We start from the raw sequence: 113,423 nt of genomic DNA, 5'->3' as shown, positions 1-113,423 counted from the left end.
AACAAAATGTGGAAAAGGTCAAGGGGTCTGAATACTTTTCGAAGGCCCTGTAGTTGCTGTCACAAACTCCAAACTCCACACAGTTGTCACTGACTAAGTGGATATTAATTTCCCAGTGAGCAAACTATTTCTGTACTTACAGTCATATAAATACATTTTTATCAGGTTTTTGCATTGGCGGACCTTATTGCTCTAATAAAATTCAGTAAAACACATGAATGCAACTGTTTATGTCAAATTGTTTTGTGTTCTATTTGTTGTACTGAAAATAAAATGGTAAAACACTTCATTGTGAGGCTGGATATAAGGGCTGGACATGCAGATAAATGAAACTCAGATGAATGAAAAGACGGTTTTTGCTGGGATCTGATATGGTTCACGGTAAACGTGTATTAGCTTTAAGGGGGCATGAACACAACCAGTCATGTTTTCTTCTGATTGTCAAACAAATCACTTCAAAAAGTAAGCTACCTGCACATGTTCGTCCACTCCAAAATAATTCCAGCATCCAAACATTGTACTGTGTACCCGCCATTTAATGAATGGAAAGAGACATCTGTTACAAAACACCAAAAAGAGTAACGACATTTGGCGATTGTCATTAGTAGGCCTACACTCTTCTTGCCTGAATTCAGGACCCCATGCAGTCTTTTAATTTTATTTTTCAATGATCACAATATTTTTCTTAATTTATTTCCCTCAGCCTCCTTGGGCCACTGAAATGCTCAGTCCAAATGTGTGGGCATGGGGATATACATTTGAATATACAATACACGCCTACTCAGTCAAGAGTTTTTCTTAATTTTTACTATTTTCTACATTGTACAATAATACTGAAAGCATCAAAACTATGAAATAACACATGTGGAATCATGTAGTACCCAATGAAGTGTTAAACAAATCAAAATATATTTGATATTTTAGATTCTTCAAAGTAGCCACCCTTTGCCTTGATGACAGGTTTGCACACTCTTGGCATTCTCTCAAAAAGCTGAACCTGGAATGCAACAGTCTTTAAGGAGTTCCCACATATGCTGAGCACTTGTTGGCTGCTTTTCCTTCACTCTGCGGTCCAACTCATCCCAAACCATCTCAATTGGGTTGAGGTCGGGTGATTGTGGAGGTCAGGTCATCTGATGCAGCACTCCATCACTCTCCTTCTTGATCAAATAGCCCTTACACAGCCTGGAGGTGTGTTGAGTCATTGTCCTGTTGAAAAACAAATGATAGTTCCACTAAGTGCAAACCAGATGGGATGGCGTATCACTGCAGAATTTGTGGTAGCCATGCTGGTTAAGTGTGCCTTGAATTCTAAATAAATCAACGACAGTGTCACCAGCAAAGCACCCCCACACCATCACACCTCCTCCTCCATGCTTCACGGTGGGAACCACACATGGGGAGATCATCCGTTCAACTACTCTGCGTCACACAAGACACAGCGGTTGGAACCGTAAATCTCAAATTTGGACTCATCAGACCAAAGTACAGATTTCCACTGGTCTAATGTCCATTTCTCATGTTTCTTGGCCCAAGCAAGTCTCTTCTTCTTATTTGTGTCCTTTAGTAGTGGTTTATTTGCAGCAATTCGACCATGAAGGCCTGATCACGCAGTCTCTTCTGAACAGTTGATGTTGAGATGTGTCTGTTACTTGAACTTTGTGAAGTATTTATTTGGGCTGCAATCTGAGGCTGGTAACTCTAATGAACTTATCCTCTGCAGCAGAGGTTACTCTGGGTCTTCCTTTCCTGTAGCGGTCCTCATGAGAGCCAGTTTTATCATAGCACTTGATGTTTTTTGCGACTGCACTTGAAGAAACTTTCAAAGTTCTTGAAATGTTCCAGATTGACTGACCTTCATTTCTTAAAGTAATGATGGACTGTTGTTTCTCTTTGCTTATTTGAGTTGTTCTTGCCATAATATGGACGTGGTCTTTTACCAAATAGGGCTATCTTCTGTATACCACCCCTACCATGTCACAACACAACTGATTGGCGCATTAAGAAGGAAAGAAATTCCACAAATTAACTTTTAATTAAGCGCACCTGTTAATTGAAATCCATTCCAGGTGACTACCTCATGAAGCTGGTTGAGAGCATGCCAAGAGTGTGTAAAGCTGTCATCAAGGCAAAGGGTGGCTACTTTGCAGAATCTCAAATATAAAATATATTTTAATTTCTTTAACACTTTTTTGGTTACTACATGATTCCATATGTGTTATTTCATATTTTGGATCTCTTCGCTATTATTCTAGAATGCACAAAATAGCAATAATAAAGAAAAACACTTGAATGAGTAGGTGTGTCTAAACTTTGACTGGTACTGTATGTACATACTGCCCTGATTGGATGATAGAATCATCTAGAGCCCACCCCCTTACCCCTAAATAAAATATAGAAAATAAGGCACATGGTATTCAACATGTCAGTTGGAGCTGGAGTTGTACCCTGAAAACGACACACTTCCACAGGTGTGTTAGGCTACTTTGTTTTGTCATGAAAATTAAAGGCATACATAACAAATCTTAATTTGCTATATTATTGTTGTACTGTTTTCAATAGGTTACCATAAGATCCAGAAGAGGCAGGACCAGAACTGCCTTTTTGCCAATACCCTATCGGCCAACCATTTATTGCAGAATGCCATGATTATCTACAGGGCAGACTATAGACCTCTGCGTTTCAGAGGCAGGACACAGAAACTAATACTTAGTATACAGTTGAAACAATGTTGCAAGTTCACTAGCAGGCTGGACCTAGTTGATAATGTTACAAGTTTGCTAGTGGGCTTGACCCAGTCAAAACAATGTTGCAAGTTAGTTAGCGAAAGCTCAAGACGGACAGAGAGAGAGATGAATGTGATGAATGAACCTTTTATTTTAATATTTACCACTGTAGCAGTACAACATTTCATTTTAAACAAACAGGATAATGGTTCAAATACAACTTTTGTTGTATTTCGGGCAGCTCATGTCTCATTCCGGGGGCTGAGCCCCCCTTGGCCCCCCATAATTCGCACACTGGAGTGTACTTATCTCTCTCACTCTCTATTTCCTATTGCAAGTGTTGTTGTACACAACCATTCACAACCATCTAATACATCAAGAAATAAAGGTTGAGTCAGAAAGAAATGGCAACAAATATTGGGCAACTAAGCAGCCAAGTGAGACATACAAAAGAAAATGTCAAAAGAGCCTCAGAGGGACCTCCACTATCCGCTTCTCTAGAATGATGAGCCCAGACATTCTGGAAAATATAAACGCAGCACACCCATCAGGAGAGTATTCTCAATTCCAGGAACGAGGTCATCAATAAATAAAACATATTACATTTCAGGAATCAATTGGAAATGTACAGTAAATACATATCATACAGAGATCATACTGAGATCATACTGAGATCATACTGAGAGCATACTGAGAGCATACTGAGATCATACAGAGATCATACTGAGATCATACAGAGATCATACTGAGAGCATACTGAGATCATACTGAGAGCATACTGAGAGCATACTGAGAGCATACTGAGAGCATACTGAGATCATACAGAGATCATACTGAGAGCATACTGAGATCATACAGAGATCATACTGAGAGCATACTGAGAGCATACTGAGAGCATACTGAGAGCATACTGAGAGCATACTGAGAGCATACTGAGATCATACAGAGATCATACTGAGAGCATACTGAGAGCATACTGAGAGCATACTGAGAGCATACTGAGATCATACAGAGATCATACTGAGAGCATACTGAGAGCATACTGAGAGCATACTGAGATCATACTGAGAGCATACTGAGAGCATACTGAGAGCATACTGAGATCATACAGAGATCATACTGAGAGCATACTGAGAGCATACTGAGAGCATACTGAGAGCATACTGAGAGCATACTGAGATCATACAGAGATCATACTGAGAGCATACTGATATCATACTGAGATCATGCTGAGAGCATACTGACATCATACTGAAATCATACTGAGAGCATACTGAGATCATACTGAAATCATACTGAGAGCATACTGAGATCCTACTGAAATCATACTGAGAGCATACTGAGATCATACTGAAAGCATACTGAGATCATACTGAGATCATACTGAGATCATGCTGAGAGCATACTGAGATCATACAGAGATCATACTGAAATCATACTGAAATCATACTGAGAGCATACTGAGATCCTACTGACATCATACTTACACATCTTTCTACATGGTCAAATCTGTCTCAGATCATGTCAAATGATCAATGCAATGCTCAGTGATATTCAGTTAGTCCTAAATTCAATGCTCAGTGAAATTCAGTCAGGCCTAAATTCTATGCTCAGTGAAATTCAGAATTAGAGAGAGCTACAGTACTGTAACAATCACACCACAGCCCCCTTCCTCTCCAGATGTGGATCATTTGTGTGTGTGTGTGTGTGTGTGTGTGTGTGTGTGTGTGTGTGTGTGTGTGGGTGGGTGTGCGGGAGACGCAGAGGAGGGTGTAGTGAAGCATGAGTCTGATGTTTCACAGCTCAACGCGTTCCAGTTGGTTGTCTCATTCCCCACCAGAATGTTCCCTGGATACCCAGAGCGCCTCCTACAGTAACTCCAGAGACTGCACCCGTAGGCGTCAGCAGTACATCTCCATGACCGCTCAAGAAGCTGGTGTGTCCTACAATCACATACTACCAGATACTACTAGCCCATTGAGCCATGAAAGCGGGTGGTAGGTCACATACTTACTGAACAACATACATCACCTTTATACAGAAAGACCCCACACGTGTTGCACAAAATAACGCACTACACACATGGTTTTCAAGGGACCACACGCACATTAAAATGCCATGGTCATGTACTGTATAGTGAAGGATGTCACACTGATGGTAGGCCACCACACAGCCACAATGGTCGCCAATGCATTAAGGCTCCATCTGAACTGTCACACTGTCATATGTGTCAAACGAATTGGCCTGTGCTGTTGTCAGCTCTAGGTCGCCCGGCAGGCCTTTCCTAGACCTACCACCTGGTGTCCCTCTAATAAGACAGTCTTTTAGCTTAAGGATCCCACTGACTGACGTGATGTGGTTCTTCCTGGTAAACAAACACAGCTGTCAGTGTCTCAGCGTGCCAGAGGCCCCTCTCACATATCCAAGACGCTCTGCACTGAAACAACAACACTGTTGATCTCCAGCAATAATCCAGCTCACATATGCTTCTGCTTCTACGGGGACAATTCACTATCCGGGGTGGCCAGACTGTTTCTGCCATTAACAACAGCAGCCTACATCACCTACATCTAGCTGGGTAACAGCTAGTGTGGTGATCAGGCTTGCCCTCAACAGAGAATCCAATGATGATCCGACTAAAATGAAGCAATAACAGATTGACAGGCAAAAAAGGGATGACACAGGGTTCAATACATGTCCATGACACCTCCAGAAGAGACACGACAAGGCAACATGCCTAAGCCCTTTGATCCCTCTGGTGCTGGGAGAAGGTCAGAGACAGTCGGCTGCACCTTTGACAACACAACCACCATGGCAGGCAAGGTGTAACCATTGAAGTTTAGTAAACACGGAGTCCTTACTGTTTTTTGCTACACCTTGTGCATACTACAGGGCGGGAGAAGTCATGCTGTGGCCACAGTTCAGACCACAAGAGTCTGAACATACATTCAGGATTCTCTCTATGGGTTAGTCTGGCCCTGATCATTTTCTGTGTCGCTGTGTTCTGCTGCTTCTGTTCTTTACAGACTGCCTCTGCCCTTTACAGCTCAAATCAGTTGTAGATACTGCAATACTCTATAGTGACATATGCACAATTTAGATCAGCCATCTTTGTTTTTCGCCAGTTTGTTTCTGGCTCTTGTTCAGCATTCTCCTCCAAAGCACTCAACATTATTATTGCTCTTTGGCTACACCGTGTCACCCGGCTACAACTATAAATCTCCAGCCTGCCGGCATGGAGTAAGACTTGGGCTGTATTCCCCCACCCATCCCCTTTTCCCACTGCCCAAAACATGCTTCCGGAAAGAATGGCTCTGGTACAGTAATTCACATCACCTCCTCAACCTCCTCAATGAAAAAAAGATTTCCCAGGCAACAAGCCAGCTGCTCCAGTAGCACTCTGCCTGTGACCTTCTCACTTCCTACTTCCTGTCTGAGAGAAGCAGAGGTCCTTTGAGGAGCTATGGAAACCACTGCGGTGGCACAAACTGCCCTTTATTGAAGATGTATGGAGATGCAGAATTATTTTAGGGATCTCTTTCTGCTGTATTTAAATTCTAATCTGATTGTGTTGTTTCTATGATGAGTAGCCCCTCTTTGCAGAAATATGTCATGAGTCTTGATTACATGTGTCCCCCCTTTGCAAAGCATTGATACTGAAAAAGATACAGAACATTTTAAAACCTAAATGTAGTGTTTCTAAGTATTCCAAGTCAACATAGTTCCCTTCCTGAAAATCCACCTTCAGTACACGATCAAATGAACACGTCTTGACAATCATCAAAGTGAAGCGGTTCGTTTTTTTTTTAGCATTTCAGTTTCAGGAATAGATACATTTACATGTAAGTAATTTAGCAGACGCTCTTATCCAGAGCGACTTACAATAGTGAGTGCATACATTTTGTTACTTTTTCATACTGGTCCCTTGTGGGAATTGAACCCGCAACCCTGTCGTTGCAAGCGCCATGCTCTACCAACTGATACGAGAGTGACAGCCTGACCCCAAACTCTTTTCACTGTGTAAGGAGTTAGGGGGCTAAAGAAACTAAGACACTATGGAAAGAGGAGGAAGAAGTTCCCCTGAGCATAGACAGATGCCACACCATATTACACACCACAGAATTGAGGACCTTTAATTCTGTCCCCCTCAGGCTGGGGACTGGTTCCTCATCTTACTGGTCCCCCCTCCTTTTTCATTCAGCTTTTCATGCATCTTTTACAAAGATTGGTGTATCAGTGGACATTTTTACCTTGACTTTTACTCTCCACACAATATTACTGTCAATTTGCATAGAATTGAGAACACTGCGAGTATTGGCTATATGGCTAGGTTATTTTCTGAATGCACACTTCCGTAGTATCAGTAGAGACCCAGGCCTTTTATTGTGTTTAAATGTAAAGACAATGGGTCCTATAGTCTGCTGTGTTCAAGGGACAGAAGACCCATAACACACACAAAAAACACCCGTTCGTGTAAGCCTCTGACTGTATCTGAATCAACTTCACTTAAGTCTATCAGACGTCATACAGCGTCACATTTCCAGAAGTAGACCTATTGTCTATGCAGATTTAAAAAATGATCTGTAAATAGCAATGGTGTGTATCAATCACTGTCTCGCCACAGGAAAATGTAGCCTGTAGTGTCAGTTTGAATAGCTCGCATAGGCCTACTACGACAGCAGGCCTTGTCAAACGATTATTTTAAAAGTCATGCAACATTGTCCTATAAGACTGGATGTCAAAATATACTAACGTTAAACCATAAATTCTCATTTGCATTCAGAATAAAGTGGCTATTGATATCCCTTTTGCCTTTGCCCACAAACTTTGCTGAAGAGTCTGAATTTGACATTTTTGCGTCGCATGACAGATCAGTACAGTGGACAGCGCCAGCGGTAGTAGCGTGACGTCATAGCACGACTCTGACTGTGTTGCAACCGATCGCTCCAGTCATTTCACAATTTAAACAGCTGTGACCAACATTAATAACACTGACATCCGTAGAACAGGTTACGTCCAGCCCTACGGTCAACAAAAAAGCTGTAGTTCAGTGAACAGAATTTAGGCTTGATCCACACAAACGCTCCTCACATTAGATCAAGAGTTCTCATTTCAAACCTGCATGATTAGGCTATCATTAATAGTAGTGCCTAGTGGTGCCTATCCAAGTTGATGGTGAGTTGGGCTACTACAGTGTCGACGCAGTTGTGCGCATGCCTGTGTGTAAGAAGCCAGGGCAAAAGAGGATATAAATGGCAGATATTTGGTTATGGAATATTGGCATGTGGTCAAGCTGCTTAACTCCCTATTGTGCAATCGCTTTTAACCTTAAAATGACACATACTGTATGACCTGCATCCCTACCACCGCCGTCTCCTAGGTCCATACCGCACTTAGGCTATGATCCCCGTCCCCTGCACCATCCCATATGAAGTGCATTGATCTTTTCTTTGGATTAACACTTTTAAGCAAGGAAGTGGCTGCGTTAAAATGACATAGTCTATGCTATAATTGTCATATGGCTAATCTGCTGTTGGATAAAATAGCATTTCAATTTGGACTACTTTTAGTTCATGTAGTTGCGGTCAAATAACGTAGCCTAAGCTCCATATGGCTAGAGACTACTGTATGTACAAGCATGTTATTTAATGCCCTCTTAGGTTACTTCCTTCAAGAATAAGACTCCATTGTGACACGCAATGAATGTTCTAAGTGTCATACACTTATGTGCGTTGAATCATCAGGAACATGCGTGGACCAATACTAAATAATTAAACATTGTATAAGGCCTATCCTAACCTGTCCATATTTGCTATTCAAAGCCTGTGTACAAATAGTAGCCTAAATATTATGTTCCGCAAACACAAGTGATTTAAACAAAAGCAAATGCCTAATACCCAGCAAAATAAAACAGCATATAATACATGCAGTGATATTGAATCACTGCAGTAGCCTTAGCCAATGCAGGCCGGTGTTGCTGCATCTCCCACGAACACGGGCACCTCGGATTGTTCATGCTCAATGATATTTTAAATGTTTTTAATTTTTTATATATATATATAGACATGCAGCCTATGCTACAACGACCTTACCTTAACCTCAATTTCAGATATGAGTCTGTTTTTCACCGAAATAGACGTAAAATCAGTCGATGTGGTACCAGTATCAATGAACCAGTGAGCAAATTATGAACAGAGCCTCGCGACGCGGTGTTTCTTCGCTGGCATAGTAGTCAAGTAGCCTATATCCTCAATCGAACTGTGGGATCAGTATGAAGACATCTGGCTAATAAAGGCAGATAATGCGGTAATTACATGTCAATTCCCGGCCGTGGCTAGTGGGACCACGCGACTGCCATGTGAAAGGTGTCTTGCAGCCAGGGTAAAATACTTGATCAAATAATCCAAGCCGGTGGGCTCGGATACACTGTCCACTTGATAGCCTACGCGCTCCCTCTCCCTCCAGTCGTGATACTGCTAGAGAGATTTCGGCATTAGTGCGGCGAAGGAACCCACCTCCGTATAGCGAGAGAGAGAAAGGGAGAGAGAAATTAAATGCGGGGGGGGGGGGGGGGGCGCACACACGCAACATCAATGAATTCCAGTAATACTTTACCCGTTATAAGTGGTGTCTAGGGTTTACAGATAGAAATAGAGATGCACTAGAATGATTTTCCTATCTCTATGAAAGTGTTTGAATGTGTTTGAATGTGTTTGATGCCCCCCTTCTATTCCCCGTGGACATTTTTCATTTGAGAACATGTAGTTTGCAACTATTGGAGGTTAGTTCATGTCATACTGGGAAGTACCTTAAAACAAGTGGAATTATTGGCAAGTAGGCATATTATTAAAAGTACATCCACATAAACTCACTGTATTACTGGTTTATAAACGGATAATAACGTTGATAACTACATTACAGCGGGAAGTATGAGGGCTGAGGATGTTGCAGCACCCCCTGAAAAATCTGAATTAAAAAACAATATTAATTTTTAAAAAGCACACCCATGAAACGTCTATGGATAACTAAATAAAAGCTGTGTACCTGAAGTGACATCAAAATGTATGTACTTCAACCTACAGTAATTGTTCTCTCCTCGCTGATAAATTACATTAATGTCACCTAATGAAGAGCATTTCATACAGGGAGCATCTTCTGGCATGTATCAATGAAGGAAAAGTGGGCCTATGCTATTTAACGGAGGTGGTTCTCTGAACCGTCTCTTCCCCCATTCACTGTATCCCCATGAGTCCGACGAGCGAGACTATGTGAACCACATGCACATAACCTTGCCAGAGACCTGAAGATGTGTGATGTCAGTGTGCTGCCAACAATTTAGCTTCGGCCACTGTCCCTGTCCCAATACTGGGCTCGAGCCAGTGATCCTCTGCTTCGCAACACACGGCCGCCCTTCTTGACAACAGTACCAACTATTTGAACTAAACAAAGGGTAGCAATTGGATAGCTCCATCGGCGAAATGCCAAGCTGCAGTAGCTGTTGAGTGAGTCTACGGCACCGTCTTAAATCCATTACAATAGCACCTCCCCGAACTAATGCCTGCAGGCTTTAGGTCAGTGGGCTACTACATTCTTTGGGCTCACAATGTGGATCACAGGAGACGGTTCGAATCCCAGTCAGTCACCTTGGTGCCATAACCGGATGGCTGTCGCGTGGTGGAGGAGGTTGAAGAGTAATGAAGGTGATTCGGCAAGGGGTAGCTTGGACATTCCTGCAATTAGGTCTCTTGGCAGATTTTTGGAACTGCCATCCTTTCATATCTTTAGATCTCCAAAACAGAGAAAAACAGAATACATTATTTGAAATTCTCTAAAAATGAATATATATCCTGCACAATTACGGCCCTGTTGTGACTGTGTGCGTTTTCCTTTCATTGATGGGGCTGGGAGGAGTCTGTTGCGGAAGTGAGCCTTTTTTGGTTATCTAAAAGGGGCGTTTCTCAAAGTTTCAAAGAGGTTCATTCTGCGTGTATGTTTTCGGATACATTGTTTCACGCGATCCACAAATTAAGAAGTTGTAACGTTCTTCGGTGACCAGTGATAGTTTCGCAATCTGTTATTATGTCAGAATCGATCAAGAATGTTGCAATATTTGGGGCCACGGGAATGACCGGACTGGTGACATTACCACTGGCTGTTGCAGCGGGTAGGCAACGTTTCTAAATTACATAATTTACTCATTATTGTGAGAGATTGTAGGTTATTTACACAACCCCTCATATATAAATTGCTGTGTAGCCTGGTCCAAAAGTGATCGGAGTGTTCTGACTTATTCCTAAACTATGCTGAACGTGATTCATCTGATTTCCTATGCAATGCTATAGGGCAGCAGACATCTGTCATTAGCATATGCTATACTAGTGTAATTGGAAGTGTAATTTGCCACAGCCTTCCTCTGGGGGGGAAAAAAGTAATTATATTTTATTCTATTTGTGTTTTTATTTTCTATTCTATTCCAATCTGATTTGTTCTATTCCGTGCTATTAATTACATAGTTTAAAAATAATAGCAAAAGTGCTAAAAAGGCAGATATCATTTGGCTTATTTGATTAACAAGGGTGTTCGTTTCCTTGCTCTGAGATCACGCGACAGAAGTGTTGAGTCATGCAAGTCGTTATAGTGTTCTGCTGACTGATGATTGGGATGAGTGCATTGCAGTGCGCGGCAGATACGCGATGAAGTCCGCTGTCCGCTTATCATGCTTATCCAGAACACTGGGATGGCCTAATCAATTCGACCCACAGCCATGCTCTAGAATTGAGATCCATTCATCAAAAATGAACTAATTGCCTACATTACATATTCCTCTCTTCTTCATATTCCCATCAGACTGAAATACCTATGGATCATTGGTAGATGATAAGATGAGTCAATAAATTCATAATGCTTCTTTGTTCATCATTGTCTACAGGTTACAATGTGACAGTGCTGGTGAGAGACTCTGCCAGGCTGCCTGTAGAACACAAAGCCTGCAGGGTGGTGGTGGGAGATGTCCTCAATAAGGACGATGTGAAGAAGACCATGGAGGGTCAGGATGCTGTTATCATCATTTTGGGCACCAGGAGTGACCTCGGTAAGTTTAGGCAAACCTTCATTAGTAGGCTATAGGAATTTTAAGTTAGTAAAAACATATGTTAAGTTGTCTGAATAAAACCAAGTTATAACAGATATGTTATACAAGCTGAAATATATCTTGAGGTGCAAATCAAAATGGAAGTGTTCATGAGTCTCATTAAAACATGTTTTCTGTTATGAGTTAAATATGTTTTGTAATAATGTTCAGGGTGAGTTGCAGTGACTAACTGCACTAGGGGTTGCTGCACTAGGCCTACACATTTTAATGCTTAGGCCAGGATAATGGTCAGTATGTTCATGTTTCAGTTGCAATCCACAGGTCCCACAACAATGATGTCAGAAGGAACCAGAAACATCTTAGACGCCATGAAAGCTCGGGGGATCCGCAAAGTAGTTGGCTGCATGTCAGGTACAGAGGAATCTTGGACAGTCAGGGTCACAGCATCTTTCCAACTTCCAATAAACTACCATAAAGAAACCATATCCTTATATTGTCCCCCCGTCTCTTTTCAAAGCCTTCCTCCTATGGGACCGGTCTAAAGTGCCACCCAGGCTGCTGTCGGTCACAGAGGACCATGATAGGATGTACATGGTGCTGAAGGAGTCAGGGCTGGACTTTGTGGCTGTCATGCCCCCTCACATCGACGGTTAGTTGTCGCCCTTCCCCAATCAGTAGAAATGTAGTACTGTACTACTATACTGTAAGTGGTTCCAGTGATGACATGATAGGCCGATCATCCCTCCTCACACACTACCCACTGAGCAAATGAAACGTCTATTCAATGTTGGTCCAATGTAATTTAATTGAAATTACATGGAAACAACATTGATTCAAAGTGTGTGCCCAGTGGGTATGTACTGGATCGATTAGTGTTATTCAAGTAATATTAAACATTACAAACATATTGAGTAAAAATTGTCTGAATATGTAATAATATTAGGTGCCTTATATTGCACTGCTAAATATAAATGCTATTCCCAACAGATAATCTCCCTTTGACTGAGAAGTACACAGTGACAGAGAACATGCTGAAAGGGCGGGTCATTTCCAAATATGACCTGGGACACTTCTTCGTCAAGTGCCTGTCCATCTCTGACTGGGACAGGAAGACCGTTGGGGTTTGCGGGGAATACAGTTAACCCGAACAAGACAGAGCCCTCCCTTTTCCGTTTCCATAAACCACTTACCACAGCTGGCCTATCAGACACCGCAACATAGATCTTATTTCGACAGGCCAATCTTTCTTGCTTGAAAGAAATGGCAGCTTTGGCTTTTGCTAATGTTTTGTAACTATTTTGTTTATCTTGGATATTATAATGTATGAAAAATGTAATATGTTAATAATCTTTGTAGTTGTGTGTGGGTCTCATACTTTGTGCAGACTTTTTAATTAACTACATAGCCAATATTGTTCAAATATCTATCTTACTTTTATTTTGTATATTTTTTAACCCAACAGCAATTGAATGTTGACTGAGTATGTATGAGTGCAAAGTGAGTCATCAATTAGGCCTATGTGCTATTTATAGCCAAGGCCTACTTCTAGCCTGATCGTGTGCTGTGTCAGAATTTTATAGCTAGCTTTTGAAATAAAGAGTTTTTTAATGCAACGTAGTTGTGAGGTGGCAGTCTTTGTGTCACATTCTCTAAAAAAACATGTCAACAATGTTTATCAGAGGTATTTGCTGGCACTATGTAGCTATTGAGGGTGAACAGCTGAAATTGAGCATGAACCAAAGTCTGTGGTTATAGGTGAACTAGCACCTGACCTGTGCCATGAAAGTCTTAAAGGCTTCTTAGCAGAGGCAGTAGTACACTCACATACAGGGTCACTATTCCCCATCTCTAGAAGTGTCACATACACAAACCCCTATGTGAACCAGTGTTGCCTACTTAACAACGTTGTCGCTATATTTAGCGAGTATTCAGACCGCTCTAGCGACACATTTTCAAAAAAGTGCCTAGCGACAAATCTAGCAACTTTTTCCGATGTTATTGGAGACTTTTGTAGACTCTGACGTGAAAGCACATATCGTTCTTACTCTTCTCAACGAGCAGCCCCACCCCCATCCCAAAGCATTCACAGGCGGCCCAGTCCTCACGCAGCAGTCCCTCCCAGCTGCAGTCAGAGCAGGCGATGCTCACCCCTCCGCGTCCAGACTGCAATTGAATCGCGCATGCGGGAAGCCGCCGCTGGCTGATCCCGCCCTCGCTTACATAAAAAAATATATATATTAACCTGAACTAGAGCCAGACTAGTTACCATAATTTTCTCACATTGCCATTGACAGTTTTTTCTATTGTCTCTTTTTGGTCAATTTAGATTGTTAATGTAGATTGTATACATTTAAAAAAAAAGATAGTTAAAAAAGTTTATGTTTTACTGTGACTTGTTGTAGGCTCCTAAGTGGACCATAAGGTTAAAAACCAAACCAAATTAAGAAAACTAAACGAAATAAATAAATAAATAAAAAACTAAGTAACTCCGCCAATGTCTCTTTTGGGTCACTTTCGCCGGCCCCAAGCCCGGATAAAGGAGGAGGGTTGGAATTGTGACATAAAAAACCCCAAGAATCGACAGAAGAAAGTTCATTGGTAGTTCTAAACATATTTAGGGTGTTTTTTACTCACTTTATGTCTCTCCCATGACGTTATTCCTCTCTCCTACAGCGTCCATCACAATTACATGCACATGGCCAATTATACAAATTAGGCGATGACGTTATTTAGCGACTTCTAGCGACTTTTAGGACAGCCAATAGCTACTTTCCTTACTGAGGAGTTGGCATCACTGATGTGAACACTTCAAACAAAAGCTAAAAGACTGCTGGGACTACCCCACTGTAAACAACAGTCCTTTATCTACTGCAATTCTGACGAGTTTGAATTTCTAATTTGGCGAATGAGACACATTTGAAGCTTTCTGTTTGAATATAGAGACAAACAAGTTGGCATATAATAACTTGCGTAGCCTAATATCACAGTAGCATGGGTATGCAAAGCATTCAGTAACTTTTTGGGCAATGTAGCTCGTGACAGTCCATAGCTGGCTTTGTCAAAATAGCCTAGCCTATTGTTAACCCAAAGAAAATCGCTTGCTTATCATAAACTCATGTTTTTTTTATTGAAATACAAAACGTCATCGGGTCTAACGTCAAATCACAGGCACTCCTTCGATATAATGTTGTTTTTTGACGAAAATTAAAACGTTTCAGTTTGTCACTTTCACGAGGTTGGAGTAAGAATATGTTCCACTACTTAAGACATCGGCTCGAATCTAGGTGTTTTTAGATTTCGAGAAAATTAAGAACTAAGAAATATTTTTTCACTTCCCTCATTGACTTATCAAACCCCGGCCGGGTCTGTTTGGTCAGATTTTGGCAAGAGTGAAACTTCTCGCTTCGCCTCTTCTTCTCTGGTGAAACTTAAATCTCGGGCGGGAACGAGTTTACTTTTTAGTTTGCCGGTGGGTTTTGTACCGAGCCGGTGAGCTAGGCAAACAAATAAGACATATTTGGACCTAACATCATTCATTACTTTTGTATATCGAAAAGATAACTGAAGACAGATGAACAGTTGCACACGACAGGTTTGTTGTTGTTTTGCCAAATTGCGACAAAGTAGGAAGTGGAGAAAACGCTAGTAATGTAGTAGCTAGCTTGCTAAATTAGTTAGCTAACTTACGTTAGATAGCTACTAGCTATATTGCTAGCTAGTTATTATATTCCCACACTGCAGTCAACTCACCATGTAACGTGTCTTGATGGGATCTCTAAAGAATCTTATCAAGTTTTGTGTTCTCCATCTAGCTAACTACGTTAGGTCGAGGAGGATGATGATGATATCCAAGGGACAGAAGCGCAAAGTCGATGATGTTGTGGGGGGCATGCGTAGCGGCACTTGGGAGAGCCAGCGGCAGTCAGTGCTTGGCATCACCCTTGTCAAGTACCACCGCGGGCAGGAGCTGATGGAGCCTAGTTTGCGCCGCTCCGTGTTGATAGCCAACACCCTGCGGCATATACACCTAGAAAACAAGCCTACATATGGGTTAGTTAACCTGGCAGGACCAGTGCCACCCATGGTCCCATCTAAACCCTGCATCCACAGGGAGTCTGGTCTGGGTGTTGTAAACAGTGCCTCAGGTGTCGAGGACAAGGAGGATGTCTGGATGTCCTCAGAGAGTGACTTCTCCCTGTCAGGTGCTGTCTCCTCCATTCTGAAAGAACTAGACTTGACCGTTGATGGAGGGCTAGGTCCTCAGGCACCTCAGAGGACACCTTTCAGGTCCATTGAGAACCTATCTGGAGACCTGGGGCTCAAACGGAGCTCTGAGGGGTGTAGAACCTCAGAGGGGGTGGCTTTTGGTAGCGTGGAGGAGGTCATGTGTTCCAGCTACCTGCAGGATGTGAAACTAGATGAACTTTTCCATGACATCGACACATCGGTGTTTGACAAGGAGATGGGGGTCCGAGCACTCTCTGCTGCAGCCAGTGACGAGCTGCTTAAGTACTTACCCTCTCTGTCCTCCGTTCCGTCCACTTCACCCTCTCTCTTCTCTCTCAACCAGAGCTTCAGGGACCTGAATGAGCTGGAGCACATCATGGAAATACTGGTAGAGTCTTGATCACCAGAACTTTGAGGAAATTAGGACATTATAAAGAGAACAAGACATTAGGGGCCTCCCGGGTGGCGCAGTGGTCTAAGGCACTACATCGCAGTGCTAGCTGTGCTACCAGAGACTCAGGGTTCGAGCACAGGCTCTGTCGCAGCCGGCCGCGACCGGGAGGCCCATGGGGCGGCGCACAATTGGCCTAGCGTCGTCCGGGTTAGGGAGGGTTTGGCCGGCAGGGATATCCTTGTCTCATCGCGCACTAGTGACTCCTGTGGCGGGCCGGGAGCAGTGCACGCTGACCAGGTTGCTAGGTGTACGGTGTTTCCTCCGACACATTGGTGCGCGCTGTGTTAAGAAGCAGTGCGGCTTGGTTGGGTTGTGTTTCGGAGGACGCATGGCTCTCGACCTTCGTGCAGGAGTTGTAGCGATGAGACAAGACAGTAACTACTAACAATTGGATACCATGAAAAAGGGGGTAAAAAAAAAAGAGAACAAGACATTGAAATTCAGTGTTCACTCTGTCCAGTTGATCACATGGTTTAATGAGTGAAATGTGCTATTTTTATACAAAAGAAGAAAAAGCTGAATGAGAGATTACCCTACTTTTTCTAGTATTCCTTATGCCTAGCTATATCAAGAGATTATATTGTAAGATGTTACTAATAGCAAAGCAGTTCAGACTGACGTCTAAGAAAGGAATTAGTGGGTAGGTAGGATTGCTTCAGGCATCTATTTAATTGAAGGTAGATTACCATTTTTTTATGTGTAAAAACATTAACCTGAGGGGAAATGTCATCTTTGAAGACATCCCCTTCACTGGTCTTACTCCAGTAAGTAGAGGGTTAATATTGAACACATTCTCACATCCTTCAATATCACAAAAGTACAACTGAACTACAATAATACTGTATTGTATTGGTCAGTATGTTTTGTGGTAGTAGTTTTAACTTGCCTAACCAGTATGCATAATTAGGCTACATATTGAGCTGTGCCACTAACTTACAGCCAGCTTTAGCCATTAGGAAATACAAATATTACCTTAACCCGAGTTACTGGCTGTGAAATGTCATGGTGCTTACCAGTAGTTCAATATCCGGTTATAACAGCTGGAGGTAATATAGAGGAATTCCTCAATTTGGTTCTGTCGTGCGTGCAATGATGTCTAAGGGGAAAAATAGTGTTTGCTTGCAGTAACTTGGTTGTAGTAATATCCCAAACGGAAGTGGCAGTTTCATCATTAAGGGTTTTATTAAGGTCTATTGTGTGGCATTTTTAGAAAATGTCTAACCAGGGTCAGAAATGGTTCAAAGGATGAGTTATTTATAGAAAATTACTATTTAAATGTTCAGCTAAATATGTGATCTATATGTTACACAATGGCAGTTTATATTTTTTATATTCTTGTTTATATAATGCATTTTGTCTCAATGCCCTGAAAAAGCAAATTATGCTGCCATTTTACAATGAAAGACATGTAAGTGCACTGTCAAATTTATGCAAACACAATGTTAATATTTTTTTATACATTCTAAAATTAAATGGGTTTGTGCCAATCCTTTCAAACAATGACACTTGTCTCAACTGCGCTACAGTACAGTAAATTCACACCTTCGGTGGGGATCCTACTGCAGAACACTAGCAAGCAGCCAGAGAAAATACTCAACGTACCGTTCTGACCCCAAGTGGACATTGTCAGAACAATGCAAGTGCCTCGCAACGATGCAAATGCTGGTGAAATTGTGCTGTTGAATTGTTAAGGTGCATGTGAAAATGTCATACGTATGTAGTAACTGATAATGTAATAACTGCCCATAATGTAATCGCTGCTAATGTAATAACTTTTGCATGTATAATGTAATAAATGCTAATAATTCATATATATACTGAACGCGTAGCGTAACATTAAAATTAGTAGATAGTGATAGAGCTGACGTCATCCAAGTATTCCCATGGAAAACTCCTGAAGGCTCATTAAGCAGCAGGTATTTTAATTTCAAACTTGCCCAGAGGAAGGATATGGAATCCCATTGGGTAATGAATGGAGGAACGTATAACGCCCTACCCAGCAGACTGTTGACCAATCGCTTTCACGTTGTCAGGCTGCGTCACGCGGTTGCTAAATTAATTGTCACGCAATCCCTTCTCAAAGTCAGGGTATGAGTCGAGAAACATGCCTATTTTCCTCGAAAGTACTTAATGTCGATTCCAAAGCTATACAATATTACAGATAGCAAGTTAAGTATCTCATATCTTGGAAAATATTTGTAATATTGTTGACGAAATTCATGCTAATGTTGGCTTTTTGAGCTAGCGCCCAACTGACTCCCATTCACTCCTTGTCCTATAATAGCCCAGCATTCACCGCGCGGCCCATTGACGTGGCATGGGCAACGGTTCCCATCTCCTCAAAAGTATATCTGCCCTTGCAAATCGATCTGCAGGTTGAATATGGTGAGATTGTAGACGCCTAAATTGCTAGTGCAGTTTGTTTAGGCGATTTTACAGCTAACTAGCTACTTTACATGCTAATATTGTCTGGTATTATGTGTAGCCAGCCCAAAGAGCGAGCATTGCATTGTGGATTTTGTAGTCAACTTGAGCTGCAACAGATTTCCAGAACGATTTTCCATGTTGCTACCAACCTTATAATGCCAGAATGAAACATTTGTTCACCAAAAAATATTGTTCTCACGTGTTAGTGTTATTTAACACTGAATTAAAGGAATTAGTGGTTTTGGGTGAATTGTTCTTTTTAACGTCTATGGCATGAGGGTGCAAGCTTCCTCGTAGCCTGCCGGACCGTGATTGGTCTGTGTTAGCACGTGGTCCTGTGCGATGACAATGTATACTGAACAAAAATATAAACGCAGCATGCAACAATTTCAAAGATTTGTACTGAATTACAGTTCATATAAGGAAATCTATCATGAATTTCGTCAACAATATTACAAATATTTTCCAAGATATGAAATACATTAATTGTAATTAATTTAATCTATGGATTTCACATGACTGGGAATAAAGACATGCATCTGCTGGTCACAGATACCTTTAAAAAAAAAAAAGTAGGTGCGTGTATCAGAAAACCAGTGAGTATCTGGTGTGACCACCATTTGCTTTATGTAGCACGACACATCTTTTTTTGCATAGTTGATCAGGCTGTTGATTGTGGAATGTTGTCCCACTCCTCTTCAAGAGCTGTGATAAGATGCTGGATGTTGAAGGGAACTGTAACACGCTGTTGTACACGTCGATCCAGAGCAACCCAAACATGCTCAATGAGTGACATGTCCGGTGTGTATGCAGGCCATGGATGAACTGGGACATTTGCAGCTTCCAGATATTGTGTACAGATCCTTGCGACACGGGGCTGTGTATTATCATGCTGAAACATGGTGATGGCAGCGGATCAATGGCACGACAATGGGCCTCAGGATCTCATCACGGTATCTCTGTGCATTCAATTTGCCATCGATAAAATGCAATTGTGTTTGTTTTTTGTAGATTATGCCTGTCCATACCATAACCCCACCGCCACCATAGGGCACTCTGTTCACATTGACATCAGCAAACCTCTTGCCTACACGACGCCATACACATGGTCTGCGGTTTTGAGGCCGGTTGGACGTACTGCCAAATTCTCTAAAACGACATTGGAAGCGTGTTATGGTGGATACATGAACATTACATTCTTTGGCAAACGCTCTGGTGGACATTCCTGCAGTCAGCATGCCAATTGCACGCTCCCTCAAAACTTGAGACATCTTTGGCATTGTGTTGTGTGACAAAACTGCACATTTTAGTAGCCTTTTATTGTTCCCATCACAAGGTGCACCTGTGTAATTATCACACTGTTTAATCAGCTTGTTGTTATGCCACACCTTGTGTGTGGATTGATTATTTTGGCAAAGGAGAAATGTTCACTAACGTGTGGCTGTTTCGTGTGATGTATTGTCTTTTTTGCCCTTTGTGCTGTTGTCTGTGCCCAACAATGTTTGTAACATGTTTGTGTAGTTGTGTTGTTGCTGCCATGCTGTGTTGTCTTAGGTCTCTCTGTATGTAGTGTTGTGGTGTCTCTCTTGTCCTGATGTGTGTTTTGTCCTATATTTTTAATCCCAGCCCCCATCCAGACAGGAGGCCTTTTGCCTATTGGTAGGCCTTCATTGTAAATAAGAATTCATTAACTGACTTGCCTAGTTAAATAAAAATGTAAAATATGGGACCAACACATTACGTTTACATTTTTGTTCAGTGTAGTAGTCAGAATGGATCACTATTTAATTAAATATCTCAATTTGGAGCGAACTTTCAAATAATTCCCCATGGGGATTGAACTTGATCATAAACTAATTTGAGGCCAAAACGGACGTCTAAAAAAAAATGTGGTTTGGCCATTCTGGAGATCGTAATTGGCTTTCGGCACCGCTAGGTTGCTACGTAGTAACCGACCAGCAGAGTTCGTGACATCACGCTCCAGACATCAGTAGTGTAATAACTTAAACCAATAATGTAATAACCTAAAATAACTCTTTAATGGCATGCATATTAAGAAACACTTTGCATTTGCATCCATTGCCACAACAGACTTGCAAGGGGGGTTACTATTGCACTTCCATTTTGACCTTGCAAACATCCAGTGTCGTCAGAGAGGGGAAAAAACTGCTCAATTTGAAGACACCTTTCAGTCATGCGATTAGACAAATTGTAATTATAACAAAAATATTCAACATGATTTTTTCTCCTTATCCCAGGATAGACTAGGCTACTTTGCTTTAGAGATTAATCCAGACCCATTAAGATGGAGATGGAACCAGACACTCACTCCGCTCACTCACCCCACCCTTAACCCATTGGTCCAAGGCCAAAATCCATGTTTTTTCCACTACTTTCAATTATCTGCCTTTACAATCCTCATGAGCCTCACATATGGAAGTGTTGCACCTTTTCTTTTTCAGGTAAACCAAATACAAGAAATATTTTAATACAAAGTTGCCTTTATGGCGCCATTTTACATACAGTTGAAGTTGGAACTTTACATACACGTAGGTTGGAATCATTAAAACTCGTTTTTCAACCACTCCAAAAATTTCTTGTTAACAAACTATAGTTTTGGCAAGTCGGTTAGGACATCTACTTTGTGCATGACAAGTATTTTTTCCAACAATTGTTTACAGATTATTTCACTTATTAATTCACTATCACAATTCCAGTGGGCCAGAAGTTACATACACTAAGTTGACTGCCTTTAAACAGCTTGGAAAATTCCAGAAAATGATGTCATGGCTTTAGAAGCTTCTGATAGGCTAATTGACATCATTTGAGTCAATTGGAGGTGTACCTGTGGATGTATTTCAAGGCCTACCTTCAAACTCAGTGCCTCTTTGCTTGACATCATGTGAAAATCCAAAGAAATCAGCCTAGACCTCAGAAATAAAATAGTAGACCTCCACAAGTCTGGTTCATTCTTGGGAGCAATTTCCAAATGCCCGAAGGTACCACGTTCATCTTTAAAAACAATAGTATGCAAGTATTAACACCATGGGACCACGTAGCCGTCATACCCCTCAGAAAGGAGATGCGTTCTGTTTCCTAGAGATGAACGTACTTTGGTGCGAAAAGTGCAAATCAATCCCAGAACAGTGAAGGACCTTGTGAAGATGCTGGAGGAAACAGGTACAAAAGTATCTATACCCACAGTAAAACAAGTCCTATACTGACATAACCTGAAAGGCCGCTCAGCAAGGAAGAAGCCACTGCTCCAAAACCGCCATAAAAAAGCCAGACTACGGTTTGCAACTGCACATGGGGACAAAGATCAAACTTTTTGGAGAAATATCCTCTGGTCTGATGAAACAAAAATAGAACTGTTTGGCCATAATGACCATCGTTATGTTTGGAGGAAAAAGGGGGAGGCTTGCAAGCCGAAGAACACCATCCCAATCGTGAAGCACGGGGGTGGCAGCATCATGTTGTGGGGGTCCTTTGCTGCAGGAGGGACTGGTGCACGTCAAAATAGATGGCATCATGATGGAAAATTATGTGGATATATTGAAGCAACATCTCAAGACATCAGTCAGGAAGTTAAAGCTTTGTCGCAAAGGGGTCTTCCAAATGGACAATGACCCCAAGCATACTTCCAAACTGGTGGCAAAATGGTTTAAGGACAACAAAGTCAAGGTATTGGAGTGGCCATCACAAAGCCCTGACCTCAGTCCCATAGAACATTTGTGGGCAGAACTGAAAAAGCTTGTGCGAGCAAAGAGGCCTACAAACCTGACAGTTACACCAGCTCTGTCAGGAGGAATGGGCCAAAATTCACCCAACTTATTGTGGGAAGCTTGTGGACGGCTACCCGAAACATTTGACCCAAGTTAAACAATTTAAAGGCAATGCCACCAAATACTAATTGAGTGTATGTAAACTTCTGACCCACTGGGAATGTGATGAAGAAATAAATAAAAGAAATAAATCACTCTACTATTATGACATTTCACACTCTTAAAATAAAGTGGTGATTCTAACTGACCTAAGATAGTGATTTTTACTAGGATTAAATGTCAGGAATTGTGAAAAACTGAGTTTAAACGTAGTTGGCTAAGGTGTATGTAAACTTCCGACTTCAACTGTATGTTCTGGTCTTGTGTAGATATAACAGATAATACAGTCCCAAACTGTTGTCATATCTAAGTGTGTTGGAATTCAAATGCCACGACCTCCCCATTTATGTCTGCTGGGAAACAGGAGTATGGGCCTTCCAACATTAGTCCCCTGGTTTAATGAACTGGCCAATTACATACCTTTAGTAATATCAAATAAGGATTCAGGAATGTGTTGTGGCGTGAGGTCCACTATTACTGAAGCATGACACTTGATATTAATGAAAAAGCAAGAGTGAATTTTGTTGAGTAATTTTGTTATTACATTGGTTAAAATTATTACATTCATAAGTTACCCACTTCAATGTGATAATCAATGCATCATGTAATAATTACATTATGCACAAAAACTTTAGCTATCTACATTATCAGCATTTATTAAATTATAAATGTAAAAGCTATTACATTATTGGCTGTTATTACATTGTCAGTTGCTACATTGTTCAAGATGGACAAACTTCATACATGCTAAAGTACATACTTTCACAATGACAGAAAATCCTAATATTTAACTCTAGACAACTAGACAACTACATATCAGAACACAGATACTTGTTTTTTTCCCCCAATCCTTTTATTCCCTAAATTTGTTATCCTTCAGATGATATACTTAATGTATTTGAAACACACAATCATGTTACTCAACAGGCAAAAACAAAGCCATGGGGGGGTCCTGGGAATGTGCTCCATCATATGACTCAAGACAAAGTCTCAAGCAATGGCTTTTCACTTAATTACTGGGGAGGGGCAACAAAGTCTTTCAAAGATGGCCACTATAATGAGTTTGTTTAATTTTGAAACATCCGATATTTCTGTATGACCTTCCTTGATCAACCCTGACCTAAAACCACAAAAAGGTACATGAAAATACATCCACAAGAAAATATCGGTATATGATAAACCTATATATATATATATATTTTGGTCTGAAACAACATCAAAAAGTGACAAATAATACTCATCAGTCCCAACCAGAAGTGTTCTCTACAGGTTATGGAACAACAACCTTCTCCCACCTTGACGAACAACCCTTGCCAAGTGTTAACTGGGTGCACTAGGGCATCTGTAGAGTTCTGTTTCTTTTTGGTTCAGTTGAGCTGTCGTAGCAGGAAGGTCTGACCTGAGCCGTGAGTTGCCTCACAGCAGTAACGATAGTCTTTGGTGCCTATGTATGGTCAGGTTGTCAACTCATCCCCTGTGTTGCTGTAAAACAGTGACTGTTTAGCTGTTTGACCTGACTGATGTAAAGGAGAACGGTCCAGAGTGAAGTGAGTCCTTATCGGTTGATGGTGTTATAGGAGGTCTGGGAGGCTGGATCCAGGGGCTTGGCCGAGGCCTCTGCCTCATGCTGGTCCTCAGGGCCGGCCTCGATAATGGGCTCCTTATCCTCCTCTGTATCCTCGTCACAGTGGGGGAGCTGGAAGAAAGAAGTCAGGCCATGCAGGTCGGCCATCCGGTGGAAGGCACGCAGGACCAGGTACATCATCATCAGCCCTAGAAACAGGTACACTGCAGAGGACAGAGAGTACAACATTAATTCAACAGCTCCTTGAGCTGTGGGAAGAAGCATTATACATGGACATAAGTCACTTGTCTCACAAAGCACAAACTCACCACACTGGTGTGCTCGTGGTGCATTCCTGATGGACAAGGCGGCCAACTATTCAACAGGCTTCCTCACGATACAGTTATGCTTTTATGCCATATCAGGGTTCATTTGTTTCAGTGCAGGTCAATAAGCAGAGTAGACTTACACCTCCCTTGTGACTTAAATTCTGTCATGCCATGTTGTGGGGTATATATATGTACTTTTTACCCGTTTCTCTCCCCAATTTCGAGATATCCAAATTGGTAGTTACTGTCTTGTCCCATCGCTGCAACTCCCATACGGACTTGGGAGAGGCGAAGGTCGAGAGCAATGCGTCCTCTAAAACACAACCCTGCCAAGCCGCACTGCTTCTTGACACAGTGCTCGCTTAACCAGGAAACCAGCCGCACCAATGTGTCGGAGGAAACACCGTACAACTGGTGACCGAAGTCAGAGTGCATGCGCCTGGCCCGCCACAAGGAGTCGTTAGAGAGGGATGGGACAAGGACAACCCGGTCAGCCAAACCCTCCCCTAACCTGGACGACGCTGGGCCAATTGTGCGCCGCCTCATGGGTCTCCCGGTCGTGGCCGGCTGCGACACAGCCTGGGATCGAGCCCGGGTCTGTAGTGATGCCTCTAGCACTGGGATGCGGTGCCTTAGACCGCTGCACCACTCGGGAGGCTTTGTAGGGTATTGACAGGAAAAGTGTATTCCAATATGGGCAAAACAACCTATTTCCTAGTAGTTGCTAACCCTCCTAGGAAACGAGAACAACCAATCAGGAGGATCTGGCCTACATAGTTTGGGTTTTGGTTGATCATGTCAGATGACATAGATTTGAACCTTTGCTTTCATTTTGGGTGTAATTCTCATCAATCATCTGAGGATGGTGCTGGACCATATGACGTTAAAAAAAAATCTAAAGTGGAAAGTGTGATGAACAAGCTTTAAATAAAAGTTAAAATCCAGGTCATGTGACATGATCAACCAAAACACAGTGCCCTAAAACAAGGCAACAAGTTGCGTATTGAAGCACAACGCGCGTGCAGACCCCGAGACAACGCCACAGAGCCAGCCACCACAATGGCAGTATAACAAACACCACTAGGCTCTAAACAGTGAGGTTATTTTGAGAGAGAATAAAAGGGTAATTCAATTATTCCTTAAAAACTAAGAGCATGACTCTGATAAAATATCATGTGACAATATGAAATCCCTATCAGTACAAGTGTGGTAGATGGTGGTGTGGTATCGTTAACTCCCTACTGCAACATGTCCTTAAGATGAGAGCAATCACACCACACATTGCACTCTTCCCAAAACAAGAAGCCCAATTCAAACTCACACATGCAGTATACCAACCAAATCACAGACATTGTGAGATACATGGAGGGGGCAGTGGCGCGACACCGTTTAGTTTCCTCCTGAAAACCACAAGAGGGCCTCCTCAGACTTCTACAAATATACTTAAAACGAAAAACCGTATTGCATATATGCAGTATCAGAATTACATGTCTATGGTCAACACAGGGATAAGGAATGCATACATTTTCTTTCATCAGCTGAGCCAGGTTAAATCGGGAAAGTCACGCCAAGTCATCATTCTGAACTAATATCTCCTGACATTTGGCCCATAAGAAGTCTAGACATTGACCACAATGTAGAGGTGTCCTGTCCTCTCTCATCTTCAAATTAGGAATATTTCAAATATATCTTACAATTATAAGCACATTTAAAAATCTAAAACAAAACAGCATTTAGTAGTTCTTAAAAGAGCACCCATAAGGTGACATCTCACATCCGAGATGTGAACGTTTCTGCGGTCTCATTGAGACAAAGGACCATATTCCACCAGAGGGCCTAGCTACAGTGGGGCAAAAAAGTATTTAGTCAGCCACCAATTGTGCAAGTTCTCCCACTTAAAAAGATGAGAGAGGCCTGTAATTTTCATCATAGGTACACTTCAACTATGACAGACAAAATGAGAAAAAAAAATCCAGAAAATCACATTGTAGGATTTTTAATGAATTTATTTGCAAATTATGGTGGAAAATAAGTATTTGGTCAATAACAAAAGTTTCTCAATACTTTGTTATATACCCTTTGTTGGCAATGACAGAGGTCAAATGTTTTCTGTAAGTCTTCACAAGGTTTTCACACACTGTTGCTGGTATTTTGGCCCATTCCTCCATGCAGATCTCCTCTAGAGCAGTGATGTTTTGGGGCTGTTGCTGGGCAACACGGACTTTCAACTCCCTCCAAAGATTTTCTATGGGGTTGAGATCTGGAGACTGGCTAGGCCACTCCAGGACCTTGAAATGCTTCTTACGAAGCCACTCCTTCGTTGCCCGGGCGGTGTGTTTGGGATCATTGTCATGCTGAAAGACCCAGCCACGTTTAATCTTCAATGCCCTTGCTGATGGAAGGAGGTTTTCACTCAAAATCTCACGATACATGGCCCCATTCATTCTGTCCTTTACACGGATCAGTCGTCCTGGTCCCTTTGCAGAAAAACAGCCCCAAAGCATGATGTTTCCACCCCCATGCTTCACAGTAGGTATGGTGTTCTTTGGATGCAACTCAGCATTCTTTGTCCTCCAAACACGACGAGTTGAGTTTTTACCAAAAAGTTCTATTTTGGTTTCATCTGACCATATGACATTCTCCCAATCTTCTTCTGGATCATCCAAATGCTCTCTAGCAAACTTCAGACGGGCCTGGACATGTACTGGCTTAAGCAGGGGGACACGTCTGGCACTGCAGGATTTGAGTCTCTGGCGGCGTAGTGTGTTACTGATGGTAGGCTTTGTTACTTTGGTCCCAGCTCTCTGCAGGTCATTCACTAGGTCCCCCCGTGGGGTTCTGGGATTTTTGCTCACCGTTCTTGTGATCATTTTGACCCCACGGGGTGAGATCTTGCGTGGAGCCCCAGATCGAGGGAGATTATCAGTGGTCTTGTATGTCTTCCATTTCCTAATAATTGCTCCCACAGTTGATTTCTTCAAACCAAGCTGCTTACCTATTGCAGATTCAGTCTTCCCAGCCTGGTGCAGGTCTACAATTTTGTTTCTGGTGTCCTTTGACAGCTCTTTGGTCTTGGCCATAATGGAGTTTGGAGTGTGACTGTTTGAGGTTGTGGACAGGTGTCTTTTATACTGATAACAAGTTCAAACAGGTGCCATTAATACAGGTAACGAGTGGAGGACAGAGGAGCCTCTTAAAGAAGAAGTTACAGGTCTGTGAGAGCCAGAAATCTTGCTTGTTTGTAGGTGACCAAATACTTATTTTCCACCATAATTTGCAAATAAATTCATTAAAAATCCTACAATGTGATTTTCTGTTGTTTTTTTTCTCAGTTTGTCTGTCATAGTTGAAGTGTACCTATGATGAAAATTACAGGCCTCTCTCATCTTTTTAAGTGGGAGAACTTGCACAATTGGTGGCTGACTAAATACTTTTTTGCCCCACTGTATCTCAGTGCTGGAGAGGTGGTGGTGGGCCGAGCGTCTCCCACTTCACTCAAGTGTCTGCACATGGTCAAAACTGTCAAGTCCACTTATTCCTATGTGCTTAAAACATTGATGCAAACTCCACCCAATCATTCCGTCACTGTTCACACTATTATTTCCTGGTTTTCTAGTCATAGGAAAGAGACTTCAGGGAAAACAATTCTAACACGACATCATGAACACCAATATTTAAGTTGAATGAGTAATGAGTATCACAGAATTGATATGACATCAGTCTGAGCAGTGTCAGTGTGCCACGCCCTGTTATCAAACACAGACTAGTTCATGACTCACCCATCACAGAGATCTTATAGAGCGACCTGAACTTCTGTCCGGGCTTCTCGCCGGGCACGTAGTCGCCCAGGCCGATGGTACACAGCGTGATGAAGCAGAAGTATATGGCATCCAGGAAGGACCAGGTGTCCTCGATGTGGCTGAAAACCACGGCGGGTACCACGAAGAAGCCCAGCACCACCAGCAGCAGCAGGATGGCAAAGTGGACGGCAGTGGCGGCGAGTGGGTCCAGGCCGAGCCTCTGGCGGCACATGCTGATGGGCCCGTAGGTCACCGGGTGCATGAGCCTCTGGACGCAGGCAGTGAGCACCAGCATGGTGAAGGGCACTCCCAGCAGGGCGTAGAAGATGGAGAAGGCTTTGCCCGTGTCCGACAGGGGCGTAGTGTGCCCATATCCTGGGGAGGGTGGAGAGAAAGTATGAGAGAGAGAGAAAAAAAGAGCAAGAGCAAGTGTATAGAAGTTATTAGGATCCCATACAAGCAAACACAGCACAATAGCATTTGACTAATAAGCTAAGCTTCCTCCCTTTTCCAACCCCAAAAAAGAGACATTCTAGAAAGTCCTCTCACTCAACAAAAACGAGCTGATCGTGGACTACAGGAGACAGCAGGAGAGTGAGCACGCCCCCATCCAGACCGGGCTGCCGTGGAGAGGGTCCTCGGCATGCACATCACTAACAACCTGAAGAAGTTTGACAAACTGACTTGTTGGAAAGGTGGCATCCTATGACGGTGCCACTTTAAAAGTCACTGAGCTCTTCAGTAAGGCCATTCTACTGCCAATGTTTGTCTATGGAAATTGCATGGCTGTGTTCTTGGTTTTATACACCCGTCAGCAAAGGGAGTGGCTGAAATATCTGAATCCACTAATTTGAAGGGGTGTCCACATACATTAAAAAAAACGCAACATGTAAAAGTGTTGGTCCCATGTTTCATGACCTGAAATAAAAGATGCCGGAAATTTCACACAAACAAAAAGCTTATTTCTCTAAAATGTTGTGCACAAATTTGTTTACATCCCTGTTAGTGAGCATTTCTCCTTTGCCAAGACAATCTATCCACCTGACAGGTATGGCATATCAAGAAGCTGAATAAACAGCATGATCATTACACAGGTGCACATTGTGCCAAAGGCCATTCTTAAAATGTGCAGTTTTGTCACAACACAATGCCAAAGATGTCTCAAGCACCATCCTCAAATAAACTTTTATTTGATTTGTAATAAAAATAGAAAAACTACTTCAGGTTAGAACTGCCCTGTCCTTTCAGGTCAAACTGTGTTCATTTCATGAGATACTCAAGTTATGTTAGTCTCCTGGAGAGTAAGAGGGGAACTCATATTTAGCCTAATATAGCCTGCAGACCACTACACACAAAGGAACTCACATGTGACAATAAATCAAAATAAGGTTGATGAAAGGGAGCGTCGCTTGCTTTTCAATACTACATATTGCTGAACAAAACTTTACACAACAACCCTATCCTTCCACAGATGGCCCTGTATGAACAGGGAAAAGTGCATTTTAAAATAGCATTTGCTGCATTTTAATTAGATTTGACCTAACTAAAAACGAGCGCAAAAACAGCTCAATTGATGGAAAGAAAAAAGTTAACCAGCCCTGGGATAAAGGAATGCCTAGGTAATACAATACCATAGCCAAATAATGTCCAGAGACAAAGCAAACACGGTCACAATACAAATCAAAGTTGGTTGGTCACGTACACAGTTTAGCAGATGTTATAGCGGTTGCAGGGAAATGTTACTAGCTCCTCACAATCAAGAAATGTCGGAACAAACCCAATTAACAAACCAAATAACACTAATTCTAATGCAATCTATACGGATCTAGACCAGATTCATTCAAAGTGTGTATAGCAGTAGTTATATAGGATGAGCCATGACTAGAATACAGTATATACACATATGAAGTTGGTAAAACAGTATGTAAACATTACTAAAGTGACCAGTGTTCAATGATTCTGTACATAGGGCAGCAGTCTCTAAGGAACACGGTAGAGTACCGGGTGGTAGCCGGCTAGTGACAGTGTCTGAGGTTCAGGGCAGGGTACTGGGCAGAGGCCGGCTTGTGGTGACTGTAACAGTCTGATGGCCTGAAGATAGACTGATAACCAGCTCCTCTCAGTCCCAGCATTGATGCACCTGTACTGTCTCTGCCTTATAGATGGTAGCGGGCCATGGCTAGGGTTCTTGATGATAGTCTCGGCCTTCCTGATACACCAGGTGCTGTAGATGTCTTTTTTTTGTAAACTTTTTTTTTAGGGGTGGATCAGCTTAATATTGCGGAAAGAATGTTGCTTCCAATGTAATTGTCTGCATCATTTCCAATCCCCCATATTTTTGGGGTAAATATACACTGCTCAAAAAAATAAAGGGAACACTTAAACAACACAATGTAACTCCAAGTCAATCACACTTCTGTGAAATCAAACTGTCCACTTAGGAAGCAACACTGATTGACAATAAATTTCACATGCTGTTGTGCAAATGGAATAGACAAAAGGTGGAAATTATAGGCAATTAGCAAGACACCCCCAAAAAAGGAGTGATTCTGCAGGTGGTGATCACAGACCACTTCTCAGTTCCTATGCTTCCTGGCTGATGTTTTGGTCACTTTTGAATGCTGGCGGTGCTCTCACTCTAGTGGTAGCATGAGACGGAGTCTACAACCCACAAGTGGCTCAGGTAGTGCAGTTCATCCAGGATGGCACATCAATGCGAGCTGTGGCAAAAAGGTTTGCTGTGTCTGTCAGCGTAGTGTCCAGAGCATGGAGGCGCTACCAGGAGACAGGCCAGTACATCAGGAGACGTGGAGGAGGCCGTAGGAGGGCAACAACCCAGCAGCAGGACCGCTACCTCCGCCTTTGTGCAAGGAGGTGCACTGCCAGCGCCCTGCAAAATGACCTCCAGCAGGCCACAAATGTGCATGTGTCTGCTCAAACGGTCAGAAACAGACTCCATGAGGGTGGTATGAGGGCCCGACGTCCACAGGTGGGGGTTGTGCTTACAGCCCAACACCGTGCAGGACGTTTGGCATTTGCCAGAGAACACCAAGATTGGCAAATTGTGCCATCCTGGATGAACTGCACTACCTGAGCCACTTGTGGGTTGTAGACTCCGTCTCATGCTACCACTAGAGTGAGAGCACCGCCAGCATTCAAAAGTGACCAAAACATCAGCCAGGAAGCATAGGAACTGAGAAGTGGTCTGTGATCACCACCTGCAGAATCACTCCTTTTTTGGGGGTGTCTTGCTAATTGCCTATAATTTCCACCTTTTGTCTATTCCATTTGCACAACAGCATGTGAAATTTATTGTCAATCAGTGTTGCTTCCTAAATGGACAGTTTGATTTCACAGAAGTGTGATTGACTTGGAGTTACATTGTGTTGTTTAAGTGTTCCCTTTATTTTTTTGAGCAGTGTATATATCCATACACGCATGCAGACATATACACATATATACATACCTATATAGACATACATACTTTTTTAAAAGAATATACCTTTATTATTATTCCCCGCAAACCCTACCGCCGATCCCCCAATTGGAGTAAACTAAACACTTCTGCTTTTACCTTCAATTTATACATTTTATACACATTTTACAGACACAGTCTACTTTACAATAGTTCTCTTGTTTGTTCTTAGTCCTTCCTCTATTTCTGATGTCCATCCAGTTTGATTTCTATTTGTAACTATGCTATTTCACAAAAGTTCCGAACCTATATCCATTTTACAGATCCCGTATGCTTTACATTGTTTATCTTGTTATTAGTCCCACCCTTCAGCTCCATTCAACCCCTCCCATCTATCTCTCAACATCATCCATTTCGGATTTCTATTTGCCATAGATTTTTCAACTGTGCTGTTTCACAAAATAATTGAACCTTCCTATTCTCATAGCTTCTACAGATTGTAAATTAAAAATAAACTTTTGCTAAAATAATTATTATATTATTGATTGATTGACTATGGCTTTTCAAATCACCCAGTATTGCTATCTGTAGCGTTAGTTCTAGACAAATGTTGCAATTCTTCAGCCATTCCTGGACCTGTGACCAAAAACGAGCTACATATGGACAATACCAAAATAAATGATCTAATGACTCTGCCTCCTCACAGCAGAATCTGCAGAGCTGGGAAGATTGTATCCCCCATATATATAACATTCTATTAGTTGCAAGAATTTTGTATAGTAATTTAAATTGAAAAATTTGAAGTTTTGAATCCGGCGTTGTTTTGCGTATCAATTCATAAACCATGTGGCATGGAATGGGTACATCAAAAAATCTCTTCCCAACTATTTTGCAATTTATATGGCACAGCTGTCAGTTTTTTGGTCCTTAAATGAAATTGGTATGTGTTTTTATTTATCACACTTTTCTTTAACCATTTATGGTCTTTAATATAGGGCAGACATACAAGTTCCTTACTTTTTTCCCCTTCTACTTGCCTCTTCCATTTCTGTGGTAATGCTGCAATTACTTGGTTGTAATTTTGGGTAGAGCAGACATTTCCATATGTCTGTGTTAGCTGCATGTGTGACGTAACTCCACCAGTCCTATTTATGATATCATTCACAAAAATGATACTTAAAAAAAAAAATATTCGATAAATATAGCTTTTTTATCAATTAGTATATTTGAATTTAACCACAATATTTGTTGTACTATTTATTCCGTCCTTTCAGGTGGATTAAACTGAAATTGCAACCAACTTTCTAAGGCTTGTTTAAAAAAATAAAGATATTTTGGAGATTATTTCCTTTTCAAACAACCGAAAGTGAGCAGGTGTAATCTGAATAAAGGGAAAAAGGGCCTTCCTGATTATAGGATGAGACATTCGTACCAATTGACTAGAGAACCAGTTTGGATTTAAGTATAACTTTTGTATGACTGATGCCTTTAGTGAGAGGTCTAATGCTTTCATATTTAATCATTTCTGCCCACCGAATTCATATTCGTTATATAAATAGGCCCTTTTCATTTTATCTGGCTTGCCGTTCCAAATAAAAGTGAAAAAATTTTGTTCATATAATTTAAAAAGCAGGTCACTAGGTGTAGGCAAAATCATAAGCAAATAGGTAAACTGTGATATAACTAAAGAGTTAATCAGGGTGATTTTTCCACAAATAGACAGGTATTTTGCTTTCCATGGTAGCAAGATCTTATCTATTTTTGCTAACTTTCTATAAACATTTATTGGAGTGAGATCATTTCTTTCTTTTGGGATTTGTATACCGAGTATGTCCACATCTCCATCAGACCATTTAATTGGTAAACTACATGGTAATGTAAAATGTGCATTTTTTTGTGATCCGATACGTAATATGGTACATTTATCATAATTTGGTTTTAATCCAGAGAGGATAGCAAATGTATCTAGATCCTCTAAGAGGCAGTGGAGAGACTCTAATTGTGGTTTTAAAAGAAAACATGAATCATCAGCGTACAATGACACCTTAGTTTTTAAGCCACGGATTTCTAATCCCTTAATATTATTGTTTGATCTAATCTTAGCAGCTAACATGTCGATGGCAATAATAAATAGATATGCCGATAGTGGACAACCTTGTTTTACTCCTCTAGATAGTTTAAAACTTTCTGAGATGTAGCCATTATTTACTATTTTACACCTAGGGTTACTATACATAACCTTAACCCATTTTATAAGAGATTCCCCAAAATTGAAATGTTCTAGGCATTTATATATAAACTCCAGTCGTACTTCAGTCGTACTATCAAAAGCCTTTTCAAAATCAGCTATGAAAACCAGGCCTGGTGTCCCCGATATTTCATAGTGTTCTATTGTTTCCAGTACTTGTCTTATATTATCTCCAATGTATCGTCCATGTAAAAAACCTGTCTGATTAGGATGAATAATATCTGACAATACTTTTTTAATTCTATGTGCTAGGATTTTTGCATCACAACCCTGAAGTGTAAGAGGTCTCCAATTTTTTAAATGGACTGGATCTTTATATATACCACTTGGGTCCTGTTTCAGTAATAATGATATCAGACCTTCTTGTTGCGTGTCTGATAATCTACCATTTATATAGGAGTCGTTAAAACAAGCTAATAAATGGTCCCTTGAGTATATCAAAAAAAGTTTTGTATACTTCCACTGGTATGCCATCCAGCCCTGGAGTTTTCCCATCCTTAAAGGCCCCAATTGCATCAAGCAGATCCTCCTCTGTAATTTGGCCTTCACATGAGTCTTTCTGTACAGATGTTAATTTTACATTATTATTATTAGGAAAAAAATCCATACAATTAGTGGAGATGGAGGAGCCTGAAATGAAAACATATTCTTAAAGTACTTTACTTCCTCTTTCAAAATATAATTTGGTGAATCATGCGTGACTCCATCATTTGTAACAAGTTTTAATTAAAAAAAAAAAATGGTAGCATTTCTATATTGAAGATTGAAAAAGAATTTGGTGCATTTTTCCCCATATTCCATCCAGTTCGCTTTATTTTTATAATATATTACACTGGATCTTTCTTGAATAAGTTCCTCCATTTCTTTTTGTTTTTCCTCTAACTTATTCTGTGCCTCTATAGTACCGTTTTTATTGCTATCTAACTGTACTGTTAGTCCTTCAATTTCCTTTGTTAATATGGACTCTTTTGATCTCAATTGCTTTTGTTTTATAGATGAGTACTGAATTGCATTGCCTCTAAAAGGCACATTTAAAAGTGTCCCATACAATAAGGGGATCTGCTGTACCTATGTTATGTCTGAAAAAGTCAGTTATAAATTCTTCTGTCCTAGTTCTAAACAATTTACATTCTAGTAGGCTTTGATTAAATTTCCAATATCCTCGCCCACGTGGAAATTCTGTAAGAGTAATATATATGCCAATTATGTGATGATCCGACCGCATTCTGTCCCCTATCAACACTTTTTTAACTTTTGGTGCCAGAGAGAATGGTATAAGAAAGTAATCAAGACGACTAGCTTGATTAAGCCTCCGCCATGTATATTTCACTAGGTCAGGGTATTTAAGTCTCCATATATCCACTAATTCCAATATATCCATGACATCCATGATTTCCTTAAATGCCTGAGGGTGATAGTTTGTAGTGTGATTTCCTTTCCGGTCCATAGAGGTATTTAAGACCGTATTAAAATCTCCCACCATAATAATAGAGTCTACTGTTGCTTGTAGAGTTGATAAATTCTTATATATATTTTCAAAGAAGCTTGGATCATCATTATTCGGACCGTATAGGTTAATAAGCCATATCTGTTTATTGTCCAATAACATATTTAAAATAATCCATCTACCTTGAGGATCTGTTTGGACAATTTGCACATTTTGATCAAAATTATTGTTAATTAAAACCATCACCCCTTTTGAATTTCTTTGCCCATGGGAGAAGTATATTTCGCCCCCCCAGTTCTTTTTCCACAAAACTTCATCTAAAACTGTTGAATGGGTTTCCTGTAAACAATAGATATTATATTCCTTCTCTTTTAGCCAGGTAAATACTGATTGTCTTTTCTTATTATCTGCTAGGCCATTACAATTGTAACTGGCTATACTCATTTCACCACCTATCATAATGAGACACAACTTTCAATTATTTTTATCAAAATATATGTTTGTAAACGTACCATTAAAAAGTAACATGATGATTGAGTGTCTATATAGCTGTACCATGATATTTGCATTTCTACTAAGTAAACCTCCAATTGGTCCCTACTATTCCACCCGCTAAAAGCCCTCCTCATCCCGAGTTGGGTTGTCATCCCAATGTCCGGCAGACCACCCTCGACCCCCTGTATCCCATAACCGACTGGGATCCATCCTTTGAAAAGAGCACACAGTGCCATTTACCGAATTGAAGTAGATTAACTGCCAAATGCATTTCCATCGCGATTTGTATTATATATAGCTGTGGATCATCCTCCATTGTCCCTAACATCTTTTACTCCTTCGCAACAGTTGTGGGATACACACATACACACTCAACCCATACCCCCACACAACCATAAGCTCACTTACTCAATTGCACCAGCCCAGAGCCCAACTCAAGATAGGTCTTGCTTTACAAATGCACTTGCAGCTGCATGAGAAGGCCTGCAAGACCGTGCAAAATAGGCAAAAATTGAGATTTTATTTACCATTGTCACATCCTAGATCGAGGTCAAATGTACACCTTTTCCCTGAAACACCCACAATACGGTCACCCGTATTGACCATATTCCCAAGCATCTCCATGCAGTCCGACTTTGATTTTGTGCCACTAGGGTCACAATAATATACCCCCTCTCTGAATGTCCGAGTGTGACCCCCTCCCCATGGGTTACTGCAGCTAGTGTTGCCAGCACGGCCACTGCCTGGGTGGGGGCACCCCACCGGAATCCCCACCGGCTAGGTACAAGGTCATCAAGGTTCTCATTAGCAGCTTTGAGAATGTCCTTGTGTAGTATGCTCTCCCTTTAGGGTAGATGTCTTAGAGGGCAGGCAGTGTGCCCCCGATGATGCATTGGGCTGACCGCACCACCCTCTGGAGAGTCCTGCGGTTGCGGGCGGTGCAATTGCAGTACCAGGTGGTGATACAGCCTGACAGGATGCTCTCAATGGTTCATCTGTAGAAGTCCATGAGGGTCTTAGGGGCCAAGACACATTGAATCATCCTCCAGAGATTGAAGAGGCACTGTTGCGCCGTCTGTGTGAAGGGACTATCAGGTAGTCAGTGATGTGCACGTCGATGAAGCTTTTGCGCCTCTCCACTGTGGCCCCGTCGATGTGGATGGGGGTGTGCCCTCTCTGCGGTCTCCTGTTGTTCACGATCAGCTCCTTCAATTTGTTTATGTTGAGGGAGAGATTATTTCCCTGGCACCATTCCACCAAGGCACTCATCTCCTCCCTGTAGGCCAACAACGTTGTGTCGTCAGCAAACTTGATGATTGAGTTGGAGACATGAGTGGCCACTCCTTCATGGGTCAACAGGAATTAAAGGAGGGGGCTGAGCACACACACCTTTTGCCCCCCCCCCCCCCCCCCCCCCCATGTTGAGGATCTGCGTGGCAGAGGATCTGCGTGGCAGAGGTGTTACCTACCACTATGGTGTTGAAGGCTGAGCTGTAGTCGATCAACAGCATTCTCACATAGGTATTCCTCTTGTCCAGGTGGGATAAGGCAGTGTGCAATGCAATGGAGATTGTGTCGTCCGTAGATCTGTTGCTGTGCTGTTTGTTTCTACTTGACTACCTGCCAAACTTTTCACTTTTAATAACCATTTAATCCAACTTTGTATTTAACAAGTTTACCAACATCTTAGTTTTGTCCTCACTCAACTATTTTTTTTTTCATTTAACTTTTTCACCCCAGATGCTTTATCTGGACATGGATCTGCTGGACAAAAAAGTTAACATTACGCAGGCTCCTCGTGGAGTGCAATGTAAGGCAGGTGGTTAGAGCGTTGAACTAGAAACCGGAAGGTTGCAAAAACGAATCCCCGAGCTGACAAGGTAAAAATCTGTCGTTCTGCCCCTGAACATGGCAGTTAACCCACCGTTCCTAGGCCGTCATTGAAAATAAGAATGTGTTCTTAACTGACGTCCCTAGTTAAATAAAGGTGTAAAAAAATAACAAAAAAATACAATCGGTGTCCAAAAATACCGATTTCCGATTGTTATGAAAACTTGAAATCGGCCCTAATTAAAAGATCGGCCATTCCGATTAATCGGTCGACCTCTAGTGCATATGTACAGTGTGTCAGACTGATGGATAATCAGACAGGAGAGAGTACACAAAAAGACATTCATGAATATGTTCATAGATGGGTCAGATTATAACCATAAAGGCTATACAGGGTACACACACTTCAAGACCCATAGTGAGATGACTTTCCATAGATGGTAAGAAGTCAAAGTATGTGGCACAAGTTTATAAATTCAACACATCAACCACTGTTTATTTATTTAGGATGTAGAAAATAAAATATTAAAAGATGACACTATGTGCAATTTAGCTAAACAGGTTTAGAATAATTCCTCATCTATTTTGACGGGCAAACAAAGTTAGCTGCTTGTCTTTGTAGGGAGGGAGGGAGATGATCATGTGACAGCGTTGTGAGCGAAGGACAATGTTGCCTCCAACTCTCGTTTCTTGCCTGACAGGCAAACTACAGATGTTAGCTGCTTCGTTACAAAGCTAGGACAGTTTCGAAAATTAATTGCTTTGGTAGAAATAGGACAACAACAGGAAACGTGTTAGCTGGCTATGTAAACAAATATCATTGCAACTCAATATCATATGAGAGCTCCACTGCACGGGCATCTACCCAAACACTACAGATAAACGGTCAAATAATAGGAATGCAAGGCAATGTATAGCCTATAAATATCTGTACCTTCCCCCCAAGTGAGGATGGCCTTCACTTCAGCAGTGATGAATTCATGAACTTCGAGGACAACGTCATGATCATTAGAAAACAAAATGACGGACTCCTCTTAGTGTATGCATATTTCTCCAAAATTTAGTTGCACCGAGTCTGCACAGAACTGCCAGGACCTCGGATCAATGGAGACACTAGTTCAAAAAAAAAAAAAAAAGATCCTGTATCTCGACACGGTAACCAAATACAGTCATGGCCTAGAAACATTCCAGCTGTCTACTGGACCCTATTCCAACTAAACTACTGAAAGAGCTACTTCCTGTGCTTGGCACTCCTATGTTGAACATAATAAACGTCTCCCTATCATCCGGCTGTATACCAAGCTCACTAAAAGTGGCAGTAATAAAGCCTCTCCCGAAAAAAACCAAACCTTGACACGGAAGTTAAATCTCCCATTCCTCTCAAAAACTTTATTAGGAACACCATTCCACAGGTATGTTGGCCCATGTTGACTCCAATGCTTCCCAGTTGTGTCAAGTTGGCTGGATGTCCTTTGGGTGGTGGACCATTCTTGATACACACAGGAAACTTGTGTGGAAAAACCCAGCAGCATTGCAGTTCTTCACACAAACCGGTGCGCCTGGCACCTACTACCATACCCCGTTCAAAGGCACTTAAATCTGAACTCATCGTGAGGCCGTAGATGCTCACCCACATCCATATCCCCCACACATTGCTCGCAAAACATCTTAGTGACTCCCCCCTTGACAGAGATTTTTTTACATTTTAGAGTTAATTTCATGCAATTCTACTCATTTCGGCATGGGGTGGAGCGTCAAATGAGCTGTTTTACAGTTAATTTCCTGCAATTCTACACTAGTCATAGTGTGGAGAGAAATTATGTCTGAGTGAGACTAACTTACAAAATCAATGGGGGCCCCACGGCCAGTAATTCAACCATGATAACATCTTTTAGATAGCTAAATTAGTTTAGCTGCTAGCTATCTAAAAGATGTTAGCTGACCTGGGCTAATTGATTCACTATATCAGTGACTGAGTCAAACTGCTGATGCACAACCACATTTGGAAATTGTACCTTGTTTAGTGTAGTCAGTCAACTATTCTAACTTGCGACAGTAAGTTGAGACCCTGAATGAGTCAGTGGAAATTGATCTGAGGGTCTTCAAAAGGAGGGCCGCCAGTTGCCCATCCCTGCTCTAATAACTAACCTCTACGGCAGGGGTGGGCAACTCCAGTCCGAGGGCCTGCTTGGTGTCACACTTTTTATCCATCCCTAGCAAACACAGCTGATTAATCAAATTGCATTCTGAACTGAAGATCATGATTAGGTGATTATTGGAGTCAGGTGTGTTAGCTCGGGCAAAACTTTGACACCAATCAGGCCCTCGAGGACTGGAATTGCCCACCCCTTCTCTACGGGATCGGTGTCCCCTCGAGACAGTTGAACTAACGTAGGCTGATGTGATTAGCATGAGGTTGTAAGTAACAAAAAAAATTCACAGGACAGAGACTGATGTGGGCAGAAAGCTTAAATTCGTGTTAATCTAACTGCACGGTCCAATTTACAGTAGCTATTACAGTGAAAGAATACCATGCTATTTTTTGAGGAGTGCACACAATTATGAAATTGAAAATGTATTAATAAACCAATTAGGCAAATTTGGGCAGTCTTGATACAACATTCTGAACAGATATGCAATGATTCATTGGATCAGTCTAAAACTGTGCACATACAGTGCTGCCATCTAGTGGCCAAACCCTAAATTGTGCCTGGGCTGGGATAATACATTATGGCCTCTTGCATTTCAAAGATGGTAAAAAGAGTAAAACGCATGTTTTTTTCTTTGTATTATCTTTTACCATATCTAATGTGTTATTCTGCTAGATTCATTTCACATTTCCACAAACTTCAACGTGTTTCCTTTAAAATGGTATCACGAATATGCATATCCTTGCTTCAGGTCCTGAGCTACAGGCAGTTAGATTTGGGTATGTCATTTCAGGCGAAAATTTTAAAAAAAGGGTCCAATCCTTATTAACGCACTGATACTGGGGCAAGGCTACCTGAAAATCACAAGGGCCCATTGATGCGTGGCATGTTTTGGTCACGGAATACAAAAAAATGCCCAGTTGGAACTGCAATTGTAATCTGTAAACAATAAGTGTTTCCTTGAGTATCTTGCAATATTAGCACTTAAATGGTTTAGAATTGTCTATATGGATTTGTCTTATATGGACCAACCGAAACAAAACTGAAACGATGTAGGCTTAACAAAGACAAGTATAGGCTATTTACTTACCGACTGTCGTTACTAAAGTGTTGGCAAAGAACAAAGAGGAAGCCATGTCCCAATTTGAACTCGCAGAAGAATTCGGAAGGATAGATATTCCATACTTATTGGCTTGTAAAACTTTCTCCAAAAAGTTTTCAAGTGATGTTGCATTGACGCAACTTTGGTTGAGAAACTCTTCTTTCAGGACTTGTATGTCACTTTTCAGTTTGTTCTCCACCGGCCGTTCGATGGTGGAGAAAACGAGCGCTCCAAGCAACAGATAAGCAACATAGAATAGTATAAAACCTGTAAGCAGTATCCAAGATTTGTACCCCGAAGACATTTCCCCCGTTTTCCGCTTGCAATGTCATCCGCCAAACTGTTACTTTGTAGCCTACTTCCGTGGCCCCGTCGTCTCCTCAAGTTTTAAGTTAAGGCTGTCCTCCACCCCACTGGTACAAGTTTGACAGGGGTGTGTTCAAACGCCTAGAACTCTGCAGATAAACATTTTGAGAATACACTGCTCCCTGCTGTTCCTAATGATAACCGCATGTTCTTGGTCTTTTACGTTGTATTTCTATCTGCAACGATATCAACGTTTCAATCTTCTGAATAAGCTCCAGAAAATAGACCAAGACCTGATCCAGAAACAGTGAGGAGGGCTACAACACAATTCCTTTTCTTCCCCCTTTATTGCCCTTTTCACCAAGGGTTCTCTTTGGGGTTTTCAAAACCGGATAGGGAAAATATAGGGAAAAGGCTCCAACAATCCCTAGGTGAAGCTATAGACTAAATTATCCAGTCAGTCTCAGGTTTGTGGGTGTCTGACACAATACTCACTATAAACCAAAAACGGCAACAAAATAGTACTCTACAGGCTACATGTGTCAGTCAATTAGAATGGTGTACCGGCGCTAGAATAAAATATCACGGGTCAAAGGGAAACCACACTGGCAAATCAACACTTACAAGTGACATACTTTGAATTAGCACACCATTACCACTGGCAAGACTGCAAAGTAAGCCTTCAAGTCATTACCCTGAGACTGCTAATGAGGAAAACTAACAGAGCAATGCTATTCTCAGTTTATGCCCACTCTAACCTTATGGCCAAGTATGTCCCCTACCAGAATGGCATATTTGTGACTTCTCCAATGATGATGACAGGTAAGGGGAGGTCATGGACTAGATGCTGGTCAGGCCCGGATTACCGAACGGGCACGTGCCCCGGGGCCCCTAACCTCCAGTGGGCCCCCAATCGACTGGAGGAAATTTGCATTAAAACTGCACAATTTTCTCTCAGCCTCATGGCAAAATGTGAAGAATAGCATGAGATGAGCTATAAAACAGCACATTTTTCTCTTTGTCCCATGGCACAATATGTAGAATTGCAGGAAATTTGCTTTAAAACTACAAAATGACCTCTCAGCCTCATGATAAAATGTGTACAATAGCATTATAAAACTGCAAATTTTTTCTCTCTGCCCCATGGCAAAATGTGTTGAAATGCAGAAAGTTAGCTGTTTTCCTAAAAGAACATCTGTTTTGCAGGCACCGGGGTTTCAAATACAATAGTCCAGGGCTGTCTGTGGTGCTGAATTGGTTAACAGGAACTTGCTGAGTCAGAGGCTCTGTTTTCACCAGATAATGTGGCATTGATTGTGTTATTGTGAAAATATGTGAGTGGTCTTAGATTACCTTTTGGCACGCTATCAAATAAAGTCAACAGGGTGTTTGCCTAATCCGCACTGTGCACATTGCCCTGCTATAGTTCAGTGCATGGTTGGCAAGAAGAAAAACACATCCTGGTGATGCTGTTTTCTTCAGCATGTGATCCGATGGCTCCCCTAATCACATGTATTAGTTTCACATAAAAGCTCAAGGAGAAGTAATCTCTGTCTGCAATAACTATATGAAGCCATTATGGACATATGAAACTAGGAGGGTGAGGTGATATGCTCTAGTTCATTTCTGGTCCTTTGGCCTCACTTTAGTGAGCACAAACCTTTTTGGTTTATAGTGAGTATTGTGTCAGACACCCAAATAAGATGACCGTTTAGGTAATTCTAGAAATGATACAGTAATAACATTAGCAAAAGCTTTGAGGATGGAAAACAGCAATCACCGTGTCATTTTATTACATCAATTAACAAGTTGACAATCTATTTTTTTTATCAGTGAACAACTCAGAAAATCTGTCTTTTTCCTTGGAATTATGTACAAATGACAAACATCAAATACATTTTCTGTAGGCCTACTGAGTTGCCCAGGGTTGCCCCCCCCCCCCCAAAAAATAGAATCTTAATATGACATGATTGCGTGTGTGATCTAAAACAAACTTGTACTGGTAAAATAACACTTTCTCTTTGCCAGCACAAAACAATGTAATTCTGACAGCCAGAAACATCCCAATTTAAAAAGGTAATCATTTCAGTAAACATGGTCATTATTTACTGAGATAATAAGAAAAGGAGCTGTGATCCGTGTGAGCTCCAATGTTAGCTAAAACAACAGTATATATTCTGCTCCAGAGTTGTCTCTGGCACGGTTGAGCCAGACCACATGATGGGAGAGGATAGTGTGTGTTTGTGTCCATGTCAGTGTATGTGGGAAAGAGGGTGGGAGTGAACGAAGGGGGGTAGGGGTATAGACATCCACTTCTCCTGACAAACATAAATTACTTTAACATTTCATAGAGTCCCTAAGAATGAGATTAATAAGAATGTAAACATTTGCATGTATTTTAGGAATATCTGTGAGACAAAAATAATAATTTGTGCTTCATTTTGTCCAATTTGTCACAGGTATGCATTTATTGATCCAATTCCAGGGAATGTAAAGCAAAACAGGGCATTATTAAGGGTCACCATATAGTCAGCCGGTCCAGTCAGTCCAAGGAGAGATCATCCTCTGAGTTCTGAATCTTGTGAAATGTTTTGTTATTTCTCCCCATGGAGATGAAGACCGTGACCCATTAGTGGTTCAGGCATAGAAGGGCGTAGTAAAGACAATGTGTTGTTGACAGTCAGGGAACGTTGAAATCTTGGTTATTCCATTATGTTCTTGTTGACATCATAAGATAACCGTCCCTTCCCACAGGCCTGTGCATGCTGACTGGACGAGGGGAGGCCAAGAGAGGGACTGTAGTTGGCTGCTCGGTGCCCAGTCATATTTTCCTGCAGAGGTGAACAAATGATGACTCTTCTAAAATTTACATGAACTGTAATCGTGATCTCATTTTCTTGTTATCCGAGCGCCAGTGCAGATAACAGTCAAATGACCATGTCATACTATGACGAATGACCCATTCTACATTCAGTTTGATCGAACATGCTGTAGCATTTGTCATGGTGACAGTATAGCTTTTTAAAGTTGAGGCTGTAACATAAGATTAGGCTGGATCATTTCTGCCCCATAACAGGAAACAGAGTAGGCCTATTATCCCATTTAACCATGCATTACACCGATTACAGATGTAAATACGCACCGTGTTACACTGGCCCAAATGTAGCGACTGTAGAAGCCGTTCACGGGAAACAGCATTTGCCCTCTTATATTTCAAGCCAAACATCTTGTTCAGGTCATGGAACCCATCGAGTAAGCTACAAGGACAAAACAAAGACATGCAAAGTAGATGAAGGGAAGAAGCGCACGCCACAGTTATGAATAACTCCACAGCCTATTAAATCAGGGTGAATCTATCATTCAACCAATACCGATTCAGTGCATGAAATATTGTCTGATATGCAGCTTATCTCTAGTTGTGGGTTCAAACAGCAGGGTCGTTGTTGGGTGGTGGTGACATTTCACGCTATCTCTGGTGTTATCTTGAAGGTCATCATTTCTTCCACTAGATGGCAATATATATAACAGCCATCTCAGAATGCTCCTTATCATTCCGATTTCATGAATTGTAGAACTGTAAAGATTCCAGATTATGCTTCTAACGGACTTAACATCCGAGCTGAGGAGAAATATGAGTCGGAGTTTCTGCTAATACAGGATCAAACTTCCAAATCATTCCCTGAGCTGGATTTTAATAAAATATCATTGTGGTCTCTTGACCCACTTACCCATGATCCTCTGCAGAGCTTTCATGATCCAAGATGCCTCGGAGGAGCTGGCTGAGCATGGGAACAGCATCACGATCATACAGGGGAGTAGACAGTGACGGGAAGGACTCCACAAACACATTGTTCTGAAAGATGGAAATAATGAAAGATGAAGAAGAAGAAAATGTATGTATCATTTACAGAAAATGCAAGAAGTTGACTCCTGGACTTTTGTAGTCACTTCTGAGGAAAGATTTAAAGGCCTACCACATTTTGCTTGGCAGAGAATCTGCCCCTTGTCTTCTCCACAGCATTTGTGGGCCACCACTGTCCTCTTGTGTCTTGCCCTTCTCCCTCTGAATCCTTTGGGAAGGCTGTCCAGGCATCCTCCGATTGTTGGAATGAGCTGTCTGTCCAACCTGAGGTCCAATGGGTAGACTCGTTGGTGATGGAATGGTTTTCAAGTGCTGCATGGGAACATTAAGAGGGCATCAGAAATGTATCGTTAGACACTAGCTAGTTTCTATTGATTCTATATGATCTGTATTCCATGCACTGAGTCGACCTTAAAGTGCAGGGACCTGGTGTATGCTCCAAATAGACAGCTAGTTCGCATACCGTCCTCATTCAAATGACCTGAATGGGCAACAAATAAAGTACTTTGTTTTGGTAGCGGACCTGTTTTTCTTTTCTATAACCTGTTTTTGAAACTTTATGGAGTGTCATTAATTAAACACCTGATTTATACACCTTGGTTAAAAGCCCATGCAAGTGCCACTGCTTTAACTGACATGACAACAACGATTATACTTTTTTTTATTGCTATTAGACACTAATGATTAGGAGTTTTGTCTTTGCGGTTACATGGGGATGGAATGTTTGGATGGATGGGCTGTCACCCTGCGTGGTCCAAATCCCGGAGGAGCTGCCTGCCTGGGTCTCTGTCTCTTTAAACATGGAGCCCCATGTCCTGAGGCTAAGACGGCTTACATCTCAAAGCCGACAGCACTAGCACTACATTCCCGGCAGCGCTTTAAATAATTAATACCTTCACATGAGTTTGGGGAGAGGGCCCTCAAGAATCCAGGTCAGTCCTGACTAACTGATTAGTAACGGGATCAACACGTCTACATGCCCGCGTCTACACAACAAAGAGAGTTACCACTACTGTTCACATTACTGCTGCCTCTGTTACATTTGCATAATCTAACTGGAGCATGTGATAGTCATTAGAAGTTTCTGTTGCGTGTGTGTTGTGTCTGGATGTCTTTAACATGGCTCAAAGCACATTTCTGAGGTGCGGTAAGCTAGGGACTTACCAACACTCTCACTTTTCCCAGAAGGCACTAGGGGTGATGCAGTGAAGCAGTCGTCCCAGGGCGGCTGCTCCTCTGCCTGCATAAAAAGCCCAAAGTCATCCTCCGCCTCCGGCCCCCCATCCAGGAACCCCCCGTCGGCGGCCACCTTGCTCTCGTCCCAGGCCCTCTTCCACTCCTGCTCCCCTGGGCTCCATAGCAGAGGCACCAGAGCCCCACCTCCAGCGTCTGTCTGCCCCCCATTTGGAGCAGGGAGGCCTGTTGCCATGGCTCCTGAGGAGGCCGGATTAGGCGGCGAGTGTGTGACAGAGGTAGCAGGGCCAGCAGCAGCAGAGGCTCGTAAAAGGGAATTAAACTGCCCAGTCCCTGCCTCCCTCCACCCTCCTACGGCCTCAGTCAGGGTAGCTGGTAAATCTGAAAAACACCTCTCTTCCGTCCTACATGTCTCCTCGGACTCATGCTCCTCCGTTGCCCAGTGAGGCCCTCGCTCAGTTCTCTGGGATGTGATGTCTCCCCCTACCAGCCTGGCCTCATCGTCTGTGCTCCTGACCTCAGGCAGTATCTCTCCATGCTCCCCACAGAGTTCCCTAATTTCTGATGCTGTTGACTGGATCCCCTCCTCTCCCTCACAGAGGCCATGCACAGATTTCTGTAATACGTCTTTATCCACTGCCACAGGATATTTTTCTTCTGGCAGACATTTCACACAAAGCTTATTGTATTGACTATCTGATTTACTTTCCTGATTTATCTGACCATAGCCAGTCTCATCAGTAGCAGTTGAAATGCTGCCCCCTGCTGGGCTGGGTAGTTGAATGGAGCAGGCTTTGAGGCAGCCTCTCTCAGAGCAGCAGTGTCTCTCTGAGGTTTGAACATCGATCCACCTGTTGGGCAGCTCCCCCTCAGCTATCCCCCCGTTCCCCCCTAGACTCTCAGAATCACACTCTGCGGACTTGATATGATCCACAAACCCAATCACAGCACCCACCATGCCATCAAAGTCTTCCACATGTCTCATGATACCACTGGCCACATCCTTGCCTCCAGTATGGATGTCTGCATCGCATAGTTTGTCCTGGAAGTGCTCCTTGTTGAGGGAGGTTTCAGGATGCAGCCCTTCCTGTGCGCGTGGGCTGTCTGGCTTTCCCCGGTCCCCGACGTCACTGCTGCAGTTTTCTGGGTCAGCATTGTCTGGAGGCAGGGAGGAGTCACAGGGCTTTGACAGGGTGAGACCAGTCCCATCCTTCACTTTCTCCTTAATCCCCTCCACACCACAACTCGACTGATCCTGCTCACATACAGAAGCAGCTTCCCTCTGACCCCCGCTGCTCCCCTGTCCTCCTCTGCGCCCGTGACACTGGGTACAGGTCTTGGTCTGAGCGTGACTGCATTTGGGGCTTCTAGTACTCCCTCGGTCTTGTTTTCCACTCAGAGTGTCCTGACCAGTTGTGGGAAACTCCCCTTTGTCCCTGCTTTCCTGGCTCCCTTCCAGGGTGCGCTCTCCAGAATCCTCCGTGCTCTGGAGTATTCTCCCCTGGATGGGAACCACAGGCTTGCAGGATGTCCTCCACCTCCGGGCTGACCTCGATTTGACCTGGTACAACTCTGAGGCCCCTCCCATATCCCGCACCCCCATTTTCCCAACCGTGGAGGAGTCCCTGACCCCTCCCACTTTATCCCTCAGCCAGCTGCCCATCAGCGTGGAGGGGGACTGAGGGGCCGGACCTTGAGTGCAGGGCCTTGGGCTGCCCGTGGAGTAGAGGCACCTTCCACCCTCCGTCTTGAGGAACAGACAACGTGTCTGAGTCTGACCACCTCCCTCAGAGGCCTTCAATGTTGCCACAGTCACCAGTGCCCCCAGGCCTGTCTGTCTGGGGTTGGAGGCATAGTTGGAGTCCAGCGGTAGCCCCAGACCATAACCCAGCCTGCCCCACTGTCCCAATGGGTAGACATCTGCAGGCCTGGGGCACGTTCCTTGGGACCTGGGGGGAGGTGCTGCCCTCCTGCGGTTCTTGGAGCACGCAGCCCAGGCCCGAAGGCCCTTGACTAAGGGCATGTCCCCAAGCTCCAAGCGTCCTGTGAAGGGAAGATAGCTTCTTTGGCACTTCTGCAGCACCTCCCTGGGGGAGCCAGACATCTCCAGGCATGGGTAGTTGTTGTTATTGTTCTGCTGGATCATTGTTGCAGCCTTCAGATGATTAAATATTAGCTAATGTGCAATCTTCAAACTTCTATGTACCAAGGAGGCTTCAACGACTGAAGAACGGACACTCAAAGTAATGACGCGATGTGTATTTCGGGAGTAATATTCAGTGACAGTACTGTCAGCATTGTTCTCCATCCAGATACACAGCTTCAGAGTATTTCTGTCAAGGGTTGTCAGGCATGTGACACCAGTTCAGACTACATAAAACATAGGAGGAGAAACAAACATTTGATCAGAGATATATCATTGAAGACATTTATGCAATATCTCATTTCATGTTTTGGGAGGGACGTTACTGTACAAAGACTCTCAAAGTCAAATGAAGCTACAAATCAATATCTGCAAGAGCCCACAAGAGAGATTGAATGGCTGGCACTGTGTGTGAACCATGTAGCGATCTACTACCTATTTTGATTGGTGTTTTGGGGCTCAATCAAATGTCGTATTTTATGTGCTCAAGTTAAAATATATATATTTTAGAGAGCCTCATTTTTAAACCACAAAGAGCTTACATTTGTTAACATAAACGGTATAGTGGACATTATCATGATATATTATGAAGTAGAGATTCTTGACCAAACAAACAATGTTATTCATATAGGCCGTGGTTGATAGGGCACAGTAGGCTAAATAGGTGATGCATGTATGATTAGCCCAGAACCAGAGTTTTAATCAGTTACGCTGCGCAAACAACCATTCAACATGTATCAATTGCTTTAAAGCCTACCAGTATGAATATTTAATAAGGACGGTGGCTATAGACAATACAAATCATAAGGGTATCCAAAACAGTCGCAATGTTTTTATTTTAAAAGGACCCTGTTAATATAGCCACCACAACTCAATATTATCATCATCCTTCCTTGCTTGTCTTACCTTATCATACTCAGATTCTCAGAGCTAGAGGTTGCCAGACGTGTAATTGCCGTTGCGTGTTGTTTGCTAAACCTTAACCTTCATTTGATCGGTCTTGTAGGATCATTTTATGCGTCTCCCACGAACACGACTCCCTGAACATCGGCCGACGAGGGTTTATATAATCTACTATAATTCATTTAGAGGTGGAAAAGTCAAAAGGCTGTTTTAAAAATGAAATCAACATTTCCTGTGAGTCTCTTTGATCAGCTTATTCAAGCCAGCCAGCAGCTGCGTCCTTACCGCAGTAGCCTACAGTACGTGCGTCCAGCAACCAGAATGTCGGCGGCAAGATACTTACATCCCACTCACACTCGTAGCCTAAGCATCATCGCTGTAGCCCACTCTTGAGGTGTGCTGCGTTCACGTGCTAGTCGGAACTAATGTAGTATCATGTATCCCTATAACCAGTTAGCAAACCGGAAACTCGGAAAAGTTCGACTATCTAACTGATGGTAGTTATACACGTGCTGCGTTACAACCAGTTAGGAGGTTGGAAATATCCGAGTTTCCTTGTACCGATTAGCACTTGAACGCGGCATACAATCGAGTAGACACAATAGCGACAGGTGACGATGGTTACAATTACACCTATTGGGTAGACTAGACTAGAATATGATTGTACATAAGCACATGGCACTGCATTATGATGTATGCCTATGCACTAATGACTAATGTGCCATATGGGCTCCACAGTGGTGCAGTGGTCTAAGGCACTGCATCTCAGTGCAAGAGGTCCCTAGTTCCTACAGTCCCTGGTTCAAATCCAGGCTGAATCCCATCTGGCTGTGATTGGGAGTCACATAAGGCAGTGCAAAATTGGCCCAGTGCTGTCCGAGTTTGGCCAGGGTAAGCCGTCATTGTACATAAGAATTTGTTCTTAACCAACTTGCCTAGTTAAATGAAAAATTTATTTCAAAATGATGTTTTGGGATAAGTAGGCCACTGAGTGTACAAAACATTATGAACACCAGCTCATTCCATGACATAGACAACCAGGTGAATCCAGGTCAAAGCTATGATCCCTTATTGTTGTCACTTGTTAAATCCACTTCAATCAGTGTAGCTGAAGGGGAGGAGACGGGTTAAAGAAGGATTTTCAAGCCTTGAGACAATTGAGACATGGATTGTGTATGTGTGCCATTCAGAGGGTGAATGTGCAAGACAAAATATTTAATTGCCTTTGAACCACCCAACCCTAGACGTAAGTGTTTCCATTAGTATGTCTATGGATGACAAGTCATTGTGGAATCCGACCACAAATCCAACCACAAACCCCAAACCCTCAATCACGAGGAAACTGCTAGCAGCAGCCCCACCAAGGCTACAGAGAATGATCCTTCAAGTACGACTTCATAATCATTCACAGTCCAGGCAAAGACATGCCTGTAGCATGCCTGTAGAAGTTTCTTACCTACAAGGACAGCAGCCTCAGTGAAGGCATGGACATGTAGATGCACGCTATGTACAGGAACTTACCTGTTAGTGACACAAAACTGAAGGAGATCCGAGCAGAAACAGAAAAGGACATACAACTCACACAGCTGAGGAAAGTCATACAGGATGGATGGCCTGAGAGGAGAAAATTCCCTCAGAGCATCTTACAGTTCTGGAACCATTGTGATGAACTGTCACAGATCAATGGAATTGTTTTCAAGGGAGAGAAAATCATAAATCCTGCCACTCTCAGAGAAGAGATGTTGGTGAAGATCCATGCTGGACACATGGGCATGGAAAAGTGCAAACAGAGACCACGGGATATTTTGTTTTGGCCTGGAATGTGCAAACAAATAGAGGACATTGTTGGAAAATGCCCAACCTGTCTTCAATGACGTCCCTCAAACACCAAAGAGCCCATGATACCTCATCGTATCCCAGACAGACCCTGGCAGGTCGTGGCAACTGTCCTGTTTACCTGGAACAATGAGGACTTTGAACTCAACAATCTTCACAGCACCACATCCACAGCTGTGATCCACAAGCTGAAAGCAGCTTTTGCCAGTCATGGCATCGTAGAGACATTAATATTTGACAATGACCCCTGTTACAAATTCAAAGGAGTTTGAATCCTTCTCAAACGCATGGGAATTCATACACATCACCACAAGCCCACATTACCCTTAAAGCCTTGCTGAAAAATCTGATTAGATTGCTAAATCACTCATAGACAAAGCAAAAGCAGACAAGAGAGACCGCTACCTCAGTCTTCTTAAGTACCGCAACACTCCAGTTGACAAATTCAAGTCACCAGCCCGCGTTGATTAGCAGCAGACTTTGCTCAATCCTTCCCAACACCAACCAGCAGCTGCAGCCCAAGGTCGTCAGCACAGGCGGTTGGTGGCACCTTAATTGGGGAGGACGGGCTCATGTTAATGGCTGTAGCAGAACGAGTGGAATGGTATCAAATAAATCAAACATATGGTTTCCATGTGTTTGATGCCGTTTCATTCGCTCAGTTCCAGACATTATTATGAGCCGTCCTCCCTTCAAGCAGCCTCCACTGGGCATCAGCTACAGTACAAGGAAGTGCATGCAAAATGTGCACAGAGACAGCAACAGAAAAGGGGTACTATGACAGGTCAGCAAGACCACTGCCACCACTGCACGATGGAGAGTCAATCAGAATCCAGGAGCATGGCTACTGGAAACCAGCAGTCGTCATCCAGTCTGCTGACACTGAACGGTCGGTCGTATCACGTCCGCGCCGCAGAAGGAGCTACGTTTTATAAAGATCCTGTCACCCTGCATTTAGTATTTTCATACAAAGTGTGCAAAACAAGACAGTTAGGGTTAGGTTTAGGGGAAGGGTTAGCTAGTGTAACGGATGTGAAATGGCTAGCTAGTTAGCGGGTACGCGCTAATAGCGTTTCAATCAGTTACGTCACTTGCTCTGAAACCTAGAAGTAGTGTTTCCCCTTGCTCTGCAAGGGCCGCGGCTTTTGTGGAGCGATGGGTAACGACGCTTCGTGGGTGACTGTTGTTGATGTGTGCAGAGGGTCCCTGGTTCGCGCCCGTGTCGGGGCGAGGGGACGCCATAAAGTTATACTGTTACATTGATGCTGTTGACCCGGATCACTGGTTGCTGCGGAAAAGGAGGAGGTTCAAAGGGGGGTGAGTGTAACGGATGTGAAATGGCTAGCTAGTTAGCGGGTACGCGCTAATAGCGTTTCAATCAGTTACGTCACTTGCTCTGAAACCTAGAAGTAGTGTTTCCCCTTGCTCTGCAAGGGCCGTGGCTTTTGTGGAGCGATGGGTAACGACGCTTCGTGGGTGACTGTTGTTGATGTGTGCAGAGGGTCCCTGGTTCGCGCCCGTGTCGGGGCGAGGGGACGCCATAAAGTTATACTGTTACACTAACATACTAAGTAGATGCAAAGTAGCTAAAAAAGTGGTAAGTAGTTGCAAAGTTGCTAAAATCCAAAAGTTGTTTTTCGGTTGCTAGACGTTCATGTTATACGCCCTCCCTCCCTCATTTTTGAGTTAAGTAACCTTCTGTATTATTTAACCATACCAAATGTAACAGATCATATTAATTTAAGTGTCCCGTTTTTTTTTTCCTATGTTAATTAACGTCTAGACTATGAAACCAGGCTGGTGGAGAAGGACCTTCTCAATTCAAGCACATTTCTATCCATGTTAACTCTCCTCGCTGACTCTCCTTAATTAACTTTGACCTTTTTCAAAAGGAGGCAAGAGAGGACTGAGGAGGTGAGCAAATCTAATTGATAAAAGGCCCGTGTGACTATTGTGTGACAAGGCGTTGAAGTACGTTCAAATTGTCTGCTGTATTTGACAGGAGAGGGCGCTGTTCGCCTAGAAAGACAATAAAATGGAAGACAATACAACTTTTTTCCCCCTTAGGAATATTAAGGTTTATTAATAATAAAATCTCTTAACAACATTATTTATAATGTCACTTGATAACACTTTGCTTTGAAAACTGCTTATTGTGAAGCCATATGCACTGAAAACATGCTAATCACAAAGGTATTTGTAAAAATCTCTCTATACATATAAATACTGTGTTATCTGGTCATGAACATGTTCTCTCCTTGTCATGTACCATTCTATATGGTTATTTCTATATGGTTATTTGCTCCAACAGGTGTTAAATCTGGTTAATGAAAACTTGTAAACTTGTTTGACAGATTGCTGAGACTCTTCCAATGCAGTTTAGCACACACATTGAATTTCTACTTTCTAACTCACCAAAAAAGAAAAGGAACAATAAACTGTCTCAATGGAGACATAGAAACATTGTTTTGTACGAGAGGTTTTGAAATATTTCAATTAAAGACTGTTCTGTTTCTTTAAACCATTAACCTTAATATCAGATGATAGTTTCCTATTATTTTAGGTTTCGTCTACTTATCTTGATTCTCAGAGAGTGTTGAAATGTATTGCACTGTAGAAGCCTTTAATCTTACATTTCAATGTATGGTATAATTGCAAAAATCTTAATATATCAGAAAGAAAAAACAAGCTTAAGAAAGTAAATAATTAAACCACAAATCTCACACCATCCTCAAGCCTCAGATACATTAACACAAATCACTAATGTCCTTGTTACTATTCCTATCATCGGTAATATGAAAATAATTACATGTTTTTGTATTTACATACAAATTGCTTTTGATAAATTGGTTTGTGTTCTTTGTCAGTCTAATTCTACAATCATGCCCAAGTAAATGTCGGTAAATAAAATGGGAAGGCATTGAAAAAATACATTTCCTTTTGGATATTAAAATGTGTGGTATTTTTTCCCCCAAAAATATATGAACAACAATACATAATTAATTTATATTCAGATTTAAACCAGTAAAACGATCAAATATGATAAAGACTCAAATAGAAAAAAATGCGGAGGAACAGTTACAAAAACAGTGGTCACAACAGGACAGAGGAAAAATATATTACTCTCACATCTCTTCGGACTTCAGTAATTACAATGGGATAGCGATGTGTGGGTTTGACCAGTTCTTGACTCTGTTACCGTATGTTTTGTTGTCTTTGTCACCACGGTTACTGTTCCCTTCTTTGTTGTGGTAACATTCTCCTCAGACACCTCCTGCGTGGAGAACCCCGTGCTTGGCATCTGGAGCCGGAAGGTTCCAGCAGTTTCATCTACACCCTGGCACTGGAGCGAGGATCTGCTGCCCTGGGGAGAACCTTCTGGTGTAATGAGGAGGATTCCTGTTGAGTGGTGTTTCAGGTTGAATTTGGGGGCCTTGAACCAGGTCGACTGCTCTCCTTCTTCCATCTCCTTTTTGCTGCTCTCGGCCTCTGCCTGCCCCCTAGACTTCCCTGGTACAAAGCCAATGGAGACCATGGGCGTTTGTGATTCTGAACTATCTCGATCTAGCATTTCTGTCCTGGCCGATGAGGACACCACATTGTCTTGAGTTTCCTCCTCTCCTTTTGCTGTCTTCTTCTTAAATCCCGGGAAGGAAATGTTGCCTGATTTCACTTTCGTCCCCTTGGTTTCTCCGTCTGTTCCTGAGGACTCATTGACAAGCTTAGCACTCATTTCAAGGTCCTCTTCTCCACTGCCTATTTTTGAATATGGTGAGGAGAACTCTATCTTTGGAAGCTTGAGCTTCCCTAATTTAGCTTTATCCTCCTTGGATCCATTCTGGAATGTTGGATCTTTCTCACCATTGAGGCTGGAACTAGACCCCTCACCTTTTAGGGTTACATCAAATGAACCTGTTTTGCCTGGAGAGAAGGTAACTTTGGGCATTTTTAGCTTTGCTCCCTTTGACTTGTCATCTCCACCCACATCTCCTTCAATGCTCAAAGCAGCACTGTTTTCCTTGGATCCTGACTTTCCAAACGATGGCTTCATTTTGATCTTTGGCATTTTGATGTTTGCCTCTCCAGACTCTACACTGGTGGACATAGTGGAGTGGTCTGTTTGGGGATTCACCAAAACAAATACAGCTTTTTTAACTTTGGGCATTTTAGGGCCTTCAACCTCTGGGTCCTTCAAATGTACTCTAGCTTCAGGTGAAGAAATAGCAGGTAAAGCCACCCCGAACTTGGGTATTTTGATTTTTTGTCTTGTACTTGTATCTGCCCCATGGTCCCCAGTTTGAGATGCTCCAATATCAAAGTCTATATCTGGTATTTTGGGGGATTTGATTCCAAGATGAGGTAATGTGAATTCATTCTCGGTGCTGGCATCTGTGCCAGTGGGCTCGGCAGAGCCTTGTTTACTCTTCAGCCCCACAGGCATTTGAAACTTGATACCCAGTTTGTCTTCTTGTTGTCCACTGTTGATCTCTGCTCCTCCTTGACCTGTTACTGAAGGATCTGAGATCTCCACATTAGGGAGTTTGAATTTTGGCAATTTGGCACTAATCTCTGGACCATGAGGTTCACCCTCTTGGCTGGCTCCTTTGGATACTGAGAAGCCCACATCTGGGAGGAAAATGTTTGGCAACACAGAACCACCTGCCTCCGCATCTGCCTCCGCATCTGCCTCCACATCTGCACCTTTGCCAAGCTTTGTCTTCTTAATCATAAATCTACCACTGACCCCTTCATTGTCTTTCTCAGTCTTCTTTGTGGCTGCATCTAATGCTTGATCTCCAGTGTTCTTCATTTTTGGCATTCCAATTTTGAATTTGGTGCCTTTGACTTTTGGCCCCTTAACTTTGGTACCAGAAGTTTTAAGGTCTAAGTCAGGCAACTCTATTCTTTTTCTGTCTTTCTTTCCCTCAACTTTGTGGAAGCCTATATCCAGCTCCAGATTTCCTTTTGGGCACTCTATGTCTATTGTTGGCATTTTGATATTCATCTTATGATCTCGCTTTGTATGTGAACCAGTTTTGTCTGAACTTGTCTCATGAACCTCATCTCCATGGTTGGGTTTTCCAACATTCATGTCCAAATCAAGGTCGGGAGTTGTAAACTTTGGTAAACCAATCGAAGGCATTTGAATCTTTCCTTCTCCCTCAGCGTTGGGCTGTTTGATTTCAGCATCAATGTCAGCAGATTTTCCCTTTGGCAATGTAATATCTATCTTTGGCAGTTTGATTTCTGGCATCTTATATCTTCCACCCTCACCTTCAATTTCAAATTCAGGTGCATTAACATCTCCAGTTTTTCCTTTTGGAAGTGATATGTCTACCTTTGGCATTTTCATATGTGGCATCTCGAATTTTCCTCCTTCGACTTCCATTTCTGGTGCTCTAATTTCTCCAGACTTTCCTTTCGGAAGTGATATGTCTACCTTTGGCATTTTCATATGTGGCATCTCGAATTTTCCTCCTTCGACTTCCATTTCTGGTGCTCTAATTTCTCCAGACTTTCCTTTTGGAAGTGATATGTCTACCTTTGGCATTTTGAATGTTCCTCCCTCTGCCTGAATTTCCATGTCTGGTGCTTTAATCTCTCCAGTTTTTCCTTTGGGAAGTGATATATCAATGTTTGGCATTTTCATATGTGGTATCTTGAATTTTCCTCCTTCCATTTCCATTTCTGGTGCACTGATTTCTCCAGACTTTCCCTTCGGAAGTGATAAGTCTACCTTTGGCATTTTTATATGTGGCATCTTGAATTTTCCTCCATTACCCTCAATTTCCAAATTAGGTTCATGAACAACACCAGTTTTTCCTTTTGGAAGTGATAAACCAATATTTGGCATTTTAATATGTGGCATTGTGAATTTTCCTCCCTCTCCATGAATGTCCATCTCTGGTCCTTCAATTTCTCCACCTTGTCCTTTAGGAAGTGATATATCAATGTTTGGCATTTTCATATGTGGCATCTCGAATTTTCCTCCTTCCATTTCCATTTCTGGTCCTTCAATTTCTCCAGACTTTCCCTTCGTAAGTGATAAGTCTACCTTTGGCATTTTCATATGTGGCATCTTGTATTTTCCTCCATCTCCCTCAATTTCCAAATTAGGTTCATTAACATCACCAGCTTTTCCTTTTGGAAGTAATATATCAACATTTGGCATTTTCATATGTGGCATCTTAAATTTTCCTCCCCCTCCTTCAATTTCCATGTCTGGTCCTTCAATTTCTACACTTTTTCCTTTTGGAAGTGATATATCAACATTTGGCATTTTCATATGTGGCATCTTGAATTTTCTACCTCCTCTTTCAATTTCCATGTCTGGTCCTTCAATCTCTCCAGTTTTTCCTTTTGGAAGTGATATATCAACATTTGGCATTTTCATATGTGGCATCTTAAATTTTCCTCCCCCTCCTTCAATTTCCATGTCTGGTCCTTCAATTTCTACACTTTTTCCTTTTGGAAGTGATATATCAACATTTGGCATTTTCATATGTGGCATCTTGAATTTTCTACCTCCTCTTTCAATTTCCATGTCTGGTCCTTCAATCTCTCCAGTTTTTCCTTTTGGAAGTGATATATCAACATTTGGCATTTTCATATGTGGCATCTTAAATTTTCCTCCCCCTCCTTCAATTTCCATGTCTGGTCCTTCAATTTCTACACTTTTTCCTTTTGGAAGTGATATATCAACATTTGGCATTTTCATATGTGGCATCTTGAATTTTCTACCTCCTCTTTCAATTGCCATGTCTGGTCCTTCAATCTCTCCAGTTTTTCCTTTTGGAAGTGATATATCAACATTTGGCATTTTCATATGTGGCATCTTAAATTTTCCTCCCCCTCCTTCAATTTCCATGTCTGGTCCTTCAATTTCTATACTTTTTCCTTTTGGAAGTGATATATCAACATTTGGCATTTTCATATGTAGGGTCTTAAATTTTCCTCCCCCTCCTTCAATTTCCATGTCTGGTCCTTCAATTTCTACACTTTTTCCTTTTGGAAGTGATATATCAACATTTGGCATTTTCATATGTGGCATCTTGAATTTTCTACCTCCTCTTTCAATTTCCATGTCTGGTCCTTCAATCTCTCCAGTTTTTCCTTTTGGAAGTGATATATCAACATTTGGCATTTTCATATATGGCATCTTACATTTTCCTCCCCCTCCTTCAATTTCCATGTCTGGTCCTTCAATTTCTACACTTTTTCCTTTTGGAAGTGATATATCAACATTTGGCATTTTCATATGTGGCATCTTAAATTTTCCTCCCCCTCCTTCAATTTCCATGTCTGGTCCTTCAATTTCTACACTTTTTCCTTTTGGAAGTGATATATCAACATTTGGCATTTTCATATGTGGCATCTTACATTTTCCTCTTCCTCTTTCCATTTCTGGTGCACTGATGTCTCCAGACTTTCCCTTCAGAAGTGATAAGTCTACCTTTGGCATTTGAATTTGTGGCATCTTGAATTTTCCTCCCCCTCCATGAATTTCCATTTCTGGTCCTTCAATGTCTCCAGTTTTTCCTTTTGGAAGTGATATATCAACATTTGGCATTTTCATCTTGAATGTTCCTCCTCCTCCTTCCATTTCATTTTCTGGTGCACTGATGTCTCCAGACTTTTCCTTCGGAATTGATAAGTCTACCTTTGGTATTTTCATATGTGGCATCTTGAATTTTCCTCCCTCTCCCGGAATTTCCATGTCTGGTCCTTCAATCCCTCCACTTGTTCCTTTGGGAAGTGATATAGCAATATTTGGCATTTTCATATGTGGCATCTTGAATTTTCCACCTTCTCCCTCAAAGTCCAGTACAGGTGCCTTAACATCTCCAGTTTTTCCTTTTGGAAGTGATATGTCTACCTTTGGCATTTTCATATGTGGCATCTTACATTTCCCACCCCCTCCTTCAATTTCCATTTGTGGTCCTTCAAGGTCTCCACTTTTTCCTTTCGGAAGTGATATATCAATATTTGGCATTTTCAGATGTGGCATTTTGAAATTTCCGCCCCCTCCTTCAATTTCCATCTTTGGCCCTTCAATCCCTCCACTTCTTCCTTTGGGAAGTGATATATCAAAATTTTGTATTTCCATATGTGGCTTCCTGAATTTTCCACATTCTCCTTCAATTTCCACCGTGGATACATCAATTTCTCCATGTTTTACTTTTGGAAGTGATATGTCTACCTTTGGCATTTTAATGCCAGGCATCTTGAATCTTCCACCCCCTCCCTCAATTTTCACTTTGGATGCATCAATGTCACCAGTTTTTCCTATTGGACGTGATAAATCTATATCAGGCATTTTGATGTTTGGCATTTTAAATTTGCCTCCCTCCCCGTCAATGTTTGTTTCATGCTTGACTTTAGGCAGAGTTACATCAAGATCAATATGGGGGGCTGATACATCAATAGTTGGCATTTTAGGGATTTTCAGGTTTCCTTCATAACCACTGATGTCAGCCTCAGATACATCTGGGATTAACATTTCTTGCTCAGATGTCTTGGCAGCTGGCAAGGATATCTCCACTGATGGCATTTTGACCTTTCCTTTGGCATCTAGTTCAGCACGGGGCCCACTCCTGTCAAAGTCTGTCTCCTTTGAGCCAAACCCTGGCATGGAGAACTTGGGCATTTTGATTGTAACATCAGGTGCATGAAAGCCACCTTTCCCTTCCATTCCACTATCCATTGAGACATCTATCTCTCCCTCTGGTAGTTTACCTTTAGGAGATGACTTCTTAAACTTTGGGAATTTTAGTCTATATTTTCTATTTGTTTTGTCTGCTGGATGTTCTACACTGATCCCTGGCTTTGGAATGTCAACTTTCCCCTTTTTTGTCTTGATTTCCACATCAGGGCTGGCTATTGATACATCTTTCTTAGATATTCCAAATGTTGGCATTTTCATTTTGGGCTTCTTTAGTTTACCTTTTATTTGTCCATCTCCGCCTATTTCCACTGATGCTGGTCTGCCCTCACCATCCACTTGTGGGGGGCTAATATCAATATCACCCTCTGTGCCATATCCTTCCAGGTTAACATCTCCACTAGACTTTCTACCAAATTTAGGGAGAGAAAATCTTGGCATTTTGAGAGAGACATCTGGCATGTCAAAACTTGCCCCAGAGTATGGCCTACCACCCTCTGCTTTTAGTAGCTCCATCTCTTCCCTATCATCTCCTTTAGCTTTTGACAGCCCAAAGTCTAAGTCAACCTTCGGTGCAGATATGTCTACCGTTGGCAGTTTAACAGTTGGTAACTTGACTCCACTCCTACCCTCTGCTTCAATTTTGGGCATTTCAAACTTCCCACCTTTGACTTCGAAGCCTTCTTTGACATCACCCTCTGGGTGCTTCATCTTTGGTAGTGACACATCAAACTTGGGCATTTGAAACTTTCCTCCTTTTCCAGAATGTCCTTCTATGTCAGTTTCTCCCTCTGCTTTTCCTTTTGGGAGTGAAATATCAATCTTTGGCATTTCAAACTTTCCACCTTTGGCTTCGGGGCCTTCTACTTTGAGTTCACCTTCAGGCAACTTCATTTTTGGAAGGGAAATGTCAATTGAGGGCATGTGAAACTTCCCCCCTTTGACACCATGCCCCTCAACCTCAATATCTCTTTCAGTTTTCCCTTTGGGAAGAGAAATGTCAATGTTAGGCATATGTATTTTGCTGCCTTTGCCTTCCGGTCCCTCTAGTTTGATGTCACCCTCTGGGAGCTTCATTTTTGGTAGCGATACATCAAACTTGGGCGTATGAAACTTTCCTCCTTTTCCAGAATGTCCTTCTATGTCAGTTTCTCCCTCTGCTTTTCCTTTTGGAAGTGAAATATCAATTGTTGGAATTTCAAACTTTCCACCTTTGGCTTTGGGGCCTTCTACTTTGACTTCACCCTCAGGTAACTTCATTTTTGGAAGAGAAATGTCAAGTGAAGGCATGTGAAACTTTCTCCCTTTACCACCATGCCCCTCAACCTCAATATCACTTTCTGCCTTCACCTCTGGAAGAGAAATGTCAATGTTAGTCATATGTATTTTACTGCCTTTCACTTCTGGACCCTCTAATTTAATGTCACCATCTTTTGACTTCATTTTTGGCAAGGATATGTCGAATGTGGGCATGTGAAACTTTCCTTTTTTCTCCGAATGACCTTCAATGTCTATTTCCCCTTCTGTTTTTCCTTTTGAAAGTGAAATATCAATCGTTGGCATTTCAAACTTTCCACCTTTCACCTCAGGGCCTTCTAGGCTGACTTCTGCATCTGGTGTCTTCATTTTTGGAAGTGATATATCCAATGCTGGCATTTGGAACTTGCCTCCTATTCCAGAATGTCCTTCAGTGTCAATCTCACCCTTTCCCTTGGGAAGGGAAAAGTCAATTGTTGGCATATGAAACTTTTCTCCTTTGAGGTCTGGTCTTTCTAAACTGGCATCTGGTTCTGGGGACTTTATTTTTGGAAGGGAAACGTTGAATGTTGGCATATGAAATCGTCCTCCTTTACCAGAATATCCTTCAATGTCAATTTCCCTCTCCATTTTTCCTTTGGGTAGTGAAATATCAGTCTTTGGCATTTCAAACTTTCCACCTTTGGCTTCAGGTCCTTCTACTTTGACTTCACCTTCAGGCAACTTCATTTTTGGAAGGGAAATGTCAATTGAGGGCATGTGAAACTTCCCCCCTTTGCCACCATGCCCCTCAACCTCAATATCTCTTTCAGTTTTCCCTTTGGGAAGAGAAATGTCAATGTTAGGCATATGTATTTTGCTGCCTTTGCCTTCCGGTCCCTCTAGTTTGATGTCACCCTCTGGGAGCTTCATTTTTGGTAGCGATACATCAAACTTGGGCGTATGAAACTTTCCTCCTTTTCCAGAATGTCCTTCTATGTCAGTTTCTCCCTCTGCTTTTCCTTTTGGAAGTGAAATATCAATTGTTGGAATTTCAAACTTTCCACCTTTGGCTTTGGGGCCTTCTACTTTGACTTCACCCTCAGGTAACTTCATTTTTGGAAGAGAAATGTCAAGTGAAGGCATGTGAAACTTTCTCCCTTTACCACCATGCCCCTCAACCTCAATATCACTTTCTGCCTTCACCTCTGGAAGAGAAATGTCAATGTTAGTCATATGTATTTTACTGCCTTTCACTTCTGGACCCTCTAATTTAATGTCACCATCTTTTGACTTCATTTTTGGCAAGGATATGTCGAATGTGGGCATGTGAAACTTTCCTTTTTTCTCCGAATGTCCTTCAATGTCTATTTCCCCTTCTGTTTTTCCTTTTGAAAGTGAAATATCAATCGTTGGCATTTCAATCTTTCCACCTTTGGCTTCGGGGCCTTCTACTTTGACTTCACCTTCAGGCAACTTCATTTTTGGAAGGGAAATGTCAATTGAGGGCATGTGAAACTTCCCCCCTTTGCCACCATGCCCCTCAACCTCAATATCTCCTTCAGTTTTCCCTTTGGGAAGAGAAATGTCAATGTTAGGCATATGTATTTTACTGCCTTTGCCTTCCGGTCCCTCTAGTTTGATGTCACCCTCTGGGAGCTTCATTTTTGGTAGCGATACATCAAACTTGGGCGTATGGAACTTTCCCCCTTTTCCAGAATGTCCTTCAGTTTCAATCTCATCCTTTCCCTTGGGAAGGGAATAGTCCATTGTGGGCATATGAAACTTCCCTCCTTTGACACCTGGTCCTTCTAAACTGACATATTCATCTAGTGACTTCCTTTTTGGAAGGGAAACGTTGAATGTAGGCATATGAAATCGTCCTCCTATTCCAGAATGTCCTTCAATGTCAATTTCTCCCTCCATTTTTCCTTTGGGAAGTGAAATATCAGTCGATGGCATTTCAATCTTTACCTCTTTGGCTTCGGGGCCTTCTACTTTGACTTCACCTTCAGGCAACTTCATTTTTGGAAGGGAAATGTCAATTGAGGGCATGTGAAACTTGTCCCCTTTGATTGCATGTTCCTTAGCCTCTCCTTCCATTTTTCCTTTTGGAAGAGAAATGTTCATCGTTGGCATATTAATGTTCCCCCCTTTGACTTCAGGGCCTTCTAGGCTGACTTCACCATCTGGTGTCTTCATTTTTGGTGATATATCAAATGCTGGCATTTGGAACTTGCCTCCTTTTCCAGAATGTTCTTCAGTGTCAATTCCTCCCTTTCCCTTTGGAAGGGAAAGGTCAATTGTTGGCATTTGAAACTTTCCTCCTTTGATTTCTGGTCCTTCTAAAAGGATATCTGCTTCTGGTGACTTCATTTTTGGAAGGGAAATGTCAGAATCTCCTTCAACTTTGATGTCACCTTCCGCTTTTACTTTTGGTAGTGAAATGTCAATTGTAGGCATGTGAAACTTACCTCCTTTGACTTCAGGTCCCTCTGTGTTGACCTTACCCTCTGGTGATTTAAATTTCGGGAAAGAAATGCCAAATTTGGGCATCTTAAACTTTCCCCCTTTACTGACATGGCCTTCAATGTTAACTTCTCCCGCTGTTATGCCTTTTGGAAGGGAAACATCAATATTTGTTATCTCAACCTTTCCCCCTTTGATTTCAGGGCCTTTTACTTTGGCTTTACCCTCTGGTAACTTCACTTTCGGAGGAGAAATATCAAGTGAAGGCATGTGAAACTTTCCGCCTTTAGATGCGTCTCCAACACTGATGTCACCTTCTGTTTTTCCTTTTGGAAGTGAACAATCTATAATGGGCATATGAAATGTGCTGCCTTTCACATCAGATCCTTCTATTTTCATGTCACCCTCTGGTGACTTTATTTTTGAAAGTGAGACATCAAATGTGGACATTTGAAACTTCCCTCTTTTTCCAGAATTTCCCTCAATGTCAATTTCGCTTTTTCCTTTGGGAAGTGAAATGTCTACTTGTGGCATGTGGAACTTTCCTCCTTTTACATCAGGCCCTTCTACATCGACTTCTGTTCCTGACGACCTAATTTTTGGAGGAGAAATATCAATTATGGGCGTTTTGAGCCTTCCTTCTTTTCCTACATTTGAATCAATATTGACTTCACCCTCTGCTTTTCCTCTGGCAAGGGAAATATCAAGTGTGGGCATTTCAAACTTTCCCCCTTTCAATTCAGATCCATCTAAACTAGCATTGCCCTTCATTTTAGGAAGAGAAATGTCACATGAGGGCATTTTGAACTTGCCTCCTTTTCCAGAATGTCCCTCAATGTTAATTTTCCCCTCTGTTTTTCCTTTAGGGAGAGATATGTCAGTATAGGGCATTTGAATTTTGCCACCCTTCACTTCAGGTCCTTCTACATTCATTTCTCTGTCTGGTGACTTGATTTTTGGTAGAGAATTGTCAAATGTGGGCATCTGAAATGTACCTCCTTTTCCTAAATATCCTTCAATGTCCACCTCACCCCCTGCTTTACCTTTTGGGCGTAAAAGGTCAACTTTTGGCATGTTGAACTCCCCTTTGACTTCAGGCCCCTCTATATTCATGTCCTCCTCTGAAGACTTGAATTTTGGAAGAGAAACATCGAAAGTTGGCATTTTGAACTTGCCTCCCTTTCCAATGTGTCCTTCCACATCAACATTTGCTTCTCCTGATGTCATCTTTGGCAGTGAAATGTCAACAGCTGGTAGGCTCATTTTTCCACCCTTTTCTGGACCTTCAATATCCATATCGGATGATCCAATCTTTGGTAGTGAGATGTCAGTTTTTGGCATGGATATATTTGGCCCTTTAAAAAAGGGTCCCTCTATCTCGTCTGGCACTCTACGCCGGGTGTCCAGCTGCAGATCGATGTTGGGTGCAGAGATGTCAATAGCTGGCATTTTAATGCCAGACACTCCTGTTGACCCTTCAACTCCTTCAGCTAAACCTTTTGCTTTTATCTCACCATCAATTTCATCAGAGTGACAGGCTGAGGGGAGTCCTAATGAAAGCTCTACCTCTCGGTGCATAAACTTTGACCCCTCCTTGACTTTCACTTCTGGTTTCTGTAGGTTGACTTCCTTGTTTCCAGATGGCAAACTGAATTCCACTGAGGGTGGTGTGAATTTGACATCAGGAGGTTTCAGCTTCAGAGACCCTTCAGACAAGGCAGTGTCCGATGTTATCTTTTTTGTTTTAGGGAAATGAATTCTGAACCTGTGGCCCTTTCCTTTAACTTTGACTTTAGCTCCAGGCACATCTGGCAGGGAGACATCTGCCTGTCCCTTTGGTTGCGTCATGTCAACTTCTCCTGTAGCCGCCTCAGCACCCTTCGCTTTCATCCTGGGACACCTTATCATCCTCTTCTTCCTGCCAGTGGCGACTACTCCTCCATGCTGCTCAGTTCCCTCTGCCTTCCCATCCTTCCTCAGCTTGAACTTGGGGAAGGCAAACTCCACGTCAATGGGGTTGAGCTCCACCTTGGAAGGTGATCCCTCCATCTCCAACTCTGCTCCAGTGCTCCCTTTCTTGTTTTCCTTCAGCCTTTTCAATCCAAAACGTCCTCCCCTCTTTTTCTTCGCTTTGAAAAGTTTGATGCTCTTGACACTCTGCAACAGATATGCAAGTATGAGTTAGGTGGACATGAGCCTGATGAATCTGGAATAACCAGTTGTATATCTCAATGTCAAATTGGCAATTACAAATACTATCATAGCCGTACCATTTTCTGCATCTTGGTTTTGGGTCCTTTCAGTTCCAAGCTAGTGGCGCCAGGGTGCATGGTGACATCAGCACCGGCGATGGTCCTCTTCAGGAAAAAGGAGACTTTATAAGGCTCCGCACACTGCAAGATCTTCAGGGCATCCTCATACTTCACATTGTCAAAGTAGACTCTTGCACTGAGCAACTGATCTCCTGCAAGGACACCAATCAACCAGACCAAAGTTAATATGCACACAGCACAAATGAGATAAAGAGAACAGGGGGAAATATTGAAGTCTTATAGTTGTGGTTTGCTTTTGACAATCAAAGGAAGGATATGAAAGGGCATGGCATTTTGATGTTTACATTTTATTTGCACAAGATAATGTACTGTATGCACGCCAGAACAGGTGATTGATCAATGACATTACATGCAATAAATTACACAGTACACTTAATGGAAGTTATACAAGGAAGGGATACAGATGGGGAGAAAGAAGATGATTTCAACATTGCATTTTTTCAGTTATTTCTAAGTATGGAATGAATTTATGTTTGAATAGTTTACTGTTTAACATTCTAATTTATATTTCTATCTATTAAACTAGTCCATAACTACTTTACCTCAGCTGTGTCTCATGGCTTTATATTCATGCAACTCTAATTTCCCCGTCCAGTTACCTTGCTGGAGGCTAAGATGCTTTGCTGCAGTGGAGTCTTTAAGGACATCCTTAATGAAGATGCCTCGCTCCCCTCCACCTGTGACACTGTAGCCACTGGCTCCGGCCTCAGCCTCTGTCTCCATCACAACCTCCACCACCTCAGATGCAGTCTCCTCCTGTAAAGACACACCAGAGGAGAGGGTTTCCTCACAAGTCTATTGTCATGTTGTGTTGCTACCATGCTGTTTTCATGTTTTGCTGCCATGCTTGTTGTCTTGGGTCTCTCTTTATGTAGTGTTGTGGTATCTCTCTTGTCGTGATGTGTGTTTTGTCCTATATTTGTATTTTATTTTTTATTGTTAATCCCAGCCCCCGTCCCCGCAGGAGGCCTTTTGCCTCCTGGTTGGCCGTCATTGTAAATAAGAATTTGTTTTTAACTGACTTGCCTCATTAAATAAAGGTTACATTAAAATAAATAATAATAAATAAAATAAAAGTCTCTTGTCTTCAAATGTAAACAGTAGAATGGCATGCGATTCTGAGTGTTTTCTAGGCCTGTGTAAATGTTACTGTTTCATGAGTGTTAGTTGTTTCTTGTCTCTTTACCACTGCTTGGACCTCTGTTGAGGAATCCATCTCTGCTTGGGCCAAACGAGACGACTCTTTCAGGTGGCTTCTCTTCAGACTCAGCACCTGTTTCAGCTCTGCATGCAGTTTCTCTTTCTGAACCTAAACGGAAGGAAGCATTGTGTCTGTGTTGATGGCTCAGTTGATTGGACCATGATAGTAACGGTAATAGTTCCGTCATGGGTTCAAATCCTGCATGGGCCACATACAATATAGGTTATTGTGTGTTAACTGTAAGATACAAGTATTTGGCAGGTAAATAACTTTGTAAGCATAGGGGATTGAAATTTATGTGTGTGTGCTTGCACCAACTGAATTATCCAATGAATGCTTTGGGATATGGAGAGAAAATACCTATTAGGGATTGACAGAATACCTTCATTATAGCCACACTCACTATGAGATTAGAGACATTATTTCTCTCATCACACAGGCTTTGACCTACTCCATAAACTCTGTGTTAGCTGCAGCCCTGACCCCAACCTCACTGACTGAAGTACAATGACACAAAACATGCTGAGGTCATTCTATCCCCCCGGTCGCTTCTCTCAACATAAACAACCATTCATTTAGCCAAGCTCAGCAGAGATGACACTTTTTCATACAGCAGGTGGCAGGGCACAGTGGCAACAACAATTGACCTCTTGTGTTAGCACACCTCAAAATATGCACAGGTGTTGGGGACTAGAGGACATGTCGCGAACATTATTATGATGCATAATACTGTGGTCAATTCTGAAATGGTTCAAACATTTTTTTAATAGGATATACGAGTGACATGAAAATATTATACACCAGTAAGTGCATGTCCATAAACACACAATATATTGTTTGCTTTCCTTATTTATATTTAGACCCCTCCCATGTACTTAATTCCGAGTATCAGCTCCTCCCCTCAGACACTATAGGATCCCTACATGTAAGCTGAACAGGTCTAAGCACTCCTTCATTCCCATGTCTATCATAAAATGAGCTGGGTTAGTACGCCACGGACAGAATGTGAGGGAAATGTGCAATATGTATTATGTATGTGAAGTGTACAACGTGCATGACAGGGGTAACATGCAATGTATGTATTATGCTGAGTGTGTAATGTACAGTGTCTATTTTGTACACAGCAGAACTGTGTGTCTAAGACCCTTTTCTCGGCTCTTTTTCTTTCCTATCCTATCCTTCCCTGGCTTGAGTGTGTTAGGATATCCAAACAGTCTCCACTCACCACTCTCTCTGGGCTCTCCTGGTCCTCTGGGGAGGCACTGTGGTGAGGGTTGGCGTGGGGGGCGGTGGGAGGCCTGTCCGAAGGGGGAGACTGCCTTTTGTCTTTCACCTGGCTCAGTAGAAGAGATACCAAGTTCAACAGGTCAGTAAACAGCACTGCAGTACACCACCCCAGATATGGCAAATAGCATGTCTGGAACAAGTGAAAGCCAGATAGTGGCTACTCACGGCTGGTTCTCTGGCCTGGGTAAATACATGACTTTCTTCCAATTCTCTGTCAGAGTCTGCAAACAGAAGGAGATTGTGTCAATGTTGGCGTGTGATGCACAGACAGAGGGCACAACTCAACAAGACTATATCACCACATAGATATCATCAATGGCTTTACTTTGTCTGTTTTGACCCCACTGCTACATTGGCATGGCATAATGTCATGGATACAGTACATGGATACACACATGCATATACTGTAAGATTATACCTTCTCTATTTTATCGTTTTTTCGCTTGACGCAGGTATTGCGGCATGCCCATGGATTTCCAACCATTTGATTTAGTGACCGGCCAGACTGCGGTGCATTGCTATGGCACTCTTGGAATTATTTCCATGGTTTTGCATATCACTGCACCACCCACCCTAGCCCCTCAATAGCCCTCTACTTATAGGCAGGAGGCACTTGACTTTTCTGCTGGTCCCCAGCAATGTCATGCATGTCCTACCCTTTTGGTTTCATGTGATGTCTTTTTGATCAGTCTTGGCATGTGTGTTTATGCGTGTGTGTGTGTGTGTTTGTCAAGGGGGGGATCCAGTACTCAGTGTCAGCGTATTTCTCATGCCTCTGTCGGGGGTGTCAGAGTGTCGGGTATCTCAGCCGGTCACGAGAAGAATTACAGACATTCAGAGTGCTCCTGTCCAGGATGGCTAAACGTCGTGAAAGCAGGGACACCCGCCCTGGATAGTATGCTTCATGAGTACTGGACATTGCAATAAGAAGGCTGTTACGCATCTGATCTATTATGATCTGTATAATGTTAATACCGGTATCAAGAAATAACTAAATGGCTGTAACTTCTCGACATAGCTAAATTAAACAAACTTTTGAGCTGATTTAAAAACATGAAATACTTAGAGCTTGTATCCATAATATCCAGGTAAAGCAGAGTTCAAATTAGACCGTGACATTTGGGGAGGTCTCTATTTTTTTCATGCGACCTCCTACTGTATGTGCGCATGAGCTTGACATTTTTTGATGGGCCTAATTGTAAAGACGTCATTTAGCGTACAAATTGTATTACCTTTTAATGTGGCATGAACACATGAGCACAACCAGTCAGCATGTGTTCATCTGATTGTCAAACAAATCACTTCGAAAGTAGGCTACCTGCGCATGTTTGTCCACTCTAAAATTATTCCAGCATCCAAACAGTGCACTGTTCACATTGTCATTTTTTAAACCATGACACAGAGGTGGGGGTGTTTGTTTAATTTGGAATATGTCAAGACTTCCGCCGAAGTTGGTCCCTCTCCTTGTTCGGGCGGCGTTCGGCGGTCGAAGTCGCCGACCTTCGAGCCATCGTTGATCCTCTTTTCATTTTCCTTTGGTTTTGTCTTGTCTTGTATCACACCTGGTTCCAATCCCATTCATTATATATGGTGTATTTAACCCTATGTTCCCCCTCATGTCCTTGTCGGTGATTGTTTGTTTGTAAGCTTTGTGCAAGATATGTTCTGGTGTGCGGCAGGTTTTGTACCCACTTGTATTATTTTGTATATTTTGGTTTTCTGAGTTTTTGAGCACTTATTAAACTGTTCCGTTTTATACCAAGTTCGATCTCCTGCGCCTGACAATGGTTCAATTATAATTATTTAGAGACACCTTGCCCTCTGCCCCCCCCCCCACCGTAATATGTGTATGAGTGAAAGAAGCAGCTGGCCCAGAGTGCTCCCTGCTCCGCACAGTGAGTGCTCCACATAGGTCAGACCACTTTCTTTATATAGATCCAGCTCTCTCTGACCCACATCTGCAGGCTTACTACTGACTGATCTATACGGCATGGATCCCTTCCAGTCAGCTTAGAGGGACCTGCAGACTACAGTCCAACACAGCAAAACAACCTAACCTCCAATCTGGCAACCCATCTGTTTAATTTCGCATTATGGGATTGGTGTTCTGTGGTAAATGAAAGGGTTTCGAATTAACATTGGAGAAGGACACGGTACTGTCTGTGTACGTCTGTTCTCATGATATGTTCGCCGGTCAGATGTGGTGTCCTCAATGTTCTCAATGTCTTTTTAAATGCATTGGTCCTATACATTGAGACATTGCACCTAATTCATCAAGCAGGTTCACAGGATTAGGTTTTCCTCTATTAGATTTGGTAATGAAGTAACAGACCTTGACTTGGTGGTCAGCTATTTGCTTCTAGGAAATGGGAAAGGACAGGACAGTTCACTAACATTCTCCCTACATCAAACAGCCTGATCCCAGTCTGAGCAGGGTATCAGTCAGGACCCTAGTTAGAAATGGGATAAGAATGGGATATTGTGATGTGTGGCTTTGTTTTTGGCGGATTGCGCAACAACAACAACAACGCCAGATTAATGAAAGTGATATGAGCTATCTAATCTCCAATTAAGCAATATCTAATTCAATTATAATTGGAATATGTTTCTATTTGGCTATACTGTGGAGTGGTTATGAAGTCAGGTTTCTGCACAACGGAACACATAGACCTACCCTTTTCCATCGTAGTGTTTGATACTGGAATTGTCTTTCTGAATAAGAGTATTGTTCAAGGCAAAGAACTACAAGCAAATAGAACAAACAACCAGATCTAGAGAGGTCTCAGGGACATGCTTTCAGCAGTGGAGACCAGGCTGTTTCACTCACAGCGTGCCAACAAATACACAGCGTGTGTACTACCATGTAGTAGGAAATGGGCCTAATATATTCACCTTATTAATATTTAAAAGTCCCCACATACAGTAAACATAGCTTTGATAGGAAGCGCTGTGTGTCTTGTTTGCTCTGTATATATTTTTCAGCAGTTGAATCCTAAGGGCTTCCAGGTCAGTCACTTTGGACACTGATTTGGCTAGTCATCTAGACACCATGGCCAAATACTAATGGAATTCTGCAGAGGATAAATTGTGTTTGTTTTCTCCATCATTTGGAAAGTTATAGTAATTGGGTTAGCAACTAGGCAACTAAAAGAGCATCCTCTAAAGTTACAAAAAATAATAATTTCCCTTGGACTGAAAACGTTGGAGAGTCATCTACAGTAACCATCACATTGACAGTCTACCACAAGTTACCCCATATGTACAGCCATAGTATGTAGTATTAAGACACACACTTAGCAGCTACATACCTGCTGTGTGGAGAAAGCTAACCTGATTGGTGCTAATTCAATGAGTGTCATGAGACCCAGGGTGAAGAGAAAGGACCCTTTGTTGTCAATAATATTCCGGTAATAAGTTGACGTGCAAATACAAATAGCATCAAGATTTACAGAGAAAAAGTGGTTAGTTTGTGTACAACTCAGGGATAAAGTTAATTCTAAAGCTATTGGATTTGAAAAACTGTTTATTCAAACAGTTCAATGCCGGGGCACATTATGATTCATGAATAGACCTCCTAAAACTGCTACATATAGATTTTAGTGTTACCAAATACCCCCATCTGTTTTCGTCAGTTATTGATCTCTACTTTCCCACGAAGATGAACTACTTCTACTAGAGGGAACCTATGCCAGCTTGAGTTGTGGTGAAAAGATCTCAAATCTATTCCCCCAGCTGTGTCCAAAACAAACCCACGTTAGACTCCACAATCTTAACTGCTGGATGTTGTCAATTCCCTGTTTATCAGGCCAATGAAGGGAAAGCCCTACTCGGCATAGCTGGCATTCCCAGAAATGTCAGAGACTTTAAACCATACAGATTATTTGGGGTAAAAGAAAACCCACTCCAGGACACGTTTGAACGTCTAAAACAAAACAGAAAGTATGTAGAAATTATAATGGAACTATACGTTTTCAAATAACTGCGCTTTTTCTGGCCCGCAAATTGCTTTAACGAACAGATCGGTCCAGAGAAAAATTTGAGCTGTCCTCCGCTGAATTTTGAAATGTGACCCTCGAGCCGAAATGATGGCCTACTCCTGCTTTAAACTGATCATTTGGACCCAACTGTGCTACTGTTATCCCATAAGGTTCACAAATATACCTCAGATACAATATCCTATTTAAAAACTGTACATTATGAAACAAGAGACATCTATAATTAATTGTGGTATATTCTATTCTTCACTAACAGTTGCCTTGGACTGTAAATAGGTCAGCATGTGGACAGAATCAGGTTTCAGTGTCTGTGTGTCTGTGTGAATACATCAAATCAAATGTTATTGGTCACATACACATGGTTAGCAGATGTTAATGCGAGTATAGCGAAATGCTTTTGCTTCTAGTTCCGACAGTCCAGTAATATCTAACAAGTAATCTAACAATTCCCCAACAACTACCTAATACTTGTGACATTCTTGTGACATTGGGTGCTGTAGGTGTCATGTAGGGCAGGTAGTTTGCCCCCGGTGATGCGTTGTGCAGACCACACCACCCTCGGGAGAGCCTTGCGGTTGAGGGCGGTGCAGTTGCCGCTTGGAGGGTACTATGGTGTTGAATGCTGAGCTGTAGTCAATGAACAGCATTCTTACATAGGTATTATTTTTGTCAAGATGGGATAGGGCAGTGTGCAGTGTGATGGCGATTGCGTCATCTGTGGACCTGTTGGGGCGGTATGCAAACTGAAGTGGGTCTAGGGTGGCCGGTAAGGTGGCGGTGATATGATCCTTGACTAGCCTCTCGAAGCACTCAATGATGACAGAAGTGAGGACTAAGGGGTGGTAGTCATTTAGTTAAGTTATCTTTGCCTTCTTGGGTACAGGACCAATGGTAGCCATCTTGAAGCATGTGGGGACAACAGACTGGGATAGGGAGCGATTGAATATGTCCGTAAACACACCAGCCAGCTGGTCTGCGCATGCTCTGAGGACGCGGCTAGGGATTGTGAGGGTTAACACGTTTAAATGTTTTACTCATGTCAGCCATGGAGAAGGAGAGGGGGAGGGTGCAGTCTTTGTTTGCGAGCCGCGACGGTGGCACTGTATTATGCTCAAAGCTGACGAAGAAGGTGTTTAGTTTGTCTGGAAACGTGACGTCGGTGTCCGTGACGTGGCTGTTTTTGTTTTTGTAGTCCGTGATTTCCTGTAGACCCTGCCACATACGTCTCGTGTCTGAGCCGTTGAATTGCGACTCCACCTTGTCCCTATATTTTGCTTGTTTGATTGCCTTGTGGAGGGAATAACTACACTGTTTATGTTAAGCCATAATTCCAGACCTCTTTCCATGGTTAAATGCGGTGGATCGCGCTTTCAGTTTTGCGCGAATGCCGCCATCCATCCACGGTTTCTGGTTACGGTAGGTTTTAATCGTCACATTGGGTGACTTCTTTATAAACGCACTCACCGAGTCAGCGTATAGGTCAATGTTGTTCTCTGAGGCTGACCGGAACATATTCCAGTCCACGTGATCAAAACAGTCTTGAAGGGTGGCTTCCGATTGGTCAGACCAGCGTTGAATGGTTCTAGTCACTGGTACATCCTGTTTGAGTTTCTGCCTATAAGAAGATACGAGCAAGATGGTGTCGTGGTCGGATTTGCCGAAGGAAGGGCGGGGGAGGGCTTTGTATGCACCGCGGAAGTTAGAGTAGCAGTGGTTGAGAGTATTAGCCCTGCGTGTCGTGCAATCAATATGCTGATAGAATTTAGGAATCCTTGTTCTCAAATTTGCTTTGTTAAAATCCCCAGCTACAATAAATGTAGCCTCCGGATATATAGTTTCCAGTTTACATAGAGTCCAGTGAAGTACCTTGAGGGCCGTCTTGGTGTTCGCTTGAGAGGGAATGTACACAGCTGTGACTATAACTGATGAGAATTCTCTTGGTAGGTAAAATGGCCGGCATTTGACTGTAAGGAATTCTAGGTCGGGTGAGCAGAAGGACTTGAGTTCCTATATGTTGTTATGATTACACCATGAGTTGTTAATCATAAAGCATACACCCTCGCCCTTCCTCTTCCCAGAGAGGTGTTTATCTCTGTCGGTGCGATGCATGGAGAAGCCGGGTGGATGAATCGATTCCGACAACATATCCCGAGAGAGCCATGTTTCTGTCTCTGATGTCTCTCTGGAAGGGAACTCTTGCTCGAATTTCGTCTACCTTGTTGTCAAGAAGTTGGTGAGTAGTATACTCGGGAGCGGTGAATGATGTGCACGTCTACGAAGCCTGACCAGGATGCCGATCCGTCTGCCCCTTCTGCGGTGCCGTTATTTTGGGTCGGCTACTGGGATTAGATCCATTGTCCTGGGTCGTGGTCCGAACAGAGGATCCGCTTCAGGAAAGTCGTATTCCTGGTCGTAATGTTGGTAAATTGACATTGCTCAACTAAGATTGAACTGAATATGGGATTGAACTGAATATGGGATTATATGGGATTGTTTTAGCCAGTCACACTTATAAAGGCTCCTCATCCAGAGATCTGTCTTTGAAGAGGACTATGGGAACTGAAGATTAGAGATAGAGAGGGTCTTCTTGTCCTTTGAAAGCTCAGATGGAAAAATGAGCCACATCCTGAGGCGGACAGGAAATGCCTCTCTATAAACAGGAAACTGATATATTTTGTGAGATAAATACTCAACAAGGAGGCCAAGACACAAACAACCCTCCTTCTCCAATGATAATGTCAAATACAGCACTGTTGGGTGATGAATAACTGTATTTAAAGCACTGACATTAATCTTAAATCCAGCTTTTATCTGTGTATTTTGATGGCAGTTTCCCTGTGTCAAACTGTGTTTCCTTCTGAGTTTCCCCAGCTTCCTCCAAATCGCCCAACCGCCTCTTGACCCTGCTACTTCCTCGTCTACTACCGACCCGCACCACTGTTCAAGAAACCTGTCGCTAGGAAACTGTCATAATTAGTTTTCTTATTCACATTAATTCATACTAACTCTGTCACACTACCTTACAGCTCAAACAGAATAGGATTCCTGTGATATTATACCCTGGTATCCTACACTTTCCCAGTAAATAAAAAGTCCCATAAACGCTCATATTTACATAAAAATCAGTCTTGTGATATATCTATAACCCTCTGGCTTGTCTGAATCCACAGTATTGTAGGGGGTCAGATACAGTCTCCCTATTTCAGACTGGATTTGGGGAGGGTTAGCTGCTTGCATTACACTCCGCTACGCAGTGGCATAAACATCTATCTATAGTATATCAACAACATTCATAACAGGTCCCTGCAGTGACGATAACTCCAGAGCAGACTGTCCCCCCCACCCCCGTGGATGGTGCTGGTATCCCATTAACACGTTTGACCCCCCAGTCCTCAGAGGAATGGCAGGGGGATCACACACACAGACATTCAACACATGCCATCAAAGGGAGGAGAGGGCTATGGGAACACACACAGTTCAAAATCAGATAGGAGTTGTTACCGAACATTCTAACAAGCAGCTATGTAAGTTGTTACATTCATTGGCTGAGATAGATTTAAATGTTACCTTAACGTTTTTAAGGTTTTTAAACCTTAAGATGGTTTTTAAATGGCTACATAAAAAGATTCCCAACGCACACATTACCATCTCTTAAATGACCAACACATTCACATTTTTCCAAGGCAAACAATCACTAGCCTGAGAACCAGAGGGAGGAAAAATGACTTGAAAATAACTTTTAGATGATACTTCTACATAATACTTATATGCCTGTTACTGTCATTCAAACCTTAACTCTGGGCGGGTCTTGCCCACCATAGCGGGTTTACCATTCTACCCAACTTGCCATGGCATACCAAGCTATTGGGCTGGGGAGCAACACTCAGATCCTGTGACAGGCAGGTTGCAGCTGTGTTTGAAATTATCGCGTGCTGCTACTACCTCATCAATAATCTTTGCAAGCAGGAACAGCAGCAGACAGCAGCAATCCACAACGACCATGCTGAGCATATTGCATGGTAACGTAGCCCTATGCTATCAACAATACAAGTGGCGTTTGTCCTTCTATACGGCCTGTGCACTTATCCAACAAATAATAGCTATGTTATCAATACCTAGCAATGTGCAGTCTCCAGACTTCAGTCTATGCTGCACAACACAGTTAGACAAATGTTTTTAATAAAATTGTGGGGGGGGAAAGAACATTCTCAAACAACGATGCAGATAACTAGATGAATAGATATGACATGAACAAGACTAAAGTATATTACCACCAGTGAACTTGATTTCATTCTGCACTATGTACAAACAGTTGAACAGCCATAACACAAGAGGTTAAAAAAGTCCTGCCAGTATCCTAACCTCAGATACATGTACCACCGCACCTACCCACTGCAACTGCTTTTTGTTCTATGTTGCTCTGTCTGTATGCTACGTCTTGCTTGTCCTATGTTGTTCTGTCTGTATGCTATGTCTTGCTTGTCCTATGTTGCTCTGCGTGTGCTCACTGTTCAATGATTGTTTATATTGTAATTGTTTTTAATAACCTGCCCAGGGACTGCGGTTGAAAATTAGCCAGCTGGCTAAAACCGGCACTTTTACTGAAACGTTGATTAATGTGCACTGTCCCTGTAAAAATGTAATTAAATAAACTAAACAATCCCACTCTTCCACATGTACTGTCCACAAACTCTCAGATCTAAGAAGTCACAATGAGTCAGATCTAAGACAATTCCACTGTAGTGAGATTGAGACTAATCCTACCTGGTTGATACCGCTGTCACAGTGTGCTACCTCCCTGGGTAGAGGTGAGAGATTCACCTGGTAGAAGATCTGAAATCACACACTGTTCTCTGTCAAACTCTCACTCACTCACTCTCTCTTGATCACCCTGTTACCAGCCAGCCTGTCCCTTCACTGAAACCTCAATTGGGAAATCTGGACAAGCCCCATGGCATCTCTAGGTGGGACGTAACAAGACTAATGATTGGACGAGGGCAAGGGGATGCCCCCATATTAGGAAGGTGAGGGGCAGGACTGTCAAGATAGGGGGGAGGAGGAAGGGGCAAAAACTTTGACAGGACTTAGTCAGATTGTCATGAGCTTTCTTCTGCTGCATATTTGAGAAATTGACTGGAGACCACTCTTCTTCAGCGACATGTAAACTACCTGCCTGGCTGGCTGCTGGTGACATTGTTTAAATTCCCTGAGGAGTCAAACAACGTGGAGGAATAACAAAAGGAATTATCTTCAGATCTGGGATAGCGGAGCTAATGTTGTGTGGCTATTTTTATCCCTCGAGATCAAAATAAGAACAGGCCTGGGGTCTTAATTTAGAGAAAGTGTGACTCTTCTGGGGAGAGCAGCTGTTGTTGTGAGCTTAACACTGAGTGTACTGTGTGTATTGATGGCCTGTTATCGACTACCCTGCTTGCAGAGCTGAGGTAGTCAAAGTGAGTGCTGTGGTGGTTCATAACCACCATGCCTGCATAGACATGGAGTAATACCATCCATTCTGCCAGCTGGACCCCCATGTGAGCCACACACAGGTGGTCACATCGAGCCCTGGCCAGGGACACAAGCCTGCCACTGAAGGCTGCCAGGGAGATCAAGCCGCTTGCATTGTGTTAACGCTGTCATTGTTGCATTCCGCCGCTGACACAAAACTAGGATTTAGACAGGGGGGCTCGGAGCATTGGGGGGTGAGGTGAGGTGGGCAGCTGGCTTGGCACGGGACAGAGTGTCCCAGTGGCCCAGCAATCCCCTCATGTCAGCGGTTCGCTGTGCCAGGGCCAGGAAACTGGAGCAGGCTGGCTGCGGGGGGCTACAGGGGAAAACATCCCCACTGGGATCTGGGATGGGCTGTGCTCTGGGGACAGCTGCAGCCCATAGTATTGACTGACTGTTGTTGTGACTCCAGAGGTTGGTCACATGTGGTCACATGATGGCTGTCCGGTCTTTAACAGTGTGTGTGTGTGTGTGTGTGTGTGTGTGTGTGTGTGTGTGTGTGTGTGTGTGTGTGTGTGTGTGTGTGTGTGTGTGTGTGTGTGTGTGTGTGTGTGTGTGTGTGTGTGCACGTGTGCGTTTGCGTGTACGTACTGAAAAAAACAGAGGCCGAGCATCTGTAGATGATGGGATGAAAAGCATTTCTTCAAGGTAGCTAATATGACCGCACTTTGTGAGGGCAGAAACCCAGACAGTTTGAATGAAATGTATATCTACTGAGCATCCCTTCCAACTGTGGATCCCTGTCTCAGGCCAGGACAACAACATCCAAGTGTTCAGGAAGACACAAAGAGGAAACAGATCTCAGTAGATAAGGCAGCACAGACGTCATATAACACCAGGAATGTCTGCCAGATAAGGTTACACTAACTTAACACAACTGTCAGCTAAACAATGCTCATATCCTCTTCTCATTTCCTTGACCTGGCCCTCCGTCTAGGTGTATTTATAGTCAAGGGACTTGGTGGGGAACCACTCTTTAACATAAATAACAAGAGCGAGAGATGGAATTTGTCTGTGACATGTTTCAGCAGGGAGGTCAACTGGAGTGGGAGGGGTTGCTAGTGCTACCTCGTAGCATGGCATCGAAGCAAGTCTATGGTTTAAACTAAGAACTGATTTGAGCTGCGTCTCTTCTTAATTAAAAACTGTTCCTGTGAAATACAAGACACTTTGGAACACACGATTCCCCCAATTAAACTAGATTAGATTAGCCAATAGATCTGATTCAAGACAGAATAAGTCAATGATGTTGTTACTCATCAATATTGTGTCTCCAGAATCTATTGAATGCAGCTCGACAAAGCAATGTCTATCACTAGGAACCACAACAAGGCTAATGAACAGCAGATCCCCATCACTTGTCCCCCATCCCTACTGACCTGCATTGGAAGAGGGTGTCCAGGTGACTCTGAATATCCCACGCAGACACTCACACATGGTCCAAAGAGACACAAAACCACAGAGCACACACACACAAACACACTTTGACACACTGAAAAAAAAAAAAAAGAGAGATGGGTGCAACTGGATGGACAGATAATTATCTGAAGGTTAGCACTCTGTCTGTCAGTAGGCTGGTGGAAGACCTGGCTGTTTCTACGCTAGCGTGTAGAAAGAGGGTCCCAGGCTGGGAAAGAGAGAGAGAGAGAGAGAGAGAGAGAGAGAGAGAGAGAGAGAGGGATAGATAGAGAGGGAGGGAGGGAGGGATGGATGGATGAAGAGAGGGAGGCCGACAGGACCGAGACGGAACAGAATGGGACCGCATTAGCTCAAGTTGACAGTCAGCAGTTTGCGTGTCCCCTCGGTAAAGCCCTGCTCTTTTGTTCGGTGGCGGGATGGCTTTAGCCCCGGCCCAACACGGCCTTGTGAGCAGGCTTAGTGTTAACTGGTCAATGGACACCATGTCAGACAGAGCTCAAAACCAGCCACAATATAATCAAAAGAAAAACACATTCCCCTGCCTGGCCTGTGGTAAACAGGCCAACGGATATCGTAGTAAGATGATCATACTGTACAGTCAGTCACACACTACTACCACTACTAACAGAGCTTTGAGGCTGAGGGACAACTTGAGAACTTGGGGAAAGAGCTCAACAATCTTTTTCAAGCTTGATTCCAAACAGTGTAATAACTTAAGTGTAAGCGAGAGTACTTATCAATGCAATGAAGTACTACCAGAGCACATTGTTGATCATGTAAGTCATCTGAAGCATACCCACTGGGCACAGACGTCAGTTCAACTTCTTTTTTTTATTTATATTTGGTTGAGTTGTCAACTAACGTGAATTCAATGTAAAATCAACAAAAAAATGCACAATGTCATTGAATTTAGGTTAAAAGCTTGGTGAAAAGAAGACTAAATTCCCTTAGGTTGATGACTTTTTTCAAATCCAATCCATTTTCCACATTGATTCTATGTCATCACAACATTCACCGTTTGAGTTATTCTACTTTGGTTTGGACCAAGGATCATCAACTAGATTCACCCGTGGGCAGATGTTTACATGAGCGGATGTAATGTAATGATTACAGTAATGATGGACTGTCATTTGTCTTTTCTTATTTGAGCTGTTCTTGCCATAATATGGACTAGGGCTCTCTTCTGTATACCACCCCTTCCTTGTCACAACACAACGGATTGGCTCAAATGCATTAAGAAGGAACTTTTAACAAGGCACACCTGTTAATTGAAATGCATTCCAGGTGACTACCTCATGAGGCTGGTTGAGAGAATGCCAAGAGTCTGCAAAGCTGTCATCAAGGCAAAGGGTGGCTACTTTGAAGAATCTCAAATATAAAATATGTTTAGATTTGTTTTACACTTCTTTGGTTACTACATTATTCCATATGTGTTATTTCATAGTTTTGATGTCTTCACTATTATTCTACAATGTAGAAAATAGTAAAGATAAAGAAAAACCCTGGAATGAGTAGGTGTTTCCAAACTTTTGACTGGTACTGTAAGTATTCAGACCCTTTACCCAGTACCTTGTTGAAGCACCTGTGGCAGCGATTACAGTCTCAAGTCTTCTTGGGTATGATGCTACAAGCTTGGCACACCTGTATTTGGGGAGTTTCTCACATTCTTCTCTGCAGATCCTCTCAAGTCCCATCATGTTGGATGGGGAGCGTCGTTGCACAGCTATTTTCAGGTCTCTCCAGAGATGTTAGATCGGGTTCAAGTCTGGGCTCTGGCTGAGCCACTGAGGGACATTCAGAGACATGTCCCAAAGCCACTCGTGCATTGTTTTGGCTGTGTGCTTAGCGTCGTTGTCCTGTTGGAAGTTTTTTCTTCTTCTCTGAAGTAGGTTTTCATCAAGAGTCTCTCTGTACTTTGCTCAGTTCATCTTTCCCTCGATCCTGCCTGGTCTCCCAGTCCCCGACGCTGAAAAACATCCCCACAGCATGATGCTGCCACCACCATGCTTCATCGTAGGAATGGTGCCAGGTTTCCTCCAGACGTGAAGCTTGGCATTTAGGCCAAAGAGTTCAATCTTGGTTTCATCAGACCAGAGAATCTTGTTTCTCATGGTCTGAGAGTCTTTCGGGTGCCTTTTGACAAACTCCAAGCGGCTGTCATGTGCCTTTTACTGAGGAGTGGCTTTTGTCGGCCACTCTACCATAAAGGAGATTCGAGTCTGTAATCTCTGCCAAAGGTGCTTCAACAAAGTACTGAGTAAAGGGTCTGAATACTTATGTAAATGTGATATTTCAGTGTTTTTTTATATACATTTGTAAACATTTATAAAAAACAGTTTTTGCTTTGTCATTATGGGGTATTGTGTGTAGATTGCTGAGGGAAAAAAAACATTTCATCAATTTTAGAATAAGGCTGTAACGTAACAAAATGTGGAAGAGTCAAGGGTTCTGAAACCTTTCCAAATGCACTCTATATATACTATTTTTTGTATTTTTTGTTCAGAATTAATTTTTTTGAGGGACAAAAAAGGTGTCGCGGGCCGCCAGTTAGGGAACCCTGGTTTAGACTTTGAGTCTGAGCTTAACATTTAAACACAAGCACAAAAGCCCATTCATCACACATTATTCCAAATATTCCATGACCATAAGTTGGTGGAAACCTGATTAATCCATCCTTGCTGAGAGGACTGCAGTTGCCCTGGCAGAGAGAAAAGAGCTCCAGTAGGGGTCCAGGAATACAAACAAAGCAGCTCTCCATCCAAAGACACCCACTCAAGACACTAACAACCAGATGGAAACACCTCAGTACTTTTATTTCTAATGAGCTGTGAAGAATATAATCATTTGAGCCATTTCCCACAGGACCTTATAAGTTACATAATATACTCAGGATGCTGAGCATCCGAATAGAACATCCTGACATACGATTGGAGATGCTCAGATTTTGTTGGGCAACTACAGTATTTTATCAAAAGGATGTGGACACCTGCTCGTCGGAAAACTCATTCAAAAAGCATGGGCATTAATATGGAGTTGGTCCCCCCTTTTGCTTCTATACAGCCTCCCCTCTTCTGGGAAGGCTTTCCACTAGATGGTGGAACATTGCTGTGGGGACTTCCGTTCAGCCACAAGAGCATTAGTGAGGTCAGGCACTGATGTTGGGTGATTAGGCCGGGCTCGCAGTTGCCGTTCCAATTCATCCCAATGGTGTTCGATGGGGTTGAGGTCAGGGCTCTATGCAGGCCAGTCAAGTTCTTCCACACCGATCTCGACAAACCATTTCTGTATGGACCTCGCTTTGTGCATGGGGGCATTGTCATGCTGAAACAGGAAAGGGCATTCCCCAAACTGTTGCCACAAAGTTGAAAGCACAGCAATTGTCTAGAATGTCATTGTATGCTGTAGCATTAAGTTTTCCCTTCACTGGAACTAAGGGGCCTAGCCCAAACCATTAAAAAGCCCCAGACCATTATTTCTCTTCCACCAAACTTTAGCGTTCTCCTGGCATCCGCCAAACCCAGATTCACCAGATGGTGAAGCATGATTCATCACTCCATAGAACGCGTTTCCACTGTTTCAGAGTCCAATGGCAGCAAGGTTTACACCACTCCAGCCAACGCTTGGCATTGCGCATGGTGATCTTAGGCTTGTGTGTGGCTGCTTGGCCATGGAAACCCATTTCATGAAGCTCTCGATGAACAGTTCTTGTGCTGACAAGAAGCAGTTTGGATCTCGGTAGTGAGTGTTGAGCTTGTGTGGCCTACCACTTAGCCTACCACTTCACGGCTGAGCCGTTGTTGCTCCTAGATGTTTTCACTTCACATTAAACTTACAGTTGACTGGGGCAGCTCTAGCAGGGAAGAAATTTGACGAACTGACTTTTGGAAAGGTGGCATCCTATGGCGCTGCCACATTGAAAGTCTCTGAGCTCTTCAGTACGGGGCATTCCACTGCCAATATTTGTCTATGGAAATTGCATGGCTGTGTGCTCGATTTTATACACCTGTCAGCAACGGGTGTGTATATTTGTGTATATTACAAAAAACATACCAATATTCTGTAATAACATTTTTTTTACTCCCTAAAATGAAGCAATTTGAAGCAATACAAGGCTATTGCAGATTGTTTTTAAATCCACACTTGATTAGCTCGGAAACTTTCAGCTGGTGGTATCAAATTTCAAAGTGAGTTTGAGTCCACTCTACCACTTACCTGATTAGCTGTCATGAGACTATCCCCTTAATGTGATCAAATCTGAGTGTTGCCGCTGACCATTCATAACTGCCAACAGACAATCCAATAACACTTGAAGTGGTTAAAAGGAAGCATCCTAATTGGATGATATCATTCAAAAGCACGAGGAGACAAGGGACAGAAGTTCAGGGTCAAAACAGTACTTTATTTCCCACATCAGTGTATTATAAACCTGGCAGCAAATCCAAGGGTCATACATAGTCCTGATGGCACTAACCTTTTGGCACTTCCATAATCATGACTAATATTGTACGTGCCAGAACTGATCAAAAACAATCTGTTTATGACAAATAATGTAAACATTTTCACTGCTATGAACTGGATTAATTGTTAATAGTGTTTTGACTTTTATTAGCTGAGCTACTCATCTCAATAATGGATTGAGCTGGTCATCGTGTTAGATAGGATTGGTCAATAGACCAGGGCTTTGGTGTCGGGTCCTCTGCAGTGCCATGCCATCCCTCGCTTTGATGGTGTTTCCGTCTGCCATCGCTTGCTTGCAGATCCTCCAGCCACTGATCCTCCAGTTATGAGATAACAGGCATTGGATAGTCACAAAGCAGAATACACAACTAAGTTCATCAAATAATGAAAGAAACCATTGTGGCTACAACCCAAATCAACTAGGGCCAAATGTAGCCACCATGTCTAAGGTTGTGGATTGGAAACTGTGTAACTGGAACTAATTGACGTAACTGGAAGAGAGATGCGGTTCCTGGGCTGTAGGTTGGAATAGAGGGAAGCCAACTCGCGGTGGAAGAGGAACCCACCTTCAAGCCATCTGCTGCCCACGGAGGAGCCAGACACCACAGATGGAGTCATCACAGACTGCGGCACTAGCTCGGCAAAGGCATGCCCCTCGTCTGCATCTGGTCCAGCCTAAAGAATCTGGATAGGGAAAGGATCGGAGCGGATCAGTATCCTTTAGTTTAGCGCAAACGAGAGCTAAAATAATAGAGACAGAGATGGGGTGAAAAACTACAGCCCAGTAACTCCTCAGTACACTTTACAGAGAGAGGGACACGCAATCATTCATTGATGTCAAGAGGAGAGATCAAGCTTGGTTTCTTAATGCCATGTTACTGAATATGGCTAGATACAAATTAAGATAGAGATCTCATTCCAGGCCATATGAAAAGGAAAAGGGAAAAGCCATATGACATCTTCATCATCCAGACCAATGGTTAGGTATTCAGCCCTACAGAATCAATATCAAATTTGATGGTAAAGTTGGAGAGTGCAGAGTTGTCTCCCTCTAAGGGACAGGGAGCAGGCAAGTAGGGGGTAGGCTGAGTGATTAGGGGAGAGGAGGGTGGGCTGGCGGGCGGCGGGTCCAGGGTGGTGCTCGGAGCAGCAGCTCCTCTGTAAACACAGAACATTCAGAGAGGCATCCTGTCCTGATAGAGGACAGCACCACCAATCGCCCACCATGGCTGTAGGCAAGTACCTCTCCACCCTCCCTCCTCTTCCCCACTGGGTGGAGGCACTGGCACAGGGAAACCAAAATAAACTCTGGGCTGTGCTTGCATACTTCTCCACCTGACGACATGGCATTACAGAAATTGTTCTGCGATCTGATCGTGATAGAGAGTGACGCACATGTGTGTTCACTACAGAGTCCAGTGCATACTGTAATTTATCATGGGCATAGTCCAGTGCATACCTTATTCTGACTGATAGGACTCTGAGATTAGTATCCTAGAGCGATTGATGAGAATGTGAAGCAGCACTGCAAGCCATGTGACCTCACTACAGCTATGGAAACTGCATTAATGCTGCCCACCAGTGCTCAAACACTGCTACTGCAATATACTCTACTAATCGGACTAAAACTAATGTTTAACATTCAAATGTATCTGAATCCATAGATACTGAATGGCCAATTAGGTAATTGATCAAACTAGCAAAGGAAAAAACATACAGATTTTCTTTCTGGGGGTCTAAAATGCCCGGCACACAATAGCTGCCCATAATTTGCAATAGCAATGCTCTACTCTTGGCACTGGGAGCAGTCATCCAAGGCAGTAACCTGAATGACGAAATGGTTCAAATGAACCTAAATGAATTTGTAAAGAAAGTATGATTTATTGTGACCTGGAGGAGGTTTGACATAAAAAAAAAGTGAAAGTGATAAATGCAGAGAGAAAAAAAGACAACCGTTTGGCTTTAATTCTGGGAGTATTTAGTATGTATTAAGATTCCCATTAGCTGCTCCACTGAGAGATATGAGGACTAATCTTGGTGTTAAAACTGGACCCGCAAGGAAAGCATTTCCAGAGATTAAAAGGGATTAGCCATGATTGATCAGCAGTTGATATAAATAAGAAGTGACGCTAACGGTGAGTTTACACCAGGAGGAGGCATCGCGCGGTGAAACATCGGAAGCCATTCCCTTTCAAAGGAAGGTTGAGAGCATGGGCGAGGGAGCTGAACAGGACGGGACTAAAATTGGGGAAAGCTGAACATTATTAAAACCTTCAGCGATAACGCAACGTGAGTGACCAATTGAAGCTCACCATAGCTTCCAACCCCTACTGGATTGGCTGACAATGGCTGTTGATATGTAGCACTACCTAGCTACTTGATAGCTTGTTAGCACCCCCCACGAAGGCGTGGCTAAGGGAGTTCCGCCAATATAGTGTAAACGCCATGAAAGGGCTGGATTCATTCCGTTTCACGTAAAATCCGGGTTCAAATTTAAAGGTAATTTCCGATTGAGCCGATATATGTGTTTACGGTGAATGCAGTCTAAATGAACATTGCCTTTAAATTTCAATCGAGCTTGCTATATATAACGATTCTTCTGCGATAAGATTGAATGCAGCCCTTATCTTTTTCCCAAAATGTTGTTAAATTACTACATGTAGTTCCCTATTCACCAACACTGGTTCTGCGCATGTTTTGTCCACCAATGTTAGGCTACCCCAAAGTCACCTTGGCTGGGCATTGCTGAGTCTACAATGAAGTCAAAGCAAACCACATACATCCTATAATTTGCCTTAGACTCAGCCCTGTAGTAGCCTATATGTTTCAATCGAAAATTATTTTATAAATTAAAATTAGTGTCACATCTCGAATTATTTAATACATTCATATGAAAGCCTACAATCGCGATATAACACACACGCATTGAGAAATGTGTGTGTGTGATCAAAAAGGTTAGTGAAAAACTTAGGCTACCAAATCACCAATAAAATAAAAGTTGTAACAGAAATACTTGTATTCCTACCTCAGCTTTATGGTGGTTGACTTGGCGCTGATCTAGAAGTTCGAAATTCAATCTGTAAAAACTTTGGAAGCCCGGCATCATTAGATAACGGGACAATTGTCGTGGATAGAGCATAAGCTGCACAATTCTATAGCCTACCAACCACTCCTAAAAAGAAAAACAATAAACCACTGCGATATTTAACTACAAACTGTAGGGCAAAAGTAACTGTTTTTGAAATAGGCTTATTTACCGTCATTTTCGCCCGGTCCCAAAGTAACTGTTGACATAATAGATGCCCCTCCTTCTTCTGATGATGTGGAAAAGGTTGGCTAGGTGGAGGCCATTGACGTCAGAATTATATTGTAGTCTCAAGGATTTTGCATATAGACAAGCATAGGCTACTGTATATAGGCATTCGCTAGGCCTAGTCATTTTTTTCAGGAACAAAAACAGTGAACAAATATATTTATTTATTTAGACTATGTATTATTGTCATAATAATAATAAATGTAATACTAATAATACTGTAATAATTATTTGTTCATCATGTATCATCATAAGGAATATTGTTATAATTTTTAGTCTTATCAGTATTAGCCAACTAATATAATCGATGATGATTGAGGATGATGATGATAATGATGATTTTCTAAAAATCTCGGTCATTTAACAAGTGAAGGTATTGCAACTTCTGCAAATAGTTTAGTTCTGATGAAACTTTCGAAATAGAATGCTTAGAATTGTTACATCGCCCAGGGAACGTTCCATGGATTTAGAACTATTGACAATATGTTTATAATTGAAATTAAAATCACCACAAAGACCAGGAAGCAAGCTGAGAATGAGAGATATATATTCTGAAACTGAAGTCTACCACACTTTGGATGTAGTGGGAAAGGGTACCTTCGGAAAAGTGTCAAAATGCTGGAGAGGGAGTGACGGAGAATTAGTGGCGGTAAAAATTATGAAAATGGATGTTCACAGAAATCGAGTGATAAAAAATGAATTAAAACTTATAAGTGCTCTTTCCCGGAATAATTTGAAGACAAGCCACATCGTTCAATTTCACGAGGCCTTCCGTGACCAAACGAATCATTACCTGGTTTTTGAACTATTGGAGAAGAACCTGTATCAGCTTCAGAAAGAGAATGGTTTCAAGCCGATGGCGGTCCGCAACATCAGGACCATCACGTGTCAGATGATAAAAGCACTAGCCAAACTGAAGGAACTCGCCATCATTCATGCTGATCTGAAACCTGAAAATATAATGGTCGTGGATCATTGTCGCCATCCTTTCAGCGTAAAGTTGATTGATTTTGGTTCTGCAAGTATTTTCAGTGAAGTGCATTTTGTTAAGGAGCCATACATCCAATCCAGGTAGAGAGCTTATGTTGCATCACATGCTTTGTGATGTCTTGTATTTGTGAATGTGATCATTAAAACAAATTCAGGATGTCTGTGTGAACCCAACATGATCACTTCCACAAACAAAACATTTGGGAAAGAAAATAAGTACCTAAATTTGCTCTTACCCGGTTTTTCAAATAACTCACAGGTTCTATAGGTCTCCTGAAATCCTCCTGGGCCTTCCATTCTGTGAGAAAGTGGACATGTGGTCCCTGGGTTGTGTGATGTCAGAGTTGTTCCTTGGATGGCCTCTGTATCCCGGCGATTCAGAGTTTGATCAAGTGAGGTACATCTGCGAGACGCAAGGACTACCGCAAGCCCATCTGCTCAACATGGCCAGCAAGGTTCACAATTTCTTCAAGCTCACCACCAACAGTCGAGGAGAGAATAAATGGCAGCTCAAGCCCAACAAGAGACGTCCCCCCTCAGGCACAGAAGGCCGTACCCAGTGGAAGCAGCTGGGATCGACAGATCGGAGGAAGTACATCCTCTCCTCCCTGGACCAGCTGGAGACCATGGATTTCACAGAGCACGACCCAGAGCTCCGCAACGAAGACATGGCAGCAGAAGTTGAGGACCGCCGGAGCATGGTGCAGCTCCTCAAGCGGATGTTAACCTTGGACTCCCACCAGAGGATCCTACCCAATGCAGCCTTACACCATCCTTTCATCAACATGCAACACTTACGCATGTACCCAGACTTCCACCGCTACTATGAGAAGTCCGCTCAGGCCCTCCGTGAAGCCCTGATTCAGGATACAGCTCCAGAGGGAGACAGCTGTAGGTCTCACCATCTGAATGCCGAGAGAGGCCAGCGGTTCCTGTACCCCAGGGAGAAGGAGGCCCACCAGTCATGTCCATGGGTTCAAAATCACCATGACCACAGGGAGGGCTATCCACCATCCCCAGAGGGTTTACAAGGTAACAATGGGGTTCTCTCCCAGCAGACCCCAGTCCCCAGTGTGCCTCAGTCCCCCACAGCACTGATTGGAGACCTGATGGAGAGCCTATGCATTGTAGATGAGGCCAGCCTGGAGACCACCATGGAGGTATGGGCGGACAAGGACGTCCAGTGTGCCTTCCATCCGTCCAGCTCTGTGATACCTTCAGATCTCCAAGCTGGCCTCCAACCAAGTGAAAGCATTGCCTTCCAGGAGACTGAGCTAGACTGTCATCACTTAGGCTCCACCAGCAGAGAGGAACCAGAGAGTGGCTCCATGCTGTCCTATTTCACCAGGCTGTGTGAGAGCCAGCGCCTGAGGCAGCCAGTGGCCAGGTCCTCACGGTCCGATCCTACCCACGGGTTGAGCTACACCTCTGTGCCCCAGGTGGACAAAGCAGGTGAGCCCATAGGCTTCAGTTTCTTTTCTAGGGACTCCACCACCCAACAGGACCTTGCAGGGCCCAGGGAGCAGGCAGAGGCAAAGGAGGCAGCCTGTGATTATGGTTTGGAGGTAAGAGTATGTCATTTTGGAGATACAATATCATTGTCAGTAGAGATTAGTAACATAATACTGTATAAATGGTGTGGGGTTTACAATTCTGGAACGTTTTTGTCATTTTCCATTTTGGTGTCCCACTCTCCCACAGGAGATCCAGTTTCTCAATTTTGAACCTGAAGGTTACACCTGTCATTGTGGCCAATGGTGGCCGGCGTGGACCACGGATCCAGAGGTGTCCTCCTACCTGGGCTACGGCCCCCCAGCCTGCTGTAGCCATACGCAGCAGCAATACCTCCACTACTGAGTCTCCTGGAGGGAGGGGATCAACGTGATCTCCTCAATACAGCAAACAGACACTCTGCCAATGAAAAGCAGGCCTGAATAGACAAGTAGATCCGCTTTTTAAAACAGCCCTCTGAAAATGTTGTGGTTATGAGTTTCATATTGACTGCACAGTGGATAAATACATGTATAATTTACAAGACTGCATGCATTATTCATGGTACTGAAATAAGATAGAGAGGGAGGATAGACTTACTTATTCTTAACACTTGTGTATACAACTGCTAAAAATGAAATGACAGACAACTGTTTAAATTCAATTTATTAGGGGCATTACCACAAAGGAAGAAGTGTGTACAAAATGTGATCAATATTGTACAGTAACAGTGCTTGCCAAATAATACACAGTGCAAGGCTTTTAAACACTTCAGTACTTTGACAGTTGCTATAACATTCTCAACTGTACTGCTCATATTAGACACGCCACGCAGTGCAAATTCCAGAAGAAAAAAATTCTGGACTTAATTGCACACATGAAATCAGTTACTGCACAATTCTATGGGAAACATACTAGTTTTAAAGCTAGGATTCAGAATGATTGAATTAAAAAACCTAGTCTAGGCTGCATAGAAGAACGAGGCACAACACACCAAACATACATTATAAAGAATAAAAGGATCAAACCAGCATGCCAAGAAACATCAGTCCAAACATTCAACCTCCCTGAGATTCACTGGGATTTATTCCCGAAGAGTTGAAGTTGATAATGCCTTATTGTTAACACACAGGCTTGTCTTTTGATCATTGATGTGATAGGCCCATTGACGCTGCAGAGGGCACCATCGTTTTACCCATCTTCTGCTACAGTACATATCTCCTGCTACTCCTGCAATTATAAAAAAAAATTGTGCTGCAATTTAAGAAATCATCCCAGAAACACCTGCTGATTAGAATCCATTCCTCCCCATGCTGGCTTGGAGGACACAGGCCCTGTAACATTCTAGAGTGGTGGTTCCAAACTCCAGTCTCGAGTACCTCAAACAGTAGACATTCTGTATTGTAGCCCCAGACAAGCACACCAGATTGAACTTGTCAACTAATCATCGGGCCCACAATGAGTTGAATCCCCCCCAAATTTGCCAGAGGCTACAACAAAAATGTGTGCTATTGGGAGGTACTCCAGGACTGGAGTTGGGAAACCCTGGTCTAGAGTGTAGTATTGTATCTAACACACCATTTTGAGGTCGGTGTGCTGGTGGATTGGGGTGCTGTAGGCGGAGTCCCAGTCCCTTTCGAACACAGCCTGTAGTTGTGCCTGGACCGTAGGCTCCACTGACTGGGCAGCTGTTTGGTTCACCACCAAAGCCGATCCAGCAGTGTTCACAAAATAGTCTCCAGACCAGTTAGAGGTACCTGGTGATCAATGGGAAACACAATAACGTTGCATTTTATAGTGCATGGGATCTGATTTTGTAGGTTGCGCATGATGTCTGAGAAGTTACCTCTGGTTTTAACATCAGAAATTGTTGATTTGCATTATACAGTAGCATGATGTTATCTAGGAGAGAGCAGAATCACCTATGTAGGCGACCTTATCTGTCACCATGTACTTGTTATGGTTGACCCTGGCAAAGGGGATTTCTTTCTGCTTGGGATTGGCTGGCACAACAAAGAGTTTCTGTAAAACAGTGAAGAAGAGTTTAATATTTAACAATTGCTCTTGTGGAGGACCTTACCATATTAATGATGATAAGTAAAGTGCATGAGTAGCGAGAGGCCCTACTCACCACCTGGACATCCAGCTTGGCCTTGGGTTTCTGCATTGAATCCAAGGCTTTCAGGAAGGGGATCATGACAGGCGAAGTGCTGGCCCAACAGCTGATGAGCAGACGCACCTTCACCCGCTTCTCGTATGCCACACGTCTGATCTGAGTGTCAATTTCTGCCCAGTACCTGCAGAGGGCGCCACACAGAGGATTAGGCCAGAGTCATATGGGCAAATTATTATTTTTGTAGAAAATTGTTATCTTTATTTAACTAGGCAAGTCAGTTAAGAACAAATTATTATTTACAATGACGGCCTACCCCAGCCAAACCCATCCGACGCTGGGCCAATTGTGTGCCGCCCTATGGGACTCCCAATCACGGACGGATGTGATACAGCCTGAATTCAAACTAGGGACTGTAGTGACGCCTCTGGCACTGAGATGCAGTGCCTTAGACCGCTGCGCCACTCGGGAGCTCTAAGCCTTGTGTGCTTTATTAATTATACACTGAATACATATTGTAAACTTTGGTGAGGTTAATACATTAAAATAGAAGGCTGACCGTTTGGGTCGCGAGAACTCCATGGTGGGCAGGTAGTTCATGACAGCGATATAGATAAACTCCTGCGCGTCCTCCATCACACTGAGAATAGACTGCAGGTCTCCGGTCCTCCCGGCAGCACAGAAAGATGGTGGAGAACTCTGAGGGTACAGCACAGTCAAATTAAGTATAGTAGTATGTCTAACATAGGACCAGAGAAAAGGAACATGGAGAATTCCTTAACCAGACTTCACAAACCGGTCCAATTTGTATTATATGATCCAATTATTGGATTATTGAAAACGTGCACGTTTAGTCAACTCTTACCGTCAGATACACGTGGGAGGCTGTGCCGTTGAGTGGCAACTGCAGGGGCGCGTCTTTATTGTAAGGAGTGTTGAAACTGCTGGGCCAAGAGGACGGGATGGGTGTGTCTTTTTGCCCAAGGTACCAGTAGGCCTCGAAGATCTTCCCCAGGTCTGCAGCCAAGCAGCTGCAGTTGTACACCACAGCCCCCAGCTCCTTCACCTAAACAGGACAACAGAGGACAGACTGAACCAAAGCTACTTTCCCAACACTTGATGTGTACATTTTAGACAATACCCTGACACTGCAAACTTGCGATATAATGTTTACACTTTAAAAGAACAAGGAAATATGATTACATCCTCCAAAAAACCACAAGCATAACTTTTCGAATGGTTTATGGAACTCATATAGTTACATTTTCGAACAACAACTTTTTTTTATTGTTAACTTTAAAAAAAATAAAAAAATAATATGGGGGTGAGGCTGAGTGTGAGGGGACAGAGGAGACTCACCTGGGTAAGGGACCTCCAGTCCATGTTGGCACTGCCAATGTAGATGTGCTTCTTATCCACCACCCAGAACTTAGTGTGAAGTACTCCAGTGGTCAAATCCCGCATGTTCACGGCTCTTACATCAGCACCTAAAAAATTTGCTACCATTATCACCACAAAAAGCAAACAGACTAATACTTCCTTACTGTAGTTAGCAGCTTGATTGGGGTCAAAGTAACTTTTGCAAATTCAATGGAATTGAAAACATAAATGCACGGTCAGAGAACCCCTTACCAGAACTTTGTAATAGATTGAGGTCTTCCTGATGTTGGGACTCTGTTGGTGTATTTACAGCGATGCGGACAGAGAGCTTCCCAGACACCTGAGCTAGCCTATTCAGGACATCCTCACCCTATAGACGAAACAACTGTTTAGACTAAAATAAGCCACAACTGCCCACAGGTTAGAACTGCATTGCATTGCCTGCCAATCACAGAACACACTCACCTGATTCGCCGTTGGCTCATGAGAGCCTGTGTCTTTGTTGGTGAGAGTCCAATAGAAAGACGCAATGTCCACGCTACTGCGAGCTTCACTAATCAGGTTTAGCCAAGCCTGGTAGATGGATGGGTTGGTGACACTAGAGTTGAACTCTAACCCCTCTGGGATGCTCTCCAATAGAACGAATCTGGAAGAGAAAAAGGAAGCGTCATTGTTTTACTAAATCCTTGAACAGTTAATGAAAGCACCTGTTCTGCAAAACATGACAATGGTGGTTAACCACGTAACCACAAATGAGTTAAAGCTGCAGAATAATAGAGAATGAATGAGCAGAATAAGATGTTTACAGTGAGCACACTAACAGTGGGAAATTAGACATTGTACAGAGGCCCACTCACTTGCAGGGGTCGGTGCAGGTGTCAGTGAGAGGAAGTGGGAGCTTGAAGCCAGGCTTGTTTGGGGAGGAGTTAACCACGGGAAGAAGCAGGGTCTGGAGGAACACGGCAGCCAATAGCAGACTGGCCACCCCAGTGAGACCCAGCAGACACCTATAATACTACACACAGAGATGGCATGAGCATAGTCATGTAGAGGTGACCCTGACCAGACCATCCTGACCAAAGAGGAATGAGATAACGGTTATGGAACTGAGGTTGAATAGAATCAAATCAAATTGTATTTGTCACATGCACCAAATACAACAGGTGTAGACCTTACAGTAAAATGCTTACTTACAAGCTCTTAACCAACAATGCAGTTAAGAAAAATAAGCGTTAAGAAAGTACTTACTAAAATAAAATGAAGTAAAACATAAATAAATATATATACATTTAAAAAATAATACACTTGAAAAAAATAATAATAATTAAAGAGCAACAATAAAAGAACAGTTTATACAGAGTCAACGTGGGCAGAGTCAACGTGGGCACAGGTTCGTGGAGGTAATTGAGGTAATATGTACATGTAGGTAAAGGTAAAGTGACAGCTTGCTGTGCGGTAGCAAAGAGCAACAGTCTATGACTAGGGTGGCTGGAGTCTTTGGCAATTTTTAGGGCCTTCCTCTGACACCACCTGGTATAGAGGTCCTGGATGGCAGGAAGCTTGGCCCCAGTGATGTACTGGGCCGTACGCACTACCCTATGTAGTGCCTTGCGGTCAGAGGCCGAGCAGTTGCCATACTAGGCGGTGATGCAACCAGTCAGGATGCTCTCGATGGTGCAGCTGTAACTTTTTGAGGATCTGAGGACCAATGCCAAATCTTTTTAATCTCCTGAGGGGGAATAGGCGTTGTCGTGCCCTCTTCACGACTGTCTTGGTGTGTTTGGACCATGATAGTTTGTTGGTGATGTGGACACCAAGGAACTTGAAGCTCTCAACCTGCTCCACTACAGCCCAGTCGTTGAGAATGGGGGCGTGCTCGGCCCTCCTTTTCCTGTAGTCCACGATCATCTCCTTTGTCTTCATCACATTGTGGGAGAGGTTGTTATCCTGGCACCACACTGCCAGGTCTCTGACCTCCTTCCTATAGGCTGTCTCATCATTGTCGGTGATCAGGCCTACCACTGTTGTGTCATCGGCAAACTTAATGATGCTGTTGGAGTCATGTTTGGCCATGCATTCATGGGTGAATAGGGAGTACAGGAGGGGACTGAGAACGCACCCCTGAGGGGTTCTCCCCATGTTGATGATCAGCATGGCAGATGTGTTGTTACCTACCCTTACCACCTGGGGGAAGCCTGTCAGGAAGTCCAAGATCCAGTTGCAGAGTGAGGTCTTTAGTCCCAGGGTCCTTAGCTTATTGATGAGCGTTGAGGGTACTCTGGTGTTGAACTCTGAGCTGTAGTCAAGGAATAGCATTCCCACGTAGGTGTTCCTTTTGTCCAGGTGAGAAAGGGCAGTGTGGAGTGCAAAAGAGATTGCGTCATCTGTGGATCTGTTGGGGCGGTATGCAAATTGGAGTGAGTCTTGGATTTCTGGGATAATGGTGTTGATGTGAGCCATGACCAGCCTTTCAAAGTACTTCATGGCTACAAACATGAGTGCTACGAGTTGGTAGTCATTTAGGCAGGTTACCTTGGTGTTCTTGGGCACAGAGACTTTGGTGGTCTGCTTGAAACATGTTGGTATTACAGACTCGGTCAGGCACAGGTTGAAAATGTCAGTGAAGACACTTGCCAGTTGGTCAGCGCATGCTCGGAGCACACATCCTGGTAATCTGTCTGGCCCTGCGGCCTTGTGTATGTTGACCTGTTTAAAGGTCTTACTCACATCGGCTACGGAGAGCGTGATCACACAGTCATCTGGAACATCTGGTGCTCTCATGCATGCTTCAGTGTTGCTTGCCTCGGAGCGAGCATAGAAGTAATTTAGCTCGTCTGGTAGGCTCGTGTCACTGGGCAGCTCGCGGCTGTGCTTCCCTTTGTAGTTCGTAATAGTTTGCAAGCCCTGACACATCCGACGAGTGTCGGAGCCGGTGTAATAGGATTAAATCTTACTCCTGTATTGACACTTTGCCAATTTGATGGTTTGTCGGAGGGCATAGGGGCATTTCTTATAAGCTTCCGGGTTAAAGTCCCGCTCCTTGAAAGCGGCAGCTCTACCCTTTAGCTAAGTGCGGATGTTGCCTGTAATCCATGGCTTCTAGTTGGGGTATGTACTGTCACTGTGGGGATGACGTCATCACACTTATTGATGAAGCCAGTGACTGGTGTGGTGTGCTCCTCAATGCCATCAGAAGAATCCCGGAACATATTCCAGTCTGTGCTAGCTAAACAGTCCTGTAGCTTAGAATCTGCTTCATCTGACCACTTCCGTATTGAGCGAGTCACTGGTACTTCCTGCTTTAGTTTTTGCTTGTAAGCAGGAATCAGGAGGATAGAGGTATGGTCAGATTTGCCAAATGGAGGGCGAGCTTTGTACGCATCTCTGTGTGTGGAGTAAAGGTGGTCTAGAGTTTTCTTTCCCACCTGGTTGCACATGTAACATGCTGGTAGAAATGAGGTAAAATGTATTTAAGTTTGCCTGTATTAAAGTCTCTGGCCACTAGGAGCTCTGCCTCTGGACAATAATTTTCTTCTTTGCTTATGGCCTTATACAGCTCATTGAGCGCAGTCTTAGTGCCAGCATCGGTTTGTGGTGGTAAATAGACAGCTACGAAAAATATAGATGAAAACTCTCTTGGTAAATAGTGTGGTCTACAACTTATCATGAGATACTCTACCTCAGGTGAGCAAAACCTTGAGATTTCCTTCATATTAGATTTTGTGCACCAGCTGTTATTTACAAATAGACACAGACTGCCACCCCTTGTCTTACCGGAGGCAGCTGTTCTATCTTGCCGATGCAGGGTAAACCCTGCCAGCTGTATGTTATCCATGTCGTCGTTCAGCCATGACTCGGTGAAACATAAGATATTACAGTTTTTAATGTCTCGTTGGTAGGTTAGTCTTGATCGGAGCTCATACATTTTATTATCCAATGATTACACATTGGCTAATAGGACTGATGGTAGAGGCGGATTACCCACTCGCCGTCAGATCCTTACAAGGCACCCCGACCTATGTCCCCGATACCCGTCTCTTCTTCATGCGAATGACAGGGATTTGGTCCTTGTCCGGTGTCTGAAGTAAATCCTTTATTTCCGACTCGTTAAATTAAAAAAAAAAACTTTGTCCAGTACGAGGTGAGTAATCGCTGTCCTTTTTTCCAGAAGTTATTTTCAGTCATAAGAGACAGTGGCAGAAGCATTATGTACAAAATAAGTTACAAATAACATGAAATAAAACACACGCAAGAGCACAATTGGTCAGGAGCCCGTAAAACGACAGCCATCTCCTCCGGCGCCATTAGTGATCGAAATCACCATGAGTCCCGTTTGAGTTTGTCTGTTTAAAGGACTATTTTTCCCATGTAATTCAGTGGTTGTTGTTTTCAGTTGTCCCTAGTAGACACATTCACACACAAAATTGAGTTTCAAAACTATCCCTGAGTAGATATCTAGCTTTGAATGTCCTGATCAGTCTTGATGTTCCCAATTGCCAGTTTGAGTCAATTCCTACAACTCCCAAGATTCCCCTCTCTAACTGGGTGGAATGGACGGTGTGTGGGTTGAACTTGGTTCAACGTGTAAGGTGTCAAAAGTGCTTCAACCTCATCAGAAAATAATAATGTTCCTTGAGTTTTGTCGGAGTTTAGAGTGAAGAAAAGCAGCTAACAGCCATGCTCTGTGCTCGCTCATGTCTCATCATTGAGCAGCCTAAGCAGAGCCGTTGCTATGGATACTCAGACACACGCAGAGCCATCATGAGCAGAGCGAGCAGTGCTCAGGGAGCGGGTGACATAGAGAGAGGAGAAGCTAATGGATGTTAATAATTATTTCAGGCAGAAGCAATCTGGCCTGGGGAGGGTAGGGCCTGAACGTTGCAGGCATGGGTAAGGCTCAGGCAGGGCTCTATTAAACATTGGTCACAGAAGATAATTTGTGCTGCTTTCTAATAATCACTGGCATAGAAGAGTAGGATAGAAGTGTAAAGTGTTAAATGCAACTTTTTGACAGACGGGGTGTTTCGATAGATATGATGCAACCGTATGCTAAATTATGATATGCGTAGTGGATTGACTAGAAATACACATGAAAATGTATTTAGGGTACATTCCCTTTTAACTCACAACCTTGGCCACTGACTAATCATCTTTTTACACCATTTTCATTAGGTTGCTTGGTAAATATCATTAATATTGGATACCATCTGTGCTTTCCTGCAGGACTCTTCTCTCCTCAACTCCACATTACACATCTGCGCCAGAAGAAGATATTAAGGAGTTAGAAAACTGAGACACAAAATTCTATCAAAACTTATGGACAACAGTACTGACAAAAACCTTACCTTCTCGTAGGGAATATCAGAAATCATTGTTACAGAGTATTGTCTCTTTTGACAAAGTTCTTCAGGATTCTGATCAGAAAATGCAGCTCGGAAAGGCTCTAAACAGAACAGAAGAAAATGACATCAAATAATTTAAGACCAAGCTATATTTTTTCATTCTAGTCATTTAGCAGACGCTCTTATCCAGAGTGACTTACAGGAGCAATTAGGGATAAGTGCCTTGCTGTTTGTGGTTGAAGTGACAGGAAACATGTTGAGCTGTATCTCTATAGTTCCTGATGAGTGACCTTACTAACTGAGCCCCTATATCACAATGAATGGTGGAATACAGTACTCTCAGTCAGTAATGTTATTCCACCGACGACATACCATCGTCTCCACACTACCTCTGCCTGCCCCCACCCCCAATTCTGTCAAGACCTATTCATAATAAAGAAAGTTCAAGGTGTCATTAACACTATAGAAGAATGACTGACGTCAAAGCTACAGGCCAGGAGTGTTTGCAGGCAGGTGTTCAAGATAATGCACAGGCCTATATGGTGCACACTTTACATACAGTGCATGCGGAATGTATTCAGAGCCCTTGAATTTTCCACATTTTGTTAAGTTACAGTCTTATTCTAAAATGGATTTTAAAAAATGTATCTAAACACAATACCCCATAACGACAAAGCAAAAACAGGTTTTTAGAAATGTCTGCTAATTTATATATGTTTTAAAACAGCAATACCTTATTTACGTAAATATTCAGACCCTTTGCTATGAGACAAGAAATTGAGCTCAGGTGCATCCTGTTTCCATTGATCATCCTTGAAATGTTTCTACAAATTGATTGGAGCCCCCCCCCGTGGTAAATTCAATTGATTGGACATGATTTGGAAAGGCACACACCTGTCTATATAAGGTCTCACAGTTGACAGTGCATGTCAGAGCAAAAACCAAGCCATGAGGTTGAAGGAATGGTCCTTAGAGCTCTGAGACAGGATTGTGTCGAAGCACAGAATTTGGGAAGAGTACCAAAACATTTCTGCAGCAATGAAGGTCCCCAAGAACACAGTGGCCTCCATCATTCTTAAATGGAAGAAGTTTAGAACCACCAAGACTCTTCCTAGAGTTGGCCGCCCGGCCAAACTGAGCAATCAGGGGAGAAGGGCCTTGGGCAGAGAGGTGACCAAGAACCCGATGGTCACTGACAGAGCTCTAGAGATCCTCTGTGGAGATGGGAGAACTTTCCAGAAGGACAACCGTCTCTGCAGCACTCCACCAATCAGGCCTTTATGGTAGCCTGGCCAGACGGAAGACACTCCTCAGTAAAAGGCACATGACAGCCCGCTTGGAGTTTGCCAAATGGCACCTAAAGGACTCTGACCATGAGAAACAAGATTCTCGGGTCAGATGAAACCAAGATTTAACTCTTTGGCCTGAATGCCAAGCGTCACTTCTGGAGGAAACTAGGCACCGCTCATCACCTGGCCAATACCATCCCTACAGTGAAGCATGGTGGATGCAGCATCATGCTGTGGGGATGTTTTTCAGTGGCAGCGACTGTGCGACTAGTCAGGATCGAGGGAAAGATGAACGGAGCAAAGTACAGAGAGATCCTTGATGAAAACCTGCTCCAGAGTGCTCAGGACCTCAGACTGGGGCGAAGGTTCACCTTCCAACAGGACAACAATGCTAAGCACACAGCCAAGACAACGCAGGAGTGGCTTCAGTACAAGTCTCTGAATTTCCTTGATGGCCCAGCCAGAGCCTTGACTTGAACCCAATCGAACATCTCTGGAGAGACCTGAAAATAGCTGTACAGCGACGCTCCCCATCCAACCTGACAGAGCTTGAGAGGATGTGCCAAGCTTGTAGCATCATACCCAAGAAGACTCAAGGCTGTAACCGCTGCCAAAGTTGCTTCAACAAAGTACTGAGTAAAGGGTCTGAATACTTATGAAAATGTGATTTCCATTTATTATTATTTTTTACAAATTTGCTAAAATTTCTAAACCTGTTTTTGCTTTGTTATTATGGGGTATTGTGTGTAGATTGATGAAGATAAATTAATTTAATCAATTTTAGAATAAGGCTGTAACATAACAAAATGTGGGAAAAAATCAAGGGGCCTGAATACTTTCCAAATGCACTGTATCATTTGACAAACAGCACGAGATACTCCAGAGCACATCTTGTGGCTTGACATTTAATTTGTAGAACGCATTTCCTATGCTCATGACTCCAATAAGATAATACGCCATTTCTGGACAAAATGTTCCAGAAAAGCAGAAGCATCTTAGATACGCTTAAACATATCAGTTTCTGAGGAGAAGTTAAATTAGCTTCTTCAGAGCTGCAAGTCACGAGTGGGAAGCCTCGACTGAGGGCAGGGCTTTAGTGACTATGAATAGGCTATCAAGCTGTACGAACTTAAAGGCAAAACATTAATAGAATCATGTTGACCATTGTTTGCTTTGCTAATGACTGGTTCTCAAAGACACAAATAACAAGTGCTTTTAGTCAAACAAATGGCATATTGTTAGTGCTAAATTCAACAAGGAGCATCACAACACGTGTCTTGTGGCTGGCCTAGTCTATCTCTTCGTAAGAATAACTACATTTGTAGGGTAAATACGAGGAAACATGCTTATGAGGTGAGTCAGCGTTAGAGAAAATGCTACTTCTTTCAAACTTTACCCTTAAATGGTTATCTTCAATGACCATGTCATTATGGAAGATAAGATGGCTACATTTGGAGCTTGCCCCATGGTAATTGGCATTAAGTCATGGACAAACACGGTTATGCGTAGTTCCACATGTCCATGGTATAGTGAAATGAAGACTTGATAGAACATATTGTTTCAGATTTTGTGTTTATGTTCCTCTTTCTCCCTTGCCAGTAAATTGAGAGTCGTAACCACCAATTGCCTATGCATATTGAAAGTGTTCTGTGTGGAATACACAGTGTAGGCCTATGAGTCAATTTCCTGTTTTTATTTCCTGAACTTGTCAATCAAGTAGATATCATATTGCATGAGTATTGCAGAGGTTACATTATAGCCATAACATTGTTGCAACCAGTGGAGTTAAATACTTAAGTAAAAATTATTTAATGTACTACTTACGTAGTTTTTTGGGGTATATGTACTTTACTAAATATATTTTTGCCAACTTTTACTTTACTACATTCCATAAAGATAATAATGTACTTTTTACTGCATACATTTTCCCTGACACCCAAAAGTACTCATTACATTTTGACAGGAAAATGGTCCAATTCACACACTTATCAAGAGAACATCCCTGGTCATCCCTAATGCCTCTGATCTGGCAGACTCACTAAACACAAATGCTTCGTTTGTAAATTATGTCTGAGTGTTGGTGTGCCCCTGGCTATCCGTCAAAAAAAATAAAAAAAAATAATTGTGCTGTCTGGTTTGCTTAATATACTAAATTTGAAATGGTTTATACTTTTACTTTTGATACTTAAGTACATTTTTGAAGTTCCATTTACTTTTGATACTGAAGTACATTTAAAACCAAAACACGTTTAGACTTTTACTCAAGTAGTATTTTACTGGGTGACTTTCACTTTTACTTGAGTCATTTTATATTAAGGTATCTTTACTTTTACTCAAGTATGACAAATGAGTACTTTTTCCACCACTGGTTTCGATGTTTGAAGCGTGCCTAGATGATCAAAGGCTATATAAGCGAGCAAAACAACAAGACACTCATATCCATACCTGAAATCATGCGGCCAGGCCTTGTGAAATCTTTCACGGATTAAATTACCGAATGTAAATTATCGTTAATGTTTTTACCGGTTACATTAGGCTACTGTTTTTAACAACTAAATGTAGATAAACAAAATGCAATTGCCAGAATGAGAAAATACCAGAGCAAATACTTTACAAATTGGCTACGCCGTCTGGAGCGTGTGGTCATATGACCAAGCCTAAACAACCAATGAGAATCGAACCCAACGTCATATGTGAGGCATCGCATCTAACGCCTGAAACTAGATGCCCTACATACTGGTCTTGACAAGGATGCAAAACTGCCGGGCGAGGTTGTCTTCTGCACGGTTTAACCAATCCAGTAAATGTGGAGGAGTTAAGATGGACGTTAACGCCAAAAGCGGGAAAGTCGCGTCACAGTCTCTCTTTCCATTTCCCCTGAAAACCGGTACATCTCGATGTCGGGGACTCGACAGGCTCCGCAGAGGCTACATCCATAAAGATAGATAGAGGACTAATTTTTGTATTGTGTAAGGATGGGCAACGCCATTGAGGCAATATAAATTTTGAAGTAGTCAATCTTCTTCTTCATGATTGGCTGACCCCCTCATGAGCAAGTTGGGCATGACTCCAACAGGGTCACCAAGAGGGATCAGCCAATGAAGTTGAAAGTCCCACCTAGTTGACTGCATTAATACAAATGGTGTAAGACCTTCAATGGCGCTGTTCATGCTAAGATGGCCTTTTGGCCACTGGAGGCTTCTATCATACTCTATGGCTTAATCAACCCATAAGCCCCTCATTGTACTCGCCATGTAGTTTGACAACCAAATGAGGGCGCTGTAAGATCATAACAAATCCTATTGGGTTTATCATTTTAACTGATTATACTGATTATGGTAACAATCCACAAATATTGTGACTGATGCCAAAAGCAGGTGATGCTCAGGCCTACAATGAATGGGTAAGTCCCTTTTGTAGTGAAGTCCCTCCAACAAAGGTGTCATGTCCGCAGGTCTTTTTATTTTTGTCACATAGCCTAGTCACAAACCCGATAGAGGCCCCCCAACTCTGTTCAGATTAATGTTGATCATAAACAATAGGGATATTTATGCTTATAATGGAAAAAAATAACAATCTACATCATCATCACACATACGCACACACACACTGTTTACTTTATTTTATTTTACGTCCCCAGGGAGGGAACAGCCGTTGAAGGGCGAGGCACTCGGGAACTGTCGCTCATCCAGGATACGATCAGGTGAATAACTCCTCTGAAACTGTCGCTCATCCAGGATACGATAAATAACTCCTCGCGTCATGCCAAGAAATTCTACTTTCTCTATGAACTATTCTGTAGGTATGGACATGGTCCATATACACGATGGTGCTCTGACCAATTATAAATGGTTCGATAAAAAAGTAAATATATTTCTAAATAAATAAGCATAAGTAAATAATGATCGCTTGCATTTGAAGGAAGTGACGTTTGATAATGTAGCCTATTGTTTCTTGCTTTGCGTTATTCCTTGTTATGTCTTCGACTGCAAGGCAAATTTATGAATGAAAATGTTTTTAATCATTGGTTTAGAATAGATCTAAGATTTTATTATGCCAAATTAGGCTAAAAGTCATATATTCAAATATTTAGGATTTTTTTTAATGACAGCCCAGAGACTGGCACCAAAACGGGCACCAAAAAAATGTGCCTACTGTTTTGAAGGTGTCTGTGTCTTTTCATGTAAACCCGGTGACTCCCCTCTCGACAATTATCCCACCTTAGAAACAAAAACTATACTTATCTATTCTGATATAACTTCCCGTTCAAGGGTTGACCTGACATTTGTTTAGCCAACGGCAAACCAGACTCACTCCAGGTTAGAAAGACAGACTTTTTACGAAGTAGGCTAGCCTAGGGCCTAGCCTAACCCATATCGAACACCTGCTATTGTAAAGGGAGATTTACCTGCTTAGCCTACCTGACCAATTCCTTACTGATGGAAGAATGTATTTCGTAGGCCTTCAGTACAGTTATTCAGACCCATGGCATTAAAATAACACAACTTGCACAAGTGAAGGCCTATTAGGACCAGAAGGATGTTTATTTTCAGATAACAAATTGTAGCCTACAAATCAGAACAATGATGTACCAAATTAATCCTGAGGTGTATTGTTTCCAATCAATTTAATATTAATAACATTTTTTTATTTTATAAAATGCATTTCCCATTCTCAATGCGCATAAGGAAGAAAACAAAACACAAACAAAATTCAGCAACTATACATTAAAAAACAAGCACAATACATCAAACCATTACCTACTGATACAAAATACACTTTGCCATTTCCTGGTTGTAAAACTTCTAATAGTTTGCCTAATTTCAGTTTATCTGACAAAACAAGCAATGCGTAGTGTGGAGAATCATTGTACCATCTAACCGTTGTGAAATATATTTTCAATAACCCAAAATACTTTATTTTCAGCTGTTTGTAGCTGGTGTACCAAACCGAAAGTAAGCAAAAACTAAACTTAAGAATTTAAACATAGAAATATCGCACATAGAGCAGATCTACCACTTATGTGACTTGCTTTCAAGTAGATCTATATCTCAGATTTCTGTGTGAATTTGGTTGGGTCACACAAAAAATTACATATAAATTGAAGCTGCCTCCCTTACATCTGTAGGTAGCGCATTCCAGAGCTGAGGGGCCACATGTGAGAAGGCCCTGTCACCCATGCTGCACTGGTTTGTTGCTGGTGTAACCAGGCTGCCTTTTGGTGGTTCCACAGTGATACATGTAACCTGGTTTATGTAGGTAGTCTCTGCAATGTGTACACCATTACAATAGGCTCTTTGCACATGCTAGCTCAATTAGCTTGCTTGTTTGTGGGAGCAGTATGACTGTCCAGGCCAAATGAAAAGCATGAAAACCATACCGAGTACACTCTGGAGGCAATGTTGACTTTGTGTGATTAAAAGCCTAGGATTGGTGTCCGGGCAGCTATTGTTGCAACTATAAGCAGTGAAATAGTCCTCATCTTTGCCTTTTTGGCTTGACTTTTGCTCTCTTTCCAGAGTAGGAGGAGAATGACTGTCAATCTGTGGCCCTTGAGGTGTAGATTCAAGTTCTCACTAATGTTTATTTCCAAACCATTGGGTCAAATGGAGTTTGATACGTAGAGGGCAGGAGAACCCAGACATCAAATACCAAGAATATCAGAGGTGATGTCACCAGACTGAGTGATAATTAATGAATGTGAGAGGCACAGGTGAGTGTGGCAAATGGGTGAGGGGAGGGGGGTTACCATGGAGACTTCCCTTGTCGCATACTTTTTTTATGACAGGGTGAGTCAGACCCCACTTGCTGGCATAAGGCTATAAAAGCTAACGCAATTCCCCTCAGTAGGGGGAAATTTCCCCTGCATGCATGTCCTTTCCCTGTATGTGACGTCACACCTGGCCGAGGGAGCCTATACCTTTTCCCCCTCTCTCTCCCCATTTTCTTGTTTAACTTATTATGTTTTTATCTGTGCCTAACACACCTGGATCTGTTTGGAACTGCCTAGCCAGCCTGTGACACAGCAGATCATGTCAGACTCACAGTGACCACCTGACCAGAGACTCATTGTAGTACTCATACCTTTGGTTAGTGTTCCTGTTTTAGTTAATGAGTACAGACAGTGCCTGAAGTTGTAGCTGATGTCATTTAGGACACTTTTCTTGACGCATCAAGTCAAACATACCTGTAATCGTTTGTCTCAATACATTCTTGATAACAAATATTTTCTACAGGACAATGTAGGGGAGGCTTTAGAAACTGACTGACTCATTTGTTATTTTTCATCAACCTGGTATATTTTCTTATCATCATTAGGATCTCTCTCTCTCTCTCGCTTTCTCTCTTTAAAAAAACATGTTTTATTTATTTAACCTTTAATTAATTATTTTCTCGCTCTATTTCTATTCTTTCTCTCTCTCCCTCCGTCTCTCTCTCTCTCTCAAACACACACACACACCCTCTCTCTCTACCATGGTAACGTGTGCTGTTAAAAATACCTTTTTGGCCTCCTTTCAAACTCAATATTACTATTTTCTATTTATATGGATCCCAATTAGCTGCTGCCAAGGAAAAATTACGTCACAAAACAAATTATATACAATTAAAAACATTACATTACATTTCACAACATTTTTCACAATACATTAAGTGTGTGCCCTCAGGCCACTACTCTACTACCACATATCTACAACACAAAATACATGTATAGGTGTGTGTATAGTGCATATGTTATTATGTGTGTGTGTATGCGTGTGTCTCTGCCTGTGTGTGTGTGTGTGTCTCTTCACAATATCTACTGTTCCATAAGGTGTAGTTTTATCTGTTTTTTAAATCTGAGTTTACTGCTTGCATGAGTTACTTAATGTGGAATGGAGTTCCATGTAGTCGCGGCTCTATGTAGTATTGTACGTCTCCCATAGTCTGTTCTGGACTTGGGGACTGTGAAGAGACCTCTGGTGACATGCTTTGTGGGGTATGCATAGGTGTCTGAGCTGTGTGCTAGTAGTTTAAACAGACAGCTCGGTTCATTCAATTTGTCAATACTTCTCACAAATACTGTACAAGTAGTGATGAAGCCAATCTCTCCTCTACTTTGAGCCAGGAGAGATTGATGTGCATATTATTAATGTTAGCTCTCCGTGTACATTTATATTTCCTTCTGAAGGTGTGCACACATCATTTCTACAGGGCAATGTAAGGGAGACTTTATAAACAACTCACCCGGACTCTCTCTCTCTTTCTCGCTCTATCTCTCTCACACACAAACACGCACACACAGTTAATGCTACCCGGATCTTGAGAAAGCCATTTGCACGGTCTAAGGATTTGGAGAAGAAACGGTGCAGATCTAATCCTGTGGCTTGGTAGCCATTGTGAGCGTGAAACTGGGTGGAGTGCTAGCACCCATTAGCTTGGGTGACACGCCTATTCAAACACAAGCTCTGGGCCCACCTAGCCTTATGCTATGGCCATAACAATGACACTCTTGGATGGGAACTTGCACAACTGCAGCGTAAATTATATTCAATCTTTTTTTCGTCCTTTAATTTTGTATATAGGTACCAGTTTTTCAACAACCCAACACCAATGTTTTATAAATGTCAATTATCAGTTATAGTCAAAGTGACATCCAAAAGTCCAGAACGAAGTTCAATTCCTATGCTAGAAAATAGAGTAGAGCAATCAATCTCTCAGAGGACAGTAGTCTTTGGCCATAGAGATAACCTGGTTGGCAGCCTACACTGGATAGGGTTAATTTTCTGTTGGCCCTCTCTTTTTTGGACCTGGTGACCTGGGGACGTGTATAAGGGAGAGGGGAGTGAGAGGGGAACATAGAACAGTTTGTTCACCCGGGTGAAGGCTGGCAGATAATGGACTGAGGTATGGGGGTGTGGGGGTCAGAGAGGAAGGGAGGAATGGACGGGATGAGTAGAGTGACTAGGAGCTGGTGGGGTAGGTGAGGTAGGGGTGAGTGGGATGGGGTAGAGATCCCAGGTAACTCATTAGCCAGTCTGGTCGAACAAGGACGGTGAGCGGGAAGAGGTGGGGAAAGAGGAGTATCTGAAATATCGATCCAAATGAATACAAATCCCCAATAGTTGTTGCTCCAAGCTTTCCGGCAGTTATTTTACTGGACAACAGGTGTTTGCGTAAGCATCTTTATAGAAGATTACAACGAATACCCCTTTGACTTACAAGGGTTTATTGTGAAGTGCCTGTTTCTCTTGCATAAGGCTTTGTAATAACACCTACTCTAGCAAAGCTTTTTGAGAGTTTTGGGGATTCTGTGTTTTGCCCACCCGAGAATTGACGGTTGTTCACTTTTTGTTGTGTAAATTCACAGTGATTATATTAGATAATGTACTTTAAAAATGAGGAAATAACAGGAAGTAGACTGAATTTAGCCAACTGGGTGAGAGTTCAGAGGTCACAGACAGAAAAATCCAGTAGTAATGGCTACCTCACCCAGGCTGGCCCTCATAATACACTATATCTCAACAGTCAGGGATAACTATTAGCTCTAGATGGAATAAGGAATCACATGGTTGGATGATTATGACATGAACTATACCTTCTAATAGGTGGCTTCCATTGTCACCAACACAAGCCCGTTTGCAGTTGGTTCCCTCCCTCTTCTCCCTGGCCATGTCTGCTGGGCTGGCCTTATCTCTCGCTGTCCTTGGCCCCCACACGTGTAGCAGCAGGCCACAGCGCCACGGGCTACTCATTAACTAGCACTTTATTTTATCCACACAGACTGACGGCCCCTGGGTCAGCGCCCGGTGCAAATGCCAGGACTGGGGGCGAAACTGAGACACAGGGAACATGGTGTAGAAGTGAGCCGGTCTTGGGCTGGAACCACTTTCCAAATGAAATTTGAGAAATATGTTAATCTGAAGAGGTAGGATGGACGCTACATAGGTTAGCACGTAAAACATGAGAGGGAGGTCTAATAATTAGGTGGGAATTTTACATTTCAAACAAAAACTGTCTGAGTAACTGAGCTAGAGTGTACTGTCCTGTTAAAATATCCTCTTTAGATTTAGGCTATGGACTCCAATGCAGCTTCTCTGCGGGGTTGGAGTTGAACTCCTTTAGATGTTGGGTTTGGTTGGATCGTCTGTAAGAACAGAAAGTCTCAGGCGTTGCTGTTCATGATTGTTGAGTTCTATTTAAGAAGAAATCCTTGCGCCAGTCATCATATTGTCTGTAGATGTTCGAAAATTACCATTTTACAGAGAGGTTAAACTTTTTTCTAATCTGACATGTGTTCTCTGGTAACTGCTGGAGTAGAAGGCGGGCTTGACCAATCATTAATACAGGTGGTATGCGATGGTCTTATCAGTTGGCACTGAGCCAGCAGCCGGGCCAGTGTGGGGACTGACAAAAATATAAAGGCCCTTATCAGTTCATGTTGGACACAACACTGCAAATCTGCTAGCAGCCAACCCCTAACATAGGAAACGTTTTTTTTTTAAACAGATTGAAATGTTTGACTCATCCATTTTGATACACAACAAACCGTGTTGATTAGTATTTTGTTAAACTCTCCAAGCAGATTGCAGTTACTTCGATAGGCTACTTAAATGATGTGCTTCCTTTGTGATTTCAATATTCTATTTAGAACTGAAAATATTGCCAGTACTGTTAAATATTAGGCTTTGAACTCTTCCATTGTTTTGGCGATGTGATTAAAGTCCATAAGAAAATGGCAAGTGCCTTGGCCCCAACCGTCAATGGAGAACGGGAGAAACCCAGTATTTCCAAACGTTGGCCTGTCAATAAGGTGCGTGACAAATTGGGAGAAAAGCTTGGAATCCCCATCCTTCACCCTCCACCATGTCACCTTGCCGTCCCAATGTATCATCGTCCAAACTCTCACTCTTAGTTTTCTCGGCCAGGTTGAGGGAATGTTCACCTTGTGTTCATTTGAGAGTTTTCAGCTGTTAAAAGAACACATCAACCAGGCAGGTGACTGACCTAGCACTCAACAATCAACGGCAAACATTCCAGACCATCACTGCTTTACAGGCACCATCAATAGTGGAGAGGAAAGGGCTTTCCAGCAGACCGAAGAGGTAGTTGGACAGGGCTATAAAGAAAATAGAGAATTTACAGAATGAATGGGTCTGCATGTGACAAGATTGCGTTTAGAGGTAGGTGAAGGAGTCAGGCGCAGGAGAGCAGAGATGTCCGAGATGCGTTATTTAATGGGCAAGTCCACAAACATACAGGTAAGGTACAATACCAAAAATAAACGCCCTCGACAACAGAGAAACACGTTACTCACAAAAGGAGGGAAAAAACAACGCTCCTAAATTTATACACACTCAGTATAAATACGTGAAAACAAAATAGGCACAACCTTAACGAGCAACATCACACAAATAATCCCGCACAAACCTAGGCAGGCAACAGGGGTAGTTATACACACAGAAATTAAGGCAAATGAAACCAGGTGTGAAAGAACCAAAGACAAAACAAACAGAAAAGGAAAAAGGATCGGTGATGGCTAGTAGACCGGCGACACCGCCCGCCGAGCGCCGCCCGAACAGGGAGAGGAACTACCTTCGGTGGAAGTCGTGACACTGCTAAAACCTTTCCTCTCTCACACACTGTGTAAGAGATGCATATGCAGTAGCACAAAAGCTTTCAGGAAGAGAAATGTGTGTATGAAAAGAGAAAGGTGTTTCAGAGTGCCGATCTAGGACCTTGTAACAACGGTTAATGTAATAACTTACCAGTTAATGTAAGAAAACGTTATACGTTATTACATTAACTGGGAGTTATTACATTAACCGGTAAGTAACAACGTTTTGGATGAATAATGTAATAACTTCAACCGATTGTGTAATAACATGCCAAAATGAATGTTTTTATGTACTACTTCCCTCAATTTGATGTACATGCCTCCACCCACAGCCAATTATAACACAAACAAAGTCATGCACATCATACAGGAATACTCATACATAGAGACACTCACAAGCAATAGAAAACATCGTTACTTAGGCAAGGATTCAGTCCGATGGCCCCCTTTTCGGCTATGTGGCATTTAAAGGCAATGTTACGCCTGTTGAGAAGATCACATTCAAAGTAAACGCTGCAGATGTCGGCTCAATCCTTTAAATGTCAAACGCACTGCAATGCAGATCTTTCACAGTCACAATTTTTGTTAAACTGGAACTTGTATTTTTGCACTACCTAACCCCTGACACACCATACACACAACAGGAAGTGTATCATGAGGAGTATTCTATGTGGAGTCGCCAGTAAACGCTAACATCCCGTTTTCAGGGATACAGTAATTTCAACCTAACTTCCGTTGCCCCTGAAAAGCAGAGGTTGGAACTCTGCTATGGCGTCTTTCTATACCGGCTACGGTAGGTTACATGACGAGTAACCTTGCTTGAAACCTTGTGGCAGACTGGGATTTAGAAACCTGGGTTAGAATCCAGTCTTTGCCCAGATGGGTCTAAAAGTATAACAGAGGTGGTTTGGTAGTTTGGGGAACCAAACTTGCATGTTAAGTAACCTTGTTTGAGACCTGAAGATTTATGTGGTTGTGCCTTGCTCAAGGGCACAATGGCAGGAGATGGCATCTAGGATTATATACCAGCAATTATCCAGTTGTTGGCCAGCCCCTCTACCCTCCAGGCTACATGCCGCCCCATAGTTCAGCAAGAAAGTAGGTCACCCAGGTTTGAACACCAGCAACTGTCTGATTGTTCAGTTACTGTCCTGCCACTTTAACCTCTTTAGGTATCAAAAAAGGTTTCTAAACACACAAGCATGGCTTATAGAACCACCTATGTGACACTCCACCACCCATTTCACCTCCTCACAGATAACTATCTAGGTCACACCCCCAATGGGACAAACTGGTTTCTAACCTACAGGTAACTGACAAAATAAAGGAAACACCAAGATAAAGTGTCGTAAAATGGTGTTGGGCTACCACGAGCAGCCAGAACAGCTTCGATGCGCCTTCGTATATAGATTCTACAAGTGTCTGGAACTCTATTGGAGGGATGCGACACCAATCTTAAACGAGAAATTCCATAATTTGGTGTTTGGTTGATGGTGGTGGAAAACGCTGTCTCAGGATCCGCTTCAGAATCTCCCATAAGTGTTCAATTAGGTCGAGCTCTGGTGACTGAGACGTCCATGGCATATGGCTTACATCATTTTAATGCTCATCAAACCATTCAATGACCACTCGTGCCCTGTGGATGTGGGCATTGTCATCTTGGAAGAGACCACTCCCATCAGGATAGAAATGCTTCACCATAGGTTGAAGGTGACCCCTAAGAATGGCTGTGCATTTATTGGTGTTTACCTTGCCCTCTAAGTGGTTGAGTGGACCTAAACCATGCCAAGAAAATGCACTCCACACCATAAGAGAGCCACCAGATGACTAATTTACTCAAAATGGTCCCTTTATTTTGGCAGTTCCTGCAGGCCAAGCTAAGCTTAAGCGTAGACATTAGCTCAGGGAGCTTACACAAATCTTTAGGTCTCAGACAAGTTTAACCACACCTACATCACTTTTCAGGTGCTATTTCCTACTGCCTTGGTGACCATGAGTAAGGCACTTTGCCCCGAAACTGCTACAAGGGCAATGGTGGCCCTGTTCTGCTCAAAGCCTGTTCTGTGTTTGGGGTGTCATAGGGTTGGGTACGGTGACAACAAAAATACATGTTTCCATTATACAATATACTTTTATTTTTAAATAAAATGTATGTGTGTGTGTTATTTTGTCACATGCGTGTGTTTGTATGTGTGGGCAGTGTTGGGGAAGCTAGTTTACCAAATAAAGGTTCAACTACACTAAAGCTACCATTAAGAAACATATTGTTTACTTAACTAAAGCTACCATTAAGAAACATATTGTTTACTTAACTAAAGCTACCATTAAGAAACATATTGTTTACTTAACTAAAGCTACCATTAAGAAACATATTGTTTACTTAACTAAAGTTACTTTGAAAAAGTAGTTCACTACATCCAAACTACTTTGTGAAAAATGATCATCTCTAAATCTGAAATTCCCTCACGAGTGGCACATCGGGATCGATCCCAGGCTTTGTCACAGCTGGCAGTGACCGGGAGACTCATGAGGCGGTGCACAATTTGCCCAGCGTCGTCCGGGTTAGGGGAGGGTTTGGCCGTCCAGGATTTCCTTGTCTCATCGCGCTCTAGCGACTCCCTGTGGGAAGCCGGGCGCCTGCAAGTTGACTTCCGTCGTCAGCTGAACGGTGTTTCTACCGACACGTTGGGGAGGCTGGCTTCCGGGTTAAGCGAGCAGCGTGTCAAGAAGCAGTGCGGAGGACGCATGGCTCTCGACCTTTGCCTCTCCAGAGTCCGTAGGGGAGTTGCAGCGATGAGACAAGACTGTAACTACCAATTGGATACCATGAAATTGGGTCAAAAAAGGGGTAAAAAGAAGAGAAAAAAAGAAAAAGAATGAACTAAGACAGTTTCAAGTGAGAATTAGGCA

At 42.6% G+C, this 113,423-nt stretch overlaps 7 protein-coding genes and 1 long non-coding RNA gene across 10 annotated transcripts; 3 read left to right on the top strand and 5 right to left on the bottom strand.

Annotated features, from left to right (window-relative positions):
- Positions 1-10,703: 10,703 nt before the first annotated feature.
- On the top strand, positions 10,704-13,434 carry LOC120018812 (flavin reductase (NADPH)-like). The gene is made up of 5 exons (XM_038962025.1): positions 10,704-10,890; positions 11,656-11,817; positions 12,139-12,228; positions 12,335-12,466; positions 12,805-13,434. Exons 1-5 carry the CDS (start codon positions 10,806-10,808, stop codon positions 12,957-12,959), a joined length of 624 nt encoding a protein of 207 aa, XP_038817953.1. The 5' UTR covers positions 10,704-10,805; the 3' UTR covers positions 12,960-13,434.
- A 1,835-nt stretch (positions 13,435-15,269) lies between these two features.
- Positions 15,270-16,613, top strand: LOC120018885 (SERTA domain-containing protein 3-like). Its single transcript, XM_038962106.1, has 2 exons — positions 15,270-15,409; positions 15,630-16,613. Exon 2 carries the CDS (start codon positions 15,653-15,655, stop codon positions 16,442-16,444), a length of 792 nt encoding a protein of 263 aa, XP_038818034.1. The 5' UTR covers positions 15,270-15,409; positions 15,630-15,652; the 3' UTR covers positions 16,445-16,613.
- Positions 16,614-23,310: 6,697 nt separating this feature from the next.
- Positions 23,311-41,615, bottom strand: LOC120018386 (potassium channel subfamily K member 6-like). Its single transcript, XM_038961558.1, has 3 exons — positions 41,178-41,615; positions 28,482-28,877; positions 23,311-24,597 (listed from the first exon to the last, which is right to left on the bottom strand). The coding sequence occupies exons 1-3, from the start codon at positions 41,491-41,493 to the stop codon at positions 24,365-24,367; spliced, it is 945 nt and encodes a 314-aa protein (XP_038817486.1). The 5' UTR covers positions 41,494-41,615; the 3' UTR covers positions 23,311-24,364.
- A 1,740-nt stretch (positions 41,616-43,355) lies between these two features.
- Positions 43,356-48,591, bottom strand: LOC120018811. Its single transcript, XM_038962024.1, has 5 exons — positions 46,522-48,591; positions 45,470-45,669; positions 45,224-45,348; positions 44,638-44,752; positions 43,356-44,326 (listed from the first exon to the last, which is right to left on the bottom strand). The coding sequence occupies exons 1-5, from the start codon at positions 48,572-48,574 to the stop codon at positions 44,198-44,200; spliced, it is 2,622 nt and encodes an 873-aa protein (XP_038817952.1). The 5' UTR covers positions 48,575-48,591; the 3' UTR covers positions 43,356-44,197.
- A 4,891-nt stretch (positions 48,592-53,482) lies between these two features.
- On the bottom strand, positions 53,483-79,561 carry LOC120018660 (neuroblast differentiation-associated protein AHNAK-like). Its single transcript, XM_038961859.1, has 8 exons — positions 79,504-79,561; positions 68,787-68,842; positions 68,560-68,667; positions 67,320-67,442; positions 66,733-66,889; positions 66,071-66,264; positions 65,315-65,957; positions 53,483-61,627 (listed from the first exon to the last, which is right to left on the bottom strand). The coding sequence occupies exons 1-8, from the start codon at positions 79,559-79,561 to the stop codon at positions 54,576-54,578; spliced, it is 8,391 nt and encodes a 2,796-aa protein (XP_038817787.1). The 3' UTR covers positions 53,483-54,575.
- Positions 79,562-83,928: 4,367 nt separating this feature from the next.
- LOC120018810 lies at positions 83,929-87,321 on the bottom strand. Its single transcript, XR_005472260.1, has 3 exons — positions 87,259-87,321; positions 87,027-87,087; positions 83,929-84,685 (listed from the first exon to the last, which is right to left on the bottom strand). It is a non-coding gene; the product is annotated as an uncharacterized LOC120018810 (long non-coding RNA).
- Positions 87,322-87,849: 528 nt separating this feature from the next.
- LOC120018659 (homeodomain-interacting protein kinase 4-like) lies at positions 87,850-90,161 on the top strand. Its single transcript, XM_038961858.1, has 3 exons — positions 87,850-88,385; positions 88,564-89,869; positions 90,006-90,161. The coding sequence occupies exons 1-3, from the start codon at positions 87,850-87,852 to the stop codon at positions 90,159-90,161; spliced, it is 1,998 nt and encodes a 665-aa protein (XP_038817786.1).
- A 282-nt stretch (positions 90,162-90,443) lies between these two features.
- Positions 90,444-102,689, bottom strand: LOC120018385 (5'-3' exonuclease PLD3-like). Of its 3 annotated transcripts, XM_038961556.1 has the most exons (13): positions 102,365-102,689; positions 98,634-98,731; positions 98,493-98,543; positions 94,146-94,303; positions 93,754-93,934; positions 93,541-93,658; positions 93,268-93,395; positions 92,774-92,974; positions 92,468-92,607; positions 91,927-92,092; positions 91,718-91,817; positions 91,374-91,552; positions 90,444-91,025 (listed from the first exon to the last, which is right to left on the bottom strand). In XM_038961556.1, exons 1-13 carry the CDS (start codon positions 102,372-102,374, stop codon positions 91,020-91,022), a joined length of 1,536 nt encoding a protein of 511 aa, XP_038817484.1. In that variant the 5' UTR covers positions 102,375-102,689; the 3' UTR covers positions 90,444-91,019. The 3 variants fall into 3 exon arrangements, with proteins under 3 accessions (XP_038817484.1, XP_038817483.1, XP_038817485.1); XM_038961555.1 differs by having other exon boundaries at positions 90,444-91,552; positions 102,365-102,688; XM_038961557.1 differs by lacking the exon at positions 98,493-98,543 and having other exon boundaries at positions 90,444-91,552; positions 102,365-102,684.
- Positions 102,690-113,423: the final 10,734 nt, after the last annotated feature.

Source organism: Salvelinus namaycush, chromosome 23, assembly GCF_016432855.1.
Source record: "Salvelinus namaycush isolate Seneca chromosome 23, SaNama_1.0, whole genome shotgun sequence".
Taxonomy (NCBI): domain Eukaryota; kingdom Metazoa; phylum Chordata; class Actinopteri; order Salmoniformes; family Salmonidae; genus Salvelinus; species Salvelinus namaycush.
Note: the sequence above shows the minus strand (reverse complement) of the source record. Positions and strands in the feature narration are given on the sequence as shown.

Coding starts and splice junctions, on each gene's coding strand:
- LOC120018812 (XM_038962025.1), top strand. CDS start 10,806: ATGTCAGAATCGATCAAGAATGTTGCAATATTTGGGGCCACGGGAATG. Junction 10,891..11,655: donor ACCACTGGCTGTTGCAGCGG/GTAGGCAACGTT, acceptor CATTGTCTACAG/GTTACAATGTGACAGTGCTG. Junction 12,229..12,334: donor AGTAGTTGGCTGCATGTCAG/GTACAGAGGAAT, acceptor CTCTTTTCAAAG/CCTTCCTCCTATGGGACCGG.
- LOC120018885 (XM_038962106.1), top strand. CDS start 15,653: ATGATGATGATATCCAAGGGACAGAAGCGCAAAGTCGATGATGTTGTG.
- LOC120018386 (XM_038961558.1), bottom strand. CDS start 41,493: ATGTCTTCGGGGTACAAATCTTGGATACTGCTTACAGGTTTTATACTA. Junction 28,878..41,177: donor CACTTTAGTAACGACAGTCG/GTAAGTAAATAG, acceptor CACCCTCCCCAG/GATATGGGCACACTACGCCC. Junction 24,598..28,481: donor CTATAAGATCTCTGTGATGG/GTGAGTCATGAA, acceptor TGTCCTCTGCAG/TGTACCTGTTTCTAGGGCTG.
- LOC120018811 (XM_038962024.1), bottom strand. CDS start 48,574: ATGCCCTTAGTCAAGGGCCTTCGGGCCTGGGCTGCGTGCTCCAAGAAC. Junction 44,753..45,223: donor AGCTCTGCAGAGGATCATGG/GTAAGTGGGTCA, acceptor TTGTCCTTGTAG/CTTACTCGATGGGTTCCATG. Junction 44,327..44,637: donor ATTTGGGCCAGTGTAACACG/GTGCGTATTTAC, acceptor TCACCTCTGCAG/GAAAATATGACTGGGCACCG.
- LOC120018660 (XM_038961859.1), bottom strand. CDS start 79,561: ATGTGTGAGTGTCTGCGTGGGATATTCAGAGTCACCTGGACACCCTCT. Junction 67,443..68,559: donor AGGAGAGCCCAGAGAGAGTG/GTGAGTGGAGAC, acceptor CCTTCCGTTTAG/GTTCAGAAAGAGAAACTGCA. Junction 61,628..65,314: donor TCACTCTGATGAAATTGATG/GTGAGATAAAAG, acceptor CACTTTCAAAAG/GAAAAACAGAAGGGGAAATA.
- LOC120018659 (XM_038961858.1), top strand. CDS start 87,850: ATGAGAGATATATATTCTGAAACTGAAGTCTACCACACTTTGGATGTA. Junction 88,386..88,563: donor GAGCCATACATCCAATCCAG/GTAGAGAGCTTA, acceptor AATAACTCACAG/GTTCTATAGGTCTCCTGAAA. Junction 89,870..90,005: donor CCTGTGATTATGGTTTGGAG/GTAAGAGTATGT, acceptor ACTCTCCCACAG/GAGATCCAGTTTCTCAATTT.
- LOC120018385 (XM_038961555.1), bottom strand. Junction 93,659..93,753: donor ATGAGCCAACGGCGAATCAG/GTGAGTGTGTTC, acceptor TTTCGTCTATAG/GGTGAGGATGTCCTGAATAG. Junction 92,093..92,467: donor GAGTTCTCGCGACCCAAACG/GTCAGCCTTCTA, acceptor CGCCCTCTGCAG/GTACTGGGCAGAAATTGACA.